The 144,179-nt window shown below is 42.7% G+C and overlaps 5 protein-coding genes across 8 annotated transcripts in view; 2 read left to right on the plus strand and 3 right to left on the minus strand.

Annotated features, from left to right (window-relative positions):
* Window positions 1–25,546: 25,546 nt before the first annotated feature.
* Window positions 25,547–65,560, minus strand: LOC124043622 (sialin-like). Of its 2 annotated transcripts, none has more exons than XM_046362395.1 (12): window positions 65,345–65,560; window positions 63,272–63,452; window positions 62,690–62,877; window positions 62,091–62,305; window positions 61,367–61,600; window positions 60,967–61,141; window positions 29,804–29,922; window positions 29,282–29,443; window positions 28,712–28,844; window positions 28,035–28,182; window positions 26,828–26,918; window positions 25,547–26,434 (listed from the first exon to the last, which is right to left on the minus strand). In XM_046362395.1, exons 3-12 carry the CDS (start codon window positions 62,790–62,792, stop codon window positions 26,267–26,269), a joined length of 1,548 nt encoding a protein of 515 aa, XP_046218351.1. In that variant the 5' UTR covers window positions 62,793–62,877; window positions 63,272–63,452; window positions 65,345–65,560; the 3' UTR covers window positions 25,547–26,266. The 2 variants fall into 2 exon arrangements, with proteins under 2 accessions (XP_046218351.1, XP_046218350.1); XM_046362394.1 differs by having other exon boundaries at window positions 62,690–62,880.
* LOC124043624 (palmitoyl-protein thioesterase 1-like) lies at window positions 64,534–69,537 on the plus strand. Of its 2 annotated transcripts, none has more exons than XM_046362397.1 (10): window positions 64,534–64,686; window positions 65,402–65,523; window positions 66,318–66,427; window positions 66,875–67,002; window positions 67,249–67,319; window positions 67,426–67,528; window positions 67,752–67,842; window positions 68,000–68,098; window positions 68,212–68,283; window positions 69,126–69,537. In XM_046362397.1, the coding sequence occupies exons 2-10, from the start codon at window positions 65,409–65,411 to the stop codon at window positions 69,246–69,248; spliced, it is 912 nt and encodes a 303-aa protein (XP_046218353.1). In that variant the 5' UTR covers window positions 64,534–64,686; window positions 65,402–65,408; the 3' UTR covers window positions 69,249–69,537. The 2 variants fall into 2 exon arrangements, with proteins under 2 accessions (XP_046218353.1, XP_046218355.1); XM_046362399.1 differs by lacking the exon at window positions 64,534–64,686 and adding an exon at window positions 64,805–64,823.
* Window positions 69,538–69,744: 207 nt separating this feature from the next.
* Window positions 69,745–80,447, minus strand: LOC124043623 (adenylyl cyclase-associated protein 1-like). Its single transcript, XM_046362396.1, has 13 exons — window positions 80,292–80,447; window positions 77,513–77,614; window positions 77,192–77,292; window positions 76,980–77,057; window positions 76,482–76,625; window positions 76,030–76,115; window positions 75,750–75,855; window positions 74,676–74,841; window positions 72,971–73,149; window positions 71,906–72,029; window positions 71,733–71,815; window positions 71,070–71,213; window positions 69,745–70,958 (listed from the first exon to the last, which is right to left on the minus strand). Exons 2-13 carry the CDS (start codon window positions 77,610–77,612, stop codon window positions 70,875–70,877), a joined length of 1,395 nt encoding a protein of 464 aa, XP_046218352.1. The 5' UTR covers window positions 77,613–77,614; window positions 80,292–80,447; the 3' UTR covers window positions 69,745–70,874.
* A 2,711-nt stretch (window positions 80,448–83,158) lies between these two features.
* On the minus strand, window positions 83,159–109,974 carry LOC124043625 (dyslexia-associated protein KIAA0319-like protein). 2 transcript variants are annotated; one of them, XM_046362400.1, is made up of 23 exons: window positions 109,852–109,928; window positions 108,746–109,430; window positions 105,565–105,736; window positions 104,689–104,820; window positions 98,467–98,816; window positions 94,020–94,251; window positions 93,657–93,755; window positions 93,303–93,400; window positions 93,028–93,115; window positions 92,613–92,705; window positions 92,042–92,174; window positions 89,498–89,726; window positions 89,174–89,297; window positions 88,781–88,913; window positions 88,283–88,431; window positions 87,705–87,856; window positions 87,077–87,215; window positions 86,647–86,806; window positions 86,137–86,279; window positions 85,637–85,759; window positions 85,333–85,423; window positions 85,098–85,192; window positions 83,159–85,005 (listed from the first exon to the last, which is right to left on the minus strand). In XM_046362400.1, exons 4-23 carry the CDS (start codon window positions 104,798–104,800, stop codon window positions 84,809–84,811), a joined length of 2,940 nt encoding a protein of 979 aa, XP_046218356.1. In that variant the 5' UTR covers window positions 104,801–104,820; window positions 105,565–105,736; window positions 108,746–109,430; window positions 109,852–109,928; the 3' UTR covers window positions 83,159–84,808. The 2 variants fall into 2 exon arrangements, with proteins under 2 accessions (XP_046218356.1, XP_046218357.1); XM_046362401.1 differs by lacking the exon at window positions 108,746–109,430 and having other exon boundaries at window positions 109,852–109,974.
* A 25,062-nt stretch (window positions 109,975–135,036) lies between these two features.
* The window catches only part of ncdn (neurochondrin), a 10,181-nt gene continuing 1,038 nt past the window's right edge, over window positions 135,037–144,179 (plus strand). The window contains exons 1-6 of the mRNA XM_046362402.1: window positions 135,037–135,101; window positions 135,336–135,412; window positions 139,218–139,422; window positions 139,542–140,795; window positions 143,260–143,504; window positions 143,688–143,903. Coding sequence (XP_046218358.1) covers window positions 135,411–135,412; window positions 139,218–139,422; window positions 139,542–140,795; window positions 143,260–143,504; window positions 143,688–143,903 — 1,922 coding nt within the window. The 5' untranslated portion in view covers window positions 135,037–135,101; window positions 135,336–135,410. The remainder of the gene's footprint in view (window positions 135,102–135,335; window positions 135,413–139,217; window positions 139,423–139,541; window positions 140,796–143,259; window positions 143,505–143,687; window positions 143,904–144,179) is intronic.

The following is a 144,179-nucleotide window of genomic DNA, read 5'->3' on the forward strand; positions in this document are numbered from 1 at the left end:
GTCGGATTCTTGTTTGCTGTTTGCTGTGTTCTTGTTCCGTCCTGTCGTGTTTTGCCTTATCATCAGATGCTGCGTGTGAGCAGGTGTCTCTGTCCGCTACGGCCCGCGCCTACCCGAAGGGACCTGCAGTCTGTTGCCGCTTATCCTGCAATTCCCCTCAACAACTAGAGGATTTCTGTTTTCCCCGTTTGGACATTTCCTGTTAAGGATTGATGATTATGTTATCTCTGTTTGGACTTTGTTATGCAGGTGAATGAGGACCCAAAAGCGACTTGGCGAAAACAGAGTCTTTAATCCAGTAAAGTAAATATATAATCATAAAGCACAATTCCACTCGTAATGACGAGAACAGACTGGAGACTCGATCATGAACTGCGTTCACTTGAACGTAGCAGACTCAGACACCTGCTCACCACGCAGCATCTGAGGGAAACACGACACGACAGGGCGATACACAGACACAGCACGGTGAACAATAGACAAGGATCCGACAGGGCAGAAACGGAAAACAAGGGGAGAAATAGGGACTCTAATCAGGGGAAAAGATAGGGAACAGGTGTGGGAAGACTAAATGATTGATTAAATAGGAACAGCTGGGAGCAGGAACGGAACGATAGAGAGAAGAGAGAGAGGAAGGGAGAGCGAAAAGGGGAACGAACCTAAAAAAGACCAGCAGGGGGAAAACGAACAGAAGGAAAAGCAAAATGACAAGACAATATAAGACAAAACATGACAGACTTAAATAAACTCAGTTTCTGTTAAGGCGCTTTTGGGTCCTCACTCACCTGCATAACAATAGTTCCCAGTTTGTCTTGAACTCACTGAAGTCTGAGATTTCCACGTTCTGAGTTTCCAGTTGTTTTGAACACGGCAGAAGTCATGCTGGATTGACAGCATTGCCAAGGTATTCAACCTTTTTCTGGCCCATGGTGTTGCATATGAATGTTTATCCTTTTAAGCTTGAAAAAGAGACCCTTAAACCCAGACTCCACTGAATCGCAGGCTAATGATTGCTTTGCAACACTTGCAATTAGCCACTGATTCTTTCCAAACCACTCTTTGTTGAATGTGTAATGTGTAATGTTTGTGTCCAATGGCCGATGAGCACTGATACGTTTTATCTATAATTTCTCTTCATGTGACAATTATTGAAAAGGATTTGCCAGTAGATTGTTGACTAGATTCACAATGATGACTGCTTGCCTAGCTTGCTTGCTAAGATTTTGAAAGTATGATGTTGAGATGCTACAGTAGATATAATGAGATTTGACATAATTTTATCTGTGGCCAATGACCTTAAGCTTTCTTGGATGGGCACTTCTAATGTAAATCTATGGCAGCACCCGAGAGGCTTTTATTTTCAAGCTCTCCCCGTAGATTTTACGGTGACGTAGTGTCCCCATGAGTGACAGAACACTGAGCCAATCACGGCGCAACTAGAGAACATTACCAACCCATACGCTCCATATTTTCAGCTGGCTGCCACACTACTGCAGAAAGCACGGGGCTAGACTGAAACACCTGCATTATGGAGCTGCCTTACTCAAGAAAGCAAAAAAGTGATCATGTTTGTATGCGGCTTTATTAACTCAATTATTATTATTTTTTACATTGTTTGCAAATTGATATGTTTTTTTTTAGTTAAACAGGTGGGGCTCAAAACAGGTGGGGCAGAGTGCCCTGAATGACTGGTAGTCACTGAGTGCGCACATGTCTTCTCTTGAGAGCCAGGTCTGTCTACGGCATCTTCTCTCAATAGCAAGGCTATGCTCACTGAGTCTGAGCAGTCTGTACAGTCTGTCACCCTCTGGCAATATCAAGGAGTTAATTCACATATGCAAACAAAGTCCATTTGGTCAGCCTTTTCTTTTGTATGGTCTCAGGCCAAGTGTGAAGGGTGAAAGTCTTAACACAGAATTGATTAAAAAAATTATTTTATATTTTTTACACACAATACCCCATTATGACAAAGGAAAAAAAGGTTTTTAGAATTTTTTGAAAATGTATTCAAAATAAAAATCGGACATTTACATAAGTATTCAGACCCTTTACTCATTACTTTGTTGAAGCACCTTTGGCAGCGATTACATCCTTGAGTCTTCTTGGGTATGACACTCCAAGCTTGGCACACCTGTATTTGGGGAGTTTCTCCCATTCTTCTCTGCAGATCCTCTCAAGTTCATGTTTCCCTCCATCCTGACTAGTCTTCCTGTCCCTGCCACTGAAAAACATCCCACAGCATGATGCTGCCACCACGATGCATCACAGTGACCATCAGGTTATTGGTTGGTGTTGGTGAAGCATGGTGGTGGCAGCATCATGCTGTGGGGACGTTTTTCAGCGGCAGGGACTGGGAAACTAGATGAATGGAGGAAAGTACAGGGAGATCTTTGATGAAAATCTGCTACAAAGTGCTCAGGACCTCAGACTGGGGAGAAGGTTCACCTTCCAACAGGACAATGACCCTAAGCGCACAGCCAAGACAGCGCAGGAGTGGCTTCGGAACAAGTCTCTGAATGTCCTTGACTGGCCCAGCCAGAGCCCAGACTTGAACTCGATCGAACATCTCTGGAGAGACCTGACGCTCCCCATTCAACCTGACAGAGCTTTTTTTTCCACCTTTATTTAACCAGGTAGGCTAGTTGAGAACAAGTTCTCATTTGCAACTGCAACCTGGCCAAGATAAAGCATAGCAGTGTGAACAGACAACACAGAGTTACACATGGAGTAAACAATTAACAAGTCAATAACACAGTAGAAAAAAAGGGGAGTCTATATACAATGTGTGCAAAAGGCATGAGGAGGTAGGCGAATAATTACAATTTTGCAGATTAACACTGGAGTGATAAATGATCAGATGGTCATGTACAGGTAGAGATATTGGTGTGCAAAAGAGCAGAAAAGTAAATAAATAAAAACAGTATGGGAATGAGGTAGGTGAAAATGGGTGGGCTATTTACCAATAGACTATGTGCAGCTGCAGCGATCGGTTAGCTGCTCAGATAGCTGATGTTTGAAGTTGGTGAGAGAGATAAAAGTCTCCAACTTCAGCGATTTTTGCAATTCGTTCCAGTCACAGGCAGCAGAGAACTGGAACGAAAGGCGGCCAAATGAGGTGTTGGCTTTAGGGATGATCAGTGAGATACACCTGCTGGAGCGCGTGCTACGGATGAGTGTTGCCATCATGACCAGTGAACTGAGATAAGGCGGAGCTTTACCGAGCATGGACTTGTAGATGACCTGGAGCCAGTGGATCTGGTGACGAATATGTAGCGAGGGCCAGCCGACTAGAGCATACAAGTCGCAGTGGTGGGTGGTATAAGGTGCTTTAGTGACAAAACGGATGGCACTGTGATAAACTGCATCCAGTTTGCTGAGTAGAGCCATTTTGTAGATGACATCGCCAAAGTCGAGGATCGGTAGGATAGTCAGTTTTACTAGGGTAAGCTTGGCGGCGTGAGTGAAGGAGGCTTTGTTGCGGAATAGAAAGCCGACTCTTAATTTGATTTTCGATTGGAGATGTTTGATATGAGTCTGGAAGGAGAGTTTGCAGTCTAGCCAGACACCTAGGTCCTTATAGATGTCCACATATTCAAGGTCGGAACCATCCAGGGTGGTGATGCTAGGCGGGCATGCGGGTGCAGGCAGCGATCGGTTGAAAAGCATGCATTTGGTTTTGCTAGCGTTTAAGCGCAGTTGGAGGCCACGGAAGGAGTGTTGTATGGCATTGAAGCTCGTTTGGAGGTTAGATAGCACAGTGTCCAATGACGGGACGAAAGTATATAGAATGGTGTCGTCTGCGTAGAGGTGGATCAGGGAATCGCCCGCAGCAAGAGCAACATCATTGATATATACAGAGAAAAGAGTCGGCCCGAGAATTGAACCCTGTGGCACCCCCATAGAGACTGCCAGAGGACCGGACAGCATGCCCTCCGATTTGACACACTGAACTCTGTCTGCAAAGTAATTGGTGAACCAGGTAAAGCAGTCATCCGAAAAACTGAGGCTACTGAGTCTACCGATAAGAATATGGTGATTGACAGAGTCGAAAGCCTTGGCAAGGTCGATGAAGACGGCTGCACAGTACTGTCTTTTATCGATGGCGGTTAGGATATCATTTAGTACCTTGAGTGTGGCTGAGGTGCACCCGTGACCGGCTCGGAAACCAGATTGCACAGCGGAGAAGGTACGGTGGGATTCGAGATGGTCAGTGACCTGTTTGTTGAATTGGCTTTCGAAGACCTTAGATAGGCAGGGCAGGATGGATATAGGTCTGTAACAGTTTGTGTCCAGGGTGTCTCCCCCTTTGAAGAGGGGGATGACTGTGGCAGCTTTCCAATCCTTGGGGATCTCAGACGATATGAAAGAGAGGTTGAACAGGCTGGTAATAGGGGTTGCGACAATGGCGGCGGATAGTTTCAGAAATAGAGGGTCCAGATTGTCAAGCCCAGCTGATTTGTACGGGTCCAGGTTTTGCAGCTCTTTCAGAACATCTGCTATCTGGATTTGGGTAAAGGAGAACCTGGAGAGGCTTGGGCGAGGAGCTGCGGGGGTGGCGGAGCTGTTGGCCGAGGTTGGAGTAGCCAGGCGGAAGGCATGGCCAGCCGTTGAGAAATGCTTATTTAAGTTTTTGATAATCATGGATTTATCGGTGGTGACCGTGTTACCTAGCCTCAGTGCAGTGGGCAGCTGGGAGGAGGTGCTCTTGTTCTCCATGGACTTCACAGTGTCCCAGAACTTTTTGGAGTTGGCGCTACAGGATGCAAACTTCTGCCTGAAGAAGCTGGCCTTAGCTTTCCTGACTGACTGACTGTATTGGTTCCTGACTTTCCTGAACAGTTGCATATCGCGGTGACTATTCGATGCTATTGCAGTCCGCCACAGGATGTTTTTGTGCTGGTCGAGGGCAGTCAGGTCTGGAGTGAACCAAGGGCTGTATCTGTTCTTAGTTCTGCATTTTTTGAACGGAGCATGCTTATCTAAAATGGTGAGGAAGTTACTTTTAAAGAATGACCAGGCATCCTCAACTGATGGGATGAGGTCAATGTCCTTCCAGGATACCCAGGCCAGGTCGATTAGAAAGGGCTGCTCACAGAAGTGTTTTAGGGAGCGTTTGACAGTGATGAGGGGTGGTCGTTTGACTGCGGCTCTGTAACGGATACAGGCAATGAGGCAGTGATCGCTGAGATCCTGGTTGAAGACAGCGGAGGTGTATTTGGAGGGCCAGTTGGTCAGGATGACGTCTATGAGGGTGCCCTTGTTTACAGAGTTAGGGTTGTACCTGGTGGGTTCCTTGATGATTTGTGTGAGATTGAGGGCATCTAGCTTAGATTGTAGGACTGCCGGGGTGTTAACCATATCCCAGTTTAGGTCACCTAACAGAACAAACTCTGAAGCTAGATGGGGGGCGATCAATTCACAAATGGTGTCCAGGGCACAGCTGGGAGCTGAGGGGGGGTCGGTAGCAGGCGGCAACAGTAAGAGACTTATTTCTGGAGAGAGTAATTTTCAAAATTAGTAGTTCGAACTGTTTGGGTATGGACCTGGAAAGTATGACATTACTTTGCAGGCTCTCTGCAGTAGACTGCAACTCCTCCACCTTTGGCAGTTCTATCTTGACAGAAGATGTTATAGTTGGGTATGGAAATCTCTGAATTTTTGGTGGCCTTCCTGAGCCAGGATTCAGCTTGAGTGGATGTGCAGAGAAGAATGGGAGAAACTCCCCAAATACAGGTGTGTCAAGCTTGTACAATCATACCCAAGAAGATTCAAGGCTGTAATCGCTGCCAAAGGTGCATCAACAAAGTACTGAGTAAAGGGTCTGAATACTTATGTAAATGTCATATTTCAGGTTTTAATTTTTAATAAATTAGCAAACATTTCTAAAAACCTGTTTTTGCTTTGTCATTGTGGAATATTGTGTGTAGATTGATGAGGGGGGAAAAACAATTGAATACATTTTAAAATAAGTTTGTAACTAACAAAATGTGGAAAAAGTGAAGGGGCCTGGATACTTTCTGAATGAACCGTACATGTAGATAGGGGTAGAAGTGACTAGGCAATCAGGATAGATAATAAACAGAGTAGCAGCAGCGTGTGAAAAGCGTGAAAGTGTATGCCTACAGTAGAGCCAGCACAAGAGAGTAAAAAAAAGCAGGTCAATGTAGTGAGAATCCGGATTTATACAGGTTTTATAAGTGACAGCCAAGTCACAGAACAGTTAGGCCTATTCAAAGGGACAATTGTGGAAATAAATTAAGTTGTTGTGTCAGAGCACAAATGACACATTTTCCCCACTGACTTTGTGTCTGCAGACACATCAGAATTATCTAAAAAGGTATGGGCAGTGGGTGGTGTAGGGTCTACAGGTTTGTGTAGTCAGAGAGGAAGAGGCGAAGCGAGAGGGTTTTTACTCCGTCCAAAATCTGTCCACAAATGAACAAAAATAAGATCCCTAAGGGAGGAATTTTTGTATGGAGGTCAATCAGTGTCATGGTTGAATGAATAAAATAGGCAATTGAGAAGTTGTTAGGAGATGCTTGTTGATCCAGTAGATGTTTCGTAATGGTTAGGTTGTCACAAACGCAAGTTGCCAATACGTGGCATTTCGGCAACTTTGAAAAAATATACTTTGTATTGGAGTTGTGCCTGTTGGTCACCCTCGTATCTGCCCTCTCATTGGCTACCATTGTACCACCTGATCTCGCCTTTTTCCGCATGCCTTCCATCTTTGAGGACACGGAATTTCCATTGTTAGAACAGTCACTCGAGTATCTTGTCAATATAATATAAAATCTTTGGCATTAACGTTTCTATGCAGTGACGCAAATGAATAGTTTACGCAAGTTGACTTCTTATTATAGCTCAATGACGTTTACGCACAACCGGGCCAGGCAATGTACATCCGGATCATTCGCAAAATCTGAGGCAAGCGACTGACACACAGAAATAGAAACGTCTTTATTCATTGCCCTCTTGTGGGAGTTTTAGCAACTGTCGCAATCTCAAAATGTTCCTATTTTTTAATTTGGTATTATTTATTGCAACAATAATAACAATATTACAAATCAATATAGGGACATTCCTGTGAATGCAAATGAAAAATAAAACGACCCCCTCAACCAATTTAAAAAAAGAAAGAATTCAGGACATCATTTGTGACAAAGCAATGAGACATTAACAGACATTCAGAGACGTGACTTCTAATCATTTTTCCAACTTTTAAAGTTTTATAAAATTGTAACAGTTTTATGAAAAACAAACTACAAAATAAAGCATTTTTCCACCCCATTTACATTTGTGAATATAATATTTTGCCAAGAGAATAATGATGTTAATGAAATTGTTATGTTCGGAATTACAAGGATAAGCATAATGCCATTTAACATCATCAAAGGTAAACATAGGTACTTTTGGAGATTTTATACACAACCATTCATGAATTTCAAGCTATAGTTTCCTAGAATGGCGGCATGAAAATGATTCTGAATCAGAGGAACAAAAAACTAAAGGCATTTTGTCAAAATGTAACCTTTTGTCCAAGAAATCATTAACAGGGTAGATAGAAGAAAAATATTTTAAAATTAGTTTCTTTAACTTTTGGGATAACTGGACAATTAAAGGTAAAAAGTTGTCGCTTTTGACCATAGCACAGGTTGGTCACTTCCATAGAAATATATTTAATTATAATCAACAAAAATTACTTAATTGACTGCCAATTGTATCCACTTCTTGTTTAATTTTTTTGTCCAAAAGGCTCAAGTCATTAAAAGTGGGAACAACCTCATAATATAGCAAAGTGTCCTTAATAAGTTTAAGTAAAGGAACTGGATTTGCTTTGCAAACCTTAATATACTCTGAGTAATATTAACCTGAAATTGACCAATGAACGCATCAAACGGCAGATACTCCCCAGTGTTGTCTAACAAATCACATACCAAATGAATACCTGTGTCAAACCAAATGCCTTTCAAAATGGATTTCCTAATCATTTTAACAACTCTATTCCAAATCAATGTTTTATGGGGGGGGGTGCTTGAATATCCTTTTCCAGAATGTTCTTTTTTTTACTGGTGAAACTTTGGAAGGTCAAAATGGTAGTTGCTATCAGGGATTCCTGGGACGTCCCAACTCTGACGTCACCCCATTGATGTTGACGTTTAAAATAGTTAGGTTTGCGTTAGATTAAGGTTCTGTTAGATGTTAAGGTTCAGAGTAGGTACGTCCCAAGAATAGCACTAACCATCTCAAAATTAAGCACACAATTGAATTTGGAAAGACAGAGGCCTTGCTGCCCGCCTTCAACATGTATAATTTATTGATTGCCCAAACTTTAATCTATTTATTTTAGCATGTGCAGTCAGTCAGAGTCCCATTTAGTTGTTTGGTGTTTATTTTGTCTCAAACATTGTTTCTTTTGGAGATTAATATAGTATTATTATTGTTAGTCAAAAGTAAGCTATAACACCTTAACACCTGCGTAACCTTCGTGCTTAACCTACATTTTGTTCACTCGTTTTGGTTACACATTACATACAGTCAGTACTTGTTTGTCAATTTAATGCAAACAACGACCACACAACTTCACTCATCGTCAAACTCTGTAGCCTATACTTATATATTCATGAAGCTTTGCCAAGCTGATATGCTGCAGTCATGTTGAGGTAGTAGGCCACTTGTTTTGTATGTCGATTAAAATGCAGCCAATGCATCAACATCTGTCTTCATAGTTCGTGTGCCATAGTCCTTCGGTGTGGGCTTTTACACATGCTGCAAACTTGGGGATTTTGGAAAGTGTCCTGCTACTAGTTTTAAAAAAATCGAAAATACCTCAAGAGTTCTGTTCCTACATTTAGTCCTAGCCCCCTGACAATTCTTTATTAGGTCGTCACCTCATTTGCATAATTGGCCATGTGTATGTAATTGTGATGGAAGCTGTAGGAGAGAGGATTAACGTGGTGGGAGAGACAAAAAGTGAGTAAAAACACCCGAAATATGTTTAGAACTACAAATGAGCAAGCTGCAGAGAGTGGCACACACAGCGAATAAGAACCAGATATGAGGCCATACTGCTCCTTCAGCCCTTTCTGGACCCCATTGTTAATCTCCGTCATAACAGAGGCATTGTCAGTCCCTATCCCCAGGAGTTTCTCTTTTTTAAGACAACACTTCGAGGAAAGCCACAACAGCACGGGCTTTAGATTTGGCATCTCCTCCCTCCAACTCAACAAACCCCAGAAATGTTGATACAAATGTCTGCTTGGTGTCACTAAAGTACCTTATCACAACCCCCAGGGCCTTAGAAACACTTACATCCGTGGACTCATCGAGGAGGATGCTGAAATGCTGGTCACCCACATCTGTGACCAACTTCTTCAGAAAGTATGGCGCTAGAACACCATTAATAATTTCTGTGCACTTTGACCTGTGCATTTTGAAGTGGGAAGCAGCAGTGGAATCTGAGAAAGCAGCTCTACATGCTTCTCCATTGTGATCACAGGCCAGCATGGAACAGTGTTCAGCGATAGCTAATGCCATCGCATTTTGTACAGAGTCAATTTTTTAAACCATAAATGGCAGCTTGTTTTGGGTGGAACTGTTACAAAGCTTTGCCTTTTGAGTATGTTTTTGAGTTGTCATGTGTTTTTTTTACATCACTAGGTTTGGTGTATAAATCAGCCTTTACAATACAGGCAGTTTGCCCATGTATCATCTCCAATAAAACGGCTTCTACCAGCCTTTGAATTCAGGGTTTGAGTCCCAGGGTTTGATTTCCACTCCTTTCTGTATTTTTGAGTGTACAGTTTAGACTGAGACATGATGAACTAGCCAGCTAGATGTTTAGCTTATGTCACAGAGAGGCACACACACAGTGGACAAGGTGAGTAAGTGACTGAGGCTGTTTGAGTCAAATGCAGTGATTTATTTTTGTGCAGTGATTTATTTATGACAAAGAACATTTTATATTTACATCCCGCCCTGAATATCAGCCAGCGGCGGCTTCCCGTATGCGCAATTCCTTTTCAGTCTGGACGCGGAGGGGTGAACATCTCCTGCTTTGACTGCAGCTGGGAGGGGGACTGGGCCGCCTGTGAGTGCTTTGGGACGGGGGTGGGCCCAGAGCACCACCCGCTGCTCGTTGAAAAGAGTACGAATGATATGTGCTTTCACATCAGAGTCTCCAAAAGTCTCCAATAACACCAGAAAAAGTCACTAGATTTGCCGCTAATTGATTTTTTGAAAATGTGTCACTAGAGGGGTCTGAATACTCACTAAATATAGCGACAAAGTCGCTAAGTTGGCAATACTGTTGGCAGGGTGGGGATCGGTACCGGGCTCCGACTTTATAGTTCCTATTTGCATCACATACACTACATGACCAAAAGTATGTGGACACCAGCTCGTCGAACATCTCATTCCAAAATCATGGCCATTAATATAGAGTTGGTCCCCCCTTTGTATCTATAACAGCCTCCCTCTTCTGGGAAGCCTCCACTAGATATTGGAAAATTGCTATGGGACTTGCTTCTATTCAGCCACAAGAGCATTAGTGAGGTCAGGCACTGATGTTGGGCGATTAAGCCTGGCTCTCAGTCAGCATTCCAATTAATGCCAAAGGTTTTTGATGGGGTTGAGGTCAGGGCTCTGTGCAGGCCAGTCAAGTTCTTCCACACCAATCTCGACAATCATTTCTATATGGACCTCGCTTTGTGCATGGGGGCATTGTAATGCTGAAACAGGAAAGGGGCTTCCCCAAACTGTTGCCACAAAGTTGAAAGCACAAAATAATCTACAATTACATTGTATGCTGTAGCGTTACGATCTCCCTTCATAGCCCGAACCATGAAAAACAGCCCAAGACCATTATTCTTCCTCCACCAAACTATACCGTTGGCACTTTGGGGCGGGTAGCATTCTCCAGGCATCCGCCAAACCCAGATTCGTCCGTCAGGACTGCCAGATGGTGAAGCGTAATTCATCACTCCAGAGAAAGCATTTCCACTGCTCCAGAGACCAATGGCTGCAAGCTTTACATCACTCCAGCCGACACTTGGCATTGCGCATGTTGATCTTAGACTTGTGTGAGACTGCTCGGCCATGGAAACCCATATAATAAAGCTCCCGATGAACAGTACTTGTGCTTACGTTGCTTCCAGAGGCACAATTGAAATCAATGTATATATATATATTTACGCTCAGTGTGTCGTTTTGATTTCTGTTGAAAAGCCCAGAATGCTCTCTCTCTCTTTACCGTGCTCGCTCTCTCAGAGGGGATAGTTCAGAGCGACATTCATTCATGTTGGCAGTTGACATTCTTCGCGTTCAATGATACCGAATTCCTAGCCGAAACCTCCAAAACTCTGACTTTCTACAAGTCAGGTGAATGTGTTGGACAGACATGAACACATGTATAGTGTGAAGGGGGGGCTCCAAGCGGCAGCCAATGGCCGTCTTCTACAAATTCCTGTACTTGATGGCAGCTCCCATCGGCATTTGTCAATCTTTCCAACCAGGGCGGTTTTCTTAACTTATTTGCCAGTTCATGAGAAGTGGTCACATTTCTTCCTTAGGGATAGCCCCCTTTTTCGTTTTTAAATTTCTCCTAAAATGACATACCAAATCTAACTGCCTGTAGCTCAGGCCCTGAATGAAGCAAGGATATGCATATTCTTGGTAACATTTGAAAGGAAACACTTAAGAAAATATGAACAAAAAACAACCGTTTTATTTTCTACCACCGTCTTTAAAACGCAACAGAAAGGTCCCAGTTCTAGCCATCACTCTGTGGTTGTAATTCCGATGGTGTCCACAAGATGACAGCAGTGGATGTGCAAAGTTTTAGACATAACTTGAAGTATAAGCAAACTACATGACATTTAGTGTGAAGTCACACAGGTACATTTGGGCAAATCACATTGGCATTCATAACATTTTTCTGCAAGAATATCATCAAATCTGTATACTTGGACTTTGATTTAGCTTTTCCATTATTAGTAGCCATATTATAAGTTCAACATTTGCAAAACAACCAGTTTTCATAACTTCATAACTCTGAATATTCTTCTACTTTTTGTCCAAAAGCAAAAGGCATGCTATCGCAAAAGGTTAGCACCTACATTTTGCAACAGAGACAGGGTTTCCGGATACTCCTGTAAAGCCCAGCTCATTGGCTATCTAGCTGACTTTGTTTGACCCCGATTGGTGCTTATTTGACAAAGATACAGCCGATTAAATGAAGACCAGCCACGTCATCGGCATGCCATGAAGGCGTCGCTCTCTGACCAAATTTGGTGTCCTATAGGATATACTACACCCCTAATGATCTAGTGAAGTCTGGCGACATCCTCGGATCTCTGAGGAATACATTTTCACAGATTACTTTCTTTGCAAATTGAACGAGTGGAAATACAAAATTGATTGTGCACCTTTTAAGGATATGAAAAACAAAAAACGACACTTCATTTTATATCTGGGTCCCTTTGGATGATAAATCAGAGCAAGATTTCAGAGGTGAATTTATCAAACCTATCGAGGTGAAAAGTGTTTTGTTGTTAGGAGCTCTTAGGAACACTTATATGTACCGACATTGGTTGTTTCTCTAAAATATGTGATGGTGACATAAGGCAGTGCATGATTTACAACTGTCCCATTAACAGGACGCCAATCCCTAAGAAGTTTTAATCAAGATAAGGTTCCATCTGTCCAGTTGTCTGGCTGTCATCCACTTTCCCCAAGTCGGGGAAACTATTCACAATGTATTTGGAGTCAGCATCCACTGCCAGCCAGAACTTGAATCCATAACAGTCCAGCTTCTTTCCCATGAAATATAAGAAAACGCATTACTAATCCACAGCAATATTCGGCCCTGGATTGTAGCAGGCGATACTATTTTTGACAAAACTGTTCCAAACAAGTGTGACACGGGTGAAATGTGTCATTTTTGATACTTTGACTCTTTAGTTCTTTGTGGTCCAATCATAAATATTGCATGATATCTCTAAATCTGTTCCTTGACATTGTTTGCCTAAAAAATGACCCCCCATTGGTCATTCCAAAAGCTCTCCATCTTCATGCAATTGCCTCCGAAAGCCCCACGAACGTACAGTAGTGCAATGAAGGCTTGAACCTCATCCAAAGACATGTCCAATGAACTGTCATCAGTGCATCAACATGTTGATGTCAAACAGTCAATGGAAGGCGCTGAGTGGGCTGCTGTCTATGTCACTTTTTGCATGCTCGTTTGTCCCTGGAGTGGCCATGAAAATATGTTGAGTTGCCTACTGGCCTACTGCTTCTCCAATGGGCTTTATCTTTGCCTGTCTCCTGCACCCCATCAAATTAAATTGTATTAGTCACATGCACCGAATACAACAGTGAAATGCTTACTGACAAGCCTCTAACCAACAATGCAGTTAAAAAAATACGGATAAGAATAAGAAATAAAAATAACAAGTAATTAAAGAGCAGCAGTAAAATAACAATAGCGAGACTATATACAGGGGTGTACTAGTACAGAGTCAATGTGCAGGGGCACCGGTTAGTTGAGGTAATATGTACATGTAGGTAGAGAGTTAGTGACGATGCATAGAAGATAACAACAGAGAGTTGAAAGAGGGGGGGGGGGGGACAATGCAAATAGTCTGGGTAGCCATTTGATTAGGTGTTCAGGAGTCTTATGGCTTTGGGGTAGAAGCTGTTTAGAAGCCTCTTGGACCTAGACTTGGCACTCCGGTACTGCTTGCCGTGTGGTAGCAGAGAGAACAGTCTATGACTAGGGTGGCTGAAGTCTTTGACAATTTTTAGGGATTTCCTCGGACACTGCCTGGTATAGAGGTCCTGGATGGCAGGAAGCTTGGCTCCAGTAATGTACTTGGCCGTTCGCACTACCCTCTGTAGTGCCTTGCGGTCGGAGCCTGAGAAGTTGCCATACCAGGCAGTGATACAACCTTTAGAGAATCTGAGGACCCATGCCAAATCTTTTCAGTCTCTTGAGGGGGAATAGGTTTTTCACGACTGTCTTGGTGTGCTTGGACCATGTTAGTTTGTTAATGATGTGCACACCAAGGAACTTGAAGCTCTCAACCTGCTCCACTGCAGCCTTGTCGATGAGAATGGGACGTGCTCGGTCCTCTTTTTCCTGTAGTCCACAATCATCTCTTTTGTCTTCATCACGTTGAGGTGGAGGTTGTTTTCCTGGCACCACACAGCCAGGTCTCTGACCTCCAGGTCTCTGATTGATGAGCCTTGAGGGCACAATGGAGATGAACGCTGAGCTGTAGTTAAATGACTAGCATTTTCACATAGGTGTTCCTTTTTGTCCAGGTGGGAAAGAGCAGTGTGGAGTGCAATAGAGATTGCATCATCTGTGGATCTGTTGGGGCGGTATGCAAATTGGAGTGGGTCTAGGGTTTCTGAGATAATGATGTTGATGTGAGTCATGACCAGCCTTTCAAAGCACTTCATGGCTACAGACGCGAGTGCTACAGATCGGTAGTTGTTTAGGCAGTTTACCTTATTGTTCTTGGGCACAGGCACTACGGTGGTCTGCTTAAAACATGGTGGTATTACAGACTCGGACAGGGAGAGATTGAAAATGTCAGTGAAGACACTTGCCAGTTGGTCAGCGCATGCTTGCAGTGCACGTCCTGGTAATATGTCTGGCCCTAGGGCCTTGTGAATGTTGACCTGTTTAAAGGTCGTACTCACATCGGTTTGATCACAAAATCTTTCAGAACAGCTGGTGTTCTCATACATATTTCAATGTTATTTGCCTCAAAGCGAGCATAGAAGTAGTTTAGCTCGTCGGATAGGCTCGTGTCACTGGGCAGCTCTCAGCTGTGCTTCCCTTTGTAGTCTGTAATGGTTTGCAAGCCCTGACACAGGGGTGACACCCCTGTTTTGCTAGCACAGACTGGCAAAGCATCAATACAGGGCTACACCGGTGTAGTACGATTAGATTTTAGTCCTGTATTTAGTCTTTGCCTGTTTGATGGTTCGTCGGAGGGCATAGCAGGATTTCTTATAAGCTTCCGGGTTAGGGTCCCGCACCTTGAAAGCAGCAGCTCTAGCCTTTAGCTCAGTGCGGATGTTGCCTGTAATCCATGGCTTCTGGTTGGGTTATGTACGTACGGTCACTGTGGGGACGACGTCATCGATGCACTTATTGATGAGCCCAATGACTGATGTGGTGTAGTCCTCAATACCATTGGAGGAATCCTGGAACATATTCCAGTCTGTGCTCGCAAAACAGTCTGTAGCTCAGCATCTGCTTCATCTGAGCACTTTTTTTGTTGTTGACAGAGTCACTGGTGCTTCCTGCTTTAATTTTTGCATATAAGCAGGAATCAGGAGGATAGAATTATGTTCAGATTTGCCAAATGGAGGGCGAGGGAGCGCTTTTTATACGTCTCTGTGTGTGGAGTAAAGGTGGTCCAGAGTTTTTTTTCCCCCCTCTGGTTGCACATTTAACATGCTGAGAAATTTGATAAAATGTATTTAAGTTTTCCTGCATTAAAGTCCCCGGCTACTAGGAGCGCCACCGTTTTGTTTGATTATGACGGAATACAGCTCATTCAATGCTGTCTTAGTGCCAACCTCTGACTGTGGTGGTATGTAAAACAGCTATGAAAAATACAGATGAAAACTCTAGGTAGGTAGTGTGGTCTACTGTTTATCATGAGATACTCTACCTCGGGCAAGCAATAGCTGTCATGTTTTGTCTTATATTGTCTTGTCATTTTGCTTTTCCTTTTGTTCGTTTTCCCCCTGCTGGTCTTTTTAGGTTCGTTCCCCTTTTTCTCTCTCCCTCTCTCTCTCTCTTCTCTCTATCGTTCCGTTCCTGCTCCCAGCTGTTCCTATTCCCCTAATCAATCATTTAGTCTTCCCACACCTGTTCCCTATCTTTTCCCCTGATTAGAGTCCCTATTTCTCCCCTTGTTTTCCGTTTCTGTCCTGTCGGATCCTTGTATATTGTTCACCGTGCTGTGTCTTTGTATCGCCCTGTCGTGTCGTGTTTCCCTCAGATGCTGCGTGGTGAGCAGGTGTCTGAGTCTGCTACGGTCAAGTGCCTTCCCGAGGCAACCTGCAGTTCATGATCGAGTCTCCAGTCTGTTCTCGTCATTACGAGTGGAATTGTTCTTTATGCTTTATTTACCGCTCCGAATTGTCTAGGAGTATTGAATATTTACTTTACTGGATTAAAGACTCTGTTTTCGCCAAGTCGCTTTTGGGTCCTCATTCACCTGCATAACAGAAGGATCCGACCAAAGAATGGACCCAGCGACTACAGACGCTCGTAACACTGCCGTCGAGATCCAAGGAGCCATGCTCGGCAGACACGAGCAGGAATTGTCTGCTGCTCGCCATGCCGTGGAGAACCTGGCCGCTCAGGTTTCCGACCTCTCTGGACAGTTCCAGAGTCTTCGTCTCGTGCCACCTGTTACTTCCTGGCCTGCCGAGCCTCCGGAACCTAGGGTTAATAACCCACCTTGCTACTCCGGGCAGCCCACGGAGTGCCGCTCCTTTCTCACCCAGTGTGATATTGTGTTCTCTCTCCAACCCAACACATACTCTAGAGAGAGAGCTCGGGTTGCTTACGTCATTTCACTCCTTACTGGCCGGGCTCGAGAGTGGGGCACAGCTATCTGGGAGGCAAGGGCTGATTGCTCTAACAATTACCAGAACTTTAAAGAGGAGATGATTCGGGTTTTTGACCGTTCAGTTTTTGGTAGGGAGGCTTCTAGGGCCCTGGCTTCCCTATGCCAAGGTGATCGATCCATAACGGATTACTCTATTGAGTTTCGCACTCTTGCTGCCTCTAGTGACTGGAACGAGCCGGCGCTGCTCGCTCGTTTTCTGGAGGGACTCCACGCAGTGGTTAAAGATGAGATTCTCTCCCGGGAGGTTCCTTCAAGTGTGGACTCTTTGATTGCTCTCGCCATCCGCATAGAACGACGGGTAGATCTTTGTCACCAGGCTCGTGGAAGAGAGCTCGCGTCAACGGTGTTTCCCTGCTCTGCATCGCAACCATCTCCCTCCTCTGGCTCAGAGACTGAGCCCATGCAGCTGGGAGGTATTCGCATCTCGACTAAGGAGAGGGAACGGAGGATCACCAACCGCCTGTGCCTCTATTGCGGACTTGCTGGACATTTTGTTAATTCATGTCCAGTAAAAGCCAGAGCTCATCAGTAAGCGGAGGGCTACTGGTGAGCGCTACTACTCAGGTCTCTCCATCTAGATCCTGTACTACTTTGTCGGTCCATTTACGCTGGACCGGTTCGGGTGCTACATGCAGTGCCTTGATAGACTCTGGGGCTGAGGGTTGTTTCATGGACGAAGCATGGGCTCGGAAACATGACATTCCTTTCAGAGAGTTAGACAAGCCTACGCCCATGTTCGCCTTAGATGGTAGTCATCTTCCCAGTATCAGATTTGAGACACTACCTTTAACCCTCACAGTATCTGGTAACCACAGTGAGACTATTTCTTTTTTGATTTTTCGTTCACCTTTTACACCTGTTGTTTTGGGTCATCCCTGGCTAGTATGTCATAATCCTTCTATTAATTGGTCTAGTAATTCTATCCTATCCTGGAACGTTTCTTGTCATGTGAAGTGTTTAATGTCTGCCATCCCTCCCGTTTCTTCTGTCCCCACTTCTCAGGAGGAACCTGGCGATTTGACAGGAGTGCCGGAGGAATATCATGATCTGCGCACGGTCTTCAGTCGGTCCCGAGCCAACTCCCTTCCTCCTCACCGGTCGTATGATTGTAGTATTGATCTCCTTCCGGGGACCACTCCTCCTCGGGGTAGACTATACTCTCTGTCGGCTCCCGAACGTAAGGCTCTCGAGGATTATTTGTCTGTGTCTCTTGACGCCGGTACCATAGTGCCTTCTTCCTCTCCGGCCGGGGCGGGGTTTTTTTTTGTTAAGAAAAAGGACGGTACTCTGCGCCCCTGCGTGGATTATCGAGGGCTGAATGACATAACGGTTAAGAATCGTTATCCGCTTCCCTTATGTCATCAGCCTTCGAGATTCTGCAGGGAGCCAGGTGCTTTACTAAGTTGGACCTTCGTAACGCTTACCATCTCGTGCGCATCAGAGAGGGGGACGAGTGGAAAACGGCGTTTAACACTCCGTTAGGGCATTTTGAGTACCGGGTTCTGCCGTTTGGTCTCGCCAATGCGCCAGCTGTTTTTCAGGCATTAGTTAATGATGTTCTGAGAGACATGCTGAACATCTTTGTTTTTGTCTATCTTGACGATATCCTGATTTTTTCACCGTCACTCGAGATTCATGTTCAGCACGTTCGACGTGTTCTACAGCGCCTTTTAGAGAATTGTCTCTACGTGAAGGCTGAGAAGTGCTCTTTTCATGTCTCCTCCGTTACTTTTCTCGGTTCCGTTATTTCCGCTGAAGGCATTCAGATGGATTCCGCTAAGGTCCAAGCTGTCAGTGATTGGCCCGTTCCAAGGTCACGTGTCGAGTTGCAGCGCTTTCTAGGTTTCGCTAATTTCTATCGGCGTTTCATTCGTAATTTCGGTCAAGTTGCTGCCCCTCTCACAGCTCTTACTTCTGTCAAGACGTGTTTTAAGTGGTCCGGTTCCGCCCAGGGAGCTTTTGATCTTCTAAAAGAACGTTTTACGTCCGCTCCTATCCTCGTTACTCCTGACGTCACTAGACAATTCATTGTCGAGGTTGACGCTTCAGAGGTAGGCGTGGGAGCCATTCTATCCCAGCACTTCCAGTCTGACGATAAGGTTCATCCTTGCGCTTATTTTTCTCATCGCCTGTCGCCATCTGAACGCAACTATGATGTGGGTAACCGCGAACTGCTCGCCATCCGCTTAGCCCTAGGCGAATGGCGACAGTGGTTGGAGGGGGCGACAGTTCCTTTTGTCGTTTGGACAGACCATAAGAACCTTGAGTACATCCGTTCTGCCAAACGACTTAATGCTCGTCAAGCTCGTTGGGCGTTGTTTTTCGCTCGTTTCGAGTTTGTGATTTCTTACCGTCCGGGTAGCAAGAACACCAAGCCTGATGCCTTATCCCGTCTTTTTAGTTCTTCTGTGGCTTCTACTGATCCCGAGGGGATTCTACCTTATGGGCGTGTTGTCGGGTTGACAGTCTGGGGAATTGAAAGACAGGTTAAGCAAGCACTCACGCACACTGCGTTGCCACGCGCTTGTCCTAGTAACCTTCTTTTCGTTCCTGTTTCCACTCGTCTGGCTGTTCTTCAGTGGGCTCACTCTGCCAAGTTAGCTGGTCATCCCGGTGTTCGAGGCACTCTTGCGTCTATTCGCCAGCGCTTTTGGTGGCCGACTCAGGAGCGTGACACGCGCCGTTTCGTGGCTGCTTGTTTGGACTGCGCGCAGACTAAGTCAGGTAACTCTCCTCCTGCCGGTCGTCTCAGACCGCTCCCCATTCCTTCTCGACCATGGTCTCACATCGCCCTAGACTTCATTACCGGTCTGCCTTTGTCTGCGGGGAAGACTGTGATTCTTACGGTTGTCGATAGGTTCTCTAAGGCGGCACATTTCATTCCCCTCGCTAAACTTCCTTCCGCTAAGGAGACGGCACAAATCATCATCGAGAATGTGTTCAGAATTCATGGCCTCCCGTTAGACGCCGTTTCAGACAGAGGCCCGCAATTCACGTCACAGTTTTGGAGGGAGTTCTGTCGTTTGATTGGTGCGTCCGTCAGTCTCTCTTCCGGGTTTCATCCCCAGTCTAACGGTCAAGCAGAGAGGGCCAATCAGACGATTGGTCGCATACTACGCAGCCTTTCTTTCAGAAACCCTGCGTCTTGGGCAGAACAGCTCCCCTGGGCAGAATACGCTCACAACTCGCTTCCTTCGTCTGCTACCGGGTTATCTCCGTTTCAGAGTAGTCTGGGTTACCAGCCTCCTCTGTTCTCATCCCAGCTTGCCGAGTCCAGCGTTCCCTCCGCTCAAGCGTTTGTCCAAAGTTGTGAGTGCACCTGGAGGAGGGTGAGGTCTGCACTTTGCCGTTACAGGGCACAGACTGTGAGAGCCGCCAATAAACATAGGATTAAGAGTCCTAGGTATTGTTGCGGCCAGAGAGTGTGGCTTTCCACTCGCAACCTTCCTCTTACGACAGCCTCTCGTAAGTTGACTCCGCGGTTCATTGGTCCGTTCCGTGTCTCCCAGGTCGTCAATCCTGTCGCTGTGCGACTGCTTCTTCTGCGACATCTTCGTCGCGTCCATCCTGTCTTCCATGTCTCCTGTGTCAAGCCCTTTCTTCGCACCCCCGTTCGTCTTCCCTCCCCCCCTCCCGTCCTTGTCGAGAGCGCACCTATTTACAAGGTACGTAGGATCATGGACATGCGTTCTCGGGGACGGGGTCACCAATACTTAGTGGATTGGGAGGGTTACGGTCCTGAGGAGAGGAGTTGGGTTCCGTCTCGGGACGTGCTGGACCGTTCACTGATTGATGATTTCCTCCGTTGCCGCCAGGATTCCTCCTCGAGTGCGCCAGGAGGCGCTCGGTGAGTGGGGGGTACTGTCATGTTTTGTCTTATATTGTCTTGTCATTTTGCTTTTCCTTCTGTTCGTTTTCCCCCTGCTGGTCTTTTTTAGGTTCGTTCCCCTTTTTCTCTCTCCTCTCTCTCTCTCTTCTCTCTATCGTTCCGTTCCTGCTCCCAGCTGTTCCTATTCCCCTAATCAATCATTTAGTCTTCCCACACCTGTTCCCTATCTTTTCCCCTGATTAGAGTCCCTATTTCTCCCCTTGTTTTCCGTTTCTGTCCTGTCGGATCCTTGTATATTGTTCACCGTGCTGTGTCTTTGTATCGCCCTGTCGTGTCGTGTTTCCCTCAGATGCTGCGTGGTGAGCAGGTGTCTGAGTCTGCTACGGTCAAGTGCCTTCCCGAGGCAACCTGCAGTTTATGATCGAGTCTCCAGTCTGTTCTCGTCATTACGAGTGGAATTGTTCTTTATGCTTTATTTACCGCTCTGAATTGTCTAGGAGTATTGAATATTTACTTTACTGGATTAAAGACTCTGTTTTCGCCAAGTCGCTTTTGGGTCCTCATTCACCTGCATAACAATAGCTCGAGACATCCTTAGATATCGTGCACCAGCAGTTATTTACAGAAATACATAGTCCGCCGCCCAAAAACATCCGGGTTGGACATTAAATGGAATCAGGTTATGAGCTTAAACTTCAAAATAAAAGTCCAAGTTTGACGCAATATAAATGTGAATAAAAATGTAATCATGTATTTAGAATAAAGTTGCCACAAATATAATTCTTCAAAAGTACAAAAATGACAACACAAAAATTGACTATGCGAACATTTTGGTACATTATTTAAAGTTAAACCAGTAGACTACTTAACAAATCAATGTGAATATTCATAACAGAAATAAATCAGTGAAATCAAAATGGTGTGCTATTTCTATTTCGCAGATTTTTTTCTGTTATGAATATTCACATTGATTTATTTTTACATAACACTTACAGAGAATATAACAATGTTCTTGCATGAATGTACATTTCCCAACAAAACATTCTTACATTAATGTACATTTGCCAAATTCACAATTTGGGTGTCCACATTTATTTTGTTTGTGCAGTAAATGTTCTTGAGGGCACAGTGCATGTCATAGTGGGGGTAACATAAGTTACATTTGATGGTTTGTTCATTTATAATAATATATGCCGTTTAGCAGACGCTTTTATCCAAAGCGACTTACAGTCATGTGTGCATACATTCTACGTATGGGTGGTCCCGGGGATCGAACCCACTACCCTGGCGTTACAAGCGCATGTTCTGGAAGTCAATCTGTCTATCATTCAATTCAAGATATTCAAGGAACAAATGGTTTGGGGCAGTAATTGTTACATAGCCAACAGACTAGAACATTTCTAATTATAGGCTATGAAACCTGGGAAGAGCACAGGTATTTTATCAAATGTGGTAGATAAAAGTATAAGAGCACTTAAAAGTGATCAATGAAAAATGAATCTAGTTTATTAAGAGTTGCCTGTGTATTTCCTCTTAAGGATCGGACCCTTTAAAAAAAGAAAATGGTATGCCTTAAATGACATACCCAAATCTAACTTCCTGTAGCCCAGGAACTGAAGCAAGGATATGCATACGCTTGATACCATTTCAAAGGAAACACTTTGAAGTTTGTGGAAAAGTGAAATTCATGTAGGAGAATATTACACATTAGATCTGGTATAGGATAATATAAACAAAAAAACATGCATTTTCTATTTTTTTGTTTTGTTCCATATACTTTGAAATGCAAGAGAAAGACCATAATATAATATTGCAGTTTAGGGACAGTTTAGATTTTGGCCACTAGACGGCAGCAGTGTTTGTGCAAAGTTTCAGATTGATCCAGTGAAGCATTGCAATACTGGACAATATTTTGTATCAGGTCTGCCCAAATGTGCTGAATTGGTCAATTGATACATTTTAAAGTACATAACTATAGAGAACATACAACAATGATATGGTAATACAAAATGTAAGTTTACACACTCCTAGGAAAGTCATACATGATGGATCATTAGTTTATACACTAACCTTCACACATCTAGATGGCCGGACGGGGTGGGTGTGGAGCCAGAGAAAGCAGGGGTTCAAACTGTAGAACCCAGTTACTACATTTTGAATATACAAATGGATTTGATCAAACAAAACAGTGCTACATTTTATGTCTGGGACCCTCAGGATGACAAATCAGAGCAAGATTACTGAATGTAAGTACATTATTTACCTTCAGAGGTTAATGTATCAAACCAGTGGCCGTGATAAAGTGTTTGTGTTGTTGTTCACTCTCCTCAAACAATAGCATGGTCTTTTTTCACTGTAATAGCTACTGTAAATTGGAGACTGCAGTTAGAATAACAATAATTTAAGCTTTCTGCTTTCTGGAAGGTTTGCCCTTACTTAAAACGTCATGCTATTCACATTAGAGTACGTTAGCATAACCGTCCCGGTATAGGGACACTGATCCCGTAGAGGATTTATACCACTTACGGTTAGTACCGTCATTAATCATCCCCCACTTAACATACTGCTAGACGAGTTGGGCCCAAGCTTGCTGTACAACATTAAATCCCATTCAGTCTGTCAACAAACAGGCCCAATAGCCATCATCACTGTTACATTCTCAGAAAGCATGAGCTCCTGAGTTGGGATAATCTTGTGCAATACAACGACGCATGTCTTGTATTCAAAACTCTAAATGGCCCCGCCCCACTTAGTACTCTTGTCAAACAGAAAACCCAAACCCTCTGCCACAGATCCACAAGGTCTGCCATGAGAGGTGACTGTATAGTTCCCTTAAGGAAATCTGCTTTCTCTGTGAGAGCTTCCCATGTCTGGAGCACACTGCCATCAGACACACACACAATTGAAACCACTTATCACACCTCTACAAAAAACATGAAGACATGGCTAAAGGCCAATCAAACTTGTGAAAACAATCCCTAGCTGTGTACTGCCACTTTCCATGTTGTCTGTTGCCTGTTTCTTGTGAGGTATGGAAACACTATGGATTTTGTTGTGTTGCTTTTTGTGCTGTTGCTCTGTCTGCATGCTGCTTGTTCGATGTTGCTCTGCGTGTGCTCACTGCTAATTGTTTGTCTCTATTGTTATTGGAATGGTTTTTCATAACCTGCCCAGGGACTGCAATAAAAACACGTGTCGGCTGGCTAAAACCGACACTTTAACTGAAACGTTGATTAATGTGCACTGTCCCTGTAAAGATAAAACTCAAACTCAAATGTAAAGCTGTTTGATTTGAGTATAAAAGGCATACCAATTAATCCTGTATATACAGTTGAAGTCAGAAGTTTACATACACTTAAGTTGGAGTCATTAAAACTTGTTTTTCAACCACTCCACAAATTTCTTCTTAACAAACTATAGTTTTGGCAAGTCGATGAGGACATCTACTTTGTGCATGACACAAGTAATGTTTCCAACAATTGTTTACAGACAGATGATTTCACTTATAATTCACTGTATCACAATTCAAGCGGGTCAGAAGTATACATACACTAAGTTGACTGTGCCTTTAAACAGCTTGGAAAATTCCAGAAAATTATATCATGGCTTTAGACACTTCTGATAGGCTAATTGACATAATTTGAGTCAATTGGAGGTGTACCTGTGTATGTATTTCAAGGCCTACCTTCAAACACAGTGCCTCCTTGATTGACATCATGGGAAAATCAAAAGAAATCAGCCAGGACCTCAGAAAAAAATTGTAGACCTCCACAAGTCAGGTTCATCCTTGGGAACAATTTCCAAACGCCTGAAGGTACCACGTTGATCTGTACAAACAATAGTACGCAAGTATAAACCCCATTGGACCACGCAGCCGTCATACCGCTCAGACAGGAGACGCGTTCTGTCTCCTAGAGATGAACGTACTTTGGTGCAAAAAGTGCAAATCAATCCCAGAACAACAGCAAAGGACCTTGTGAAGATGCTGGAGGAAACAGGTACAAAAGTATCAGTATACACAGTAAAACAAGTCCTATATCGACATAACCTGAAAGGCCGCTCAGCAAGCAAGAAGCCACTGCTCCAAAACCACCATATAAAAAGCCAGACTGCGGTTTGCAACTGCACATGGGGACAAAGATGGTACTTGTTGTCATGTTGTGCGGATGCGTGTTGTGGGGATGCTTTGCTGCAGGAGGGACTGGTGCACTTCACAAAATAGATGGCATCATGAGGTAGGAAAATTATGTGGATATATTGAAGCAACATCTCAAGACATCAGTCAGGAAGTTAAAGCTTGGTCGCAAATGGGTCTTCCAAATGGACAATGACCCCAAGCATACTTCCAAAGGTGTAGCAAAATGGCTTAAGGACAACAAAGTCAAGGTATTGGAGTGGCCATCACAAAGCCCTGACCTCAATCCTATAGAACATTTGTGGGCAGAACTGAAGCGTGTGCGAGCAAGGAGGCCTACAAACCTGACTCAGTTTCACCGGATTTGTCAGGAGGAATGGGCCAAAATTCATCCAACTTACTGTGGGAAGCTTGTGGATGTAACGTTCGTCGTTGGAATGAGGTGAAGGAGAAGAGGACCGAAACGCAGCGCGGTAAGTGTTCGTCATATTTTTTATGGAACAACTGAACACTACACAAAATTAAAACGAAACAGTCCCATGTGGCACTAACACGGAAAATAAACACCCACAACTCAAAAGTGAAACCAGGCTCCCTAAGTATGATTTTCAATCAGGGACAACGATGGACAGCTGCCTCTGATTGAGAACCATACCAGACCGAACACAGCAATCCCAAATCATAGAAAAACGAACATAGACAACCCACCCAACTCACGCCCTGACCATACTACAACAAAGACAATAAAAGAACTAAGGTCAGAACGTGACAGTGGAAGGCTACTTGAAACATTTGAACTAAGTTAAACAATTTAAAGGCAATGCTACCAAATACTAATTGAGTGTATGTCAACTTTGAAAAAAATTAAAGCTGAAATAAATAATTCTCTCTACTATTATTCTGACATTTCACATTCTTAAAATAAAGTGATGATCCTAACTGACCTAAGACAGGGAATATTTACTAGGATTAAATGTCAGGAATTGTGAAAAACTGAGTTTAAACGTATTTGACTAATGTGTATGTAAACTTCCGACTTCAACTGTAAATACAAAACATGGTCAGAAACAGATGGTTGTAAACAATACTAAAGAAAGGCATTTGGAAAATAAAGAGGCCATTTAAAAAAGTCCCTTATCCTCTTATGAATACCGCATTTGATTAAGGGTCCCATTCCCAACACAGTGTACTAAGAGAATGCACTGGCCCATCCTTTTTAAAACCACCTGATGGTGAGTTAACCTGAGGTCAGTTTATATCTTACAGGGATCATCAACTAGATTCAGCGTAAGGACATTTTCTTTTATTGAGCGGATAGTCAGGGGGCCGGAACATCATTTTAAATCATTTGTCAACTGCAAATTGACCGCAAGGAGCCCAAACAGACTTAAACAATCATTTCCAACGAAGCTTACATTTGTATATGATCACTTGCTTCTCTATTATGTGCAGAAATACTTGGGAACAGAATTTCCAAATTAAAATGACGCAGAGCTGATTTCCTGGTGTTTTTAGGTCCAACAATGAAAATTTAAAAAATAAAGAATAATATTGTTTTATACATTTTTTGCTCAGAAAACATGGGGGGCAAAATAAAACCACCGTGGGCCATCAGTTGGGGAACCCTGCTTTAGGTCTTATCTGTCATGTAGGGATGAACCTGTCTCTCTTTGTTTCTGCCTCCTCCTGATCCACCTCTACCAGGGCCCATTTCTGGACCTCCCCGGACCCAAACAAGGTGAAGATGAAAGCTCCTACGGCGCTGATCCCGGCCGACAGACAGAACACACTCCTCCACCCCGCCAGGGATTGCTGTTCCAGGAGGGTGGGAGGGACATGGGTCATAGTCGTATGTATAACAGTCTTCAAGAGTGCAGTAACTTTTAGAAATGAGCCATTGGGAAGATCTCAATTGCATACTCCTCGCGTCAAGCAGCCCAATTCTGATGTTTCTTCCACTAATTGGTCTTTTGACCAATCACATCAGCTCTTTTCACATCAGCTCTTTTCCAGAGCTGATCTGTTTGGTCCAAATAACAATACTTTTTTAAAACTATCAGAATTGTGCTGCCTGTGTCAACGCAGCCATGGTCTAATACTTTATTACAGTATTTAAGTAGATATATTACAAATATTTCATTATTTCTAAAAGTAGTACAGAATGAATGCATTTGATTATGAAGGAAATGTCACCAGAAAGCTTACATCTTTGGTGAGGTAACCCGTGATGATTGGAGCGACCACACCTGGGATAGTCCCAAAAGTGTTGGTGATTCCTAAAAGCACCCCCGCATACCTGAGGAAGAGAGAGAGAAAAATAGAGGTTCAAAAACATCCAAACATCCAAAAGCAGTGAGTATGTGAGTGACTTCTTCAGTCCTCAGTGACGTAGAGTGTGATAGAATGAGCGGAAGGGAGAGAAAGTTCAATGTGAGTGACTTCTTCAGTCCTCAGTGACGTAGAGTGTGATAGAATGAGTTGAAAAGAGAGAGAAAGTTCAATGTGAGTGACTTCTTCAGTCCTCAGTGACGTAGAGTGTGATAGAATGAGCGTCCTCAGAAGGTATAGAATGAAAGTTCAATGTGAGTGACTTCTTCAGTCCTCAGTGACGTTCAATGTCCTCAGTCCTCAGTGACGTAGAGTGTGATAGAATGAGCGGAAGGAGAGAAAGTTCAATGTGAGTGACTTCTTCAGTCCTCAGTGACGTAGAGTGTGATAGAATGAGCGGAAGGGAGAGAAAGTTCAATGTGAGTGACTTCTTCAGTCCTCAGTGACGTAGAGTGTGATAGAATGAGCGGAAGGGAGAGAAAGTTCAATGTGAGTGACTTCTTCAGTCCTCAGTGACGTAGAGTGTGATAGAATGAGCGGAAGGGAGAGAAAGTTCAATGTGAGTGACTTCTTCAGTCCTCAGTGACGTAGAGTGTGATAGAATGAGTTTCAATGTGAGTGACTTCTTCAGTCCTCAGTGACGTAGAGTGTGATAGAATGAGCGGAAGGGAGAGAAAGTTCAATGTGAGTGACTTCTTCAGTCCTCAGTGACGTAGAGTGTGATAGAGAATTCAATGAGTGACTTCTTCAGTCCTCAGTGAAGAGTGTGATAGAATGAGCGGAAGGGAGAAAGTTCAATGTGAGTGACTTCTTCAGTTCAGTGACGTAGAGTGTGATAAAGTTCAATGTGAGTGACTTCTTCAGTCCTCAGTGACGTAGAGTGTGATAGAATGAGTTGAAAAGAGAGAGAAAGTTCAATGTGAGTGACTTCTTCAGTCCTCAGTGACGTAGAGTGTGATAGAATGAGCGGAAGAGAGAAAGTTCAGTGAAGGTCCAACATTTGCCAGAAAAGACGGGTGAGTAAGGGAGAGAAGTGAAGAGAAACAAGTGAAGTGACGACCTCGCAAATCGATTAAACACCCACCGTGGAGCAATGTCTATCTGATTGATGAAGACCCCGGCTGCACTGGTGCCTCCTGCAGTTGAAGAGAGGGTAAGGAAGGTCACTGCCAACACACCACTGCAGCCGGAGTAGCCCACAGCAACCAGGAACGCTGCAGGCAGCAGCAGACCTGGGGGAGGAGGGGTCAACAATATGCATCAATCACAGGAGGTTGATGTCTCCTTAATTGGGGAGAACGGGCTTATGGCAATTAGTAGGACGAGCTCAAATACGACATGGTTTCCAGGTGTTTGATGCCGTTCCATTTGTTCGGTTCTGGCCATTATTATGAGCCGTTCTCCCCTCAGCAGCCTCCCGTGACGTCAATATACACGGTCAATGTACAAACGCTGCATTTAACAGTAACACATAGGTATGGCCATCCACACAATTAACATGTACACAGTTTACCTGATACTCTAACTGTAAGTCGGTCGTCTGGATAAGAGCGTCTTCTTAATAACTCAAATGTAATACTCCATTAGTTCATATTTGGTTACAAAACATATTACTACAGACTAAAATATCCGCTGCATGAAATAGCATCAAAAGAATCCCGAAAGAACTGTTGCATGTCAATCAGTCAATCAATCAAACATCTGGTAAAGTCCGTAAGTAACCGAGACCGGTTCCTTTCAAAATAAAAGTCCCCTCCTTGCCTGTGATAGTGAAGATCTTGCGGACCGCTGTGACACTCAACAGCTCCTTCTCCAGGAGGCTGTCTGCTACTACACCTGATATCACTGAGAAGGCCCAGCCACCCAGATAGGGCAGAGCTGAGAGAAAGGCATTCTATATAGACAGTCAGAAAGAAATAGACAATATTAACCGACAACAAAAACAACAACAGAAAGGATTGCAACTGTATTGCGGGAATAAAATATCCCGATAACATGGCATCACTTTCACCAATGTTTTATTACAGCAATGCCACAGCAGAACGGTATAGGCCTAGGTTACAACCCAACACGATTCAAGTCTCGAGACTCCTGTTCTATCCCTGTACACCGTGATATCTTAGTCATTCTCTAGTCCTACCACCTGCCTACAGAGCCTAATACCACCAGGTGGAGCTCTTACCATATTTCTTATACCTATCTGGCCTTTACAGCACTCTGGAATTGAGCATCTCACACTCTCGCTCTCCTTTGAAGGCGTCATCCATAGAAATCATATGTCCATATATATCAATGATGTATTACTTAATATATGATTTCTTTGGGTCTCACCTGTCGGAGGTCAAAGTGAAGCACCGTGTCCATGTAGGTGGGTAGTGATGTGAGCAGAATGCAGTTAGCCCAGTTGGCACACATCTGAGACACAATGATGGCCCACAGGGGAACAGAGAGCATCATGGGCAACAAAGGCACTGACCAGTCATGGGCACCACCCTGGGTTAGGAGCCAGAGAGAGAGAGAGAGAGAGCGAGAGAGAGAGAGAGAGAGAGAGAGAGAGAGAGAGAGAGAGAAGAGAAAGATAGAGAGAGGGGGTATGCTAATTTGGGATAGAGCAGACCTAACTCACTCCATTAAATTAGTCAAAACAGGAACATTTTACATTTGGCTAGAAATTCAAAAAAGGAAATGATCTTAACAGAGAAAAATATCCTCCAGTTAACATATGTTTCCCATGTCAATAAAGCCCCTTGAATTAAATTAAAATGAGTTGAGAGGAAGTGGATTGACCGTGAACCGGTTTACAAAATGTATGACAAAGGGCCGTAAAGGACACCACAGATAGACTGTTGTTACCCCTTTTCCTATGGAGTTGATGATGTAATCTTTTTCTCTTGTGCTGATTCGTGGATGAGTGCCAGGCTGGTCCGACACCAGAATGAACCAGAACACTGCCCAAATGCAACCAGCACCCCCTGGTGATGAGAGAAAGAGGGACAGAGAGAGAGAGAGAGAGAGAGAGAGAGAGAGAGAGAGAGAGAGAGACAGAGGGACGGAGTGAGAGAAAAGCTTGATTCTGTTGACATCTTCACAAAGCAAAAGGTTGTGCAGGTACAGTCTTTGTGCTGAACAAGAGAGTGTGCAGAGAAGAATTGTGAATGATAAAATAAAAAATGGAATGTATTATGTGTGTGAAAACTTCACAGGAGAACAGAATAAGAGCTGAAAATGTGGGTATGCAGAGACATGCAGATATGGTGTGTGTAGGGGGAATGTATAGGTTTGAGGGGTGTAATGAATGTATAGGTTTGAGGGGTGTAATGAATGTATAGGTTTGAGGGGTGTAATGAATGTATAGGTTTGAGGTGTGTAATGAATGTATAGGTTTGAGGGGTGTAATGAATGTATTATGTTTGAGGTGTGTAATGAATGTATAGGTTTGAGGGGTGTAATGAATGTATTATGTTTGAGGGGTGTAATGAATGTATATGTTTGAGGTGTGTAATGAATGTATTATGTTTGAGGTGTGTAATGAATGTATTATGTTTGAGGGTGTAATGAATGTATAGGTTTGAGGGTGTAATGAATGTATTATGTTTGAGGGTGTAATGAATGTATTATGGTTTGAGGTGTGTAATGAATGTATAGGTTTGAGGGTGTAATGAATGTATTATGTTTGAGGGGTGTAATGAATGTATAGGTTTGAGGGTGTAATGAATGTATTAATGTTTGAGGGGTGTAATGAATGTATAGGTTTGAGGGGTGTAATGAATGTATTAGGTTTGAGGGGTGTAATGAATGTATTATGTTTGAGGGTGTAATGAATGTATTATGTTTGAGGGGTGTAATGAATGTATAGGTTTGAGGGTGTAATGAATGTATAGGTTTGAGGGGTGTAATGAATGTATTATGTTTGAGGGTGTAATGAATGTATTATGTTTGAGGGTGTAATGAATGTATATGTTTGAGGGTGTAATGAATGTATAGGTTTGAGGGGTGTAATGAATGTATAGGTTTGAGGGGTGTAATGAATGTATAGGTTTGAGGGGTGTAATGAATGTATAGGTTTGAGGGTGTAATGAATGTATTTGAGGTTTGAGGGTGTAATGAATGTATTATGTTTGAGGGGTGTAATGAATGTATTATGTTTGAGGGTGTAATGAATGTATTATGTTTGAGGGTGTAATGAATGTATTATGTTTGAGGGTGTAATGAATGTATTATGTTTGAGGGGTGTAATGAATGTATTATGTTTGAGGGTGTAATGAATGTATAGGTTTGAGGGGTGTAATGAATGTTTGAGGGGTGTAATGAATGTATATGTTTGAGGGTGTAATGAATGTAATGAATGTATAGTTTGAGGGGTGTAATGAATGTATATGTTTGAGGGGTGTAATGAATGTATATGTTTGAGGGTGTAATGAATGTATATGTTTGAGGGTGTAATGAATGTATAGGTTTGAGGGGTGTAATGAATGTATTATGTTTGAGGGGTGTAATGAATGTATTATGTTTGAGGGTGTAATGAATGTATTATGTTTGAGGGTGTAATGAATGTATTATGTTTGAGGGGTGTAATGAATGTATTATGTTTGAGGGGTGTAATGAATGTATTATGTTTGAGGGGTGTAATGAATGTATTATGTTTGAGGGTGTAATGAATGTATATGTTTGAGGGGTGTAATGAATGTATTATGTTTGAGGGTGTAATGAATGTATATGTTTGAGGGTGTAATGAATGTATTATGTTTGAGGGTGTAATGAATGTATTTTGATGTTTGAGGTTTGAGGGGTGTAATGAATGTATTATGTTTGAGGGTGTAATGAATGTATTATGTTTGAGGGGTGTAATGAATGTATTATGTTTGAGGGGTGTAATGAATGTATTATGTTTGAGGGTGTAATGAATGTATTATGTTTGAGGGTGTAATGAATGTATTATGTTTGAGGGGTGTAATGAATGTATTATGTTTGAGGGGTGTAATGAATGTATTATGTTTGAGGGGTGTAATGAATGTATTATGTTTGAGGGGTGTAATGAATGTATTATGTTTGAGGGGTGTAATGAATGTATTATGTTTGAGGGGTGTAATGAATGTATTATGTTTGAGGGTGTAATGAATGTATTATGTTTGAGGGTGTAATGAATGTATTATGTTTGAGGGGTGTAATGAATGTATTATGTTTGAGGGGTGTAATGAATGTATTATGTTTGAGGGGTGTAATGAATGTATTATGTTTGAGGGGTGTAATGAATGTAATGAATGTATAGGTTTGAGGGGTGTAATGAATGTATTATGTTTGAGGGGTGTAATGAATGTATTATGTTTGAGGGGTGTAATGAATGTATTATGTTTGAGGGGTGTAATGAATGTATTATGTTTGAGGGGTGTAATGAATGTATATGTTTGAGGGGTGTAATGAATGTATTATGTTTGAGGGGTGTAATGAATGTATATGTTTGAGGGGTGTAATGAATGTATTATGTTTGAGGGGTGTAATGAATTTAGAGGGTGTAATGAATGTATTATGTTTGAGGGTGTAATGAATGTATTATGTTTGAGGGGTGTAATGAATGTATATGTTTGAGGGTGTAATGAATGTATTATGTTTGAGGGTGTAATGAATGTATATGTTTGAGGGGTGTAATGAATGTATGAATGTATAGGTTTGAGGGGTGTAATGAATGTATTATGTTTGAGGGTGTAATGAATGTATTATGTTTGAGGGTGTAATGAATGTATTATGTTTGAGGGTGTAATGAATGTATTATGTTTGAGGGGTGTAATGAATGTATTATGTTTGAGGGGTGTAATGAATGTATTATGTTTGAGGGTGTAATGAATGTATTATGTTTGAGGGGTGTAATGAATGTATTATGTTTGAGGGGTGTAATGAATGTATTAGGTTTGAGGGGTGTAATGAATGTATAGGTTTGAGGGGTGTAATGAATGTATAGGTTTGAGGGGTGTAATGAATGTATAGGTTTGAGGGGTGTAATGAATGTATAGGTTTGAGGGTGTAATGAATGTATAGGTTTGAGGGGTGTAATGAATGTATAGGTTTGAGGGTGTAATGAATGTATAGGTTTGAGGGGTGTAATGAATGTATAGGTTTGAGGGTGTAATGAATGTATTAGGTTTGAGGGTGTAATGAATGTATAGGTTTGAGGGGTGTAATGAATGTATAGGTTTGAGGGGTGTAATGAATGTATATGTTTGAGGGTGTAATGAATGTATAGGTTTGAGGGGTGTAATGAATGTATAGGTTTGAGGGGTGTAATGAATGTATAGGTTTGAGGGTGTAATGAATGTATAGGTTTGAGGGTGTAATGAATGTATAGGTTTGAGGGGTGTAATGAATGTATAGGTTTGAGGGGTGTAATGAATGTATTATGTTTGAGGGGTGTAATGAATGTATAGGTTTGAGGGGTGTAATGAATGTATTAGGTTTGAGGGGTGTAATGAATGTATTATGTTTGAGGGGTGTAATGAATGTATAGGTTTGAGGGGTGTAATGAATGTATTATGTTTGAGGGGTGTAATGAATGTATATGTTTGAGGGGTGTAATGAATGTATATGTTTGAGGGGTGTAATGAATGTATAGGTTTGAGGGGTGTAATGAATGTATAGGTTTGAGGGGTGTAATGAATGTATAGGTTTGAGGGGTGTAATGAATGTATTATGTTTGAGGGGTGTAATGAATGTATATGTTTGAGGGGTGTAATGAATGTTATTTGAGGGGTGTAATGAATGTTTATGTTTGAGGGGTGTAATGAATGTATAGGTTTGAGGGGTGTAATGAATGTATTATGTTTGAGGGTGTAATGAATGTATTATGTTTGAGGGGTGTAATGAATGTATAGGTTTGAGGGTGTAATGTTTGAGGGTGTAATGAATGTATTATGTTTGAGGGTGTAATGAATGTATAGGTTTGAGGGTGTAATGAATGTATTATGTTTGAGGGTGTAATGAATGTATAGGTTTGAGGGTGTAATGAATGTATAGGTTTGAGGGGTGTAATGAATGTATAGGTTTGAGGGTGTAATGAATGTATAGGTTTGAGGGTGTAATGAATGTATTAGTTTGAGGGGTGTAATGAATGTATAGGTTTGAGGGGTGTAATGAATGTATAGGTTTGAGGGTGTAATGAATGTATAGGTTTGAGGGTGTAATGAATGTATAGGTTTGAGGGTGTAATGAATGTATAGGTTTGAGGGGTGTAATGAATGTATTATGTTTGAGGGTGTAATGAATGTATAGGTTTGAGGGTGTAATGAATGTATAGGTTTGAGGGTGTAATGAATGTATAGGTTTGAGGGGTGTAATGAATGTATTATGTTTGAGGGTGTAATGAATGTATAGGTTTGAGGGGTGTAATGAATGTATAGGTTTGAGGGGTGTAATGAATGTATAGGTTTGAGGGTGTAATGAATGTATAGGTTTGAGGGTGTAATGAATGTATAGGTTTGAGGGTGTAATGAATGTATAGGTTTGAGGGTGTAATGAATGTATAGGTTTGAGGGTGTAATGAATGTATAGGTTTGAGGGTGTAATGAATGTATAGGTTTGAGGGTGTAATGAATGTATAGGTTTGAGGGTGTAATGAATGTATAGGTTTGAGGGGTGTAATGAATGTATAGGTTTGAGGGGTGTAATGAATGTATAGGTTTGAGGGGTGTAATGAATGTATATGGTTTGAGGGTGTAATGAATGTATAGGTTTGAGGGGTGTAATGAATGTATTATTTTGAGGGTGTAATGAATGTATAGGTTTGAGGGTGTAATGAATGTATTAGGTTTGAGGGTGTAATGAATGTATTAGGTTTGAGGGTGTAATGAATGTATAGGTTTGAGGGTGTAATGAATGTTTGATGTAGGTTTGAGGGGTGTAATGAATGTATTATGTTTGAGGGTGTAATGAATGTATTAGGTTTGAGGGTGTAATGAATGTATAGGTTTGAGGGGTGTAATGAATGTATTATGTTTGAGGGTGTAATGAATGTATTATGTTTGAGGGTGTAATGAATGTATTAGGTTTGAGGGTGTAATGAATGTATTAGGTTTGAGGGTGTAATGAATGTATAGGTTTGAGGGGTGTAATGAATGTATAGGTTTGAGGGGTGTAATGAATGTATTAGGTTTGAGGGGTGTAATGAATGTATATGTTTGAGGTGTGTAATGAATGTATTATGTTTGAGGGTGTAATGAATGTATAGGTTTGAGGGGTGTAATGAATGTATAGGTTTGAGGGTGTAATGAATGTATAGGTTTGAGGGTGTAATGAATGTATAGGTTTGAGGGGTGTAATGAATGTATTATGTTTGAGGTGTGTAATGAATGTATTATGTTTGAGGGGTGTAATGAATGTATAGGTTTGAGGGGTGTAATGAATGTATATGTTTGAGGGGTGTAATGAATGTATAGGTTTGAGGGGTGTAATGAATGTATTATGTTTGAGGGTGTAATGAATGTATTATGTTTGAGGGGTGTAATGAATGTATTATGTTTGAGGGGTGTAATGAATGTATTATGTTTGAGGGTGTAATGAATGTATTATGTTTGAGGGTGTAATGAATGTATTATGTTTGAGGGGTGTAATGAATGTATTATGTTTGAGGGTGTAATGAATGTATTATGTTTGAGGGTGTAATGAATGTATTATGTTTGAGGGGTGTAATGAATGTATTATGTTTGAGGGTGTAATGAATGTATTATGTTTGAGGTGTGTAATGAATGTATTATGTTTGAGGGTGTAATGAATGTATTATGTTTGAGGGGTGTAATGAATGTATAGGTTTGAGGGGTGTAATGAATGTATAGGTTTGAGGGGTGTAATGAATGTATTATGTTTGAGGTGTGTAATGAATGTATTATGTTTGAGGGGTGTAATGAATGTATAGGTTTGAGGGGTGTAATGAATGTATTATGTTTGAGGTGTGTAATGAATGTATTATGTTTGAGGGGTGTAATGAATGTGTATAGGTTTGAGGGTGTAATGAATGTATATGTTTGAGGGGTGTAATGAATGTATAGGTTTGAGGGGTGTAATGAATGTATATGTTTGAGGGGTGTAATGAATGTATAGGTTTGAGGGTGTAATGAATGTATTATGTTTGAGGGTGTAATGAATGTATTATGTTTGAGGGTGTAATGAATGTTATGTTTGAGGGTGTAATGAATGTATAGGTTTGAGGGTGTAATGAATGTATAGGTTTGAGGGTGTAATGAATGTATAGGTTTGAGGGTGTAATGAATGTATAGGTTTGAGGGGTGTAATGAATGTATAGGTTTGAGGGTGTAATGAATGTATAGGTTTGAGGGTGTAATGAATGTATAGGTTTGAGGGTGTAATGAATGTATAGGTTTGAGGGGTGTAATGAATGTATTATGTTTGAGGGGTGTAATGAATGTATTATGTTTGAGGGTGTAATGAATGTATAGGTTTGAGGGGTGTAATGAATGTATTATGTTTGAGGGTGTAATGAATGTATAGGTTTGAGGGTGTAATGAATGTATAGGTTTGAGGGTGTAATGAATGTATAGGTTTGAGGGGTGTAATGAATGTATAGGTTTGAGGGTGTAATGAATGTATTATGTTTGAGGGGTGTAATGAATGTATAGGTTTGAGGGTGTAATGAATGTGGTTTGAAATGAATGTATAGGTTTGAGGGTGTAATGAATGTATATGTTTGAGGGTGTAATGAATGTTAGGTTTGAGGGTGTAATGAATGTATAGGTTTGAGGGTGTAATGAATGTATAGGTTTGAGGGTGTAATGAATGTATAGGTTTGAGGGGTGTAATGAATGTATTATGTTTGAGGGGTGTAATGAATGTTTATGTTTGAGGGTGTAATGAATGTATAGGTTTGAGGGGTGTAATGAATGTATAGGTTTGAGGGGTGTAATGAATGTATTATGGTTTGAGGGTGTAATGAATGTATAGGTTTGAGGGTGTAATGAATGTATAGGTTTGAGGGGTGTAATGAATGTATAGGTTTGAGGGGTGTAATGAATGTATAGGTTTGAGGTGTGTAATGAATGTATTATGTTTGAGGGTGTAATGAATGTATATGTTTGAGGGTGTAATGAATGTATAGGTTTGAGGGGTGTAATGAATGTATAGGTTTGAGGGTGTAATGAATGTATAGGTTTGAGGGTGTAATGAATGTATATGTTTGAGGGGTGTAATGAATGTATTAGGTTTGAGGGTGTAATGAATGTATAGGTTTGAGGGGTGTAATGAATGTATAGGTTTGAGGGGTGTAATGAATGTATAGGTTTGAGGTGTAATGAATGTATAGGTTTGAGGGGTGTAATGAATGTATAGGTTTAGGTTTGAGGGTGTAATGAATGTATAGGTTTGAGGGTGTAATGAATGTATAGGTTTGAGGGGTGTAATGAATGTATTATGTTTGAGGGTGTAATGAATGTATAGGTTTGAGGGGTGTAATGAATGTATTATGTTTGAGGGGTAATGAATGTATAGGTTTGAGGGGTGTAATGAATGTATAGGTTTGAGGGTGTAATGAATGTATTATGTTTGAGGTGTGTAATGAATGTATTATGTTTGAGGGGTGTAATGAATGTATAGGTTTGAGGGTGTAATGAATGTATTTTGAGGGAGGGTAATGAATGTATAGGTTTGAGGGTGTAATGAATGTATTATGTTTGAGGGGTGTAATGAATGTATAGGTTTGAGGGTGTAATGAATGTATAGGTTTGAGGGTGTAATGAATGTATAGGTTTGAGGGTGTAATGAATGTATAGGTTTGAGGGGTGTAATGAATGTATAGGTTTGAGGGGTGTAATGAATGTATAGGTTTGAGGGTGTAATGAATGTATTATGTTTGAGGGGTGTAATGAATGTATAGGTTTGAGGGTGTAATGAATGTATTAGGTTTGAGGGGGGTGTAATGAATGAATTTGAGGGGTGTAATGAATGTATAGGTTTGAGGGGTGTAATGAATGTATTATGTTTGAGGGTGTAATGAATGTATTATGTTTGAGGGTGTAATGAATGTATTATGTTTGAGGGTGTAATGAATGTATAGGTTTGAGGGTGTAATGAATGTATTATGTTTGAGGGGTGTAATGAATGTATTATGTTTGAGGGGTGTAATGAATGTATTATGTTTGAGGGGTGTAATGAATGTATAGGTTTGAGGGGGGTGTTTGTATTATGTTTGAGGTTGTAATGAGGGTGTAATGAATGTATAGGTTTGAGGGTGTAATGAATGTATTATGTTTGAGGTGTGTAATGAATGTATTATGTTTGAGGGGTGTAATGAATGTATTATGTTTGAGGGGTGTAATGAATGTATTAGGTTTGAGGGGTGTAATGAATGTATTATGTTTGAGGTGTGTAATGAATGTATTATGTTTGAGGGGTGTAATGAATGTATAGGTTTGAGGGGTGTAATGAATGTATTATGTTTGAGGTGTGTAATGAATGTATTATGTTTGAGGGTGTAATGAATGTATAGGTTTGAGGGGTGTAATGAATGAGGTTTGAGGGGTGTAATGAATGTATAGGTTTGAGGGGTGTAATGAATGTATAGGTTTGAGGGGTGTAATGAATGTATAGGTTTGAGGGGTGTAATGAATGTATTATGTTTGAGGTGTGTAATGAATGTATTATGTTTGAGAGGTGTAATGAATGCATTATGTTTGAGAGGTGTAATGAATGCATTATGTTTGAGGTGTGTAATGAATGTATTATGTTTGAGGGTGTAATGAATGTATTATGTTTGAGGGTGTAATGAATGTATTATGTTTGAGGTGTGTAATGAATGTATTATGTTTGAGGGGTGTAGTGAATGTATTATGTTTGAGGGGTGTAATGAATGCATTATGTTTGAGGGGTGTAATGAATGTATAGATTTGAGGGGTGTAATGAATGTATTATGTTTGAGGTGTGTAATGAATAAATATCTTTGAGGGGTGTAATGAATGTATAGGTTTGAGGGGTGTAATGAATGTATTATGTTTGAGGTGTGTAATGAATGTATTATGTTTGAGGGGTGTAGTGAATGTATTATGTTTGAGGGGTGTAATGAATGCATTATGTTTGAGGGGTGTAATGAATGTATAGGTTTGAGGGTGTAATGAATGTATAGGTTTGAGGGTGTAATGAATGTATATTTTGAGGGGTGTAATGAATGTATAGGTTTGAGGGGTGTAATGAATGTTTATGTTTGAGGGTGTAATGAATGTATAGGTTTGAGGGGTGTAATGAATGTATAGGTTTGAGGGGTGTAATGAATAAATATCTTTGAGGGGTGTAATGAATGTATAGGTTTGAGGGGTGTAATGAATGTATAGGTTTGAGGGGTGTAATGAATGTATTATGTTTGAGGGTGTAATGAATGTATTATGTTTGAGGGTGTAATGAATGTATAGGTTTGAGGGTGTAATGAATGTATAGGTTTGAGGGTGTAATGAATGTATTATGTTTGAGGTGTGTAATGAATGTATTATGTTTGAGGGGTGTAATGAATGTATAGGTTTGAGGGTGTAATGAATGTATAGGTTTGAGGGGTGTTGAATGTATAGGTTTGAGGGTGTAATGAATGTATAGGTTTGAGGTGTGTAATGAATGTAATGAATGAATGTATAGGTTTGAGGGTGTAATGAATGTATAGGTTTGAGGGGTGTAATGAATGTATAGGTTTGAGGGGTGTAATGAATGTTGGTTTGAGGGTGTAATGAATGTATAGGTTTGAGGTGTGTAATGAATGTATAGGTTTGAGGGGTGTAATGAATGTATAGGTTTGAGGGGTGTAATGAATGTATAGGTTTGAGGGTGTAATGAATGTATAGGTTTGAGGGGTGTAATGAATGTATAGGTTTGAGGGTGTAATGAATGTATAGGTTTGAGGTGTGTAATGAATGTATAGGTTTGAGGGTGTAATGAATGTATTATGTTTGAGGTGTGTAATGAATGTATTATGTTTGAGGGTGTAATGAATGTATAGTTTGAGGGTGTAATGAATGTATAGGTTTGAGGGTGTAATGAATGTATAGGTTTGAGGGGTGTAATGAATGTATTAGTTTGAGGGTGTAATGAATGTATTATGTTTGAGGGTGTAATGAATGTATTATGTTTGAGGGGTGTAATGAATGTATTATGTTTGAGGGGTGTAATGAATGATTATGTTTGAGGTGTGTAATGAATGTATTATGTTTGAGGGGTGTAATGAATGTATTTTGATGTTTGTTTGAGGTGTGTAATGAATGTATTATGTTTGAGGGTGTAATGAATGTATAGGTTTGAGGGGTGTAATGAATGTATTATGTTTGAGGGTGTAATGAATGTATTATGTTTGAGGTGTGTAATGAATGTATTATGTTTGAGGGTGTAATGAATGTATTATGTTTGAGGGGTTTGAATGGTTTGAGGGGTGTAATGAATGTATTAGGTTTGAGGGGTGTAATGAATGTATTAGGTTTTGAGGGGGTGTAATGAATAATATCTTTGAGGGGTGTAATGAATGTATAGGTTTGAGGGGTGTAATGAATGTATGGTTTGAGGGTGTAATGAATGTATAATGGTTTGAGGGTGTAATGAATGTATAGGTTTGAGGGTGTAATGAATGTATATCTTTGAGGGTGTAATGAATGTATAGGTTTGAGGGAGGGTGTAATGAATGTATAGGTTTGAGGGTGTAATGAATGTATTATGTTTGAAATGAATGTATTAGTTTGAGGGGTTTGAATGGGTTTGAGGGGTGTAATGAATGTATTAGTTTGAGGTGTGTAATGAATGTATTATGTTTGAGGTGTGTAATGAATGTATTATGTTTGAGGGGTGTAATGAATGTATAGGTTTGAGGTGTGTAATGAATGTATAGGTTTGAGGGTGTAATGAATGTAATTTGAATGAATGTATAGGTTTGAGGTGTGTAATGAATGTAAGGTTTGAGGTGTGTAATGAATGTATAGGTTTGAGGGGTGTAATGAATGTATAGGTTTGAGGGGTGTAATGAATGTATAGGTTTGAGGGTGTAATGAATGTAATTTGAGGTAATGAATGTAGGTTTGAGGTGTGTAATGAATGTATAGGTTTGAGGGTGTAATGAATGTATAGGTTTGAGGGGTGTAATGAATGTATAGGTTTGAGGGGTGTAATGAATGTAATTTGAGGTATAATGAATGTATTTTGAGGGGTGTAATGAATGTATAGGTTTGAGGGTGTAATGAATGTATAGGTTTGAGGGTGTAATGAATGTATTATGTTTGAGGTGTGTAATGAATGTATTATGTTTGAGGGGTGTAATGAATGATGTGTATAGGTTTGAGGGTGTAATGAATGTATTATGTTTGAGGTGTGTAATGAATGTATAGGTTTGAGGGTGTAATGAATGTATAGGTTTGAGGTGTGTAATGAATGTATAGGTTTGAGGGTGTAATGAATGTATTATGTTTGAGGGTGTAATGAATGTATTATGAGGGGTGTAATGAATGTATTATGTTTGAGGGGTGTAATGAATGTATTATGTTTGAGGGTGTAATGAATGTATTATGTTTGAGGTGTGTTGAATGTTTGAGGGTGTAATGAATGTATAGGTTTGAGGGGTGTAATGAATGTATTATGTTTGAGGTGTGTAATGAATGTATTATGTTTGAGGTGTGTAATGAATGTATTATGTTTGAGGGTGTAATGAATGTATAGGTTTGAGGGGTGTAATGAATGTATTATGTTTGAGGGTGTAATGAATGTATTATGTTTGAGGGTGTAATGAATGTATTATGTTTGAGGGGTGTAATAATGAATGTATAGGTTTGAGGGTGTAATGAATGTATTATGTTTGAGGGTGTAATGAATGTATTATGTTTGAGGGGTGTAATGAATGTATAGGTTTGAGGGGTGTAATGAATGTATTATGTTTGAGGGTGTAATGAATGTATTATGTTTGAGGTGTGTAATGAATGTATAGGTTTGAGGGGTGTAATGAATGTATAGGTTTGAGGGGTGTAATGAATGTATTATGTTTGAGGTGTGTAATGAATGTATTATGTTTGAGGGGTGTAATGAATGTATAGGTTTGAGGGGTGTAATGAATGTATTATGTTTGAGGGTGTAATGAATGTTTATGTTTGAGGGGTGTAATGAATGTATTATGTTTGAGGGTGTAATGAATGTATAGGTTTGAGGGGTGTAATGAATGTATAGGTTTGAGGTGTGTAATGAATGTATTATGTTTGAGGGGTGTAATGAATGTATAGGTTTGAGGGTGTAATGAATGTATTATGTTTGAGGGGTGTAATGAATGTATAGGTTTGAGGGGTGTAATGAATGTATTATGTTTGAGGTGTGTAATGAATGTATTATGTTTGAGGTGTGTAATGAATGTATTATGTTTGAGGGGTGTAATGAATGTATAGGTTTGAGGGGTGTAATGAATGTATTATGTTTGAGGTGTGTAATGAATGTATTATGTTTGAGGGGTGTAATGAATGTATAGGTTTGAGGGGTGTAATGAATGTATTATGTTTGAGGTGTGTAATGAATGTATTATGTTTGAGGGGTGTAATGAATGTATAGGTTTGAGGGGTGTAATGAATGTATAGGTTTGAGGGGTGTAATGAATGTATAGGTTTGAGGGGTGTAATGAATGTATAGGTTTGAGGGGTGTAATGAATGTATAGGTTTGAGGGGTGTAATGAATGTATTATGTTTGAGGTGTGTAATGAATGTATTATGTTTGAGAGGTGTAATGAATGCATTATGTTTGAATGTAATGAATGTTATGTTTGAGGGGTGTAATGAATGTATTATGTTTGAGGTGTGTAATGAATGTATTATGTTTGAGGGGTGTAATGAATGTATTATGTTTGAGGGGTGTAATGAATGTATTATGTTTGAGGGTAATGAATGTATTATGTTTGAGGGTGTAATGAATGAATGTATTATGTTTGAGGGGTGTAATGAATGTATTATGTTTGAGGGTGTAATGAATGTATTATGTTTGAGGGGTGTAATGAATGTATTATGTTTGAGGGGTGTAATGAATGTATATGTTTGAGGGGTGTAATGAATGTATAGGTTTGAGGGAATGTGTAATGAATGAGGGTGTAATGAATGTATAGTTTGAGGGGTGTAATGAATGTATTATGTTTGAGGTGTGTAATGAATGTAATGTTTGAGGGGTGTAATGAATGTATTATGTTTGAGGGGTGTAATGAATGTATTATGTTTGAGGGGTGTAATGAATGTATAGGTTTGAGGGTGTAATGAATGTTTATGTTTGAGGTGTAATGAATAAATATCTTTGAGGGTGTAATGAATGTATAGGTTTGAGGGTGTAATGAATGTATAGGTTTGAGGGGTGTAATGAATGTATAGGTTTGAGGGTGTAATGAATGTATAGGTTTGAGGGGTGTAATGAATGTATAGGTTTGAGGTTAATGAATGTATAGGTTTGAGGGTGTAATGAATGTATAGGTTTGAGGGGTGTAATGAATGTATAGGTTTGAGGGGTGTAATGAATGTTGAGGGGTGTTATGTTTGAGGGTGTAATGAATGTATAGGTTTGAGGGGTGTAATGAATGTATATGTTTGAGGGTGTAATGAATGTATATGAGGGGTGTAATGAATGTATAGGTTTGAGGGGTGTAATGAATGTATTATGTTTGAGGGGTGTAATGAATGTATATGGTTTGAGGGGTGTAATGAATGTATTATGTTTGAGGTGTGTAATGAATGTATATGTTTGAGGGGTTAATGAATGTATAGGTTTGAGGGTGTGTAATGAATGTATTATGTTTGAGGGGTGTAATGAATGTATAGGTTTGAGGGTGTAATGAATGTATAGGTTTGAGGGTGTAATGAATGTATAGGTTTGAGGGGTGTAATGAATGTATAGGTTTGAGGGGTGTAATGAATGTATAGGTTTGAGGGGTGTAATGAATGTATAGGTTTGAGGGGTGTAATTGAGGGGTGTGAATGTATAGGTTTGAGGGTGGTTTGAGGGGTGTAATGAATGTATAGGTTTGAGGGGTGTAATGAATGTATAGGTTTGAGGGTGTAATGAATGTATAGGTTTGAGGGTGTAATGAATGTATAGGTTTGAGGGTGTAATGAATGTATTAGGTTTGAGGTAATGAATGTATAGGTTTGAGGGGTGTAATGAATGTATAGGTTTGAGGGGTGTAATGAATGTATTATGTTTGAGGTGTGTAATGAATGAATATTAGTTTGAGGTGTGTAATGAATGTATTATGTTTGAGGGGTGTAATGAATGTATTATGTTTGAGGGGTGTAATGAATGTATAGGTTTGAGGGTGTAATGAATGTATTATGTTTGAGGTGTGTAATGAATGTATTATGTTTGAGGTGTGTAATTGTATTATGTTTGAGGGTGTAATGAATGTATAGGTTTGAGGGTGTAATGAATGTATTATGTTTGAGGGTGTAATGAATGTATTAGGTTTGAGGGGTGTAATGAATAATTTGAGGGGTGTAATGAATGTATTATGTTTGAGGGTGTAATGAATGTATTATGTTTGAGGGTGTAATGAATGTATAGGTTTGAGGGGTGTAATGAATGTATAGGTTTGAGGGTGTAATGAATGTAATGTTTGAGGTAATGTAATGAATGTATTATGTTTGAGGGTGTAATGAATGTATTATGTTTGAGGGTGTAATGAATGTATTATGTTTGAGGGGTGTAATGAATGTATTATGTTTGAGGTGTGTAATGAATGTATTATGTTTGAGGGTGTAATGAATGCATTATGTTTGAGGGGTGTAATGAATGCATTATGTTTGAGGTGTGTAATGAATGTATTATGTTTGAGGGGGTGTAATGAATGTATATGTTTGAGGGTGTAATGAATGTATAGGTTTGAGGGTGTAATGAATGTATTATGTTTGAGGGTGTAATGAATGTATTATGTTTGAGGGGTGTAATGAATGTATTAGGTTTGAGGGTGTAATGAATGTATTATGTTTGAGGGTGTAATGAATGTATAGGTTTGAGGGGTGTAATGAATGTATATGTTTGAGGGTGTAATGAATGTATAGGTTTGAGGGGTGTAATGAATGTATAGGTTTGAGGGGTGTAATGAATGTATAGGTTTGAGGGGTGTAATGAATGTATAGGTTTGAGGGGTGTAATGAATTTGTTTGAGGGTGTAATGAATAATGAATGTAATGAATGTATAGGTTTGAGGGGTGTAATGAATGTATAGGTTTGAGGGGTGTAATGAATGTATTATGTTTGAGGGTGTAATGAATGTATTATGTTTGAGGGGTGTAATGAATGTATATGGTTTGAGGGTGTAATGAATGTATAGGTTTGAGGGGTGTAATGAATGTATAGGTTTGAGGGGTGTAATGAATGTATATGTTTGAGGGTGTAATGAATGTATAGGTTTGAGGGTGTAATGAATGTATAGGTTTGAGGGTGTAATGAATGTATAGGTTTGAGGGTGTAATGAATGTATAGGTTTGAGGGTGTAATGAATGTATTATGTTTGAGGGTGTAATGAATGTATTATGTTTGAGGGTGTAATGAATGTATTATGTTTGAGGGTGTAATGAATGTTTGTTTGAGGGGTGTAATGAATGTATTATGTTTGAGGGGTGTAATGAATGTATTATGTTTGAGGGGTGTAATGAATGTAATTTGAGGGGTGTAATGAATGTATTATGTTTGAGGTGTGTAATGAATAAATATCTTTGAGGGGTGTAATGAATGTATAGGTTTGAGGGGTGTAATGAATGTATAGGTTTGAGGGGTGTAATGAATGTATAGGTTTGAGGGGTGTAATGAATGTATAGGTTTGAGGGGTGTAATGAATGTATAGGTTTGAGGGGTAATGAATGTATAAGGGGTGAATGTATAGGTTTGAGGGGTGTAATGAATGTATAGGTTTGAGGGGTGTAATGAATGTATAGGTTTGAGGGGTGTAATGAATGTATAGGTTTGAGGGGTGTAATGAATGTATAGGTTTGAGGGGTGTAATGAATGTATAGGTTTGAGGGGTGTAATGAATGAATTTGAGGGTGTAATGAATGTATAGGTTTGAGGGTGTAATGAATGTAATTTGAATGAATGTATAGGTTTGAGGGGTGTAATGAATGTATAGGTTTGAGGGGTGTAATGAATGTATAGGTTTGAGGGGTGTAATGAATGTATTAGGTTTGAGGGTGTAATGAATGTTTAATGAATGTTGTTTGAGGGGTGTAATGAATGTATAGGTTTGAGGGGTGTAATGAATGTATTATGTTTGAGGTGTGTAATGAATGTATTATGTTTGAGGGGTGTAATGAATGTATAGGTTTGAGGGGTGTAATGAATGTATAGGTTTGAGGGGTGTAATGAATGTATAGGTTTGAGGGGTGTAATGAATGTATAGGTTTGAGGGGTGTAATGAATGTATAGGTTTGAGGGGTGTAATGAATGTATTATGTTTGAGGTGTGTAATGAATGTATTATGTTTGAGAGGTGTAATGAATGCATTATGTTTGAGGTGTGTAATGAATGCATTATGTTTGAGGGGTGTAATGAATGTATTATGTTTGAGGTGTGTAATGAATGTATTATGTTTGAGGGGTGTAATGAATGTATTATGTTTGAGGGGTGTAATGAATGTATGTTTGAGGGTGTTGAATGATAGATTTGAGGGGTGTAATGAATGTATTATGTTTGAGGGTGTAATGAATGTATCTTTGAGGGTGTAATGAATGTATAGGTTTGAGGGTGTAATGAATGTATTATGTTTGAGGGGTGTAATGAATGTATAGTTTGAGGGGTGTAATGAATGTATTATGTTTGAGGGTGTAATGAATGTATATCTTTGAGGGTGTAATGAATGTATAGGTTTGAGGGGTGTAATGAATGTATTATGTTTGAGGTGTGTAATGAATAAATATCTTTGAGGGGTGTAATGAATGTATAGGTTTGAGGGGTGTAATGAATGTTTAGGTTTGAGGGGTGTAATGAATGTATAGGTTTGAGGGGTGTAATGAATGTATAGGTTTGAGGGGTGTAATGAATGTATAGGTTTGAGGTGTGTAATGAATGTATAGGTTTGAGGGGTGTAATGAATGTATAGGTTTGAGGGGTGTAATGAATGTATTATGTTTGAGGGGTGTAATGAATGTATAGGTTTGAGGGGTGTAATGAATGTATTATGTTTGAGGGGTGTAATGAATGTATAGGTTTGAGGGGTGTAATGAATGTATTATGTTTGAGGGGTGTAATGAATGTATAGGTTTGAGGGGTGTAATGAATGTATAGGTTTGAGGGGTGTAATGAATGTTTATGTTTGAGGGGTGTAATGAATGTAAGGGGTGTAATGAATGTATTATGTTTGAGGGTGTAATGAATGTATAGGTTTGAGGGGTGTAATGAATGTATAGGTTTGAGGGTGTAATGAATGTATAGGTTTGAGGGTGTAATGAATGTATAGGTTTGAGGTGTAATGAATGTATAGGTTTGAGGGTGTAATGAATGTATAGGTTTGAGGGGTGTAATGAATGTATAGGTTTGAGGGTGTAATGAATGTATAGGTTTGAGGGGTGTAATGAATGTATAGGTTTGAGGGGTGTAATGAATGTATAGGTTTGAGGGGTGTAATGAATGTATAGGTTTGAGGGTGTAATGAATGTATAGGTTTGAGGGGTGTAATGAATGTAAGGTTTGAGGGGTGTAATGAATGTATAGGTTTGAGGGGTGTAATGAATGTATTATGTTTGAGGGGTGTAATGAATGTATTATGTTTGTGTAATGAATGTATAGGTTTGAGGGGTGTAATGAATGTATAGGTTTGAGGGGTGTAATGAATGTATAGGTTTGAGGGTGTAATGAATGTTTATGTTTGAGGGGTGTAATGAATGTATAGGTTTGAGGGTGTAATGAATGTATAGGTTTGAGGGTGTAATGAATGTATAGGTTTGAGGGTGTAATGAATGTATAGGTTTGAGGGTGTAATGAATGTATAGGTTTGAGGGGTGTAATGAATGTATAGGTTTGAGGGGTGTAATGAATGTATAGGTTTGAGGGGTGTAATGAATGTATAGGTTTGAGGGGTGTAATGAATGTATAGGTTTGAGGGGTGTAATGAATGTATAGGTTTGAGGGTGTAATGAATGTATAGGTTTGAGGGTGTAATGAATGTATAGGTTTGAGGGGTGTAATGAATGTATAGGTTTGAGGGGTGTAATGAATGTATAGGTTTGAGGGGTGAATGTAATGAATGTATAGGTTTGAGGGGTGTAATGAATGTATAGGTTTGAGGGTGTAATGAATGTATAGGTTTGAGGGGTGTAATGAATGTATAGGTTTGAGGGGTAATGAATGTATATTTGAGGGTGTAATGAATGTATAGGTTTGAGGGTGTAATGAATGTATAGGTTTGAGGGGTGTAATGAATGTATAGGTTTGAGGGTGTAATGAATGTATAGGTTTGAGGGTGTAATGAATGTAATTTGAATGTAATGAATGTATAGGTTTGAGGGGTGTAATGAATGTATAGGTTTGAGGGTGTAATGAATGTATAGGTTTGAGGGGTGTGTAATGAATGTATAGGTTTGAGGGGTGTAATGAATGTATAGGTTTGAGGGGTGTAATGAATGTATTATGTTTGAGGGGTGTAATGAATGTATTATGTTTGAGGGGTGTAATGAATGTATAGGTTTGAGGGGTGTAATGAATGTATAGGTTTGAGGGGTGTAATGAATGTATAGCTTTGAGGGGTGTAATGAATGTATAGGTTTGAGGGGTGTAATGAATGTATAGGTTTGAGGGGTGTAATGAATGTATAGGTTTGAGGGGTGTAATGAATGTATAGGTTTGAGGGGTGTAATGAATGTATAGGTTTGAGGGGTGTAATGAATGTATAGGTTTGAGGGGTGTAATGAATGTATTATGTTTGAGGGTGTAATGAATAAATATATTTGAGGGGTGTAATGAATGTATAGGTTTGAGGGGTGTAATGAATGTATAGGTTTGAGGGTGTAATGAATGTATAGGTTTGAGGGTGTAATGAATGTATAGGTTTGAAATGAATGTATATGTTTGAGGGGTGTAATGAATGTATATGTTTGAGGGGTGTAATGAATGTATAGGTTTGAGGGGTGTAATGAATGTATAGGTTTGAGGGTGTAATGAATGTATTATGTTTGAGGGGTGTAATGAATGTATAGGTTTGAGGGTGTAATGAATGTATAGGTTTGAGGGGTGTAATGAATGTATAGGTTTGAGGGTGTAATGAATGTTTATGTTTGAGGGGTGTAATGAATGTATAGGTTTGAGGGGTGTAATGAATGTATAGGTTTGAGGGTGTAATGAATGAATATAGGTTTGAGGGTGTAATGAATGTATAGGTTTGAGGGGTGTAATGAATGTATAGGTTTGAGGGTGTAATGAATGTATAGGTTTGAGGGGTGTAATGAATGTATAGGTTTGAGGGTGTAATGAATGTATAGGTTTGAGGGTGTAATGAATGTATAGGTTTGAGGGTGTAATGAATGTATAGGTTTGAGGGTGTAATGAATGTATAGGTTTGAGGGTGTAATGAATGTATAGGTTTGAGGGGTGTAATGAATGTATAGGTTTGAGGGGTGTAATTGTATAGGTTTGAGGGTGTAATGAATGTATAGGTTTGAGGGTGTAATGAATGTATTATGTTTGAGGGTGTAATGAATGTATGTTTGAGGGTGTAATGAATGTATAGGTTTGAGGGGTGTAATGAATGTATAGGTTTGAGGGGTGTAATGAATGTATTATGTTTGAGGGGTGTAATGAATGTATTAGGTTTGAGGGGTGTAATGAATGCAGGTTTGAGGGGTGTAATGAATGTATAGGTTTGAGGGGTGTAATGAATGTATAGGTTTGAGGGGTGTAATGAATGTATAGGTTTGAGGGGTGTAATGAATGTATTATGTTTGAGGTGTGTAATGAATGTATTATGTTTGAGAGGTGTAATGAATGTATTATGTTTGAGGTGTGTAATGAATGTATTATGTTTGAGGGGTGTAATGAATGTATTATGTTTGAGGTGTGTAATGAATGTATTATGTTTGAGGGGTGTAGTGAATGTATTATGTTTGAGGGGTGTAATGAATGCATTATGTTTGAGGGGTGTAATGAATGTATAGGTTTGAGGGGTGTAATGAATGTATTATGTTTGAGGGTGTAATGAATGTATAGGTTTGAGGGGTGTAATGAATGTATAGGTTTGAGGGGTGTAATGAATGTATATGTTTGAGGGGTGTAATGAATGTATAGGTTTGAGGGGTGTAATGAATGTATTATGTTTGAGGTGTGTAATGAATAAATATCTTTGAGGGGTGTAATGAATGTATAGGTTTGAGGGGTGTAATGAATGTATTATGTTTGAGGGGTGTAATGAATGTATAGGTTTGAGGGGTGTAATGAATGTTTAGGTTTGAGGGGTGTAATGAATGTATAGGTTTGAGGGGTGTAATGAATGTATTAGTTTGAGGGGTGTTGAATGTATAGGTTTGAGGGGTGTAATGAATGTATAGGTTTGAGGGGTGTAATGAATGTATAGGTTTGAGGGTGTAATGAATGTATTTGAGGTTTGAGGGGTGTAATGAATGTATAGGTTTGAGGGGTGTAATGAATGTATAGGTTTGAGGGGTGTAATGAATGTATAGGTTTGAGGGTGTAATGAATGTATAGGTTTGAGGGGTGTAATGAATGTATAGTTTGAGGGTGTAATGAATGTATAGGTTTGAGGGTGTAATGAATGTATAGGTTTGAGGGGTGTAATGAATGTATAGGTTTGAGGGTGTAATGAATGTATAGGTTTGAGGGTGTAATGAATGTATAGGTTTGAGGGTGTAATGAATGTATAGGTTTGAGGGGTGTAATGAATGTATAGGTTTGAGGGGTGTAATGAATGTATAGGTTTGAGGGTGTAATGAATGTATAGGTTTGAGGGGTGTAATGAATGTATTATGTTTGAGGGTAATGAATGAATGTTTGAGGGGTGTAATGAATGTATTTTGAGGGTGTAATGAATGTATAGGTTTGAGGGTGTAATGAATGTATAGGTTTGAGGGTGTAATGAATGTTTATGTTTGAGGGTGTAATGAATGTATAGGTTTGAGGGTGTAATGAATGTATAGGTTTGAGGGGTGTAATGAATGTATAGGTTTGAGGGTGTAATGAATGTATAGGTTTGAGGGTGTAATGAATGTATAGGTTTGAGGGTGTAATGAATGTATAGGTTTGAGGGGTGTAATGAATGTATAGGTTTGAGGGTGTAATGAATGTAATGAATGTAAGGTTTGAGGGTGTAATGAATGTATAGGTTTGAGGGGTGTAATGAATGTATAGGTTTGAGGGGTGTAATGAATGTATAGGTTTGAGGGTGTAATGAATGTATAGGTTTGAGGGTGTAATGAATGTATAGGTTTGAGGGGTGTAATGAATGTATAGGTTTGAGGGGTGTAATGAATGTATAGGTTTGAGGGTGTAATGAATGTATAGGTTTGAGGGGTGTAATGAATGTATAGGTTTGAGGGGTGTAATGAATGTATAGGTTTGAGGGGTGTAATGAATGTATAGGTTTGAGGGTGTAATGAATGTATAGGTTTGAGGGTGTAATGAATGTATAGGTTTGAGGTTTGAGGGTGTAATGAATGTATAGGTTTGAGGGGTGTAATGAATGTATAGGTTTGAGGGTGTAATGAATGTTTAGGTTTGAGGGGTGTAATGAATGTATAGGTTTGAGGGTGTAATGAATGTTTAGTTTGAGGGGTGTAATGAATGTATAGGTTTGAAATGAATGTATAGGTTTGAGGGGTGTAATGAATGTATAGTTTGAGGGGTGTAATGAATGTTTTTGAGGGGTGTAATGAATGTATGTTTGAGGGGTGTAATGAATGTATAGCTTTGAGGGGTGTAATGAATGTATAGGTTTGAGGGTGTAATGAATGTATAGGTTTGAGGGTGTAATGAATGTATAGGTTTGAGGGGTGTGTAAGGTTTGAGGGTGTAATGAATGTATTAGGTTTGAGGGGTGTAATGAATGTATAGGTTTGAGGGGTGTAATGAATGTATAGGTTTGAGGGGTGTAATGAATGTATAGGTTTGAGGGGTGTAATGAATGTATTATGTTTGAGGTGTGTAATGAATGTATTATGTTTGAGGGGTGTAATGAATGTATAGGTTTGAGGGTGTAATGAATGTATAGGTTTGAGGGTGTAATGAATGTATAGGTTTGAGGGTGTAATGAATGTATAGGTTTGAGGGTGTAATGAATGTATTATGTTTGAGGTGTGTAATGAATAAATATCTTTGAGGGTGTAATGAATGTATAGGTTTGAGGGGTGTAATGAATGTATAGGTTTGAGGGTGTAATGAATGTATAGGTTTGAGGGTGTAATGAATGTATAGGTTTGAGGGGTGTAATGAATGTATAGGAGGTGTGTAATGAATAAATATCTTTGAGGGGTGTAATGAATGTATAGGTTTGAGGGGTGTAATGAATGTATAGGTTTGAGGGGTGTAATGAATGTATAGGTTTGAGGGGTGTAATGAATGTATAGGTTTGAGGGTGTAATGAATGTATTTGAGGGGTTTGAGGTTTGAGTGTAATGAATGTATAGGTTTGAGGGGTGTAATGAATGTATAGGTTTGAGGGGTGTAATGAATGTATAGGTTTGAGGGGTGTAATGAATGTATAGGTTTGAGGGTGTAATGAATGTATAGGTTTGAGGGGTGTAATGAATGTATAGGTTTGAGGGGTGTAATGAATGTATAGGTTTGAGGGGTGTAATGAATGTATAGGTTTGAGGGGTGTAATGAATGTATAGGTTTGAGGGGTGTAATGAATGTATAGGTTTGAGGGGTGTAATGAATGTATAGGTTTGAGGGTGTAATGAATGTATAGGTTTGAGGGTGTAATGAATGTATAGGTTTGAGGGGTGTAATGAATGTATAGGTTTGAGGGTGTAATGAATGGGTTTGAGGGTGTGAATGAATGTATAGGTTTGAGGGGTGTAATGAATGTATAGGTTTGAGGGTGTAATGAATGTATAGGTTTGAGGGTGTAATGAATGTAATGAATGTAATGAATGTATAGGTTTGAGGGGTGTAATGAATGTATAGGTTTGAGGGTGTAATGAATGTAATTTGAATGAATGTATAGGTTTGAGGGGTGTAATGAATGTATAGGTTTGAGGGTGTAATGAATGAGGTTTGAGGGATGTAATGAATGTATTATGTTTGAGGGGTGTAATGAATGTATAGGTTTGAGGGTGTAATGAATGTATTATGTTTGAGGGGTGTAATGAATGTATAGGTTTGAGGGTGTAATGAATGTATTATGTTTGAGGGGTGTAATGAATGTATTAGGTTTGAGGGATGTAATGAATGTATAGGTTTGAGGGTGTAATGAATGTATTATGTTTGAGGGGTGTAATGAATGTAATGAATGTATAATGAATATAGTTTGAGGGTGTGTAATGAATGTATTATGTTTGAGGGTGTAATGAATGTATTTTGAGGGGGTTTGAGGTTTGAGGGTGTAATGAATGTATTATGTTTGAGGGGTGTAATGAATGTATAGGTTTGAGGGGTGTAATGAATGTATAGGTTTGAGGGGTGTAATGAATGTATAGGTTTGAGGGGTGTAATGAATGTATTATGTTTGAGGGGTGTAATGAATGTATAGGTTTGAGGGTGTAATGAATGTATTATGTTTGAGGGGTGTAATGAATGTATTATGTTTGAGGGGTGTAATGAATGTATTATGTTTGAGGGGTGTAATGAATGTATAGGTTTGATGTTTGAGGGGTGTAATGAATGTATTATGGTTTGAGGGGTGTAATGAATGTATAGGTTTGAGGGGTGTAATGAATGTATAGGAGGGGTTTGAATGGTTTGAGGGGTGTAATGAATGTATAGGTTTGAGGGTGTAATGAATGTATAGGTTTGAGGGTGTAATGAATGTAATGTTTGAGGGGTGTAATGAATGTATTAGTTTGAGGGGTTTGAGGGTGTAATGAATGTATTATGTTTGAGGGGTGTAATGAATGTATAGGTTTGAGGGGTGTAATGAATGTATAGGTTTGAGGGTGTAATGAATGTATAGGTTTGAGGGTGTAATGAATGTATAGGTTTGAGGGTGTAATGAATGTATAGGTTTGAGGGTTTGTAATGAATGTATAGGTTTGAGGGGTGTAATGAATGTATAGGTTTGAGGGGTGTAATGAATGTATAGGTTTGAGGGGTGTAATGAATGTATAGGTTTGAGGGGTGTAATGAATGTATTATGTTTGAGGGGTGTAATGAATGTATAGGTTTGAGGGGTGTAATGAATGTATTATGTTTGAGGGGTGTAATGAATGTATTATGTTTGAGGGGTGTAATGAATGTATAGGTTTGAGGGGTGTAATGAATGTATAGGTTTGAGGGGTGTAATGAATGTAAGGTTTGAGGGTGTAATGTATTATGTTTGAGGGTGAATGTAATGAATGATATTTGAGGGGTGTAATGAATGTATTTTGAGGTTTGAGGGGTGTAATGAATGTATAGGTTTGAGGGTGTAATGAATGTATAGGTTTGAGGGGTGTAATGAATGTATAGGTTTGAGGGGTGTAATGAATGTATTATGTTTGAGGGTGTAATGAATGTATTATGTTTGAGGGGTGTTGAATGTATTATGGTTTGAGGGGTGTAATGAATGTATTATGTTTGAGGGTGTAATGAATGTATAGGTTTGAGGGGTGTAATGAATGTATAGGTTTGAGGGGTGTAATGAATGTATTAGGTTTGAGGGGTGTAATGAATGTATTATGTTTGAGGGGTGTAATGAATGTATAGGTTTGAGGGGTGTAATGAATGTATAGGTTTGAGGGATGTAATGAATGTTTATGTTTGAGGGGTGTAATGAATGTATTATGTTTGAGGGGTGTAATGAATGTATTATGTTTGAGGGGTGTAATGAATGTATAGGTTTGAGGGGTGTAATGAATGTATAGGTTTGAGGGGTGTAATGAATGTATAGGTTTGAGGGTGTAATGAATGTATAGGTTTGAGGGGTGTAATGAATGTATAGGTTTGAGGGGTGTAATGAATGTATAGGTTTGAGGGGTGTAATGAATGTATAGGTTTGAGGGGTGTAATGAATGTATAGGTTTGAGGGGTGTAATGAATGTATAGGTTTGAGGGGTGTAATGAATGTATTATGTTTGAGGGTGTAATGAATGTATAGGTTTGAGGGGTGTAATGAATGTATTATGTTTGAGGGGTGTAATGAATGTATTATGTTTGAGGGGTGTAATGAATGTATAGGTTTGAGGGGTGTAATGAATGTATTATGTTTGAGGGGTGTAATGAATGTATAGTTTGAGGGGTGTAATGAATGTATTATGTTTGAGGGGTGTAATGAATGTATTATGTTTGAGGGGTGTAATGAATGTATTATGTTTGAGGGGTGTAATGAATGTATTATGTTTGAGGGGTGTAATGAATGTATAGGTTTGAGGGGTGTAATGAATGTATTATGTTTGAGGGGTGTAATGAATGTATAGGTTTGAGGGGTGTAATGAATGTATTATGTTTGAGGGTGTAATGAATGTATAGGTTTGAGGGGTGTAATGAATGTATTATGTTTGAGGGTGTAATGAATGTAATGAATGTAATGAATGTATTATGTTTGAGGGTGTAATGAATGTATAGGTTTGAGGGGTGTAATGAATGTATAGGTTTGAGGGTGTAATGAATGTATAGGTTTGAGGGTGTAATGAATGTATAGGTTTGAGGGTGTAATGAATGTATAGGTTTGAGGGGTGTAATGAATGTATAGGTTTGAGGTGTGTAATGAATGTATAGGTTTGAGGGGTGTTTGTTTGAGGGTGTAATGAATGTATAGGTTTGAGGGGTGTAATGAATGTATAGGTTTGAGGGGTGTAATGAATGTATTATGTTTGAGGGGTGTAATGAATGTATAGGTTTGAGGGGTGTAATGAATGTATAGGTTTGAGGGGTGTAATGAATGTATTATGTTTGAGGGTATTATGTTTGAGGTGTAATGAATGTATAGGTTTGAGGGGTGTAATGAATGTATAGGTTTGAGGGGTGTAATGAATGTATAGGTTTGAGGGGTGTAATGAATGTATAGGTTTGAGGGGTGTAATGAATGTATAGGGGGTGTAATGAATGTATAGGTTTGAGGGGTGTAATGAATGTATAGGTTTGAGGGTGTAATGAATGTATTATGTTTGAGGGTGTAATGAATGTATTATGTTTGAGGGGTGTAATGAATGTATTATGTTTGAGGGTGTAATGAATGTATTATGTTTGAGGGGTGTAATGAATGTATTATGTTTGAGGGGTGTAATGAATGTATTATGTTTGAGGGTGTAATGAATGTATATTATGTTTGAGGGGTGTAATGAATGTATTATGTTTGAGGGGTGTAATGAATGTATTATGTTTGAGGGTTTGAGGGGTGTAATGAATGTATTATGTTTGAGGGGTGTAATGAATGTATAGGTTTGAGGGGTGTAATGAATGTATAGGTTTGAGGGGTGTAATGAATGTATTATGTTTGAGGGGTGTAATGAATGTATAGGTTTGAGGGGTGTAATGAATGTATAGGTTTGAGGGGTGTAATGAATGTATAGGTTTGAGGGGTGTAATGAATGTATAGGTTTGAGGGGTGTAATGAATGTATAGGTTTGAGGGGTGTAATGAATGTATAGGTTTGAGGGTGTAATGAATGTATAGGTTTGAGGGTGTAATGAATGTATAGGTTTGAGGGTGTAATGAATGTATAGGTTTGAGGGGTGTAATGAATGTATTAGGTTTGAGGGTGTAATGAATGTATTAGGTTTGAGGGGTGTAATGAATGTATTAGGTTTGAGGGTGTAATGAATGTATAGGTTTGAGGGGTGTAATGAATGTATAGGTTTGAGGGGTGTAATGAATGTATAGGTTTGAGGGTGTAATGAATGTATAGGTTTGAGGGGTGTAATGAATGTATAGGTTTGAGGGGTGTAATGAATGTATAGGTTTGAGGGTGTAATGAATGTATAGGTTTGAGGGGTGTAATGAATGTATAGGTTTGAGGGTGTAATGAATGTATAGGTTTGAGGGGTGTAATGAATGTATTATGTTTGAGGGTGTAATGAATGTATAGGTTTGAGGGGTGTAATGAATGTATTATGTTTGAGGGGTGTAATGAATGTATAGGTTTGAGGGTGTAATGAATGTATTTGAGGTTTGAGGGAGTGTAATGAATGTATTATGTTTGAGGGTGTAATGAATGTATAGGTTTGAGGGGTGTAATGAATGTATAGGTTTGAGGGGTGTAATGAATGTATAGGTTTGAGGGTGTAATGAATGTATTAGGTTTGAGGGGTGTAATGAATGTATAGGTTTGAGGGGTGTAATGAATGTATAGGTTTGAGGGGTGTAATGAATGTATAGGTTTGAGGGGTGTAATGAATGTATAGGTTTGAGGGGTGTAATGAATGTATAGGTTTGAGGGGTGTAATGAATGTATAGGTTTGAGGGGTGTAATGAATGTATAGGTTTGAGGGTGTAATGAATGTATTATGTTTGAGGGTGTAATGAATGTATGAGGGGTGTAATGAATGTATTATGTTTGAGGGGTGTAATGAATGTATAGGTTTGAGGGGTGTAATGAATGTATTATGTTTGAGGGGTGTAATGAATGTATTATGTTTGAGGGTGTAATGAATGTATAGGTTTGAGGGGTGTAATGAATGTATTATGTTTGAGGGGTGTAATGAATGTATAGGTTTGAGGGGTGTAATGAATGTATTATGTTTGAGGGGTGTAATGAATGTATTATGTTTGAGGGGTTTGAATGTATAGGTTTGTAATGAATGTATTAGGTTTGAGGGTGTAATGAATGTATAGGTTTGAGGGGTGTAATGAATGTATAGGTTTGAGGGAATGTGTAATGAATGTATAGGTTTGAGGGGTGTAATGAATGTATAGGTTTGAGGGGTGTAATGAATGTATAGGTTTGAGGGGTGTAATGAATGTATAGGTTTGAGGGGTGTAATGAATGTATAGGTTTGAGGGGTGTAATGAATGTATTATGTTTGAGGGGTGTAATGAATGTATAGGTTTGAGGGGTGTAATGAATGTATAGGTTTGAGGGGTGTAATGAATGTATTATGTTTGAGGGGTGTAATGAATGTATAGGTTTGAGGGGTGTAATGAATGTATAGGTTTGAGGGGTGTAATGAATGTATTATGTTTGAGGGGTGTAATGAATGTATAGGTTTGAGGGGTGTAATGAATGTATAGGTTTGAGGGGTGTAATGAATGTATAGGTTTGAGGGGTGTAATGAATGTATAGGTTTGAGGGGTGTAATGAATGTATAGGTTTGAGGGGTGTAATGAATGTATTATGTTTGAGGGGTGTAATGAATGTATTATGTTTGAGGGTGTAATGAATGTATTATGTTTGAGGGGTGTAATGAATGTATTATGTTTGAGGGGTGTAATGAATGTATTATGTTTGAGGGTGTAATGAATGTAATGATTATGGTTATGTTTGAGGGGTGTAATGAATGTATTATGTTTGAGGGGTGTAATGAATGTATTATGTTTGAGGGGTGTAATGAATGTATTATGTTTGAGGGGTGTAATGAATGTATTATGTTTGAGGGGTGTAATGAATGTATTATGTTTGAGGGGTGTAATGAATGTATTATGTTTGAGGGGTGTAATGAATGTATAGGTTTGAGGGGTGTAATGAATGTATTATGTTTGAGGGGTGTAATGAATGTATAGGTTTGAGGGGTGTAATGAATGTATAGGTTTGAGGGGTGTAATGAATGTATAGGTTTGAGGGGTGTAATGAATGTATAGGTTTGAGGGGTGTAATGAATGTATAGGTTTGAGGGGTGTAATGAATGTATAGGTTTGAGGGGTGTAATGAATGTATAGGTTTGAGGGGTGTAATGAATGTATAGGTTTGAGGGGTGTAATGAATGTATAGGTTTGAGGGGTGTAATGAATGTATAGGTTTGAGGGGTGTAATGAATGTATTATGTTTGAGGGGTGTAATGAATGTATTATGTTTGAGGTGTGTAATGAATGTATAGGTTTGAGGGGTGTAATGAATGTATAGGTTTGAGGGTTGTAATGAATGTATAGGTTTGAGGGGTGTAATGAATGTATAGGTTTGAGGGGTGTAATGAATGTATTATGTTTGAGGTGTGTAATGAATGTATAGGTTTGAGGGGTGTAATGAATGTATAGGTTTGAGGGGTGTAATGAATGTATAGGTTTGAGGGGTGTAATGAATGTATTATGTTTGAGGGGTGTAATGAATGTATTATGTTTGAGGGGTGTAATGAATGTATAGGTTTGAGGGGTGTAATGAATGTATAGGTTTGAGGGGTGTAATGAATGTATAGGTTTGAGGGGTGTAATGAATGTATTATGTTTGAGGGTGTAATGAATGTATAGGTTTGAGGGTGTAATGAATGTATAGGTTTGAGGGTGTAATGAATGTATAGGTTTGAGGGGTGTAATGAATGTATAGCTTTGAGGGGTGTAATGAATGTATTATGTTTGAGGGTGTAATGAATGTATTAGGTTTGAGGGGTGTAATGAATGTATAGCTTTGAGGGGTGTAATGAATGTATTATGTTTGAGGGTGTAATGAATGTATTATGTTTGAGGGGTGTAATGAATGTATTATGTTTGAGGGTGTAATGAATGTATTATGTTTGAGGGGTGTAATGAATGTATTATGTTTGAGGGGTGTAATGAATGTATTATGTTTGAGGGTGTAATGAATGTATTATGTTTGAGGGTGTAATGAATGTATTATGTTTGAGGGGTGTAATGAATGTATTATGTTTGAGGGGTGTAATGAATGTATTATGTTTGAGGGGTGTAATGAATGTATTAGGTTTGAGGGGTGTAATGAATGTATAGGTTTGAGGGGTGTAATGAATGTATAGGTTTGAGGGTGTAATGAATGTATAGGTTTGAGGGTGTAATGAATGTATAGGTTTGAGGGGTGTAATGAATGTATAGGTTTGAGGGGTGTAATGAATGTATAGGTTTGAGGGGTGTAATGAATGTATAGGTTTGAGGGGTGTAATGAATGTATAGGTTTGAGGGGTGTAATGAATGTATAGGTTTGAGGGGTGTAATGAATGTATAGGTTTGAGGGGTGTAATGAATGTATTAGGTTTGAGGGGTGTAATGAATGTATTATGTTTGAGGGGTGTAATGAATGTATTATGTTTGAGGTGTGTAATGAATGTATAGGTTTGAGGGGTGTAATGAATGTATAGGTTTGAGGGGTGTAATGAATGTAAAGGTTTGAGGTGTGTAATGAATGTATTAGTTTGAGGGGTGTAATGAATGTATTATGTTTGAGGTGTGTAATGAATGTATAGGTTTGAGGGTGTAATGAATGTATAGGTTTGAGGGGTGTAATGAATGTATAGGTTTGAGGGGTGTAATGAATGTATTATGTTTGAGGGGTGTAATGAATGTATTATGTTTGAGGGGTGTAATGAATGTATAGGTTTGAGGGGTGTAATGAATGTATAGGTTTGAGGGGTGTAATGAATGTATTATGTTTGAGGGGTGTAATGAATGTATTATGTTTGAGGGGTGTAATGAATGTATATGTTTGAGGGGTGTAATGAATGTATAGGTTTGAGGGGTGTAATGAATGTATAGGTTTGAGGGGTGTAATGAATGTATTATGTTTGAGGGGTGTAATGAATGTTTAGGTTTGAGGGGTGTAATGAATGTATAGGTTTGAGGGGTGTAATGAATGTATAGGTTTGAGGGGTGTAATGAATGTTTATGTTTGAGGGGTGTAATGAATGTATAGGTTTGAGGGGTGTAATGAATGTTTATGTTTGAGGGGTGTAATGAATGTATAGGTTTGAGGGGTGTAATGAATGTATAGGTTTGAGGGGTGTAATGAATGTATAGGTTTGAGGGGTGTAATGAATGTATAGGTTTGAGGGGTGTAATGAATGTTTATGTTTGAGGGGTGTAATTGCTATCCAACTCTCACCAAACATGTAGAAGACAGCTGGCCAGCCCAGACTGTGACAGATGAAGCCAGTGAGGGGCAGGGCTACAAAGGCCCCAAAGTTGGCCCCTGACCCCGAAAGGGTCATAAGCCGAGACCTCTCTAGAGGGGGAGCCCAGCGAGCCCACATGGCCATCATGGCCGGGAACGTCACCCCCTGAGGACATACAAACACAGAGCGATACACACTGATTTAAATGAACCATTCTTATGGCACTGAAATTGAAATTAACAATATACCTTGGTGTTTTACGGAAAAGATTGACCATATGGCTATATGTATACGATAAATACAGTTGTTTATACAATCAAATACTAATCAAGTTCATTTCTGATGACAGAATGAGATTGACCCCTACTCTGAACACATAAAGCCTCTTACCTCCCCAAAGCCCTCCAGTGCCCGTAAGCCAAACAGCCAGTAGGGTCCTAGCTGCGCTGCCAGGGGGGTGAGGAGGGTGAGGGCTGCGGTGCCCAGCACCCCTCCCCCCAGGAAGATACTCCCCCCAAAGTGTCCGGCCAGGTAACCCCCGGGGATCTGCGTCACCAGGTAGCCAAAGAAGAACGCCCCTAGCAGCAGGCCCTGAGTCAGAGAATCCCACAAATACAGAGGTATCTGAGAGAGATAGACGTAAATGAACATTAGTGTTACGTATGAGTTTGTGAGTGTCTTCGCATGTGCAGTATGTCCAGTATGCATGGATCATGTTTGTGTGAAGCCTATTTATGTACTGTAATATATGTGCTATAATTAAGCAATAAGGCCTGAGTGGGGGTGTGGTATATGGCCAATATACTACGGCTATGGGCTGTTCTTATGCGCAACACAACGAGGAGTGCCTGGACACAGCCTTTAGCTGTGGTATATTGGCCATATGTCACAAACCTCCGAGGTGCCTTATTGCTATTATAAACTGGTTACCAACGTAACCAGATAAGTCAATAAATGTTTTGCCATACCATTGGTATACGGTCTGATATACCACGGCTGTCAGCCAATCAACATTCAGGTCTCGAACCACCCAGTTTATAAAATATGATATAATATGCATGTAGAGTATACTACTATAGGTCTTGTTGATACTTTGGGAAGAGCTGGTACTTACTCCATCTGGTTGGTCTGGGGTTTGGCTGCCATTGCCGTGGGAGGAAACTGGACACTCATGGCCACCTGAGCTGTTGAGAGATGGTTGGCTTTTGGTCCCATTGACCATGGCGACCATGGCAACACTTAGATTGACACGGAGACCGTAGACGATGGAGAATCCAAAGAACATCATGATGGCCAGATTGCAGCGTGCAGAGTAACATTGTGGAGGTACTGTTAGACACGACGACAACATGTACCCAATCACACCTCACAGTCTATCTGAAAACAATTTAAGATGACTGAAGATGACACTTAAAGATGACTATTTAGACAGTGCTTAGTAGTAAATCTACTCTAGCTAACAAGGAGTACATGACACTTAAATGACATATTTCACTAGCACACTGTTAGTTATGATGTAATAAGCAAAATCATAGGGGCAAATCCGAACTTCCACGTAGGTCAAATGTTCACTTAGTCCCCCACTGACATCAATGCCCCATACTGACAAAACACTTGATATGACTTCATTCAACAATCAGAAGGTTAGCATTACATAATGAAGTTACATTCATGCTGACTACGCAAAAGAGTAAACAAAACAAGTTAAGACACCTGAATCATCAACATCTACCACTTCTTTTTTAAGTAGGGGTGTAGTATCTCCACTCTCATCCAGTGGGGAGGAGTCGATGGAGTATCCATTTTGCAAAGCCATTGCAAACACCAGTCAGATGACGGCCAGAGAGGGGAATGAAGTGAGGGTGATCTGGGGTCATCTAACCATAGTGTCCTAAGAAAATCTGCTAGATAGAGAAACGGTAAGAGTCAGCATGAGCAATTGCTAGACATTCAGCCTCATGCACGTATGCACACACACATACACACAGACGGGTTAAGACTACAGATACAGGCTGAACAAGCATCTCGCTACACCCGCAATAACATCTGTTAAATATGTGTATGTGAGCAATCAAATTCGATTTGATTTGGATATGAGAATGACCATGACTAGGCAGGTCGATGGTCCTCACCGTGTTCAATGTAATTGGCCGAGCATACCAAGACAAAAAGTAGTTAGTTCCTTAGCTACAATAGCCAGACGACATCAATTTACTGACTTTAAAGAAATCCGTAGGAGATTGTGCAACAATGACAAGGAACGAGGAACGTAGAGAAAAAGGTTTGAACAATTACCACAAATTGGATTGGATGGACCAGGTAGTTATTCACTTGCGCTTATTGAGGTTCTAGACCTAGATCGTCGGACTGGAGAGCATCATATATACATTCTTCTTCTTCAGATGATGATGATGGGGATGATGATGCTCCAAATAGTTTAACGGTAGCTGGTGGTGTGGATTATCCCACGTTGACCCTGCAGGAAAAAAAACCAAGACGGGAAACAAATACCAGACTGTGAGTAATGGCCAACGTAAAGTCAGTCACAGACGCATGATTTCAATGCTTTTTCATGGCTACTTCTTTTAGTGCTGGACAAGTAGTATGCAGTACATCTGATCTCAGATGATAGGTCTTTCCACTAAATTAAATCAAGTAGTAGACTTGGCCTCCCTCCACTCAAACTGTGACTTGTGCAGACTGACCAAAAGCAGATGTGAACCTGGTGTATGTGCAGACAAACAAAACGTTCCCAGGTTACCATTGGAGGAACAGAGAATGTATGTTAAGCAGGTCAGCTGATGAGGGGGGTGGAATAGAATGAGGTGAAGTAATACCTCTTGACATGGTGTAGGTGAGATTTAAGGTGAATACAGTTTTTATTCAGGTTTGAGTGATTAACACAATGCTTAGCATATTTATGTTTTTCCTTTTCTGTAATATTCCGAAAACTAGAATGTCCTCAAAGTGGCAATTCATCATGATGATTACCAATGTTCTATTTGTGACACATTTGTTCATAAGTTGATGGTCACGAGATTTGTGACTGAATGTTATGGATTCTTCTCATATCGTTTGATAGTGATTGACACCAGAGCTCCTGAAGGTACAAGGACTGAGGACACATTGATTGTTATTGTATTGATGACATTATGCACACTGTATGATTCTGTAGCAGCTGGCAAAGTCACTGTCTTTTGTTTTGACGTCGTACAAGCCTCTCGGGATGATGTTTAGAGAACATTTGGTACTGTCGGATTAGAATATAAAGGGCCTGTCTCCAAGAGGCATGTTAGACAATTTCTCTGCTTCTGTGCCGGAGGCTTCTCCATGTTGCAATTTGTAACTAAACCAAAATTATTTTGTGATCAACGACTGCTCTACTTTTTCATTCACCATGACATTCCCATTACACATGGATAGACTCAAAAATATATGTGCAAAATCTATATGCGTGTTTACGATTCGGAGAAACCGGTAGTCACATGACCAAAAACGTATTTTTCTTTGGTGACGCGATTATGAATTTGCACCAATGACTGTATATATGAATTTGCACTGAAGTCTACAGCACAAGATACATGCAGCTAGTTTACACATTGCGCAACAAGCTGCTCCGTATGAGTTGGAAATCGATGGTTATTTCCCAAGTTCCTTCCTGGTTGCAATGTGACAAGTTATTTGCGCTCAGTGGTGGTCATTCCTGAACAGTAAGTAGCAGTTTATTGTGTAGTTTTCGTTTTTATCTGTGAAACACGACCAGCCAGAAATGTAGATAAGGCCAACTGTCAAGTTATGCTGGTGTCTAATGTAGCAAAGTAACCTAGCTAGCTCGTTTGTTATGAAAGTAAGATATAAAATATATATTAACATATATATATAACTAGGCAAATTCTTATTTACAATGACGGCCTAGGAACGGTGGGTTAACTGCCTTGTTCAGGGGCAGAACGACAGATGTTTACCTTGTCGGGGATTCGATCTAGCAACCTTTCGGTTATTGGCCCAACGCTCTAACCACTAGGCTATCTGCAGCCCCATAGTTACACATGATATGCAAACATGTCATAGACTCAGTCAGACCTTTTGGGAAAATGGGTAGTTGATGTTCATTCTGGCTTTGTTTTGTTCTTGTGAAGCTCACACAGCCATATTTTATGATTTGACAACATGGAAAACCCCTACCAAACAAGAATCCCAGCTTTAAAGGCATAATCTGTCAGTCCTTGCACTCATTGCTACCTCTATGCATCTGAGAGAAGATACATTTCCCCAGCCCCATTACTCAGTTTAAAAAAGAAAGTGGCAGGGCCAGGCTGTTGAAATAACATATTTGAACACATGTCCAGCAAATAACATCACACTCACACTGTCTTATCGTTCGTTCACTAACTTCCTGGACCTCTTCGTTACATTGATTTCAAGGTTCAAGATGACCACACTTCTTAGCTTGCTCCTCGGGGCTGGTCCACTCCTGTTACTTGCCCTAAACCCAGTACATGGATCCGACAATGCCACCCTCCCTCTGGTTCTGTGGCACGGAATGGGTAAGCACTTGAGATGCATAATGCAACAACATCATGTTTTCACATACAGCAGTGGGGTTTCGAAGATTGGCAGAGGAGCAAAACAAGGAACTGATGGCCACTTCCTATATTTGCATGTGTCCCTTAGATAAGTCATGATATGGCAGTTAGTGTATATGAATCGTTTTTTTACACCCAAAACTCTATATCAATCCATTTTTCACATTCAGTTTTTTCATCAGAAATGATTGCTTTTGAGTTGTCAGATTTTTGGATTCATAATTTATTTTATTTTATTTTTTTGCTAAATGCTTTATATGTGTTGTTTAGCTGGAATGGACTGTTCGTATCCTGTAATTTGACTGTGATATGTGGTTGTCTCACCTAGCTATCTTAAGATGAGTGCACTTACTGTAAGTGGCTCTGGATAAGAGCATCTGTTAAATGAGTCAAATGTCAAATGTAAATGTTTTACATACAGGCTCATATTACTGTATTGAATAACACCTAAACATGTCACAAATGTATCAGTTCTTTATCCATTTGTTTTGAGTTATTTGTTACATTTTACTGTATAAATCCTAGTACTACTTAATTTTCTGAGAGTGAGGTGGATATGTAACATTTAGCAAAAAACACAATTTGTCTGTCATTGAACAACACCGTGCAATGATTAGATAGTGAAAAAACACACCAATCTCTTTCATAATTTCTTGAAACAACAAAACCAAACCAATCAACATTTCTGAAAATAGCATTTTGGAATGAAGCTCTTCATATAGAGAATCTGGGTTCTTGTTTCGGCGTGTACATAGGAGACAGCTGTTGCAACCCTCTCAGCATGGGCTCCATAAAGAAGATGGTCGAGGAAACCATCCCTGGAATTGACGTCCTGTCACTAATGATTGGCAAGACTGTCATTCAGGTACTTTCCAATCTGTGGTGGACAGGTGACCGGTGTGAATGCTTTGCCTTTGCTCCAGCCAAGCCTGATTCTACTAATGAAAGCTTTGATTGAATTTCATAAGTAGAATTGGGTGTATTACTGCAAGTATCTTAGTGGTCAAGAGTGTTGGGCCAGTAATTGAAAGGTTTCTGGTTTGAATCCCCGAGCCATCAAGTTGGAAAAATCTGCCGTTCTGCCATTAATGCACCCCCCCCCCAGAAGACACATTTCAGTTGAATGCATTCAATTGTGCAACTGACTAGGTATCCCCTTTCCCTACTGTGTGGCTGGAGCAAAAGCCTGCATCCATACCAGCCCTTGCAGGCTAAAATCACTCACCCGTGACCTATTCTTTGAGATGTGGTGTTTCTGTTTGTCAACACTCTTACTGTCCCAACATGAACATCCTCATATCTACCCCATCAGGACACAGAGAATGGTTTCTTCATGGATGTCAATGAGCAGGTGTCCATGGTGTGCAGCCAGCTGGCCCAGGATCCCAAACTGAAGGATGGCTACAATGCCATGGGCTTCTCCCAGGGAGGACAGTTCCTGTAAGTAGTGTCTCTGGGTCCGTACTCACAAAGCCTCTCAGAATGCTTTTTGAATGTTTATTTTTTGCATGAATTAGAGCTGCTGTATGTGCCAATTCCAGCCCAACACTTGCACACTTATTCAACCAATGTAGTTAAACCAGGTGTCTTAGAGCTGAGGTGGATCAAAAGCCTGCAGAGTTGCCCAAAGTAAAAGTACTTTATACATGAGACAAGAAGCTGTAATTCTCAGTTCACCCCCCCCAGGAGGGCAGTGGCACAGCGCTGTCCATCTCCTCCAATGAAGACCCTGATCTCTGTTGGGGGACAACAACAAGGTAACAGCACCATGGCAACAGTGACATAATCTCTTGCCTTGTCTCTTTTCATTGTCTTTCATCCACTGCCTGACAGTTTAAATGATCCCATTCTCCACATTCACAGGGGTGTATGGTCTCCCTAAATGCCCTGGAGAAAGCTCCCATATCTGTGACTGGATTCGCAAGAAACTCAACTCAGGAGCCTACACCGATATTGTGCAAAAACAGTGAGTGTAGAATTTCTTTACAACTCAAAAACAGCGAGTGTAGACTATATTTCAACTCTTTCAGAGTGCAATTCTTATGTTTGAGACGAATCAGCAATATCCAGATCAACAGTATGTTATGACATAGTTACTGTACGTTTTGAGACGATGTACAAAGAGAAAGGGCTTTGTGTATTGTGTGGTTGTTATCCAGTGAGTCATTTGGAATCCTTGTCTTTATCAGCTTGGTGCAGGCACAGTACTGGCACGACCCACTGAATGACAACCTGTACAAAAAGCACAGCCTCTTCCTGGCTGATATCAACCAGGAGCGGGTTAGTATGGCTCTAGTATGGTGTTAGTATATATTTTCAGAATCAGACGTTATTTGATTGCTCCATACAGGGCTGTTTATATTCAATATTCTCCTGAGAACTCTCCATCGCTGTATTCCAATTCCATTCCATTCATCTGCTGCCTTTCACCCCATAGGTGGTGAACGAGACTTACAAGAAGAACCTCCAGCTGCTGGACAAGTTTGTGATGGTCAAGTTCTTGCAGGACAGTGTTGTGGATCCAGCGGACACTGAGGTAAATACTGGACACATTGTGACAACCTCTCTTGCTGTACTGTCCTCCTCCTACACTGTAATTACTGATGCTAATAGGCAATATGTATTTTGTATGCAATCTATTTGTTATAGTGGTTTGGTTTTCTGAAAGCGGGTCAGGCAAAAGAGACCGAGACGCTTCAGGAGAGTGTTCTCTATAAAGAGGTAAAACCCCCATCATGTTTAGTCATCTTCAAACACAGACATGTACACTATACAGTATATACAAAAGTATGTGGACAGCCCTTCAAATGAATGGTTTTGGCTATTTCAGTCACAACCGTTGCTGACAACCAAAATAATCAAGCACACCGCCATTCAATCTCCATAGACAAACACTGGCAGTAGAATGGCCTTCCTAAAGAGTTCAGTTACTTTCAACGTGGCACTGTCATAGGATGTCACCTTTCTACCAAGTCAGGGCGTCAAATTTCTGCCCTGCTAGAGCTGCCCCGGTCAACTGTAAGTGCTGTTATTGTGAAGTGGAAATGTCTAGGAGCAACAACAGTTCAGCCGCGAAGTGGTAGGCCCACAAGCTTACAGAACAGGACCGCCAAGTGCTGAAGCACGTACCGTGTAACAATGGTCTGTCCTCGGTTGCAACACTCGCTACAGAATTCCAAACTGCCCCTGGAAGCAACATCAGCACAATAACTGTTTGTCGAGAGCTTCATGAAATGGGTTTCCATGGCTGAGCAGCCTCACACAAGCCTAAGATCACCATGCGCAATGCCAAGCTTTGGCTGGAGTGGTGTAAAGCGCGCCGCCATTGAACTTTGGAGCAGTGTAAATGAGTTCTCTGGAGTGATGAATCATGCTTCACCATCTGGCAGTCCGATGGACAAATCTGGGTTTGGCGGATGCCAGGAGAAAACTACCTGGACCAACTCCATATTAATGCCCATAACTTTGGAATCATTCCAAAGATGCATGACAAGCAGGTGTACACAATTTCTCATGTATTCGACTCATATTGTAATGTGATATGACGTGGAATTTATTTTCAGGATCGTCTGGGACTGGCAGCGATGGATGCAGCTGGAAAGCTGGACTTCCTGGGTACAGAAGGAGATCACCTCCAGTTCACCAGGGAGTGGTTCAATGCCAAACTAGTGCCTTACCTGCGCTAAATACACCTAGCTACCTTCGCTCTGACACTTAAGTTGGCATGGGCACAACTATTGCACTGATCATTCCTATCATATCAATACCGTCCTGCTGATGAATCTAATGCACAATTTATGATTTTTAAAACCCCGATTTTACCCAGTTAATGTACTACCACAGAAAATTAAGTTAGTCTTAATTGGTTCCCAGAGATGCATGGTGGTCTAACTGGGGGATGTGTATTAAAGTTTACATTTGATCATTTTTTGTTTAGCACTATTTTGGAATAAAAATGTACATTATAAAACTTAACGGGTAGTGCGTGTAATGGTAAATAACAAACTAATGTTAGATAATCACTGGTTCTGGACTGGGCTAATATTCATTAAGTTTCCCCAGCTCTCCTTGTGAAAAGTGGTAAACAATGGTCTCTGGGAAAATTAGCCAAACATAAGGGCACATCACAAATCGCATTCCATATTCAGCCTGAAGCAGATGGAGAAAATCACCCAAGACTGATTTCTTATAATTATTTTATTGCAACATTTGTCTTCCAGTACTGATGAGCAAAATGTTGATTCTTGACCCAAATAAAGAGGCAAAAGAAACTCCACAGAGCATGACCGCTACAACAGGATAACCACAGATGTAGACAAGAGTGGCTAGGTGGATTGATGTGTAGGTGATGGCGACAGTGGAGTTAAGACAACTCTAGCATTAAAAAGAAATGTATACACAGATCGTTACAACAGTCATTCAGAGCGGTAACCCCAAACTTAGCCAATAATGATTCTTCAAGAATATGTTTGTCTTTTCTTCTCTAGAACCACTCACTTCCAGCTTGTGCTGAAGTCAAGTCACTCACCACATACTTCCATCATTCTCCCCCTTTCTTTGCCACCGTTCACCTCCATATGTCTCAATAATATGGAATGTTAATTTAAAAATGCTAAAGGGAATGTTTTGGGAACTAAACCTTTTTGATTTTTTAATTTTTAAAGACAGTGATCCTGCACGCAACTCGTCATTTCACCGATTTAAGAGCGATGACATATCATAGTTAATCAATCCCTATGAAATGTTAATAATGTCGCCTGTAAAGAGGGGCTTGGTTGTACATGTGCTTCACGGATGAATTGCATAAATGAAACAAACCTTCGACTCCTGGACTCCTGAACACCTGCCCCCCCCCCCCGACCAGAGGGGAAATGGGAACCCTATTAAATGATAGGTTGAAGGAAACAGGAAGCATAGCCTGATTGGCATAGGAGTTTAAACCACAGAGAAGGTGTGATAAATAAACATAAGTGGGAGCAAGGCTTTTATCATTTGCTGGAATGTACAGATCAAATCAGAAATGATCCTGGTTGTTGGCAAACTCATTTGAATGCACTCACTGGCCATGAGGATAACCAAATCGAATAACAAGCTGCTCCCTGCAATTGGCTGAAGGAACGCTCCAGATAAAGCAAGCAGTCCTCTCATTGGCTGAAGGAAGAAACAGCTAAAGCTGTGATTGGCGGATAGGAAAACATTTTGGGCTAGGTTGGCATCTCAGTCTACTTTGTGGTTTGGTTAGCTGGTTGGTCGGTCGATCAGTCAGGTAGGCATTTTCAAAGGGGAGGCTGTTACGAGTGCTGGCTGCCCCTCTATCCAGCGATCTCTGTACAAGTGGTGACTAGCTTCTTGCCATCCCAGACAGTCTTGAACTGCTCAGGAACAGGGATCTCAGTCTAAGAGAGAGAGAGACAAAGGAGAAAACGTTAGTTTATCATCAACATTTCCACATAACACGTATTACTATGCCACCTAGACGCCCCAAATTCCCCCATAAATGTACTCACATAGTCTCCATCTTTACCAGGTACCAGCACGTTCATCTCTGAGCTCTTGGCGCTGACGATCTCACACTCCAGTGAATCTTTGCTCAAGTACACGTGGCAACCGTCAGTCTTGTTGATGGAGATGGTGGGCACCTTGCCCAAGACCTAAACACACCAGATAGAGTTAAAGCTGCAATGTCATTTTTGGGCAACACAACCAAATTCACATAGATATGTAATTCTCATTGAAAGAAAGTCTAAGCAGCCATATATCTGTTCTATGTATGCAATTTCTATGCTTCCCATTAAGTTATATTTGTGTGTCTTATACTTTCGTTTTTGTACACCAGCGGTTTAGATGGTACAATGATTCTTTGCACTAAAGTTGCTCGTTTCGTCACAAACCGAAATTATAATTTTATAGCAACCAGGAAATAGCAGAGCGGTGTCTGCATAGAGCACCTTTAAGAGTGAATCAACTACAATTAAATCATCTGTTGGGTACAGTGCATAGATAAAACAGCCACAACAGTTTGGAAAACATGCACAGTACTAGTCACATTGGAGACTTAATATGTAAATGGTAATGAGACAAAAGCTGATGTGATCTTCTGTTGTCTCCCTTGTGCCAGGCCTTTTCACACAGTGTCCATTTCCGCATGAATCCATTTGAAAAATACACACCTGGACCTTGACGTCCCTGCAGTTGATAACCTCGATAATGCCCACAACATCGTCAAAGACCAGGCCCAGTTTCTTACAGTTGTCTGCAAGAAAGGAATCATATTAACAAATGCCCTTCGTTAGCCTTTTAATTTGTTCACGCACGGGCACAGGAACTTGGGGTCCGCCCTTACCTAAAGTGATGGAGTTAATCTTGCCCTTGATCTGCAGGGTGCTGTTGTTACACTTGAAGGCGTACACCACTTGCTTGAGCTCTGTGTCACTGATCACCAGGCCCTGGACACCCTCCTGGTTCTCCTATAGGTCATCACACAGGAGGGAGAGCTGTTAGGAGTTAGGGAGAAAATATACTGTCTTGGGGCTGTCATGATCAGTGCGTGCTAAACCCGTGCATTCAGTTTTCAGCTGCAAACCAACAGTCCACTTATCTGAAATACGCCCATCATGAGTTCACTGTAGTGGAAACTCTCCTTATATAGTAGATATTTTTATAGTACAAATATTTATAAACCACTTGGTTTACTATGACTCATATAAAGCCTACAATTGGGTGCACCAAGTAAACCACATGGAGTCATGCACACCACTGTTTGGAAACACTTCCATGTTGCATATGTTGGGAAACAAAAACCAAGCCCTTAAAGTAACTGTCCATTGTTTCCAGATTTGGATGAAAAATGAACAATCATTTATTAAAGTGGGAGTCAAATAGTCTTCCAAACAATGGTAATTAAGTACGTTAGAAAGCACCTTTCGGTGTTGGAATGTGTGGGCGTACCCCAAAAACAGAACGGTATGGGCGTATAATGGTGACAAAAATATTAATGCGAGTCGACCGCTGATTGGCCAGCTCATCCTCTTCAGGAGGATGACATCATCCTCTAAAAAAAAAAAGCCATTTCCTCATAAAGGTTTGTTTCTAATATTTTTTGTCCAATTTATGCTTTGGCCACAGATTCAAGTAAAGGATGAATCAACAACATTATTTGGATATGAATGAACAAAAAACATTTTTTTTTTAAAGTGAGATTTTCACTGACAGTTACATTAAGGGGCTGTGGAGAGAGAACATTGCCTAGAGGAACCGTTTTCCCAAAGGAGGAACTGACTGTCAGAGAAGCAGATGTGGTGCACTGATGAAACTCTCCGGGCCTGTTTGTCAGTCTATTTGTTTCCCTCTGGCTCTACCATCCATGCCCCCGCTGCTGAAGCTACACTACTTTTCCAATCCAGCTCACCACTTTCCACTTTTTGCCGTCAAGCTCCAAAACGGGGGGCAGCTTGCGAGAGGAGGCGGCGGCGGTGACAGCCGGCTTGGAGGTAGTGAAGGGCTTGGGCCCTGTGCGCACCGGGCCGGTCTGAGTCCTCAGGTTGGGGTTCTTGTGAGTCATCTGGTCTTTGGGCACGTGCTTCAGGCCTTGGGACATAAAGTAATAAAAAGGTACGAGATGGGGAACACAAATACTTACATTTTAGTCATTTACCAGATGCTATTATTAGAGTAACATACAGTAAGATGGGTGAGACATTTAAATATATATTTTACCTTTATGTAACCAGGCAAGTCAGTTAAGAACAAATTCTTATTTTCAATGACGGCCTAGGAACAGTGGGTTAACTGCCTTGTCAGCTCGGGGATTCGATCTTGCAACCTTCCGGTTACTAGTCCAATGCACTAACCACTAGGCTACCCTACCGCCCACATGGTGGTACTGTGCTGGTAGACAAGGAATGCCCTCCTGTACTCCCTGTTCACCCACGACTGCGTGGCCAAACGCGACAACACCATAATTAAGTTTGCTGATGACAACAGTGGGAGGCCTGATCAACAACAACGATGAAACAGCCTATAGGAAAGTCAGAGACATGGCAGTGTGGTACCAGGACAACCTCTCCCTCAATGTGAGCTGATCGTGGACTACAGGAAAAGGAGGGCAGAACAGGCCCCCATTAACGTCAACGGGGCTGAAGTGGAGCGGGTCAAGAGTTTCAAGTTCCTTGGTGTCCACATCACCAACAAACTGTCATGGTCCAAACACACCAAGACAGTTGTGAAGAGGGCACGACAACACCTTTTCCCCCCTCAGGAGACTGAAAAGATTTGGCATGGGTCCCCAAATCCTCCAAAAGTTATACAGCTGCACCATCGAGAGCATCCTGACTGGTTGCAGCACCGCCTGGTATGGCAACTGCTCTGCATCCGACCGTAAGGTGCTACAGAGGGTATTGCGTACCGTCCAGTACATCACTGGGGCCAAGCTTCCTGCCATCAAGGACCTATGTAATAGGCGGTGTCAGAGGAAAGCTCATAAAAATGGTCAGACACTTCAGTCACCCAAGTCAGACTGTTCTCTCTGCTACCGCATGGCAAGCAGTACCGGAACACCAAGTCTGGGACCAAAAGGCTCGTTAACAGCTTCTACCCCCAAGCAATATGACCTCTGAACAATTAATCAAATAGCCACCCAGACTACTTACATCCATTCCCCCTCCTTGTTTTTCACACTGCTGCTACAAGCCATTTATTATCTAGGGATATTCACTTTATAAATTACCTCTACTACAGTACCCCCGCACATTGACTCGGTACTGGTACCCCCTGTATATAGCCTCGTTATTGAGAGTAGGCTGTCATTGTAAATAAGAATTTGTTCTTAACTGACTTGCCAAGTTAAATAAAATAGTAATGTCCTTGTGTTCGTGCTTTTATATTACACCTGTTGTATTCAGCTCATCAAATCAAATTTGGTTTACACAACAGGTGGCCCTGGACACTGAATCTAAGGGCTAGGGTCAATCTGCTTCTCAAATTCTCTTTATTTAACCAAGTCACATTGAGATGGACATCTTTTTCAAGTGAACCCTGTATGTTCCAAAGTACTTCTTAATCAATTGAGCTTCTGATTCTTGAGAACTTTTGAGGATTCATTATTCAACACGTACCCTTGGTGACGTCAGCTCCCTTGTTGAGGGAAGCGAAGAGTGCGTTTCGGTTGTCTGGTCCCTGGTCTCCGCTGCCGCCAGACGACGCCATGGGAGGGGGAGGAGGTCCGGGGGGAGGAGGACCGGCACGGGGAGGAGGAGCTGCAGAGGCAGAGGCTACTGGACCCTGGGATGGACGAAACACACAGCACATTGGTTATACACATGGTCATTTCCTGGTTATACACATGGTCATTTCCTGGTTATACACATGGTCATTTCCTAGTTATACACATGGTCATTTCCTAGTTATACACATGGTCATTTCCTAGTTATACACATGGTCATTTCCTAGTTATACACATGGTCATTTCCTGGTTATACACATGGTCATTTCCTGGTTATACACATGGTCATTTCCTGGTTATACACATGGTCATTTCCTGGTTATACACATGGTCATTTCCTGGTTATACACATGGTCATTTCCTGGTTATACACATGGTCATTTCCTGGTTATACACATGGTCATTTCCTGGTTATACACATGGTCATTTCCTGGTTATACACATGGTCATTTCCTGGTTATACACATGGTCATTTCCTGGTTATACACATGGTCATTTCCTGGTTATACACATGGTCATTTCCTGGTTATACACATGCCTAGACATGGTCATTTCCTGCTCTTAAACAACTTGGTCTAATTCAATAAAATTGTTTGAATTGTGCAGATAGGAAAGGGCTGACGAGTAACAAACACATCGGTGGCTTTACCTTTGCCCTCTTATCGCACATAAATCCAAAGACAACGCTTGATTACCGAGTGTGACGTTTAGTTCTGTGCTGATAGAAAGGTCAAACAGAGCCAAGTCTAACGATTCCATATTTCACAAGACAGAGCTTCATGCATGTTCGATAAACATAATTAGAACGTTTCTTTTCGGAAACGTTCCACTTTCCTAAATAAGCCCATGTCATTATTTTACTCCTATGGTAACGGTTAGGATCACCCCCAGCACTACGTCTGTTGAAGCAGACAAAGTGAATCCTTCCTGTACTGACACGAGGCGAGAGTAAAGTGAAAGGACTTACACTCTTGCTCCAGGCCAGACCGGTGGTGTGGTGCTGTTTGACGTAGTTCTGCAGCTCAGTCCAGATAGACAGGTAGGCCTTCACCCAGTCCACATGCTTCTGGTCCCTAAGGTGTAGGACACAAGGGAATTGAATTGAACACAACAGGAGGGAGACCAAAGGATGAAGAAAATATACAGTATCCAACTATGAGAGAGTGTGGAGCTTAACTACGTAGAGGACTTGGGGGGGGGGGGGGGTCAGATAAAAAGAAAAAGTTAAAGGACAGCAGAGTCCTTACTTCTCCTTGTAGTCCTTGAGAACCCGGTTGGTGTAGAACTGGGCAGCATCCTGCATCTCCTTCACATAGGGACCTGGTTTAGGAGCCTGGAAGAGCAAGAACGTCATAAGAACATTGCAGGAGAGTTGTTCCTCGTCAAACAGAGCTCGTGTGGAGACAGCTGGTGTGATGGCTTTACAATGGCTTTTCAATGTTGCTTCCACTGGCATACCAAAGTCTAGGTTTACAATGCAGAAGGTCTCATTAATATTCATTCATCAAAACAATAATTATAATTCCAGAGTTCTAACAGTGACGCACTGTTGCTTGACGAAATCTGTTCAAATTCCACTGCCAAACAACCGTCTCAGACTTCTACTGAATGAAAGACATGTTTGTTTCCGGCAATTACACACTGCCCCCACACACACACTGGTGGCGGTGGCAACGTCAAGCCCCTCCTCTCCCCTCACCATGGCGACCCAGCCGAGGGCAGGCACGCTCTCGCTGACGGCCGAGAGGTGGTTGAAGAGGGGCGAGGAGCGGTTCTGCTCGCGGAACGTCTGCACCTGCTGGATCACTTTGGAGACGGGGGCCAGGAGAGCAGTCAAGGATGCCTATAGAGGGAAAGTAACCACGACTTAAATCAGAACATTCTAGAGATGCAAAGAAACAAATGTGTTTGTGCCCGATGACAAAATATGATATAATCTAAGTGTCAACCAGGGTGGAATAGAATGGGTAAAAAGGCAATTCATGAGATAATGTGTGGCAAGGAAAAACTTAAGGAAACCATGCGATGGCATTGGAATTAGTTGACCCAATTGCTACACTGCTGATTCATTGCCAACAAATCCGTTAATGAGGCAATTACAGTAGATCCACTGTTCAGTTGGATCTAAATAATGACTTATTCTGCTAAAAACTTATGTTGAGGGTTAAGAGGATTGATGATGGATGAACCAACTCACATCAGAGGGTTTCTGGGAGCAGGAGGAGGTGACCAGGAGCTGTCTCTGACAGGAGAACGCCTGCTTCATCATGTCCGCCTGAGAGAGGCGGGGAGAAATTAGAAAAAGGTCCCGGTTTGGTTAATTGTATGCTACACATCCACTGATAAGCATGACAGGAGATGTGATGAGCACTCCAAGGCAACCTGTCCCTCTAGTGCAATTTAACTTACATGCTTCTGGACGTCGCCCCCTATCTGCTGGCTGAGGGTCATGTACTGGCCAACAGATCCGGTGATGATGGCATCATAGGCCTCCACGTACGCTGCCACAACTGCAAGGAATGGGTGGCAACAGGGAGAAAAGTCAGATACCAACGTTTATGGGTTGTGTTTGTTCTGCTTGTGAGTCATGTTTTAATTTCACCTCCATTATCTAAAACAAACTATGACAACTGGTACTGTGGACATTTCTTTAGCATTATTAGAACCTGGACTCGCTACTCCATCTCAGTCTTTCCATGATTTCTTGCATTCAAAAAAAGTCCAGGTTACCTCCAGAGCCACCAGCAGAGCCACCTCCATCGCCCGACACGGCTTCCAGACGACCCACAGCCACCTCCAGCCGCTGCACCAGACTTGCCAACTCTGCCATTCCTGGGGAGAGACGACACATCAGCTAAGGGGGGGGTTCATTGGTCACTGCTTGTTTACTAACATAGTATCACTAGCCGTCATCGACAACCAAGTGGGTTTGACAGCAGAATTAGTGACGGGGACATTCTCCCCCACCATTTTGGCCGCTCATTTAAAGTTTCAATTGCATTTGTAGGCCTACTTGTCGCAGCATGTTAGCCTATATCTTGTCATTCCGTCAAGTCATATACTGTCTACTAAAAATAGGTAGCATACTGCAATTTTGCCAATAAAATCTGAGATTGTGGCCATAGACACAACTGGACTGACAACAAAAATGGGAAGACAATTGTTTCCTTTAACCCAACTTGTGGTTTAAAATAGAGGCCTGGAATGTGTTTGGGGGACATGTTAAGACCTGATGAGTACAGGTATGCAGGTAATAAGACAGCCCTTCCCATTCCCATTTCCCGGCTCATATTCAAATGTAACCACTCATAACTACACAGGCTTAGTGCACACAGCAAAATCTATATATTCTCAACAACAGTCCTCTGTGTTGACAAAGTGGTAAGTTTTAGATCTCTACTGTTGTGAAATGCCCTTGCACGAGTGCACCCCCCCCCCCCCCCCCCCAGGCCTAGAGGCTGACCTTGCATAACAGAAACCAGATCGCTTGTTCATCTGAGTGAGTGTCAGGTACTGTCACCTGAGTGGAAACACAAAGACCTCACCCCATTAATGACAGTGGATCCATGTCGCTCTATTCTGCTGGGATAATCCCCTCAGCATTCACTTTCCCAGAGCAATATGTCACTTGTGACATAGGGCAGGGGCATGCTAAATGCCACCAAATGATTCAATGGCTTTTGATTTGGTTTGAGATGAACCTTTCAGCCTCTAAATCAAGGTCTTGTTCATGTTAGAGAAATACATGCAGACCCACTTGTTTTATGGGGAGCAGATGACAATGACTATAAGCAAACACCATGACATTAACCATTAAGAGAGACTGGTAATAAATCAGCCATCGGGGTTTTCCCGGCCGGTTACTTGCTTGTCACTTTGCAAATGTCTGTGATGCCGGGCAGAGATGCAGTCTTCATTTTAATTGTCAATAACATTTCGCTGCCTCAGAGACACTAACTCATGCTTTGGAAATCTGTTAAGATAAATGGTTGGCGCTACTATTAAGGTGCTAGGGGTCAAGCAGACAGGTCTGGAGGTCATTCGTGATATTTTATGTGTGTATGTATGCAGTTACAGCCAAACTGCCCTCATGGGGATAGACATCTCTGCACACCATACCTATCCCTGATCTACATGTATGGGCTAGGCCTGTACTTGGAAGATTGGCTATACAAGGGCTGGTGGAGCCAGAGTTAAACTTTTATTTTACTTCCTTGTAGCCATGTCAGTGCCATGCCTCAACCTAGGCCTGCTCCTGTGGCTAAAGCAGGATGGGACAACTTTAGTTGCTTATATGGACAGTTAGAAAACAGTGCTTAAAGTGCACTTGGAAAGTAGGACGAAGTCTTATTGCAAACTGCAGCTAAACATCTGTTTTCCAAAGGCTGGGCATGTTTCAAACGCATTGTATTATTCAAGGGCCCTCTAAGCACATTGGCAATGGCACATTGTTTCCCTTTTTAGCATGGATCAGGACCTATGAATGACGGATTGAAGTAGGTTAACTACACATTTCGCCAACAGCCTCGGGCTTGCCAACAGCCTCCGGGTAGAGCGCGCTTAAAATGCGTTCAGACATAAAGGGAAAATGCACTTAGGCGCAGTCTGCTGTGTGTTCTAGTCTGGGATAAAATAAATAAATAATAGAAAACAGGTCATTTCTGCTTTAGTAAGGAATAAGTAGGGCAAACATACCCCGGCGTCTTGCGCCTACCGGTATCCAGAGCCAAACAGTTTTTGGGATGCCCAATGTTTCATCTAGCTATCATCATGTAAGTCGCTCTGGATATAAGAGCGTCTGCTAAATGACTTAAATGTAAATGTAATGGTTAGGTAGCTAAGCGAAGCACTGCTAATCTTTACAAGCCGATGACAATGATATTGGGACTCGACCGAGGTAGTTAGCTATAGCTAGAAAGCAACAACGAAACAGCTAAGGTTAGTTGTGGCGTATTCATTATGCCGATGTTGCAAAACGTTTCTCAAACGGAAGCAAACGAAACGGGGTAGAACCTACCTGAAATTGTCCAATAGAAACTCTAGCTTTGTTTCGTTCGGTTCTTAAACTAACGTGAACATGAAAAAGGTTGGTTAGCAAAGTTAAAACAACTACCAGTTAACGATTTATTCGGGCAGATAGAGTCCCGAACTCGACCAAAATACTAATGAGCAAAAATACTCCTGTCCCTCTGTTTCGGCATTTCCTGTATTTTTTTTATTGCACACCCCTCCCTTGTTGCGCTAGTCTGCAAAATTGAATCACTTCACATTTGGATGGAAATATTAAATGCATCAAAATAATGCAACCATGGAATAATGTCTTGTTACTACAAATTGACAATCAGCCAGCAATCTACCCAGCATCACGCGAAATCATAATTTCTGAATGATCAATGCAAATGGAATCGGAGGCGCATTATGACACGGACTAGTGTGCACTTCTAAAACAATTTAGGAGGAGTAATATAAGGTAGCATATGCCCAAAGAGTTATAAAACGTTATCCTTACCTGCTAACTTGGACAAGCAGCACTGATTAGGTATTTAATCACCGTCAATAGTCTATGGGAGAGTACCGAGCAAGCGGACTGACTGCTCTGCCTTATTCTTCCTGTATGAGTGTAGCAGTTCCCAGCTGTCACCGCGCGGCGTTTCCGCCCTTATTCGCGCAACCATTCCTTTCCCTTATAAGGAGAAGAGAGTGAAGATAACTGAAAGACAACACAAAACATCTTTCCTTCCTCTTCTTCTGAAATAAACATGTCCTCCCACTTTCTGGTCTCCGTTGCAATTGACAAGATCTGTCATTGTTCCAAACACTGTATGTCCCGATGCCCTATAACTGTGATACATTGCTCATTATAGCATACTGTAGGGCATGCCGACTGATGTGACGTCCATACTCGCTCTACCCCTCAGCCTCACCACAATTTGACAGTCAGCACAATTTGGGGCCAGTTTTGACTACCTATGTAATGGAGGTGGTTCAGTCAACCACACTTGCTTGATTAATGATCTTGCCAGTGAGACCTGAAGGCTTGCTCTAGCTCCCTGGCCAGGAGCAATGCCCAGGCTTTATATCAGCGGGCTAACACAGTCTTGTGGTGTACAGACAACCGAGTTCAAACCCAGACGGTGCTGTGAACTGGATTCAGTCAATTGATGCCACCGATCCACAGGTTGTTGTGGAGAGGTGACCTGCAGTGATGACCAACCTTGCCTTTAACCCGAAGAGGTCAGGTCTAAACTCAGAAGGCATTGAGATAATCAGCTTTATTTTGAAATGTTTTTTTTTTTTTTTAATTGGCCAACAGTCTTGTTGAACCCGGATTCAAACCCAGTCAAGCAGAAACACATATCAGTTTACAAATCCCCACTGCCCTTCTCAGCATAGGCTGCCATTAGTAACGGCCATCAAATAGATGTATTCAGTGTCACAGCCAGTCACCTGACAGTGAAAGACTGCCATTAATGAACTGATTTACTTGGCGTTAGTATTTTCATGAGTGGCAAGCAATTAGTTAATAAACATTTGTTGCAAGTGGTGTGTGAAATAGTTTAACACAGTGTACCCCTAATTCTCGTCTGAACAAGTCTCTGTTGAGTTGCTGTTTCAGATCAGGGGATCGCAACACACAACTGAAATAATGGCAGTGTTTGAGCGCATTAGCCAGTGGTGGGAAAAGTACCCAATTGTCATAATTAACGTAAAGATACCTTAATAGAAACTTACTCAAGTAAAAGTCGGCCAGTAAAATACTACTTGAGTAAGTTTAAAAGTATTTGGTTTTAAATATACTTAAGTATCAAAGTAAATGTAATTGCTAAAATATACTAAAAAGGAAAAATAATTTAAAATTCCTTAAGCAAAGCAGACAGCACAATTTTCTTGTTTTCAAAATGTATGGATAGCCAGAGGCACACACCCCAACACTCAAAAATTATTAAAAAAATATTAATGTAGTGAGTCGCCAGGCCAGAGGCAGTAGGGAAGACCATGTGTCGGACGACGCTGGGCCAACTGTGCGCCGCCCTATGGGACTCCGGATCACGGAGGATGTGATGCAACCTGGATGTAGCGAAGCAAGTTGTCAAAAATATAAATAGTTGAGTACAGATACCCCAAAAAACTACTTAAATTAGAACTTAAGTATTTTTACTCCTCTGGCATTAGCGACTACGCAGACTGACTGATCTGCAAATCCCCTTGCATCCAAATAACTCACTGTACGTCAGTCAGTCCATTGTGATCAGACTGTGGCATTTATACTCTCAAGCACCAATGTTTGTTAGTCCGTCATTCAATCTCTGATGTGAGTTAGATTTAAAGACTTGCATGCTCTGGAACTTTGGCAGCTACTTATTTAAAAAAAATATATATATATATATATATATATATAATTCTCTAAACCTCTGGATTGAATGTGTCAATTTGGAGTTCCTACATGCATAATCTCTGAGCAGAATTAATGTTTTACTTTAATTTGCCAAGAAATCCCTAGTTTGAAAGTAAATGTTTTTCTGGAAGCCATCTCCCCAACGTGGACCAGAACCCCTAGCAGCCTCTCACCATTTGAGTGACAGCTAGCAAGATGTAGCAGAGTGAGAGCGAGTGAGCAATGTTGTGGTGCACACATCTGCACTTGACAGTACATTTTCAGGGACCACTATTGGCTAGTGAGCACTACCTCAGAACAACTGGCTAAAAAGTATTAGATCATCTCTTTAACTCAATCTCATTACTGACGGGGTATTCAAAGCCGTTAAGTCAACACTCAGTGGCGAGGTGATTAAACAGACTTACACACTGCACCCGGTCTAGTCTATAGAGAGATCAAAGTCAAGCAGACGGAATAACATTGATGAGACCAAAGGCGGCCATCATCTAAGATGGCTTCATCTCATCAATTAGTGTTATGGAGCACTAAAAGGGGAACCACAGTCCACAATGGTCAGCCATAAAAGAGAATGAAATCTGTAAGTGGCAACAGAATAGATAGCTGTGTAGTAGTGTATGCCATTGCAGCAGCGTTTCCCAAACTCGATCCTCAGGACCCTAGGGGGTGCACGTTTTTGTTTTGGCCTTAACACTACACAGCTGATTCAAATGATCAAAGCTTGATGGTCAGTTGATTATTTGAATCAGCTGTGTAGCGCAAAGGGCAAAACCCAAAACCTGCACCCCTTGGGGAAACCCTGTATTACAGTGTTTTCTCAAATGGGTCACAGTTGGTCTCTCCTGAGTCAGAGTACTAAAGACTTGTTGTGGCTGGAATAAAACAGGATATGTTTAGGTCACAAGACTTTTGCAGATGTTTTAGTTTAGCTATAACCTAAGACTTTGGGAGTCTTGACAAAAAAAACTTTTAAAAAGGTGGACAAATTAAAACATTTGATTTTAATTGACTGATAATCCAGTTTCATCAGGTCTGGTCACATATCGAGGGGAATCCTTCACAAAACAATATTGTTATTGAACAACTAAATTAACACAGAATCCCTTCATTTTGTTGCTGATCCCCGTCTGCCTTCACTGTCTGCCTTCACAGTGGACTCCATGTCCCAGAATGAACGCTACCAATCTTTTATAAAATGTGCTCGACTAGTGTAACGGAGAAACAGCACGAGAGCTCATTTCACAGAGCGTTCCTCTGATTAGAAGGGGGCTTTCCTCTGAGAAACATTCAACCACCAAAACAGTAGCTAAAGTCAGACTGAAGGGTCAGGGTTCACAGTAACCTACAAGCAAAGTGACAACTCCAAATTTGAATGGTGGAGGTACATGCTGGGCAATGTGGTCCCACTCCGAATCTACGGCTGAACTGAAGAAATTCCCAATCAATGTGTGGATCAGCACTTGTTCAGTTAGCAGCCTGTGAGAGCAGTGGGGATACAGACAGAGCCACAGTCAGCATGAAAAACTAAGTGCATCAGAATCTAAATAAATACAAATCGGTCAAAAGGAATCTTAAAAACAGACAAGATGTTAAGTGGTCTTCCAGGCTCGAGCAGTCGTCTGAGGTGAGTGAGTAGGAAGCATTGCCCCTTTCTTCCCCATGTGTCACTGGTGTCATCTTCGTCGTCATCATCAACTCCAAGGAACAGTCATAGGGGTTAGGGGCGTCAATGTTGTGTAGTCCAGTGTGTCATCCAGTGAGTTCATACAGTATGAGGCATGGCTCTCGTAAAACAGCATTTCCCAGGATCCTCTGACTGACCAACATGGCTGACAGTAGCAGTTTCGACTCTCAATGCTGGTTAAGTGTCAAACAAACACATAGCGCTTTTCAGAAACAAGACGTTTTGGCAAAACGGCCAAAAGCACACATTCAGACACACACAACATGGCTAACTCGTGCAGACCTAACCACCATTCAAACATGAATACATATACATACGACTGCAGCCGTACTGTCTCATGCACAGATATCTAGATTTGTTTTCATCTAGACAGGTTACAATATGATTGACAAGTAACTTATGTCAGAGTGGAGTTGGCCAGCGTTAGTTTTGCGTCACGCATCCTGGGAAGAGGTGTGTGTCTTAGAGGAATTGTGTGTGTGTGTGTGTGTGAGAGAGAGACGGGCTCAGTTTCCATGTGGTTCACGTTGACATTGGAGTGAAGTAAAGTTCCTGTCTGAAGGGAACAGGATCGTCTTGACTAGCAGTCTCCCGTTTTTTCCTTCTAGAAGTGTGTGTGTGTGGGGGGGTACATTCATGTCTCAGGGGTGAACAGCGCTAAACTTAGCATTCTGACCATTCGTTACCCTATCAACTCCCCCATTTATCCATTAAATGGAGTGTCCTTCTCAAAGGTTAAACCTCATCTCCATCTTGGCTCAGTGTGGGCGCAGGGAAGTTTCAATACGGGGGTGTGTAGCTTGATCCCGTGTCCAACAGAGTACTCTCTCATTCTCCAGGATCCATGTGTCTTAAGTGTCCTATGGGTGGAGAGGTGCACGGTTTGTGTGGTGGAGAAGAGCGAGAGAGAGGGGGGGGTGGTGAGGGTTTCCCCCACCCTCTGTTGCTATAGCTGCTCCTCTCTTTGCTTTTTACTCCTGGTGGGACCCTGGCCGTTTCTCAGGGTTCCGTTCTGGGGCCGGAGGAGGTGACCTCGTTCCCGGTCCGTCCACGGGACCCCTCCCTGCCCGTCGTCACTGTCCAGGTCAGAGTCAGAGTGCATGAGGGCCGAGGAGGAGGGAGCGGGGGCTGGCTTCATTCTGCCTGGTGGGGGAGGGATTTGCAGTGTTCAACTTATTCAAAGATAAGTGACAGAGTAGATTTTGTGTGTGTGTGTGTGTTTGTGTGTGTGTTACCAGTTCGGGGTGGGTGTAGCTCCAGGCTGTCCTGCTCTTCGCCATTAAGCATCTTATAGCGACTTTTGCTCTTGTGGCGCACTTTACCCCTACGCCTGCTCAAAACACACAGTCCTGTCAGTATGCTTGTTACACATTACAGAAGGGACAATAAGTACGTACTTAAACAGAATAGTACGCCATGAAATGTAAAAGAAGCAACATCATATTACTATGCAACATGTAAATCTCTTACCTGCGGTAACAACATACCATAACCCAGACAACGGTCGCGATGACAACCACAATCATGAAGGATGCTATGGTTACGTACAGCACACTCCATTCTGAAAGAGAGAGAATCAATAGAAGTCGCAGGTTGTCCTTAATGAGAGCGCTTGAATTCCAGCACTTTCCACACTAGGCATTCCCACGACAACGCTCCCTACTGTGTGTCATACTCTGAAGTAAAGTCGGCAGGTCACGTGACTCCTCGCAGTATCCTAATAATATACAATGGCATCATCTTCAACTCCACGAGTGTCCACTCCGCTGCTCACCACAGTTGCTCTCTTGGTCCCACAGCTGTGCCTTGATAAAGTTCTCCATCCAGAAAGGGTGGCAGACGCAGGTCCGCGTGAACGAGTCACAATCCCCGTGGCTGGAGCAGTTCAGCTGGCAGACTGCAGGGGGAGAGAGAGAGACGTTAGAGACAGGTTGTCCCCCAGTGTCTTTCTTGACATCTTCTTGGTCAAAGACAACAAACCTAACTGTCTAGTAAGTTTGGTCCCTCTCACCCGGAGAACACTACAACAACAAAAATATTAAACTTGGAAGTTGCAAGTTAGAAAATAAGGAAAAGTCAAAAAGAAACTTAAGTGCCCATATACTTTGCATATCACAAACGTAAAAAAAGATACACGAAACAAATCAGTTCATTCACAGAGCAAACTCTCCAAGTGCTTTTTATGTAACTCAACTAAGTTTCAATTCATTAGTTCTAATATATTCCCCCATCCGTGTATTCCGTTTCTCTTCTCTCTCGTGTCTTAATACTCACTGACTGTGTCCACCCGCCGCGCCTTGAAGATGAGGAAGTCATTCTTCTGTTTGCGTAGTTTGTTGCGCAGCCCCAGAGCCACACTGTGACCGGACAGAGGGGAGCGACCCGGACCCCCAGACACCAAGAAAACCAGACGAGTACTGAGAGGAGAGGAATGGAGACGGGAAGAAATTCACAGATTCGCTCAAGCTGAGGACAAATCAATAGATTCACTCAACCAGCCGTATTATGACATTCTTAGTTATTCTAACAATTGCCTCTCAGATTCATACCATGTAAGTGTTGTAAAAAAATAAAATGACATTGTCATTACAAACCCAAAGTGTTATCAACTGATTTAAATCAGAGTCAGATGGGCCAAAACAAAACATGATAAAATATGATGTGCATGTCAGAGAAAGTGTATTCCTGTGTTCTTGCACTTACATTGCAATATAATAACTTATTGTGCCAGTAGAGTTGAGTGAGTTGAATTGAAGAGACCGAATATAGTGGAAAGGAGCTGACCTGTGCTCGTTGAAGGCGCTGACCTCGCGTACGATGATGTCACTGTCGAGCACGCCCAGCAGCACGCCCACCTGCCTGAGCAGCATGTCTCTCTGGCGGTGGGACACCTGGGACACAGACACCTCCAGCACCAGCTCCACCAGGTCACGCTGCCACACATCTGACAGGAGAGAGAGAGGGAATGTGTAGGAGCCATTTCTGCTGTGTGTGATATATATTTGTGTGAGTGTGTAATCCAGTCTTAAATAGATTATTGTTCCCATAGATCTGAATGGATTGGGTGTAAGGAATATGGTGGAAATATAACACTATCGTACCAAAAAGCTTGCTGAAGCTATAGCCACATCCATTTGATTCTTTCAGACCTAGTGTCTAGGGGTTGATTTTGCACTGGGCATGTGTGTATGTAGACCATGAGGAGCCCACTGACCTGGTTTGACCTCTACAGTCCCTCTGTCTGAGCTGCTCTGGCCCTTGCTGTCTGTCACAGTCAAAGTGAAGCTGTACTTTCCCTCCACCAGGTTAGTGAGAAACAGCACCGCCTGGTGGTCGGAGTTGTTCAGTACATCCTGGAGGATGGAACACAATTAATTCTTCAGACAAGATGCATTTTATTTGCATTTGATCAATTACAATGAGATTGTCTCATGCTGATAACACATTTCTTAATTCAAAGTCTGATTAAGACATTGAATAATGTGATAATTGCAGAATGTATTTTCTAGCTGCTTGCAATGGCCTACATTACTGAAAAAATAAATGTAGACAAACTGTTGTCTGAGCAGAACACAATTCTTATTCCAAATACTTCCAAGTAGCTCATTGTATGCAACTATTGTTAAGCAGAATGTTAAATCATGAGAAATGCAAGAGTACGATAAGAATGCTTTTACTTAATACAACATGAAGGAGGAAATGTTTTCTAGATGGTATTTGTTCGTTTACTTACTTCGGGTTCATTGTGCTTGCCTGCCACAGATCACCTAATACTTCATGATATTTTCTGTAAATATTTCTGTTATTCATTATAGCACCACGGAGTGGACTCGGTCTCTCACCCCTGCTGCTGGGCTACTGTCGTCACGGGTCCACAAGTAGCCGACTCCGCCCTTGTCGTCTGTGGAGTGGGAACCGTCCAGGGCTGCAGTCCGCAGGGGCAGAGAGATGGCCGGCCTGGACTGGACATGGGCTACTGGGGGCTGGTCTAACTCTGGTAGAGAGCAGACAAGACACATTTAAGGACATTGTAGTGCCAAAGAGTATTCTGAAATACTCTGTACGCTGTTCCCACGCACCTGGTAAAACTATAGGTGAGGGAGTTATACTTTAGGTTATACTTCAAAGAGCACTGATATTCAGCTCGGCAAGACTTCAGTTGACAAAATATTTGAGTGCATCTCGTGAGACCATTACCTTGTAAAGCCTGTTTTTGAAAGCTTCATACAGTTCAGTCTCTGATACATTTCCTTGTAGGCAATTCTATATTAAATAACTGTGTTTTTCTGCTAAAACTCATCTCAGCACCCAGAAAAAAAAAGAGAAAAGGAAAATCATACTCTTATGAAACGAGAAAAACAAATTTAAACAAAAAAAATACAGAACAAACACACACACCACACACACAGAGGACAGTTACCCTCTCGGACGATGACTGTGACCGTGTCGGTGCTCGCCAGATCCCTCTCGTCCGTCACGGTCAGGCTGAACTCGTACTCGCCCACCTGCAGCCCCGTCACCGTGGCAACGGCGCCGTCGGCGTTCTCGATCTTCACTCCGTCCGGGCCCCTGAGAGGAGAGAGACGACCACCACAGAGTCAGACAGGTGGAGAAACAGCAGCTCCACTGTCACCACAGAGCACTGAACTGCACCATATAACACGAGGTGGAAAAGAAGAGAGCTCTAAAGTGTCATCTCCACTCACCATATTGCCTCTGGTAGTTGAACTAAGTGTCATTCAAGCACAGAGACCAGGGAGTGTGTCATTTGCCAAAGTGTGGTGTGTGTGTGTATGTATTTGGGAGTGTGTGCGTATGAGAGAAAGTGAGTGTGTGAGCTCAAACGTGAGCATGCATGTAGTTGAGTGTGTGCGCACGTCTATTGTGTCCGTCTGTGCATAGGTGTGTGAATACTGACTTGCTCTGTTTCCAGTGGTAGGTGGAGATATTCTGGTCGTCCGTGCTCTTGCTGCCGTCCAGAGTGGTGCGGTCCACAGGTAGGGTCAGCTCCTTCTCTGGGCCGGGGTCCGCTACTGGGGGCTTATTGTTCTCTGAGGAGGATGGAACACAAGCAGGTACGGGGGAAACGTAGCCTTTGGTGACACGAGGACAATATCCGTATTTTCATCGTTTGTCTCTGTTCATCAAGGTTAAAAAAAACATCCATTCAAATATGTTATATAACAGCAATGAATGAGAGACAATGTGTGGCTTATTTCTTGTAAATCAGGCCATGATATTCAAGCAATTACCACTGCAGTGGTGTTGAAATTAGCCATAAATACACATGATCTATATGCTGCTGATTTACCTGGCTGGACGATAACAGTGACCTGTGCCGTGTCCTGCTGCCCGGCTGTGTCTGTGACAGTGAGCTGGAAGGTGTAGTCTCCTTCCTGCATGGCAGATAGCTGCAGAGTGGGAGTCCGCACGCCCTAGAAGTCGAGGAAAAGAACTGTCAAGATGGGAGAGAAGAATTTCCCTTTTCTTGTTGGTGTCGAAATGAAGAATTTCCATTTTAAAACTACAAAAAAAGCTTTATTTTCAGAAAACAAAACACCTCAAATCCCCATGATTGCTCGGTAAGACATGTGCATGGTCCCTGACATGGCCACCTCTGGTGCTCCTCTCTCACCTGCATCTCCACCACCTTGCCCTTGCTCTCGGGGCTGAGCGACCACTCGTAGGCCAGCGGCTCGTGGTCGTCCGCGCTCTGGTTGCCGTGCAGCGTGACAGCGTTGCGCGGTAGCGTGATGACCTGGTTGGGCCCGGCGTTGGCCACCGGCCGGTAGTCCATGGCCTTGCTGACCGACAGCGTGGCCTGGGTGGAGCTCTGGGCCCCGTCTGAGTCCGTAACCGTCAGACTGAAGGAGAGAGAATAGGGGGGTTAAGTTTGTGATAGGAATTTGTCTAACGTCCTTGCTTTTGTCTAAGACCTAGCCTTCACCTATGGCTGAAATGGTGAGAGGGGCAAATGCTTGTGAAATGGTATGGAGGAAAACAGCTGAACAAAGAGATAGACTGGGAATACAAGATGGCATGCCCATAGAAACAACTAGGTATATTTAAGCAATATGGCCCGAGGGTGTGTGGTATACGGCCAATATACGCCGGCAAAAGGCTGTTCTTACACGCAAAGCGGACACAGCCCTTAGCCGTGGTACCACAAACCCAGAGGTGCCTTATTGCTATTATAAACTAGTTACCAGCGTAATTAGAGCAGTAACAAGAAATGTTGTGTCATACCCAGGCCGGGGGTATATGATCTGATATACCACGGCTGTCAGCCAATCAGCATTCAGGGCTCGAACCACCCAGTTTATAAAAAGCATTATAAACTGGGTGGTTCGAGCCCTGAATGCTCTGCTCTGCGTCGTGCCTAAGAACAGCCCTTAGCCGTGGTATAGTGGCAAGATAAAGTGTGTGAACCCTTTGGAATTACCTTGATTTCTGCATAAATTGGTCATAAAATTTGATCTGATCTTCATCAAAGTCACAACAATAGACAAACAGTGTGCTTAAACTAATAACACACAAATTATTGTATTTTTCTTGTCTATATTGAATACATCATTTAAACATTCACAGTGTAGGTTAGAAAAAGTATGTGAACCCCAAGGCTAATGACTTTTCCAAAAGCTAATTGGAGTCAAGGGTCAGCTAACCTGGAGTCCAATCAATGAGACCAGATTGGAGATGTTGGTTAGAGCTGCCTTGCCCTATAAAACACTCACAAAATGTGAGTTTGCTATTCACAAGAAGCATTGCCTGATGTGAACCATGCCACAAACAAAAGAGATCTCAGAAGAACTAAGATTAAGAATGGTTGACTTGCATAAAGCTGGAAAGGGTTACAAAAGTATCTCTAAAAGTCAGTCCGGTAAGACAAATGGTCTATAAATGGAAAAATTTCAGCACTGTTGCTATTCTCCCTAGGAGTGGCCGTCTTGCAAAGATGACTGCAAGAGCACAGCGCAGAACACTCAATGAGGTTAAGAAGAATCCTGAGTGTCAGCTAAAGACTTACAGAAATATCTGGAACATGTTAACATCTCTGTTGACGAGGCTACGATACGTAAAACACTAAACAAGAATGGTGTTCATGGGAGGACACCACGGAAGAAGCCACTGCTGTCAAAAGAAAACCTTGCTGCATGTCTGAAGTTCGCAAGAGCACCTGGATGTTCCACAGCGCTACTGGCAAAATATTCTGTGGACAGATGAAACTACAGTTGGGTTGTTTGGAAGGAAACACAACACTATGTGTGGAGAAAAAAAAAGCACAGCACACCAACATCAAAACTTCATCCCAACTGTAAACTATGGTGGAGGGAGGATCATGGTTTGGGGCTGCTTTGCTGCCTCAGGGCAGGGACAGCTTGCTATCATCTATGGAAAAATGTATTCACAAGTCTATCAAGACATTTTGCAGGAGAATGTTAGGCTATCTGTCCTCCAAATGAAGCTCAACAGAAGTTGGGTGATGCAACAGGACAACGACCCAAAACACAGAAGTAAATCAACAACAGAACGGCTTCAGAGGAAAATGCACCTTCTGGTGTGGCCCAGTCAGTCCTGACCTCAACCCGATTGAGATGCTGTGGCAGGACCTCAAGAGAGCGGTTCACACCAGACATCCCAACAATATTGTGGAACTGAAACAGTTTTGTAAAGAGGAATGGCCCAAAATTCCTCCTGACCGTTGTGCAGGTCTGATCCGCAACTACAGAAAACGTTTGGTTGAGGTTATTGCTGCCAAAGGAGGGTCAACCAGTTATTAAATCCAAGGGTTCACATACTTTCCCACCCTTCACTGTGAATGTTTACACGGTGTGTTCAACAAAGACATGAAAACGTATAATTGTTTGTGTGTTATTAGATTAAGCCGCCTGTGTTTGTCTACTATTGATGAAGATCAGATCAAATATTAAGACCAATTTATGCAGAAATCCAGGTAATTCCAAAGGGTTCACATACTTTATCTTGCCACTGTATCTTGACCATATACCACACCCCCTCGTCTTTCATTGCTGAAAAATGTAGAGAAAAGACTGCGAATGCCCATGGAGAAGACAAGGTGACAGCGCCGGGAGCTGTACAACGGTAATAAAAGTGTCGGCACTAGGTAGAGAAACTACGAAGCGCCACATAACCCATTGAGAAGACAAGGGAACAGTACCTGAATGTGTAGTTCCCTGGGACCAGGCCGGTGAGGGTGAGGATTTGGGTGTCTGCCGAGACCTTCTCCTCCCTCAGCGGGCCCTTCACCTCCTCCCAATGCCACGTCACCACCTTGTCATCGTCTGTGCTCTCTGATGGGGCCGAAACACAGGGAGAGGAGGAAGACAGGACAGGAAGAAGAGGGAGAAAAGAACCAGATAAAAACCAAACGGTCCATAAATGTCTAGGCCACCCTGCCTATACTTTTGCCCGTCTCAAGCCTGACTACCAAAGTTTATCTCCCCATTGTTTTATGGAAGAACTGCACAGGGTGTTGACAGAGGGCCTTTGCACCAAACATCTCGCATTCCAGGGTAAATACCGGTTCTTGTCCTAAAACGGTCTAGCTACAATGTCAATGTACGGCAGTAGAGCTATAATCTAAATAAATACACCCTTGACAAAATCTGTCTCTTTTTTGTAAGCAAAGAACTAGACACGATGCGACATAAAATCCCCTTTGACATCCACAGATGGTGCCATTCCAGTTTATTTGATTTGATTGTGACCAACGAGACGGGTGAACTCACGGCTGCCGTCGATCACCGTGGAGCTGGTTGGCAAGGATATCTCCTGGAACTTAGGGGAAACCACAGCGACGGGCAGCTTGTTTATCCGCGGCTCTGTGAAGTGGAAGAGGTTAGCTAATTGGCTGAACGGTACAGTTGGGCCGTGTTCATTAGGGCACGAGTAGCCAAACCCGAAAACGTGCATTTCTTATTGGACAACTCCAGGTAATCCATCCCTGTTTCAGTCTGCTATCCTCCGTTCGGTTCTAACGAACACGCCCCCAGGTAGGAGTCATTGTCGACGTTTCAGTATAGTAGCCCAATAATGGGAAAGTCGAGGGAGGTGACCTTTAAGATGTGACAGTTTACACAGGTTCCTACTGAAGAGAATATCAAAACACAGTCAATACAAGTCATGTTAGCTTAACCACCCCACCTGGTTTGACTGTGACGTTGACAAAGCCCTCTCCATATGCTCCGTCGCTGCCCACGGTCACCTCAAACTCATACAGCCCCACCGTCAGCTGAACACAAGAGCCAGAGAGAGGTTGAATTGGAGGGACCACAATAACAACGGTTTCTTTTTAACAACAGTATTACAGTACTGTATGAATGGTTCTAGTCATACATTCAATCTCAGTTAAGAGGCCTGAGAGTTTGAACAGAGAGAGAGATGAGAGGTAACGGTTGAACTAATTCAAGGAGCTGTACCTTGCTGAGCTTGAGCGTCTCGCTGTGTTTCCCCTCCATCTCTCCACTGTAGTCTTTGGGATGAGTTCTCAAGAGCCAGTCAAATTCATAGTCGGTCCCTTTTCGAGACGTGAGAAAGAGAGCAATCAAAGCCGAGGATGTAAGCTATGACCAATGGCATGCATGGATACAGAGCTCGCCTTAGTGCCAGTCTGTTTTCTACGTTAGCTCACTCGTGTGCCGTGGTCGTGCCAAATGAAACAGATAAGCTTATACAGAACTCGGGTGAGACGTGGACTACACGGGTTGTGTATTAATACAGGTGTATGATACAGTTTAACTAAGTAATAACTCAGGTGGGTTGAGTAGTCGTACCTTGCTTGGGCGCTGGCACCACAAAGGCGTTGAGTTCCACCTCGTTGCGCGGCAGCGTGACCTCCACACTTTCGCCTGCGGACACCACCAATTCCCGCACTGTCATGGAAACCACAGGATTTGCATGGATTGAAACACGGAAACACTGAAACAGAAGCTCATTCAAAGTGCAAACAGTAGACGTACATCTGCAGTGGGTGCCAGTTTATGAACGGGAGTAGATATTTAGAGCTACACGTTTCTTCCTTCCATGAAGATACGCCTCAGCACGTCCATTTTGTTATTAGTACATTATTAACCAAACAGTTGTCAATGGTGGCTTTTGAGGGACACTAGGTCAGAGTTCAGCGTCCACTGCCTTACCAGCCTGTGTTGGTGATGTAGTGACTGTAGGAGCAGTAGTGGGGAGCACAGAGCTGCTGTTGGAAGGTGCGTCTCTGGTGTCCTCCGACGTGGAGTTCTGCTGTGAGGGTGATGGAGCTTCTCCACTCCCATTGGTTAACTGACTGGGATTCTTATCAGATGTTTGAGGGAGGGCCACACCGCTGGCGATGTCGACCGTTGGAGCTGGACGCTCTGCATCCTTGGAAACCCGCTGTCAAGACATGGATGTACTTCATGAACTTCAGATAAGAATGGAAAAATGACGAGCGACATTGGCTACATTGTACCGTCTTCAACAGGCTTCGTGAAGTAAACACTGCAGTTACAGTCGGAAAGTATACGTTGCAGCTTTACTCTAAAAAAGGGAATAAATAAGAAAATGTTCCTCATCAATCTACACACAGCACCCCATAATGACAAAGCGAAAACAGTTAAAAAAAAATTTTTTTTAAACGTTTGAACGTTTATAAGAAATTTAAAACAGAAATACAAAACCGGTCAAAAGTTTTAGAACACCTACTCATTCAAGGTTTTTCTTTATTTGCACTATTTCTACATTGTAGAATAATAGTGACGACATCAAAACTATTAATTAACACATATGGAATCTTGTAGTAATCAAAAACAGGGTTAAACAAATTCTTCAAATAGCCACCCTTTGCTTTGATGAAAGCTTTGCACATTATTGGTATTCTCTCAACCAGCTTCATGAGGTAGTCACCTGGAATGCTTTTCAATTAACAGGTGTGCCTTGTTAAAAGTTCATTTGTGGAATTTCTTTCCTTCTTAATGCATTTGAGCCAATCAGTTGTCTTGTGACAAGGTAGGGGTGGTATACAGAAGATAGCACCTATTTAGTAAAATAAAGGTATACAAAATAAAGCCCTATTTGGTAAAAGACCAAGTCCATATTATGGCAAGAACAGCTCAAATAAGCAAAGAGAAACGACAGTCCATAATTACTTTAAGACATGGTCAGTCAATACGGAAAATGGCAAGAACTTTGAACGCTTCTTCAAGTGCAGTCGCAAAAACCATCAAGCACTATGATGAAACTGGCTCTCATGAGGACAACCACAGGAAAGGGCAACCCAGAGTTACCTCTGCTGCAGAGGATAAGGTCATTAGAGTTACCAGCCTCAGAAATTGCAGCCCAAATAAATGCTTCACAGAATTCAAGTAAGACACATCAACATCAACTGATCAGAGGAGACTGTGTGAATCAGGCCTTCATGGTCAAATTTCTGCAAAGAAACCACTACGAAAGGGAACCAATAATAAGAAGAGACTCGCTTGGGCCAAGAAACACGAGCAAATGGACATTAGGCTGGTTGAAATGTCCGAATTTTAGATTTTTTGGTACCAACCTCCTTGTTTTTGTGAGACGCAGTGTGGGTGAACGGATGATTTCCGCATGTGTGGTTCCCACCGTGAAGCATGGAGGAGGAGGTGTGATGGAGTGGGGTTGCTTTGCTGGTGACACTATGATTTATTGAGAATTCAAGGCACACTTAACCAGCATGTCTACCACAGCATTCTGCAGCGATACGCCATCCCATCTGGTTTGGGCTTAGTCCCACTATCAGTTGTTTTTCAACAGGACAATGACCCAACACACCTCCAGGCTGTGAAAGGGCTATTTTACCAAGAAGGAGAGTAATGGAGTGCTGCATCAGATGACCTGGCCTCCACAATCCCCCGACCTCAAAACAATTGAGATGGTTTGGGATGAGTCGGACGCAGAGTGAAGGAAAAGCAGCCAGCAAGTGCTCAGCGTAAGTGGAAACTCCTGTTGGAGTTTGGAAAAGCATTCCAGGTGAAGCTAGTTGAGATAATGCCAAGAGTGTGCAACGCTGTCATCACGGCAAATCAAATCAAATTTATTTACATAGCCCTTCGTACATCAGCTGATATCTCAAAGTGCTGTACAGAAACCCAGCCTAAAACACCAAAAAGCATGCAATGCAGGTGTAGAAGCACGGTGGCTAGGAAAAACTCCCTAGAAAGGCCAAAACCTAGGAAGAAACCTAGAGAGGAACCAGGCTATGTGGGGTGGCCAGTCCTCTTCTGGCTGTGCCGGGTGGAGATTATAACAGAACATGGCCAAGATGTTCAAATGGCCAAGATGGCAAAGGGTGGCTATTTGAAGAATCTCAAATATAAAATATATTTAGATTTGTTCAACACTTTAATTACTACATGACTCCATATGTGTTATTTCATAGTTTTGATGCCTTCACTATTATTATACAATGTAGACAATAGTAAAAAAATTCAGAAAAACACTTGAATGAGTAGGTGTCCTAAAACTTTTGACCGGTTGTGTACGTTATTTACACAAGTATTCAGTCTCTTTGCTATGGGACTCGAAATTGAGCTCAGGTGCATCCTGTTTCCATTGATCATCCTTGAGATGTTTTTACAACTTGGAGTCCAACTGTGATAAATTCAATTGATTGGACACGATTTGGAAAGGCAAACACCCGTCTATATAAGGGCCCACAGATCAAAAAACAAGCCATGATGTCGAAGGAATTGTCTGTAGAGCGCAGAGACTGGATTGTGTCGAGGCACAGATCTGGGGAAGGGTACCAAAAAACGTATGCAGCATTGAAGGACCCCAAGAACACAGTGGCCTCCACCCTTGTTAAATAGAAGACGTTTGGAACCACCAAGAGACTCTTCCTAGAGCTGGCCGCCCAGCCAAACTGAGCAATCGGGGGAGAAGGGCCTTGGTCAGCGAGGTGACTAAGAACCCGATGTTCACTGACAGAGCTCCAGAGTTCCTCTGTGGAGATGGGAGAGCATTCTAGAACAGGGGTTCTTAAACTTTTTACGCCTGGGACCCAAATGAGAAATCCTGTGTTTTCCTGGGACCCAAGCTTATGAAAACATGCAAATATTCATAAATATTGGTACATTTAATTAGTCTTTTCCCTAAAACAAATGCAATATAGACAAATAACAATGAGATACACATAAATAGCTATTCATGTTTCCTTTTCCTCATTATACACACTCTTACAGCCTGCTGAGTGGCGCAGCGGTCTAAGGCACTACATCGCAGTGCTAGCTACGTTACTAAGGATCCGGGTTCAATACCGGGCTGTGTGGCAGCCAGCCGCGCCCGGGAAACCCATGAGGTGACGCACAATTGGCCCAGCGTCGCCCGGGTTAGGGGAGGGTCTGCCTGGCCGGGATGTCCATGTCCCATCGCGCCCTAGCGACTCCTGTTGCGGGCCGGGCGCATGCACGCTGACATGGTCACCAGGTGTACGGTGTTTCCTCCGACACATTTGTGCGGCTGGCTTCCGGGTTAAGCAAGCATTGTGTCAAGAAGCAGGTTGGGTTTCGGCTAGGTTGGGTTGTGTTTCGGAGGACGCACGTCTCTCGACCTTCGTCTCTCCCGAGTCCGTACAGGAGTTGCAGCGATGGGACAAGACTGTAACTACCAATTGGATCTCCCAAAATGAGGGCGAAAGGGTTAAAAATAATAATAATAAAGTGTATTAAATAAAAAAACACTTACCTGTCTAGGTTGGAACTGTTGCTGTTAAACCACAATAAATCATTTTCATTCTGAACTGGAACAAACTGATTGGCGCAAGATGTGAGGCATCACACAGATGTAAACCAGAAAAACACAGTCCTAATGAGAGGTATGTGACTGGTTGAAGTTTTCAACAAGCAGGTCTATTCTGGGCTCAGTTCTGTTCAGTGCAACCCTGAGGTCACGCTCAGCATTGAGACCTTGCTTTAAGTCATCCAGAGTTGAGAACCCTGACTGACATAGTTATGTGGTGCCAAACCGGATCAGACTGCTTTCTCAGTCAGTCTGGAGACGGCTTCCTGCAGTAGATGAGCAACCCAGAACTGTGTGAGTGTGTTTGCCGCAAAAAGCATCTTGCATCAATCACTTTTTTGGTTACTACATGATTCCATGTGTTATTTCATAGTTTTAATGAATTCACTATTATTCTCCAATGTAGAAAATAGTAAAAAAATAAGAAGAACCCTTGAATTAGTTGGTGTGTCCAAACTTGACTGGTACTGTATGTAAATGTGATTTTTAATTTGTATAAAATGTGCAAACATTTCTAAAAAAAAACTTTTTTCTGTCATTATGGGATATTGTATGTAGATTGATGAGGGAATTTTTATTTATTTAATACATTTTAGAATAAGGCTGAAACGTAACAAAATGTGGAAAAGGTCAAGGGGTCTGAATACTTTCCGAATGCACTGTAAGAGATTGCATAGATTACATTAACACATCAGTTAGAGAAATATAGATGTCATCCATGTATAACTTTATAGAAGGGTATTTAGTCTTTGTTTTTATCTACTCCGTCCCAATGATCCCATAAGGAAGTGTAAACAGGAATCTATGACTCAACTACAATACTAGAACTTTCCGTTGACTCACAGTGCTAGAAAGTTGGTCCGACCCACTTCCCTTTCCTGTTGGTGCTCGCCTCTGCCTTCTCCTTCGAGCTGTGCTGGTGCCCTTTGAAAGCTGCTGCAGGAGCCCCAGGGACTCGATGTGGGGCTGGGGTAAAGACGTGACTTGACAGAGCCCGCTGTTGGAGCAACTCAGCAGGACACAGCGTCCCCCCAGGCTCCACACGGCACTGCAGGCAGGCTCCAGACAGCATGATTCCCAGCAGCTGGCGCTGTTCCTGCCCACGGCCAGGGGGCGCCAGCCTAAACCGACCACACTGCTCCAGTGGATCCCCAACACTCCCCCGGTCACCCGGCAGATCTCGGCAGATACACCTGGAGAGGGAAAGAGGATGAAAGAGTTGTTATAGAGAGTGTGTATATATATTTTTTATTTAACTAGGCAAGTCAGTGCTGGGCCAAATTGTGCGCCGGTCTATGGGATATAAAAAGGACGCGATCAGTGACTTTGCCATCTGGGACAGGGATTGGTATTTTCTGTGGGTGCTTGGGGCCAATGTTCCCTCTAAGCTGGGTGCTTGGGGCCAATGTTCCCTCTAAGCTGGGTGCTTGGGGCCAATGTTCCCTCTAAGCTGGGTGCTTGGGGCCAATGTTCCCTCTAAGCTGACTTTGGGGCCAATGTTCTCTAAGCTGGGTGCTTGGGGCCAATTTCCCTCTAAACTGGGTGCTTGGGGCCAATGTTCCCTCTAAGCTGGGTGCTTGGGGCCAATGTTCCCTCTAAGCTGGGTGCTTGGGGCCAATGTTCCCTCTAAACTGGGTGCTTGGGGCCAATGTTCCCTCTAAAATGTGTCTAAGCTGGGTGCTTGGGGCCAATGTTCCCTCTAAGCTGGGTGCTTGGGGCCAATGTTCCCTCTAAGCTGGGTGCTTGGGGCCAATGTTCCCTCTAAGCTGGGTGCTTGGGGCCAATGTTCCCTCTAAGCTGGGTGCTTGGGGCCAATGTTCCCTTCTGTTCCCTCTAAGCTGGGTGCTTGGGGCCAATGTTCCCTCTAAGCTGGGTGCTTGGGGCCAATGTTCCCTCTAAGCTGGGTGCTTGGGGCCAATGTTCCCTCTAAGCTGGGTGCTTGGGGCCAATGTTCCCTCTAAGCTGGGTGCTTGGGGCCAATGTTCCCTCTAAGCTGGGTGCTTGGGGCCAATGTTCCTAAGCTGGGTGCTTGGGGCCAATGTTCCCTCTAAGCTGGGTGCTTGGGGCCAATGTTCCCTCTAAGCTGGGTGCTTGGGGCCAATGTTCCCTCTAAGCTGGGTGCTTGGGGCCAATGTTCCCTCTAATGTTCTGGGGTGCTTGGGGCCAATGTTCCCTCTAAGCTGGGTGCTTGGGGCCAATGTTCCCTCTAAGCTGGGTGCTTGGGGCCAATGTTCCCTCTAAGCTGGGTGCTTGGGGCCAATGTTCCCTCTAAGCTGGGTGCTTGGGGCCAATGTTCCCTCTAAGCTGGGTGCTTGGGGCCAATGTTCCCTCTAAGCTGGGTGCTTGGGGCCAATGTTCCCTCTAAGCTGGGTGCTTGGGGCCAATGTTCCCTCTAAGCTGGGTGCTTGGGGCCAATGTTCCCTCTAAGCTGGGTGCTTGGGGCCAATGTTCCCTCTAAGCTGGGTGCTTGGGGCCAATGTTCCCTCTAAGCTGGGTGCTTGGGGCCAATGTTCCCTCTAAGCTGGGTGCTTGGGGCCAATGTTCCCTCTAAGCTGGGTGCTTGGGGCCAATGTTCCCTCTAAGCTGGGTGCTTGGGGCCAATGTTCCCTCTAAGCTGGGTGCTTGGGGCCAATGTTCCCTCTAAGCTGGGTGCTTGGGGCCAATGTTCCCTCTAAGCTGGGTGCTTGGGGCCAATGTTCCCTCTAAGCTGGGTGCTTGGGGCCAATGTTCCCTCTAAGCTGGGTGCTTGGGGCCAATGTTCCCTCTAAGCTGGGTGCTTGGGGCCAATGTTCCCTCTAGCTGGGTGCTTGTTTCCCTCTAAGCTGGGTGCTTGGGGCCAATGTTCCCTCTAAGCTGGGTGCTTGGGGCCAATGTTCCCTCTAAGCTGGGTGCTTGGGGCCAATGTTCCCTCTAAGCTGGGTGCTTGGGGCCAATGTTCCCTCTAGCTGGGTGCTTGTGAGCAGGAGCCCCGAGACTGCCGTGTGGAAATATCAGCCCACAGAGAAAAGCAGGAGATTGAACTTCACTCAACTTTCTAGAGCAGTGGTCACCAACCGGTCGATCTCCAAGGCATTCCTAGTCAAACATTCTGTAAAAAACAATTATAAAGCCTTGTCTTCCTATTTTGTTTTATTTGTCACAGGCTGTTGGCGGTAGGTGCACCTGATTCACCAGCCCTGCATGCCGGGTAGGTGAACTGTTGCCATTTTGAACCATTTCATGTGTCTGAAGGTAAAAACTCTGCCTTCCCGGCTGGCCCAGACAGCAAATCAAGTGCACTGTAGGCCTACCGCTGGCCAATCGTATGGCTCAGATGACCATATATGCAGTAACGTAGCAGACATAAAAGAAAGCTACAGCAAAGTTGATACTGTGAGATTTCAAAACGTTTAAAACCATGACTAGAGACAGACTGTCAACGAATACAGCAAAGAGCTGCTGTTATGAGTGAGTTCATGTTTAAGTTCTTACTCAGCATTGACTGAGTGTTGAATACACTTTGTATTCAACACTTTTACAAGGCCTAAAATGATCATTCTTCCTATTTCCACTCAGCACCACAACAAGCAGTAATGAATGAGTAGGAAAGTGTATCTATATGCTTGAGTTGTTGTTTTTCTTATTAGTGGCTTGGGTCTTATTTAATATCGATTTAATATTTCACTTCCTCTATTCATAGGAGTAACATACATTTGTGCGTGAGGCAGTAATAATGAGGTGAGAAGTGAGTCGCCCCATCAGCTGGAAGACGGTGTCCCTTTAGGTCAGCGGAGGAAAGGGAGAGCGGAGGGATGTTGAGAGGCGGACCCTCAGTCTGCTGCTCTCTCCCCCTCCACTGAGACTGACCCTCAGTCTGCTGCTCTCTCCCCCTCCGCTGAGACTGACCCTCTGCTGCTCCTCCTCCTCCTCCTGAGTCCCTCAGCTGCTCTCTCCCCCTCCGCTGAGACTGGCCCTCAGTCTGAGAGACTGGCCCTCAGTCTGCTGCTCTCCCCCCCCTCCGCTGAGAACTGGCCCTCAGTCTGCTGCTCTCTCCCCCTCCGCTGAGACTGGCCCTCAGTCTGCTGCTCTCTCCCCCTCCGCTGAGACTGACCCTCAGTCTGCTGCTCTCTCCCCCTCCGCTGAGACTGACCCTCAGTCTGCTGCTCTCTCCCCCTCCGCTGAGACTGGCCCTCAGTCTGCTGCTCTCTCCCCCTCCGCTGAGACTGACCCTCAGTCTGCTGCTCTCTCCCCTCCGCTGAGACCTGACCCATCAGCTCAGTCAGTCTGCTGTGCTGCTATTACCGGTCATATAGCCCCTCCGCTGAGACTGGCCCTCAGTCTGCTGCTCTCTCCCCTCCGCTGAGACTGGAAAATGTGATCAAATCAGTCTGCTGCTCTCAATCCCTGAAACTCCGCTGAGACTGGCCCCCAGTCTGCTGCTCCTCTTCCATCCTCCATCTGCTCAGACTGGCCCTCAGTCTGCTGCTCTCCTCCCTCCGCTGAGACTGGCCCCTATCAGTCTGCTGCTCCGTCTCCTCCGCTGAGACTGGCCCTCATCCTGCTGCTCTCTCCTCCTCTGCTGAGACTGAACCCTAGGAAGCTCTTTGCCTCAGATGCAGTCAAACAACACCGCTGCACCATCAGCTCAGTAAAATACAAATAAAAGACCTAATTATTTAAATGTAGCCCTCCTCAGCTGTGCCTCACAAGTAATCCCTCCGATGTCACAACAGACGGATCTAAAACTCTTGAACGGTACCTTGGTGTGATCATCCAAATCAGCCTATAGCCTACCTCAAATTTGGAAATACAATAAAACAAAAATGGCCAACAATGCATTGGTGTCCCCCAGGGCAATTCAAGTCAAAGGTCCAATATGCAGAAATACTGTATTGGGCCTATAGCTTACTGCCCGTTCCATGATCTCGCCAAACTCATTGCTACAGTATTTTAATTTGTTAATGTTGCATAGGCTTAGGTTTTGTAAGTCATTAGAAAAAAACAACTCATCCAGAACGGTAGATCCCAAGTCGGCTTCCGCACTGTTAACTCAAGAGTTTTCCCGGAGCTGTTAACAGGCTCTGAAGGCCCTACACCCAAATAAGGGCATTTCATCCACCTTTACCACTGTGTTCCCGAAAAAAACTGTGATGGTGGAACAAACTCAACGGAATAATCACCACCTAGTCCCCACTTTTAAGGAATACAATGTAACATAAAATATTTAGATGCTGAAACCAATGTCATAAGGTGAATGCACCAATTTGTAAGTCGCAAAGATAAATTTTGTAAATGTAAATGGGCAGAACGCATCTGAGTAGGAGTCTATTGCATTGACACGCACTACTCAGGCCGTACTGTACACAGAGGTGAGGCGTAAACAATCAGAGCTGCAGTAGGCCTATATGCAAATAGACCATTGTCATATATGGATCTCTGCCATTTACTTTCACCTGGACTGTGTTTACAGCATGAGCGGTTGTGAGTAGATGCACTTGTTTTGAGATCAAAGCGAGAGCTGCATGTAGCCACGTGTGCACATTTTGTTCATATCCTTTGCTAGTTGAGTTATTAGCCCAGTTAGATTACCTGTTATCAGAAATAGGGGAGCGATTGCTTCCTACAAGGGCACAAAACATGTACATTTCTAGAGAGCATTTGTTTGTCTTAAAAAGGGGCAGTGTTGTATTTTGAGACAGGCTTAAATAAGCAAAGTAGCCAATAGGCAGAGACTAGCATAATTTGTATGAATCTCTATAATAAACGATATGGGAATGATAATACATTGTATTTTGTAAAGTGGTTCCTTGCAAACACATCAACATTTTCAGTCACTACCTTGTTTGAAGGACAAGTGGATAAACAGGTTAATGTCAAACCCTAGACGTTATTTTCAAAAGTCTCATGGAATGTAGGCCTACACTGAACACAATATATTAGCTGCTGGCTGCTACTGTAGACTTTAATGATAGAATAGCTATTTCCATGTTGAAATATTACGGGTGCATTTTCATTGTTTTTGATGGCAGACCACACCGGTAGGTCTCTTTAATGATCAAAATAGCCACAGTAACATACTTGGCCACTGTTAAAACTGTAACTTAAAGTGGGTACAGCCTCAGGTGTTCACAGTAAACACAGTAAACACATGCTGGAAATTGCACAGCATTTTCACGTTAAAGTTTGCGCTCAGCAGACATGAAATTTGCTCAGTGCCAAAATAAATTAGAGGGAACATTGATTAGGGCCCTGAATGTTTAGATTTTAGATCCTTCTTTCTTTGCTCTGGGAAGCCAGGTGAGTGCAATCTGAGAGCAATCAGACATTAATGTGCTAGGCAGATGAGAAAAGGTAAGGTAAACGAGGCCTTTCCCTGACAAGACGGTGATTAGGCCTTATTATCACCAAAGTCAAAAAGGTCAAAGGGCTTCAAGAACATAAACAAAAAGGCAAGATGAGTGTGTCTCTAGACAAGACACCATCACAGACTCAGACACTCACTGACAGGGCAGCTATTCCCATGGCTATTGTTGCCATAGCTCGGGAGCTGAATATTATGGGATGTGGGTGTAACCCAAACTCTGTGTAACACACTGCTTGCAGCGATTGGGCGCCTTTTGCTTTCTTTTAGAGAATGGAGCCTTTCGCCTCTGTTTAGTCATTCCCCTCCTACCCGAGCGACACGGACTCACAGAGGACCGATTGTCCGGCCTACATTGTAACTCACCATGCCTTGTGGCTTCCACGCTGTAAAAACAGCCATTCGGAGTGAGCCACCACAGAAGTATGCATACACACCTCAGAACCAACAGACAGTATAAACAATTACTAACAACCCAATAAACACAGAAAGGAAAGACACACACAAAGTAAAGACATGCCAAGGTGTAAGGCACACCCAAAGTAATAAAGGCAAGCATCTATTGTTAAGACAACGGTATTCATGTGTTAATGTCTTAGATTCAATCAAGTGTATGGTGAGTACAACAAAACAATCAAATCAAGGAATACATCTCATGCATTCTTACATCTTGGACAACCATGAAACCGTGAATATTTCCAGAGAAATGTATCGGTACATTTTACCTGTGGGAGGAACTAAGTAGCACAAGAAGCCCAGTAAAAGGAAGAGGAGCTGCCGCGGTCGTGTCAATCGAGGTTGACTCCAGCTGAACAGGTTCTGATACGCATAGGACATTTTCCACGAGGACCAAAGACCTGGACAGAACAAAAACAGTTGTCGGGATTGTGTCACATTACTAGCCTGGAAATCCAGACTGAAATCCCGCTCAACAGTGAAACAATAGTAAAGCGTAGCATGCGTCGGTCTTGATTTCCAGGCTATAACATCACACTACCTTGGTGTAATTCAACACCAGCACAAAGGCGGCGCTATGAAGGGATTGATGTTTAATGTCTGAACGGCACTTTGCCCATCGGGCAAGTCATAAGTATTTTTGGGCTGCCCCGAAGATTACGATAATATGCACGAAAATGTAAATTGTCTATTTACACGCAGAAGTGCAATACATTGCTTGCCTTTCACCTAAACATGGCGGAGGAATCAGAAAGATCAGTACTGAAATTCTTTATTTTTGGTTGTTTTCAGTTAACAGAATCTCAGAGGAGGCTTCGCTGGCATAAATTGTCTGTCTTCTACTTAAACAATGGGGAGGAACAAGAAAGATGAGTTTAAGCGACTGGAATTCTTGGTAGGTGGTTTTCACATGTATTTTTTCCCCCACCTGCTCAAAGGGGCAACCTTAGAGCAGGCTCAACTTGTGACTGTTTAGTTCACTTATCCCAAGCAATACGACAACCCTTAATGTCAATCCTAGCTAAGACTATTGTACACATTGTATCATTTCCAGACATTAAATGAGTCAGACAGTACAGCAGGTGATCAAATACAATACAATGAGATGTAAGCTCACAGACATGTTTATAGTACAGTAGATTTACCTTTCTCCGGGCCTAGTGGTGGAAGAGGGTGGAGACAGAGCAGCTGGAGTTATCTTACGTTGGAAGGGAGGTACAGTGAGGTGAATGGTGAAGACAGGTCAACACCAGCACTTTGTGGAAGAGCAGCTTCAACATGACACTCCCCCTGGCCCCTGGCAGACTACAGAGCAACCTGGCGGAGGAAAGGGGGGGGGGGGTTCACCTGAGATGTTCTAGAATGTAGTAACGAGCGGCTGTTCTATGAAGCACTTGTAACAGGCTTTGGTTTAACAGACATTCTGTTTAAGAGAATAATAAGCATTGTTAAATATTTGAGTGACAGGTGTTGTCTGTTATTTCTATATGTCAACTATTCACCCACTGGCATAAGCTTTCACTTTCATGCACTTCTTCTTCCAAACACTGTTTATTGTAAATGGTGAGGTGGACTGCATTTTATAATGGTTATTAGTACTCAAGCTGAAAACAAAAAAGAAATGTGCCTTTCCAGGACCCTGTCTTTCAAAGATAATTTGTAAAAATCCAAATAACTTCACAGAGCTTCATTGTAAAGGGTTTTAACACCGTCTCCCATGCTCGTTAAATGAACCAAAAAATAAATGAACATGCACCTGTGGAACGGTTGTTAAGACACTAACAGCTTACAGACGGTAGGCAATTAAGGTCAGAGTTATGAAAACTTAGGACACTAAAAAGAGGCCTTTCTGCTGACTCTGAAAAACTCCAAAAGAAAGATGCCCAGGGCCCCTGCTCATCTGCGTGAATGTGCCTTAGGCATGCTGCAAGGAGGCATGAGGACTGCAGATGTGGCCAGGGCAATAAATTGCAATGTCAGTACTGTGAGACGCCTAAGACAGCACTACAGGGAGACAGGACGGACAGCTGATCCTCCTCGCAGTGGCAGACCACGTGTGACAACACGTTTTTTTACAAATTAAATATGTTTGTCACATGCAGTGAATAAAACAGGTGTAGACTTACCCGTGAAATGCTAGCTTATGAGCCCTTCCCAATGACGCAGACTTAACATTATTATCTAACACAAGAGGAATAAAATACACAAGAATGAAGCTATATACAGGGAGTACCAGATCAATGTGCAGGGGTACGAGCTATTTGTAAACAAAGTAAATGTAAGCAAACACTGACTCAAAACAAGGTTTAAACTATAATTTTGATAACACGGATGGTCAGTCCTTACCTCGGCACCCATACCTCTGTCTATGCATTTGAGAGTGGTTACATTTCTCCAGCCCCACCCCTCAACTTTTTACAGAAGCAGCCGCTTTAAAAAAGGTATTAGAAATACATCGAAACACATTCATGTTGAAGTAAAGACCACTATCAAAACATATATTTAAAAAACATTTCTCTGTGCCTTGAAATTCCGTTACCAAAAACTGTACTCTACTGCAGGGGTATTCAACCGGGGGTCCATGGCACGCTAGCGGTTTCGCAGAGGTACTGCAGTGTGTCCGCAAAAATATATTTTTGCAATGTTTTTATGAATATCACCAGCAAAAGAATAAACAGATATTCAATTACGTTGTCGTTGTTAATTCAGTACCGAGAGAGATTGTCATTTCTTCAAACATTCATCTTTATTTAATTTTGATTCATTATTGCAATAATGAGGCTGGTCGACCCCCCCCCACCACCCTTGAGTGTTTGACCGAGTAACCTAACCTTTACACAAATGCAGAGTACTATATATAGCTGACACTAACAATGCTCAGTCATGGTTGGTTCAACCCCCCTCGTGCAGACCAAGGAGCATGACAAGCCACTCTGGGTTCATCCTGTCGTTACCTGCACGTGGGTATTGTCTTAACCCCTCCCTGGCTTAGTTTCCCAGGTGCAAGGATTATTTAGAGACAATGAGGAATTGTTCTAAACTCCTCCTGGCTATCTCTATCTCGGTTACACCCACCACATCTTGCCTATGTAATGCAGTCTTAACTCATTTGTCAGCTCAAGCCATCTCTAGTGACCATACGATTGGCTGCAGTTAACTTGAACGGAGACCATCAAAAACAGCATTAGCAGGACAGAAATATGCTACTGTTGGTTAAGTAAATAATCATTTACTATTAATAGAAAAATGACATGCCTGATTTGTTTGATATCACAACATACCTACAGTAGAAGAGGAAAATCGTATTTCTCAACTCCTAATATCGAGGAAATTACACTCACTGGAGTATCTGACACAGGTTTTGACCCATGATGAAATTCCGTTGTAGTAGTCACATAAAAAACAGAGGAAGATTTTATTGAAATTCGGTTACCAAACTTTGCATCTGAACAGTTCTTCCAGAATGTGTTTTGTAAAATGTTCAGTGTAAATTGATAAGTTGTCCTTGTGCATAGAGTTGTATGGTTCGTTAAACTTCAAAATCAATGGTTTTGGTTTGGCATAAATTTTAAGTGAAATTTTTTTGTCTCAGCGAAATTCCATTAACGTGGAATTGCCCAACTACAGTAGGAAGTCTTTCAGAAGTCCACAGAATTTCAAATGAGCCGACAGGAAATTGCATTTCAGATAAGTTAAGATAGACAGCGACTTACCGACTTACCGGTAGTGGACACAAAATTACGAGCATCCCCAAAACGTTCAGCGGCAGATTAAAGACAGCGCTGACTTTTCTGACCAAAATAACACCACATTTTCATACCCATCTTTTGCTTTGGAAGTGAGTTCCAGCACTTACTGTGGCCTTCTCCTAGTAAGTACAAAGCTTAGCTTGAGACACAATAACAAGTATGTCAGAATAACATGGCCACAACAGTTGGTCCCACAGGTTTGCCTGGTGGGACTCAAAAAGTTTGCCTTATGAGAATGGATTCATTCCAGCAATACTACTAATCGAATTACAGAAGGCGGAAAGCTTGCCACATGCTGAAAATCTACCCCATGGAGAATAGCAGTAGACTACTATTTCTTACTTCACAATTCCTCAGAAAGTTCTTGCAGGAGGTCCAGGGGGGAAAAAACTAAACAGATCAGCATGAGAACATTTAGTTCGGGTTGGAGTAGAGTGCATTGCCATGGCATTGGACATAGGCTCTCTCACATTCACAGCAGTTTCTGACTAATTATCTAAGTGAGAGTATGCGGCAACTGCTGAGCTATTAAGTCATTTAATATTAAGCGTCCACTTACTAAGCATGACTAACAAACCTGCATGACAGAGGTCAATTCCTAGTCGGATCCGCATTCCAGCACGTAGATCATGCCACACTTCCACCCGCCTCAGTCTTATCAACTGCTGTAACGTTATCCTGATAAAGAAGCCGACTGCAATGACGGATGTCACAAAAGCCTGGCTTTTAGAAGTTGTTTACGGCGTTTAGAAGAAGCCAAATTGGCTTTGTTTCCTGTTAATTTAAGTTCCTTTCATATAAGACAAACAGGTTAAAGTTTTTTTTTTTATTAAAAAACACTTGGCTGTCAGTTATTCTAAATTATAACCGCAATTTGTATTTTGGCAGCGCAGTGGCTTGAGAACAGTCGTGACGTGGTGCCCGCACAACTGCGCTCGCTCTGCCATGTGACTCGGTCACTGGGATGCCACCACCGTCACCGTTTTTTAGAAGCAAGTTCCAATGAGAAAAAACGCAGACAAGGATCTCTGCGATGGTAAACTTCAGATCCGAGAAAGGTTTCCCCTGATTTTTCTTCCACCTCCCCTTCTCTCAGCAAGGCTAATCAAAAACACACCAGTAAATCCTCTGTTGGCTGCTGTCGACAAGACAGTTCAAAGGAGCACTTTCTCGGATTACTGAATGCACCCCATGTCTTTGGCATTGCCTCGTTTCAAATGCAGACACATTCAGATATTTAATCGAAATTTCCATTTGAAACCCTGCAAACGAAAAACAAAATTATAATAATCGTGAAAATGCATGAGTAGCCTAGAAGTATGACCCATAAGAAAAGGTAGCCAAGTTTGTTTTTTAACAAGCTGAACATAGCCATTGGATAAGCAAGCAAATCATCTCTAAAAACCGTCCTCACAGTAGACATCAGTAGGCAAGATTGCGCAGTGGAAACACCGATAATGATTGAAGCCATTCTTCCATTATAATCATGCTTAAATACATATGTTATTGATATTCAACATGACAGGTGTAAAATGTCATATATCTCGGTATAATCTTGGAATGACCACCCCGTCCAGGCACCAGCTGTTTATACTGGTGTGGCTTTGGAACCTGGTATCATTAGCCCACTCACTGACCGAATGCATGCAGTTTATGTATGACAGCCGAAAATTATACACTCACCAGTCGTCGTATTAAATGTTTCGCTTTCTGTGTTTGAGCTAGGATACGTCGTCGTTGCTCGCTGTTCACTGTTTGGGTCAGCGCTTCCTTACACCACTGTCACAACAGGCAAGAATAACTAAGTACTTCCGGGTCACGGATTTTTGGAATCCTTCAGAATAAGATATCATTCCTTAGTAAATTAATAGTTAGGGCAAAAATAATAGAACATTGGTTATTGTGGAAAATCCTCTTAAATCCAATATTTTTTTCATATTGGACATACATATCGCACTTTAGGCTACACAATTATTGTGTGTAGCCTATGTTGTGTCGCAATAAAAGGAGGGTCCATTCTACTCAAGAGCACTTCTAGTTTACAAATCTACAGTTAAACCCAGAGGAGCATCTCTGCTCATTTTGCAGCCAGGTCACCCGTGATACAAGTCAGTATTCGACATCCATCATCCATGTCTGAGGATATCAGAGATGACGTGAAATCTGACCAATAGGGGCAACAGTGAGCGCTAGCCATAGAACGTTGTTTTGATATTTTAATATTTTAAGCCTATTACAAACTTTAACCTTTACCGTAATCTTTTCACACATGAATTCCAAATATATCGAACGGTTGCCCCAGCATTGTTTTTTTTAATGCATGTGATGTGAGAATGCAATTACTGTTCCAAAATGTGATTGTTATGCAACAGGACAGTTAACCTGTGCTGCCCTCAAACCAAACGTGTCAAGTTTTATTTTCTTATAACAGTTTGAATTGAGCTGTGTCCGGCCTCATTAATTCACATAAGTAGCCAATTTCACTGTTGTGGTCAATTTATTTTCTTAACTGAAACAGACCAACTTCCCTATTTGACAAGAGCCCAAGTACTTCCCCAGTGTTTCCCAGATCTAATATGCAGACATTTGCACATCTCTTGGCCGAACAGGACTTGTACTAACTTTTTCCCCATGGCACATTTTCTGGCTGGTGACTGCATTGCCTTCATTGTTGTTTTCCTTATGTAACAGTATAGCTTCCGTCCCTCTCCTCGCCCCTACCTGGGCTCGAACCAGGGACCATCTGCACACATCTACAAATGCCTCCCACGAAGCATCGTTACCCATCGACCCAAATGCCACAGCCCTTGCAGAGCAAGGGATACAACTACTTCAAGGTCTGAGCGAGTGACGTTACCGATTGAAACGCTATTAGCGCGCACCCCTCGAACTAGCTAGCCATTTCACATTGGTTACACTTACAAATAATAAGAGCCTTATTTTCTGTATATATCGTGTTGTCGTTTCTACTGTAGCATACTGTATATATGTTTGTATGTATGTTTGTATATATGTATGTAACATACTAGTCAACATTTTGGACACACCTACTCATTCAACGGTTTTTCTTTCTTTTTTCTATTTTCTACATTGTAAAAACTATGAAGCCAACAAAGCACCCCCACACCATCACACCTCCTCCTCCATGCTTCACGATGGGAACAACACATGCGGAGATCATCCATTCACCTACTCTGCGTCTCACAAAGACCCAGCGGTTGCAACCAAAAATCTCAAATTTGGATCAAAGGACTGATTTCCACCGGTCTATTACATTTACATTACATTTAAATGTAATAGACCGGTAGAAATCAGTCCTTTGATCCAAATTTGAGATTTTTGGTGATCTCCGCAAAGACCCAGCGGTTGCAACCAAATATCTCAAATTTGGATCAAAGGACTGATTTCCACCGGTCTATTACATTTACATTACATTTAACTTCCCATCGTGAAGCATGGAGGAGGAGGTGTGATGGTGTGGGGGTGCTTTGTTGGCTTCATAGTTTTTACAATGTAGAAAATAGAAAAAAGAAAGAAAAACCGTTGAATGAGTAGGTGTGTCCAAAATTTTGACTATTGTCCATTGCTCGTGTTTCTTGGCCCAAGCAAGTCTCTTCTTTTTGGTGTCCTTTAGTAGTTGTTTCTTTGCAGCAATTCGACCATGAAGGCATGATTCACGGAGTCTCTTCTGAAGAGTTGATGTTGAGATGCGTCTCTTACTTGAACTCTGTGAAGCATTTATTTGGGCTGCAATCTGAGGTGCAGTTAACTCGAATGAATTTATCCTCTCACTCGACTGACTTATGGTGTGACATTAATGAACATTATGAACTCTGACCCAGGCGAAGAGAAACACAGCAGATGGGAGGTAAGGGTAAATCCAGAATATTTACTTAAGCTCTTCATAGCAAAACAACAAAGCAAGAGAACACTGAACAAAACATGAGACCTGAGCAACTGGCACACTCCACAGAGGAACCTAAATAGTCATCCAGCAGGTGAACCCAATAAGCCCAATCAGGGTCACCTGGATACTGGAAGTAACCCAAGGGTGCTCTCCAGTGACAACCTCAGTTAGTACACTCAAGGGAGAAAACCTGACCTGTGACATATGGTACTTAAGACAACTAGGAACTCAGAAAAATAGGTAAAATCAAGAAGTCAGCTATCTTGTTGGAATTCCGAGTTGGATGACCGTTCAAAACCATTTTTCCCAGTCAGACCTAGTTTTTTTCAGAGTTCCCAGTTGTTTTGAACGCAGCATCAGATTGTAACTATGGTACCTCAGAGTTGCTAGCTCAGACCCCTCCTTTCAGGGGTTTTATTTTTAATTAACTTGTAAACTTCTCCTGTGTTTTCCCCCCCATTTATTAATAAATCCCCCATCATAGTAATATTTCCTGCATCATATCCCCCCATGATACCTTCCCCCATTTTTACTCAACCATGGACTTGAAAACCCCCCCAAAATTAAATTAACCCCCTCACAAATTCTCCTAAAATGGCTTCATCCAATCCTGGCAATGTTGTTTAGCTTTCGCGCGGTTAGGCTAGGCAGTAGGATTGTATTTGGGGTGATGATATGTGAGGTGATAACATTTTATTTGCTTTGTGATTTGTCAAAAACTGTAAACGACTTGTCAAGTCATGTGCTCCGGTTCTTTTAAATAGTAAAGTGCATTCAGAAAGTATTCAGACCTCTTTTTCCTCATTTTGTTACATTACAGACATTTTCTAAAATGGATTAAATACATTTTCCATCATCAATCTACAAACAATACCCTATAATGACGAAACGAAAACTGGTTTAGAAATGTTTGCAAATTTATACAACATTAAAAACAGAAGTACCTGTTTTACATAAGTATTCAGACCCTTTGCTATGTGATTCGAAATTGAGCTCAGGTGCATCCTGTTTCCATTGATCATCCTTGAGATGTTTCTACAACTTGATTGGAGTCCACCTGTGGTAAATCCAATTGACTGGACATGATTTGGAAAGCCACGCACCCGTCTATATCAGGCCCCTCAATTGACAGTGCATGTTAGAGCAAAAACCAAGCCATGAGGTTGAATGAATTGGCCGTAGAGCACCGAGACAGGAATGTGTCGCGGCACAGATCTGTAGAAGTGTACTAACCAATGTCTGCAGCATTAAAGTTCCCCAAGTGTAATGAATACGATTAGAGACAGAGCGCTGGTTTCAAGCGCAGGGCGCAGCAGGGTTTATTGGCAAGGGACCACAGGAGGAAGCAGGTAGCTGGGTCCAGGGACAGGCAGAAGGTCATACACAGGGGCTCCAAAAAGCTAACAGTGCAGGTAGGGAAAAGGCTAATAACGTAGTCCGAGAGATCAGGCAAGAGGTTGTCGACAGGAAATCTGATGGGCAAAAGTGCAGGCCGGAAATAGGCAAAAAGGCGTCGTTAGTGAGGATGACCAAAAACTACGATACACGGGAGGACTAATACAGAAATAAATAGAGCTCCGAATAGACCTTGTAACAAACAAACAATACCTCACTGTCACCACTCTGACCGAAGGTGGCTCCCCTTCCCGTTCGGGTGGAGCTCTCGCTGGCCTACTAGCTGCCACTGATTCTTTTCTCCCCCTACTTATCTGTTTATTGATTACACCTGTTTTGAATTGGTTGTAATTAGTTGGGCTTTAATAGTCAGCCGGCCTTCCCGTTTCTTTGTGCGGGATTAATTATTGTAACCTTTGTGTTTGGTGTAGACGAACGTGTTGGTTTATGTTTGTGGAGTTTGCTGGACTGTTTTCGTCCCCCGTGTCTGGGGCATTTGTCTTGAGCAACCAGTGTTTCGTGGGGTGGCCGTTGTTCACCATGTGTGCATTAAAAGAGCACTATATTGAACTATCTGTTTTCCTGCCCCTGACTTCACACTCCCGACACCCAGAACGTTACACTCACAATGATGGGGTGCAAAGAACTGAACTAAATAGTGTGTGTAAATGACATACAGGTGTGTGAACAAGTGATCAGAAATCAGGGGATTGGGATCTGGATCTATGTGTTTGAGAGTGTGAGCTGAAAAGTGGTCTGGAAAGTGAGCTGCGTTCAGGGGATCTACGTGTTTGAGAGTGTAAGTTGGAGGCAGACGTTACACCAAGAACACAGTGAAATAAGTTTAAATAGAATAAGTTTGGAACCCCCAAGATTCTTCCTAGAGCTGGCCACCCGGCCAAACTGGGCAATCCGATGGTCACTGACGGAGCTCCAGAGTTCTTCTTCTGGTCATTCTGCAGCACTCCACCAATCAGGCCTTTATGGTAGAGTGGCCACATGACAGCCCACTTTGGGTTTTCCAAAAGGCCTGAATACCAAGCGTCACGTCGGGAGGAAACCTGGCACCATCCCTACATTGAAGCATGGTGGTGGCAGTATCATGCTGTCAGCGACAGGGACTGGGAGACCTGTCAGGATCGAGGGAAATATGAATGGAGCAAAGTACAGAGAGAGCCTTAATGAAAACCTGCTCCAGAACGGAGACTGGGGCGAAGGTTCACCTAAGCACACAGCCAAGACAACGCAGGAGTGGCTTCTGGACAAGTCTCTGAATGTCCTTGAGTGACCCAGCCAGAGCCTGGACTTGAACCTGATCTACCATCTCTGGAGAGACCTGAAAATAGCTGTGCAGCGGCCTCCCAGGTGGCGCAGTGGTCTTGGGCACTGCATCACAGTGCAAGCTGTGCCACCAGAGACTCTGGGTTCACGCCCAGGCTCTGTCACAGCTGGCCGCAACCGGGAGGTCCATGGGGCGATGCACAATTGGCCTAGCGTCGTCCGGGTTAGGGAGGGTTTGGCCGGTCGGGATAGCCGGCCGCAGTGCGCGCTAACCAGGTCGCCAGGTGTACGGTGTTTCCTCCGACACATTGGTGCGGCTGGCTTCCGGGTTGGATGCGTGCTGTGTTAAGAAGCATTGTGGCTTGGTTGGGTTGTGTATCGGAGGACGCATGGCTTTCGACCTTCGTCTCTCCCGAGCCCGTATGGGAGTTGTAGCGATGAGACAAGATAGTAACTACTAACAATTGGATACCATGAAATTGGGGAAAAAAACACCCCCCAAAAAAAAGATAGAAAAGGAAAGAGCTGTGCAGTGACGCTCCCCATCTAACTTGACAGAGCTTGAGAGGATCTGCAGAGAAGAATGGGAGAAACTCCCCAAATACAAGTGTGCCAAGCTTGTAGTGTCATACCCTTTGGCAGCGATTACAGCCTCGAGTCTTCTCGCTACAAGCTTGAGAGGATCTGCAGAGAAGAATGGGAGAAACTTGTATTGCACTGAGTAAAGGGTCTGAATAATTATGTTAATGTGATATTTCAGTCTTTTATTGTTTATAAAATGTCCCCCAAAAATTGTTAAACTGTTTTTCCACTGGATACGTAACTGGTACTGTATAGTAAAAACTAGATTATGTCCATAAAACCAGGGTCCAGTCTACACTTTTGTACTGCCATTTAGCGCTATTCATCATTCTTTCAATTCTTACCAGTTTCCCAGTTCCTGCCGATGAAAAACATCCCCACAGCATGATGCTGCCAACACCATGCTTCACTGTGGGGATGGTGTTCTCGGGGTGATGAGAGGTGTTGGGTTTGAGCCAGAAATAGGGTTTTCCTTGATGGCCAAAAAGCTACATTTTAGTCTCATCTGACCATAGTACCTTCTTCCATATGTTTGGGGAGTCTCCCACATGCCTTTTGGCAAACACCAAATGTGTTTGCTTATTTTTTTCTTTTAGCAATGGCATTTTTCTGACCACTCTTCCGTATAGCCCAGCTCTGTGGAGTGTACGTCTTAAAGTGGTCCTATGGACAGATACTCCAATCTCCGCTGTGGAGCTTTGCAGCTCCTTCAGGGTTATCTTTGATCTCTTTGTTGCCTCTCTGATTAATGCCCTCCTTTCCTGGTCTGTGTGTTTTGGTGGGCGGCCCTCTCTTGGCAGGTTTGTTGTGGTGCCATATTCTTTCCATTTTTTAATAATGGATTTAATGGTGCTCCGTGGGATGTTCAAAGTTTTGGATATTTTTTTATAACTCAATCCTGATCTGTACTTCTCCACAACATTGTCCCTGAACTGTTTGGAGAGCTCCTTGGTCTTCATGGTCCCGCTTGCTAGTGGAGCCCCTTGCTTGGTGGTGTTGCAGACTCTGGGGCCTTTCAGAACAGGTGCATATATACTGTGATCATGTGACAGACCCAGTAGCGTGCCGTGGTTCTGGGGCCTGGGCCTTCAGTGAAGTCCTACACAGTCCCACCCGAATTAATTCACCTCTTATTACCATCATTATGATGCCATGGCTCTAGACACTATACATTTAGACAGAAACGCAGTATAACCAGTCACCTTGAAATTGACATTTTTATTCAGAGAATTGCAGGGGAAGAGTACAATACCTTTTCATTGTGCAGCTTCGTTGCCCTGCACGCTTGTTCGTTGAGCTGTAGATCCACTCCGGTGTCCCCAAAAGTTTTCAAAAGCACCATTGCTTATAAGTGCCCAGCCGTACTTTGGTGTCTCGTTGCTGCCTTGGTTAGACATCTCAGGTTTGCAAAGCCCGTGTGGCTCCAAACACCAAATCGATCACTTGCAAATAATAGGCATTCCCAGCAGTACAGTTTGCAGTGCTTCTCGGAGCCTGTGAGTCATTGATAGCGCCCATAGTTGAAAGTGGCGAACAAACCCCTTTCCCGCCTGTGACAGGCTTTGTAGCGTCGGCGTCTACCTCTCCTGACAATGTCTTTTCTTGAAAAGTTTGTCTTGAGAATGGCGTTATAATTATATCCTCGACCAAATCGATATCTTCTCCTTCCGCCACTGTGGGTTGAAAAACAGCTTAGTAGTACGCAAATTAATCCATAAGATCAATTTCAGTTTCCTAGTTCTGAGACCTGCCCATATAGGACCTGCCTCTCAATATTGGTAATCCAATCAAAAGACGTGCACGCACTACGCCTGCTAGCTGGCTCCTGTGTAACACTGGAGCCAGCCAGCAGGCGTACAATAGCCAACTCTAAAGCTGATTGGTTGACACTAAATTTGAATTTCCATTCACTTTAAGCTACAAGCGCCCGCACTGTTGATTCTGAAGGCCTGAGGGCAGATTTTAGAACCCTGGCAACACATGATGGCTGAATATGATTGGATAAAAGATCTAACATAAAGACCAGCCCTCCAAATCTCAACCTGGGGCTGGAAGCAGTGCAACCAAGAGGAACACTATGAAATGAAGAGTGTAACTCTTACTCTATTTGTGGGAAAATATTGTGGCAAAGAAGGGGGTCGAGTGATAAGTGGCAGATATGTGAGAGCAGAACTAATAAACGGGCTCTGCCCGATCACTAAAATGGCCACCCCTGTCAGAACTACAGATCACAAAATGGCCGACCACCAAAACTACAAGTCCCAGAAGCAAGGGGAACCCTCAGAAGGTGGAGCCGACTCACAGATAAAGGGTCAAGAAAAACCAGGAAGAGAAAGAGAGGGTGCTGGAAGGATCTATGAACAATAGAGAAAGAGACTATAGAGATTGGCTGGATTTACCGTGTATGAGCTGGATTGTTTTGGACTTACCCGTTGGCGTTTGGACCTGGACCTACCGAGAACCCGATTCGTGTACCAAACCCTGCTATCCTTGACCTCGCCTACGGCCTGGGTGGACCAGGACGGAGAAACAAACACACAGGTACTGTCCTGTTCGAAAGAACTCTCATACTTGGGTGATTTGGTGACAGTTTACCACTTAGTTTGTGACAAACGCTCCTAACCTTGAAGAGGTTTGCCACACGTGGTGGAGGATGCAGGCAGACTAACTGGTTAGGTAGAAGGAAAAAAAATGTTCAGTTAGCACTCAAAAGGGGAGTCAGGTTTTTTTGTTTGTTTTGGCTTTGTTTGGTTAGGACAGTTTTTCAGGAAAATTAGTATGGAGGGAGCCATACAGGCCCAGTTACAAGCGGTGGCCGCCCAACAAGAGGCAACTAGAGCTCAACAAATAGCTCATCAGGATGCAATGCGAATGTATCAGGATACGTTACAGGTCCAGCACCGCACCAACCAGCTGCTCAGAGAAGAGCAAGAGAGAAACACCCGGGAGTTAAGAGAAGGCCTAAAGGGGCTAGCCGACCAAATTGGGGCTCAATTACCAGCTGCAAATACCCAGAGGAGGGCCAATCATTTTCTTCAGAAAATGACTGAGCAGGATAATGTGGAAGCATATCTTACCACATTCGAAAGGATGGCAGAGAGGGAGAAGTGGCCGAAAGAAGAATGGGCAGGGCTTCTGGCACCATACCTGGCAGGGGACGCTCAAAAAGCATATTTCGACCTGGAGTTGAAAGATGCACAGGATTACGATAAACTAAAGGGAGAGATCCTGACTAGACTGGGAGTGACCGATACCGTGAGGGCACACCGCTTCCACCAGTGGTCCTACCGACCGGGACAACCCCCACGAACACAGATGTTCGACTTGATTCACCTGGCACGGAAATGGTTGCGACCAGAGACCCAGTCATCCGCCGAGATCGTCGAGACCATCGTTCTCAACCAGTTTCAGCGAGGTCTACCCCAAGAAGTGAGACGATGGGTTGGCCAGAACGAGGTACTTTCCGCCGACCATCTCGTGGGCCTGGTTGAATGGTATTGTACAGCAGGAACAGCTGAGCAGGCACAGGAGGAAAGATTCCCGTTCCCCAGGCATGGGCGAACCATCGGACAGGGTAAGGCTGTCCCAATATATAGAGGGGGAAGAGAGCAGTGTGGGGCCATGAGGAAAGAATCAGAATCAGGCCGAGACACTAAGGGAAAAAACGGAAACCGGGACTGGGTGTCGAGGGGGTCTCCCCCCTGAACCCCTATTATCTGTTACAATTGTAATCAACCAGGACATATTGCAGCCTACTGCCCTATTAAAGAAGAGCCAATGCAATGTAACCTTGGTGAAAATGAAGATGTCATAAGGTGAATGCACCAATTTGTAAGTCGCTCTGGATAAGAGCGTCTGCTAAATGACTTAAATGTAAATGTAAGATGATATACGGTATGCATGTCCTGTTGTAACCACTGTACTTGAAAGACCAAGAAACAATCATATGTGCAGGGTGAAGGTTGAAGGGAAAGAGGTTGAAGCACTGCTGGATTCCGGCAGTATGCTAACCCAGGTCGTTGCAGGCCTAGTGCCGACTGATAAACTGGATACAAGACAGGATATCAGTGTTACATGCATTCATGGGGATACCCGTCTGTACCCCACGGCCTTAATGAGCATACAAACAGAGGACGGTCTGCTGGATTATGAGGTCTGCGTGGTCCCAAAGATGCCATATGATGTAATATTGGGTAGAGACTTTCCTAACTTTGCGAAGTTAGGCCACAAGAATGGCATATTTGAGAAGCCAACCCTGACCAAGCAAGAAGAAGCATGAGGCCTTCAACTAAAGCCAAGAAAAGAGGTCTCCCAGGGGACAACATCACAGGTGCTAGTAGGGGAGGAGGATGAAGTGGCAAACCTCGCTGATAACGAACAGCCCGGTACTAGTGGGGCTGGGGTCGATCTGAATCCAGAGGACGACGATCTAGAACCAGCAGACCTGGCAGAGTCCTTGACTAATTTTGGGACGGCCCAAAACCAGGATCCAACCCTGCAACAAGCCAGAGCAGATGTGCAGGTCGTAGATGGTACTCCCATAAATGGTGGGATGATGCCTAATAGTTTTCCTCACTTCATCATGAAAAGGGGTTTGGTGTACAGAGTCTCGAAAATAGGGGTTGATGTGGTGGAACAGTTGTTGGTTCCCACTCGGTACCGGAGGACAGTACTGGATCTAGCTCATGGGCACATTCTGGGTGGACACCTTGGTATCGATAAAACCCGAGACCGGATTGTAAGGAGGTTTTACTGGCCAGGAATTCAAGCTGAAGTGGCTCGGCATTGTGGAGAGTGCCCGGAGTGCCAGTTAACAGCTCCCCGACCAGCTTTTAGAAGCCCGTTAGTGCCACTCCCCATAATCGAAACGCCATTTGAGAGGATAGCGATGGATTTAGTGGGCCCACTGCCCAAATCCGCCAGAGGGCACCAATACATTCTGGTCATTCTAGATTATGCCACTCGCTACCCAGAAGCCATTCCCCTTCGGACGATGACTTCCAAAAATATTGCAAAGGAATTAGTGCTCTTGTTCACCAGGGTAGGGGTTCCAAAGGAGATCCTTACCGACCAGGGGACCCCCTTTATGTCCCGCCTTATGGCGGACCTTTGTAAACTGTGGCAGGTGAAACAGTTGAGGACATCGGTTTACCAACCTCAGACGGACGGGCTGGTTGAGAGATTCAACCGAACCCTGAAGTCAATGCTCAGGAAGGTAATCGATAAGGATGAGAAAAACTGGGATTGCATGTTGCCGTATCTGATGTTTGCCATTAGAGAGGTTCCTCAAGCCTCGCTGGGGTTTTCTCCCTTTGAGCTGGTATATGGGAGGCATCCCCGGGGAATCTTAGACATTGCCCGGGAAACCTGGGAGCACCAATCCACCCCGTATACTAGTGACATAAAGCACATCACGGCAATGCAAGACAGGATAGCCACAGTCATGCCCATCGTCAGAGAGCACATGAGACAAACACAAGAACACCAGAGGCACACTTATAACCGGCAGGCTACCCTGAGGGAATTTCAACCGGGAGATAAGGTGTTAGTGCTGATCCCCACAGTAGAGTGTAAACTACTAGCCACATGGAAAGGGCCATATGAAGTACTGGAGAGAATAGGAGAAGTCAATTATCGGATCCGACAGCCAGGTCGACGGCCCCAGGAACAGATTTATCACATAAACCTGTTAAAAGCATGGAGAGAGAGAGAAACACTAATGGTCACATACCCCACACACATTCAGGAGACAGCCGAAGTAAATATTTCACCCACTCTGTCCCCAGCGCAAGTACAGGAAGTAAAGACCCTGATCCAGAAAAACAGAGATGTGTTTTCAGAGGTACCTGGCCGAATAGAGGTTACGGCTCATGATATCGTTTCCCTACCAGGGAGAAAAGTGAGTATGAGGCCATATCGGGTATCCGAGGCTCGACGGGCCGCGATTAGAGCAGAGACTGAGAAAATGTTGACAGCTGGAGTGGTCGAAGAGTAACATAGTGAGTGGTCTAGCCCAATTGTGATGGTCTCCAAGCCCGATGGGTCGTTGCGGTTCTGTAACGACTTTCGGAAGGTAAATTAAATCTCGAAGTTTGATGCCTACCCCATGCCCCGAGTAGATGAACTACTGGAGAAAATTGGTCATGCTCGGTACATTACGACCCTTGATCTGACAAAAGGGTACTGGCAAATTCCTCTGACCCCCAGGGCCAAAGAAAAGACAGCCTTTGCAACACCTGACGGTTTGTTTCAATACACCGTCATGCCATTCGGCTTACACGGGGCCCCAGCCACCTTTCAACGGCTCATGGACAAAGTCCTAAAACCGCACAAAGCATACGCCGCAGCTTATTTAGATGACGTGGGGATCTACAGCCCAGATTGGGAATCCCACTTACCCCGGGTACAGGCAGTGTTAGATGCCCTTAGAAAGGCAGGGCTCACGGCAAACCCTGCCAAATGTTATGTGGGGTTAGAGGAAACAGAGTATCTGGGATACACTGTGGGAAGAGGGTTAATCAAACCCCAACATAAGAAGGTGAAGGCAATTAGAGAATGCCCGAAACCAGTAAATAAGAAGCAGGTCCGAGCCTTCCTAGGGCTGACCGGTTACTACCGGAAGTTCATCCCAAGTTATGCCACAGTGGCCGCCCTACTTACCGACATGACTAGAGCCAGAGGGCCAAACATGGTCAAATGGGATGAAAGGGCCACCAAAGCATTTAGGACATTACAGGAGGCTCTCTGCTGTAACCCAGTGCTGGTGGTACCAGACTTCGAGAAAGAGTTTGTGGTTCAGACGGATGCCTCAGAGGTCGGCTTGGGAGCAGTGCTATCCCAAGAGATAGAAGGGGTGGAACACCCCATCCTGTTTTTAAGCAGGAAGCTGGAACCACGGGAAACCAACTACTCAGTCGTTGAGAAAGAGGCGCTGGCAGTAAAGTGGGCTCTAGAAAGCCTGAAGTACTACCTGCTGGGGCGCCACTTCACCCTCATCAGTGACCATGCCCCACTCACCTGGATGCATAGGGCTAAAGAGAAGAACGCTCGGGTGATGCGGTGGTTTTTGAGTCTCCAACCGTTTCATTTTGACTTGAAACACAGAGCAGGGAAGGAAATGGGAAACGTGGATGGGTTATCCCGCATGCATGCATATTTTGCTGCGGTAGCCCGACCTAGGGGGTCGGATCTAGGGGGAGAGATATGTGGCAAAGAAGGGGGTCGAGTGATAAGTGGCAGATATGTGAGAGTAGAACTAATAAACAGGCTCTGCCCAATCACTAAAATGGCCACCACTGTCAGAACTACAGATCACAAAATGGCAGACCGCCAAAACTACAAGTCCCAGAAGCAAGGGGAACCCTCAGAAGGTGGAGCCGACTCACAGATAAAGGGTCAAGAAAAACCAGGAAGAGAAAGAGAGGGTGCTGGAAGGATCTATGAACAATAGAGAAAGAGACTATAGAGATTGGCTGGATTTACCGTGTATGAGCTGGATTGTTTTGGACTTACCTGTTGGCGTTTGGACCTGGACCTACCGAGAACCCGATTCGTGTACCAAACCCTGCTATCCTTGACCTCGCCTACGGCCTGGGTGGACCAGGACGGAGAAACAAACACACAGGTACTGTCCTGTTCGAAAGAACTCTCATACTTGGGTGATTTGGTGACAGTTTACCACTTAGTTTGTGACAAACGCTCCTAACCTTGAAGAGGTTTGCCACAATATATTTAAAAAAATATATATATTCTGATGATGTTTAGGCCAGGAGAGAAGGCCTTGCAGGCCCTGACAGCCCACCACTGGACAGACCATGTGACACTTAGATGGTACACAGATGGACTTTAATTTAACTAATTATATGACTTCTGAAGGTATTTGGCTGCACCAGATCTTATTTAGGGGCTTCATAGCAAAGGGGTGAATACATATGCACACACCACTTTTCCGTTTTTTATTTTGTCTATTTTTTTTTAACAAGTTCATTTTTAAATTTCACTTCACCAATTTGGACTATTTTGTGTATGTCCATTACATGAAATCCAAATAAAACTCTATTTAAATTACAGGTTGTAATGCAACAAAATAGGAAAAAACGCCAAGGGGGATGAGTACTTGTGCAAGGCACTGTATACTGGACCCTGGTTTAATGGGAACACAATCAATAGTTTTTCCTGTACAGTGCTATATCAAATCAAATTGTGACAGACAGGCTCGTGGTCAAGGCAGGCAGAATGTTCAGGCAGGCGGGTACAAAGTCCAGAAACAGGCAAGGCTCAAAACTGGGAGGACTAGAAAAAGGAGAATGCAAAAAGCAGGAGAACGGGAAAACCCTGGTTGACTTGGAAACATCCAAGACGAACTGGCACAGAGAAACAGGAAACACAGGGATAAATACACTGGGGAAAACAAGCGACACCTGGGGGGTGGAGACAATAACGAGGACAGGTGAAACTGATCAGGGTGTGACAAGCATACTCATTTTGCAGATGTTATCGTGGGTGTAGAGACATATTTATGTTCCTAGCTATAATAGTACAGTAATAGTACCTAAAAGACAAGAATGAAGAAATATACAATTAGAACGAGCAATGTCAGAGTCTGAAATATAATTATACAGTGCATTCAGAAAGTATTCACATTTTGTTGTGTTACAGCCTGATTTCAAAATGGATTTAATGGATTTTGTTCCTCACCCATCAACATAGAGGGGCAAAAAAGTATTTAGTCAGCCACCAACTGTGCAAGTTCTCCCACTTAAAAAGATGAGAGGCCTGTACTTTTCATCATAGGTACACTTCAACTATGACAGACAAAATGAGAAGAAAAAAATTCCAGAAAATCATATTGTAGGATTTTTTATGAATTTATTTGCAAATTATGGTGGAAAATAAGTATTTGGTATTTCTGGCTCTCACAGACCTGTAACTTCTTCTTTAATAGGCTCCTCTGTCCTCCACTCGTTACCTGTATTAATGGCACCTGTTTGAACTTGTTATCAGTATAAAAGACACCTGTCCACAACCTCAAACAGTTACACTCCAAACTCCACTATGGCCAAGACCAAAGAGCTGTCAAAGGACACCAGAAACAAAATTGTAGACCTGCACCAGGCTGGGAAGACTGAATCTGCAGCTGAAGCAGCTTGGTTTGAAGAAATCAACTGTGGGAGCAATTATTAGGAAATGGAAGACATACAAGACCACTGATAATCTCCCTCGATCTGGGGTCCACGCAAGATCTCACCCTGTGGGGTCAAAATGATCACAAGAACGGTGAGCAAAAATCCCAGAACCACACGGTGGGACCTAGTGAATGACCTGCAGAGAGCTGGGACCAAAGTTACAAAGCCTACCATCAATAACACACTACGCCGCCAGGGACTCAAATCCTGCAGTGCCAGACGTGTCCCCCTGCTTAAGCCAGTACATGTCCAGGCCCGTCTGAAGTTTGCTAGAGAGCATTTGGATGATCCAGAAGAAGATTACAGGCCTCTCTCATCTTTTTAAGTGTGAGAACTTGCACAATTGGTGGCTGACTAAATACTTTTTTTGCCCCACTGTAAGTAACATAGTAAACGTAAATCTGGGACACTGAAATGAGTATGATATGTTACGTTTGGTATGGTTACATAAGAAAGATGGCTACTCGAGGCAAAAATTTAAGTAGGGTGATTGGTCGCATTGGATGAGTGGGCGTATAACAACAACGTCTAGCAACTCAAAGCTTGCGAGTTCGAATCTAATCACAGACAATTTTAGCTAATTAGGAACTTTTCAACTACTTACTACTTTGCTACTACTTAGCATATTAGCTAACCCTTCCCTAACCTTAACCCTTTTAGTTAACCCCTAAACTTAACCCTAACACCTAACACTAACACCTAGCTAACGTTAGCCAGCTCGCTAACGCTAACCACCTAGCTAGAACTCATAACATATCATACGTTTTGCAAATTCGTAACATATAGTATATTATGCAAATTCCATTTGTAAGAAGAATTGTAATTCGCAACATATCATTGGGGCGGCAGGGTAGCCTAGTGGTTAGAGCATTGAACTAGTTGACAAGCTGACAAGGTACAAAGCTGACAAGGTACAAATCTGTCGTTCTGCCCCTGAACAGGCAGTTAACTCACTGTTCCTAGGCCGTTATTGAATAAGTTAAATAAAGGTAAAAAAATAAAATATTAAATTATGAAATGGGTGATGGACAATCACAAATGAATACATACCATACGAAACATAACGTAATGCTCTGAGACCAGGTTGGTCTCCAAGGTGCAGGGTTGAGTACTTGGTGGTAGCCGGGTAGTAACAGTGACTAAATGTCAGGGCAGGGTACTGGGCGGAGGCCGGCTAGTGGTGACTATTTAACAGTCTAATGGCCGGGAGATAGAAGCTGTTTATCAGTCTCTCGGTCCCAGCTTTAATGCTCCTCTATTGTCTCTGCCTTCTAGATGGTAGCGGGGTGAGCAGGCCATGTCTCAAGTAGCTGAGGTACTTGTTGATCTCCTTGGCCTTCCTGTGGCACCGGGTGCTGTATATTTTGCACCATAGTGTCCAGGCACCCAAATTGAACCTGTTTGACCACAGTAAGGGCTCTATTCAATCAGTGACGCTGTCATGCTGGTGAAAGAGGACCCAAAAGCGACTTGGCGAAAACAGAGTCTTTAATCCAGTAAAGTAAATACAAACAAAAAAACACAACTTTCACTCGAAATGACGAGGACAAACTGGAGACTCGATCTTGAACAGCAGGTGAACAGCAGGTTGCCTCGGGAAGGCACTTGAACCAGACAGACTCAGACACCTGCTCACCACGCAGCATCTGAGGAAAACACGACACGACAGGGCGATACACAAACACAGCACGGTGAATTCTAGACAAGGAACCGACAGGACAGGAACGGAACACAAAGGAAGAAATAGGGACTCTAATCAGGGGAAAGGATCGGGAACAGGTGTGGGAAGACTAAATGATTGATTAGGGGAATAGGAACAGCTGGGAGCAGGAACGGAACGATAGAGAGAAGAGAGAGCGAGAGAGTGAGAGAGGGAGGGGGAGAGAGAGGGATAGAAAGAGGGAAAGAACCTAATAAGACCAGCAGAGGGAAACGAATAGAATGGGAAGCACAGGGACAAGACAAGATAATAAATGACAAAACATGACAGTACCCCCCACTCACCGAGCGCCTCCTGGCGCACTCGAGGAGGAATCCTGGCGGCAACGGAGGAAATCATCGATGAGTGAACGGTCCAGCACGTCCCGAGACGGAACCCAACTCCTCTCCTCAGGACCGTAACCCTCCCAATCCACTAAGTATTGGTGACCCCGTCCCCGAGAACGCATGTCCATGATCTTATGTACCTTGTAAATAGGTGCGCTCGACAAGGACGGGAGGGGGAGGGAAGACGAACGGGGGTGCGAAGAAAGGGCTTGACACAGGAGACATGGAAGACAGGATGGACGCGACGAAGATGTCGCGGAAGAAGCAGTCGCACAGCGACAGGATTGACGACCTGGGAGACACGGAACGGACCAATGAACCGCGGAGTCAACTTACGAGAAGCTGTCGTAAGAGGAAGGTTGCGAGTGGAAAGCCACACTCTCTGGCCGCAACAATACCTTGGACTCTTAATCCTGCGTTTATTGGCGGCTCTCACAGTCTGTGCCCTGTAACGGCAAAGTGCAGACCTCACCCTCCTCCAGGTGCGCTCACAACGTTGGACAAACGCTTGAGCGGAGCGGAGGGAACGCTGGACTCGGCAAACTGGGATGAGAACAGAGGAGGCTGGTAACCCAGACTACTCTGAAACGGAGATAACCCGGTAGCAGACGAAGGAAGCGAATTGTGAGCGTATTCTGCCCAGGGGAGCTGTTCTGCCCAAGACGCAGGGTTTCTGAAAGAAAGGCTGCGTAGTATGCGACCAATCGTCTGATTGGCCCTCTCTGCTTGACCGTTAGACTGGGGATGAAACCCGGAAGAGAGACTGACGGACGCACCAATCAAACGACAGAACTCCCTCCAAAACTGTGACGTGAATTGCGGGCCTCTGTCTGAAACGGCGTCTAACGGGAGGCCATGAATTCTGAATACATTCTCGATAATGATTTGTGCCGTCTCCTTAGCGGAAGGAAGTTTAGCGAGGGAATGAAATGTGCCGCCTTAGAGAACCTATCGACAACCGTAAGAATCACAGTCTTCCCCGCAGACAAAGGCAGACCGGTAATGAAGTCTAGGGCGATGTGAGACCATGGTCGAGAAGGAATGGGGAGCGGTCTGAGACGACCGGCAGGAGGAGAGTTACCCGACTTAGTCTGCGCGCAGTCCGAACAAGCAGCCACGAAACGGCGCGTGTCACGCTCCTGAGTCGGCCACCAAAAGCGCTGGCGAATAGACGCAAGAGTGCCTCGAACACCGGGATGACCAGCTAACTTGGCAGAGTGAGCCCACTGAAGAACAGCCAGACGAGTGGAAACAGGAACGAAAAGGAGGTTACTAGGACAAGCGCGCGGCGACGCAGTGTGCGTGAGTGCTTGCTTAACCTGTCTTTCAATTCCCCAGACTGTTAACCCGACAACACGCCCATAAGGAAGAATCCCCTCGGGATCAGTAGAAGCCACAGAAGAACTAAACAGACGGGATAAGGCATCAGGCTTGGTGTTCTTGCTACCCGGACGGTAAGAAATCACAAACTCGAAACGAGCGAAAAACAACGCCCAACGAGCTTGACGGGCATTAAGTCGTTTGGCAGAACGGATGTACTCAAGGTTCTTATGGTCTGTCCAAACGACAAAAGGAACGGTCGCCCCCTCAACCACTGTCGCCATTCGCCTAGGGCTAAGCGGATGGCGAGCAGTTCACGGTTACCCACATCATAGTTGCGCTCAGATGGCGACAGGCGATGAGAAAAATAAGCGCAAGGATGAACCTTATCGTCAGACTGGAAGCGCTGGGATAGAATGGCTCCCACGCCTACCTCTGAAGCGTCAACCTCGACAATGAATTGTCTAGTGACGTCAGGAGTAACGAGGATAGGAGCGGACGTAAAACGTTCTTTTAGAAGATCAAAAGCTCCCTGGGCGGAACCGGACCACTTAAAACACGTCTTGACAGAAGTAAGAGCTGTGAGAGGGGCAGCAACTTGACCGAAATTACGAATGAAACGCCGATAGAAATTAGCGAAACCTAAAAAGCGCTGCAACTCGACACGTGACCTTGGAACGGGCCAATCACTGACAGCTTGGACCTTAGCGGAATCCATCTGAATGCCTTCAGCGGAAATAACGGAACCGAGAAAAGTAACGGAGGAGACATGAAAAGAGCACTTCTCAGACTTTACGTAGAGACAATTCTCTAAAAGGCGCTGTAGAACACGTCGAACGTGCTGAACATGAATCTCGAGTGACGGAGAAAAAATCAGGATATCGTCAAGATAGACAAAAACAAAGATGTTCAGCATGTCTCTCAGAACATCATTAACTAATGCCTGAAAAACAGCTGGCGCATTGGCGAGACCAAACGGCAGAACCCGGTACTCAAAATGCCCTAACGGAGTGTTAAACGCCGTTTTCCACTCGTCCCCCTCTCTGATGCGCACGAGATGGTAAGCGTTACGAAGGTCCAACTTAGTAAAGCACCTGGCTCCCTGCAGAATCTCGAAGGCTGATGACATAAGGGGAAGCGGATAACGATTCTTAACCGTTATGTCATTCAGCCCTCGATAATCCACGCAGGGGCGCAGAGTACCGTCCTTCTTCTTAACAAAAAGAACCCCGCCCCGGCCGGAGAGGAAGAAGGCACTATGGTACCGGCGTCAAGAGACACAGACAAATAATCCTCGAGAGCCTTACGTTCGGGAGCCGACAGAGAGTATAGTCTACCCCGAGGAGGAGTGGTCCCCAGAAGGAGATCAATACTACAATCATACGACCGGTGAGGAGGAAGGGAGTTGGCTCGGGACCGACTGAAGACCGTGCGCAGATCATGATATTCCTCCGGCACTCCTGTCAAATCGCCAGGTTCCTCCTGAGAAGTAGGGACAGAAGAAACGGGAGGGATGGCAGACATTAAACACTTCACATGACAAGAAACGTTCCAGGATAGGATAGAATTACTAGACCAATTAATAGAAGGATTATGACATACTAGCCAGGGATGACCCAAAACAACAGGTGTAAACGGTGAACGAAAAATCAAAAAAGAAATAGTCTCACTGTGGTTACCAGATACTGTGAGGGTTAAAGGTAGTGTCTCAAATCTGATACTGGGAAGATGACTACCATCTAAGGCGAACATGGGCGTAGGCTTATCTAACTCTCTGAAAGGAATGTCATGTTTCCGAACCCATGCTTCGTCCATGAAACAACCCTCAGCCCCAGAGTCTATCAAGGCACTACATGTAGCACCCGAACCGGTCCAGCGTAGATGGACCGACAAAGTAGTACAGGATTTTGATGGAGAGACTTGAGTAGTTGCGCTCACCTGTAGCCCTCCGCTTACAGATGAGCTCTGGCTTTTACTGGACATGAATTAACAAAATGTCCAGCAACTCCGCAATAGAGGCACAGGCGGTTGGTGATCCTCCGTTCCCTCTCCTTAGTCGAGATGCGAATCCCTCCCAGCTGCATGGGCTCAGACTCTGAGCCAGAGGAGGGAGATGGTTGCGATGCGGAGCAGGGAAACACCGTTGATGCGAGCTCTCTTCCACGAGCCCGGTGACGAAGATCTACCCGTCGTTCTATGCGGATGGCGAGAGCAATCAAAGAGTCCACATCTGAAGGAACCTCCCGGGAGAGAATCTCATCCTTAACCACTGCGTGGAGTCCCTCCAGAAAACGAGCGAGCAGCGCCGGCTCGTTCCACTCACTAGAGGCAGCAAGAGTGCGAAACTCAATAGAATAATCCGTTATGGACCGTTCACCTTGGCATAAGGAAGCCAGGGCCCTAGAAGCCTCCCTACCAAAAACTGAACGGTCAAAAACCCGAATCATCTCCTCTTTAAAGTTCTGGAACTTGTTAGAGCAATCAGCCCTTGCCTCCCAGATAGCTGTGCCCCATTCTCGAGCCCGGCCAGTAAGGAGTGAAATGACGTAAGCAACCCGAGCTCTCTCTCTAGAGTATGTGTTGGGTTGGAGAGAGAACACAATCTCACACTGCGTGAGAAAGGAGCGGCACTCAGTGGGCTGCCCGGAGTAGCAAGGTGGGTTATTAACCCTAGGTTCTGGAGGCTCGGCAGGCCAGGAAGTAACAGGTGGCACGAGACGTAGACTCTGGAACTGTCCAGAGAGGTCGGAAACCTGAGCGGCCAGGTTCTCCACGGCATGGCGAGCAGCAGACAATTCCTGCTCGTGTCTGCCGAGCATGGCTCCTTGGATCTCGACGGCAGTGTAACGAGCGTCTGAAGTCGCTGGGTCCATTCCTTGGTCGGTTCCTTCTGTCATGCTGGTGAAAGAGGACCCAAAAGCGACTTGGCGAAAACAGAGTCTTTAATCCAGTAAAGTAAATACAAACAAAAAAACACAACTTTCACTCGAAATGACGAGGACAAACTGGAGACTCGATCTTGAACAGCAGGTGAACAGCAGGTTGCCTCGGGAAGGCACTTGAACCAGACAGACTCAGACACCTGCTCACCACGCAGCATCTGAGGAAAACACGACACGACAGGGCGATACACAAACACAGCACGGTGAATTCTAGACAAGGAACCGACAGGACAGGAACGGAACACAAAGGAAGAAATAGGGACTCTAATCAGGGGAAAGGATCGGGAACAGGTGTGGGAAGACTAAATGATTGATTAGGGGAATAGGAACAGCTGGGAGCAGGAACGGAACGATAGAGAGAAGAGAGAGCGAGAGAGTGAGAGAGGGAGGGGGAGAGAGAGGGATAGAAAGAGGGAAAGAACCTAATAAGACCAGCAGAGGGAAACGAATAGAATGGGAAGCACAGGGACAAGACAAGATAATAAATGACAAAACATGACAGACGCGGAAGTTCAGTGTTACAGCATGATTGAAATTTAATAACGCTTCAGCGATACAGATTGAATAGAGCCCGACAGGTCCAGCAACACTTCCTGTTACCTAGCTTTTTGTTTAAAGTCATCTGTTTTGTACAGATAATTGTGTATGGTGCAATATTGTTGCGTGCGTACTGAAGGTAAGTGAGGAGTCACACACCGGAGAGCAGAAATGTCAGTGTAGCGTGTAACTTTTAATCAGGGCAAGTCCAGAACAAACACAGTCCAGTACAAATACCCAAAATACAACGGGAACAAACAGTTCTCCCGTAAGGCGTAGAACCACAACGCACCTTACTAAAATCACTACACGCGAAAATACACTGAGGCTCCACAAGTAACAAGAAAAAATTATCCTGCACAAACCTAAGTGGGGAAACAGGGTAAATATACACACAGAAATCAAAGCAAATGAAAACCAGGTGTGACAGAACCAAAGACAAAACAAACGGAAAAAGGAAACATGGATCAGTGATGGCTAGTAGGCCGGCAGTGCCGAGGCAACGCCGGCGAGCAACCTTCGTGTCAAATATGTAGACCTATGTCCAATATGAAAACTATAAGTGCTGCTCACTGCAACACAATGTACAGGCAATTATGTAAGGTGCAATATGCATGTCCAATATGAAAAAACATACTGAACCATCGTCCAATTGAATGGGTTAAATAGCAACGTAACAAATACAAGTAACAAATAATTAAAGAGCAGCAGTAAAATAACAATAGCGAGGCTATATACGGGGATACCGCTTAGTTGACGTAATGGAGGTAATATGTACATGTAGGTAGAGTTACTAAAGTCACTATGCATTGATAATAACAGAGAGTAGCAGCATGGAAGGGGGGGCAATGAAAATAGTCTAGGTAGAATTCCTGGATGGCAGGAAGCTTGGCCCTGGTGATGTACTGGGCTGAACGCACAACCCTCTGTAGTACCTTGCGGTCGTACGCCGAGCAGTTGCCATACCAGGCAGTGATGCATCCTGTCAGGATGTTCTTGATGGTGCAGCTGTAGAACCTTTTGAGGATAAGAACTGGTCATCTAGTGCATTGGGACAGAGAATAAAAGGAACAGATTTCTGCACGTGGTAGAATAGATTCAAGGCATAATGTACAGACAAGGGTATGGTAGGATAGGAGTGCAGTGGAGGTAAACTTATGCGTTGCGTGACGATGAGAGAGGTTTTGTCTCTAGAGGCATCAATTAACCTAGGTGAGATTTTCGCATGTGTGTGGGGTGGTGACGAAAGAGCTATTATTAAAGGCACTTTGAGCGGGACTGAGGGCTCTACAGTGAAATAAAACAATAAAAACTAGCCAAGACAGCAATAGACAAGGCATATTGACATTAGAGAGAGGCTTAAAGCAATCACAGGTGTTGATCAGGAGAGCTAACGGGTAAATGGCGATGAATGGGCAGAGTTGGTCAGTTAGGTACATACAGGACCTGAGTTCAAGGCTGGGGCCGGCAGGTAAACTAAATGAGGTACCGTGTTATTGAAACAGTCCAGGGGGCATCATCTGTGTAGCCGAGTGATCATAGGGTCAAAAGAGCAGCAATAGGTGAGTCAGGGTGCTGTTCGGTAGTCACTACAACGCTGGGCGATCAGGGGACACAGCGTTCAGAAAAGCTAGCGGGCCGGGGCTAGTAGATGGTTCTGCGGCGATATTGTAATAGAATAGCCTGTTGAGACCACATCGGGCGATCACGTCGGCAGTCCAGTCGCGATAGATCGCGGGGCTCCGTGTCGACAATAAAGGATCCAGGCCAATTGGCAAAGGAGGTATTGTAGCCCTAGAATTAGCATTGGCCTAGCTCGAGGCTAGCTGGTGCTAGCTTCGGGACAGAGGCGTTAGCTAACAGTAGCCACAGTTTGCAGTTAGCTAGCTGCCATGATCCGGATTACTGATCCGGTGTAATGATCCAGATCGGCAGAAATCCTCCGATATGCTCTGGGTTGCTTCGATATGCTCTGGGTTGCTCCAATATGCTGATGGTCAGTCTCAGCAAGGAAGAGAGCAGCAGACTGAGGATCCGCCTCTCAACATCACTCAGCTCTCCCTTCCCTCCACTGACACTGACCAAAATGGGACACAGTCTTCCAACTGATGGCAAAACTCGAGTCACACCGCATTATTTCTGCCTCATGCACAAATTCATGCTGTTACTCCTATGACCAGCGAAAGTGAAATATTCTTTGATATTAAATAAAAACCTGCCACTAATAATAACGCAAGCCTATAGATACACTTTAATACTCATTCAATACTACTGTAATACTTGTTGTAATGCTGTATAAATAGGAAGAATGCGCGTTTTATGGATTATAAAAGCGATGAATACAAAGTGTTGACAGTGCTGAGTAAGAACTTAAAAACAATGTATCTTTGCGGTATTCATTGACAGTCTCTCTCTAGTCATGGTTTTAAACGTTTTGAAATCTCACAGTATCAACTTTGCTGTAGCTTTCTTTTATGTCTGCTACGTTACTGCATATATGGTCATCTGAGCCATACGATTGGCCAGCGGTAGGCCTACAGTGAACTTGATTTGCTCTCTGGGCCAGCCGGGAAGGCAGAGTTTTTACCTTCAGACACATGAAATGGTTCAAAATGGCAACAGTTCGCCTACCAGGCGCACAGGGCAGCTGAATTGGGTGCACCTACCGCCAACAGCCTGTGACAAAAAATAAATAAAAATAAGAATACTAGGCTTTATCGTTGAGGTTTTTACAGAAATGTTTGGCGATTGACTAGGAATGCCTTGGAGATCGACCGGTTGGTGACCACTGCTTTAGAAAGTTGAGTGAAGTTCAATCTCGTGCTTCTCTCTGTGGCAGTCTTGGGCATGCAGCTTAGAGGAAACACTGCTTGTAACCATGGCAACCCAGGACCTCCACATTTAGCTTCTTCACCTTCTAAGGAGTATTTTGTCTGTAATAAAGCCCTTTTGTAGGGAAAACTCCTTCTGATTGGCTGGGCCTGGCTCCCCAGTGGGTGGGCCTATGCCCTCCCAGCCACACTCATGGCTGCGCCCCTGCCCAGTCATGTGAAATCCATAGATTAGAGCCTAATTTATTACATTTACATTTTACATTTAAGTCATTTAGCAGACGCTCTTATCCAGAGCGACTTATTAATTTCAATTGATGGATTTTCATATATGAACTGTAACAATGTAAAATATTTGAAATTGTTGCGTTTGTATTTTTGTTCAATATAGTTCACAAAAACGGGCTTCTGAGAGGTCTTGCTTAAGTTTGCGACTTAATGTTGTAATGACCTGACTAGATCATAAAGGAACAATTGTCCAGACAGAGGGTTGAGTTTACGAATTGACGGTTTATTAACCCAATTTTACACAGGCTACTGTTTGGCCGTAGCCCACGCCAAATAAACGAAAGATACCCCACAAACCAACCGTGACCTCTTGTGAAGCCCAGACGTAAGAGAGAACAAAGGCTAAACCTGGTCTTAACTTCCAATGCTCCATCCCCCTGCCCAACCCCCCTCCACACCACTCCGCCAACCGCCAGAATGCCCGGCATCAGAACATTCCAGGTATTCCCGTGATTGGCAGATAGCAGGTTGATTGGCATGTCGGACACCGCGAACACCGGGGACTGGGTACAACACAACCACCTACTAGCCTAACACATAACACACAGCTGTCTGTGCGGGTCGCTACAATATAAACCTAAACACGATTAATCCAATCACGTCCGTCTCACGCAGCCAAGTAATTGCAATCTTTTGGAGTAACTTTTATTGCTATGACTAAACACAACATTATCAAAGGGCATTGAAATAATGTGCCAATATTTTGCTTTGCCAACCAAATATATAAACGCTCCCAGAACGGGCCACCAACCAAAATGGCGTCCTTACATGTCAAAGAACCTCCTCATGATTGGCCGATTATAATTTGTGGATCACGTTGATTGGTTGTTCTAACCATCTCTTGTTTTGACAGCTTGCTTTCGTGGATCTCATTCTCTTGTGCAGCGCTGAAAGTTGAATGAACAAATAAAGAACGCAGCTAGCCTAAATGTGAGTATGTTTGTAGCTACTTCCACTAATTATTTTATCACAGTAGTTTTCAATGTATGCCAAAGAAAATGCAAAAATATATGTACGCGGGAACGTGAACGATATCAGTTCATTAGCCACAACACTTTGGAAAGCTTACTAATTTGAGTTAGCCTAGCCCTTGAGCATGACTCTCAATTCCACAAGAGCCCCGACGCTCGGTCTGAACATTAACATTAATCGCATACGGTACGGTTTAGGAAGTAATAAGGACCTTATCTTTCATAGCAGCGATACATATTTTCCTAAAAATACGTTAACATTGGCGCTCACCTTTTTTATAGGGTAAGGCCAGGTTCGTGTTTCCACATGGCCATATTTCTATGTTACAGCGGCACCGAACACCTGTGTAGAAGGTCGCCAGAAACGTGTTGTCACTGAAATAGTCAGCTGCAACTGATAAAGCTGGTGAAAAGTGTGTATATTGCTTTTGTGAAATTGTTTTGGTGTGATATGAAAAGGGCTTTTGGAAACGTATCGTAATTGGGAATCGATTCATGTTTAGATGGAGTATTTGGCTGTTAGAGACAATTTACCTCGGCAAATAACAAGGCTCCTTAAGAGTAGGGATGTCAAACTTCCAGGCTGCTGCACAGACACTGTGGAGGCTTTAGTCTAGAGCAGTGTTTCCCAAACTCGGTCCTGGGGCACCCCCTGGGTGCACGTTTTGGTTTTTGCCCTAGCACTACACAGCTGATTTCACGACCAAGTTTGTGAAACACTGGTAGAGAGCGCGGAGCTAAATTGTTTTGAGAGTTTAAAAAAATTCTTAATTGGTAAATTGAGTTTAATGTCATTGTTGCAATAGTTTGATTGGGCAACACACTATCACCTTAAAGTGACATGTGGAATTATTTTTGCCATATTCTATATTGCGCTAATTTTCCTAATGTGGACAGTTTGTGTTACTACTTTACACAAGCTTGCATTTTTCACCCTGTAAAATTTGAGTGGAATTACACATCCTTTATACCTCAGATTGGTGATATTAGTATAAAAGTGTATAGCCATCGGGATGAGTTTATTGATTGTTTAAAACGGATACATATCTTTGGTTTTGTACTGTTTATTTTTGTCACGCGCTGGGATGCGCAGGACTTTGAACACAGAGTTAAGGAAATGGCACAGACAATTTGGGGCGGTTTCTATAAAAGTCGCATGCCGCACACCAATACATTAATTTGACTGTCAAGCTATCACTTAAATAGCAGCCAACCGTTGTCACTTCTATCCTATGCTGCGTCGTTATTTGTTTAATTTAACTAACAGAAAAAGTGGTCTGTTCCTTTTCTGTGATGGCAGCCTCCCGAAATCAATATCCGACATTCCAAAATATAGACAAGTTCTCATCTAACCAACCGTGTATAGGTTCTTCCAAGTTTCCGTGTGGCCTTTGAATAGTGTTAGTGTAAACAGCGCTACATCCAAAGTGTTTTCCCTCTGTTCTATTGATTTCAGCGTGATATCGAAGTGATTAGCAAAAAAAAGTGTTGCATTATACTTTCTGCGTTGGCAACCGACTTGATTCAAAATGGCGGTGTTCTCCAAATTGTCCTCTAACCAAAGATGTACACATTATTCCCAGATTCTGTGGATTTTGAACTGTTAGTTTTATCAGGTCGTGCAACCTCGTTTCCCCCCTCTCAAGCAATCGATATCAACGTGAAATCGATATGAGTACTTGACAAAAAAAAGTGTTGCGTTTCTGTTTTGGCGACCCCATCAAAAATCTAAATTCATCACTCCAAAATGTTGCTGACTGTCTTCTGCAGGTTGTTCTCTAACCAATAATGTAAAAAACATAAAGTTTCCATGGGTTTTTGACTCAACAAAGAATGTACTGCATCCTCTAGTTTTATCTGGTCTTGATTATTGTCCAGTCATATGGTCAAGTGCTGCAAAGAAGTACCTAGTTAAGCTGCAGCTGTCCCAGAACAGAGCAGCATGTTTTGCTCTTCACTGTAATCAGTATTAATATTAATCATGTGCATGCCAGTCTCTCTTGGCTAAGAGTTGAGGAAAGACTGACTGGGTTCTTGTTTGATAAGAAAAATGGTGTTGGAAATTCCAAGTTGTTTGCATAGTCAACTTACACACAACACTAACACATACTTACTCCACCAGACATGCCACCAGGGGTCTTTTCACAGTCCCCAGGCACAGAACAAATTCAAGGTAACGCACAGATGATTGCATGGAACTCTCTTCCATCTCATATAGTGCAAGTGAACAGCAAGCCTGGTTTATAAAAAAATAAACCAATAAAGCAACACCTCTCCTCCGTTTTAGCTACTTTTTGTGTGTATGTACTGACATGTATGTGTAGCTGATCAATGCAAACACACTACATGTGTAAGACTAGTTGTAGGCTAACGGGGATCCTAATAAAGAATGTGGTGGGTTTTTTAGGTGTTAGTTTCATCAGCGCGTACAACCTGATTTCCCCCTAATCGATAAGTGGTTTATTGCCACAGTGTTTTTTTGGTGCATGTGCAGTTTATAAAAACTACAAGTAATATGATTACTATTGTTGCACATGAATGTGCAGATAGTACATTTTTATGTTTAGGTCTTCAATATTTCACATACTGTTGGTTATTGATTTGGACACTGGGCTATTTCTCAAAATGTCTTGTCAACAGGAAGCAGCGACAAAATCAAATTTTATTTGTCACATACACATGGTTAGCAGTGCGAGTGTAGCGAAATGCTTGTGCTTCTAGTTCCGACAATGCAGTAATAACCAACAAGTAATCTAGCTAACAATTCCAAAACTATTACCTTATAGACACAAGTGTAAGGGGATAAAGAATATGTACATAAGATATATGATACAGAGCGGTACAGAGCGGCATAGGCAAGATACAGTAGATGGTATTGAGTGCAGTATATACATATGAGATGAGTACGTAAACAAAGTGGCATAGTTAAAGTGGCTAGTGATACATGTATTACATAAGGATGCAGTAGATGATATAGAGTACAGTATATACGTATACATATGAGATTAATAATGTAGGGTATGTAAACATTATATTAGGTAGCATTGTTTAAAGTGGCTAGTGATATATTTTACATAATTTCCCATCAATTCCCATTATTAAAGTGGCTGGAGTTGAGTCAGTGTGTTGGCAGCAGCCACTCAATGTTAGTGGTGGCTGTTTAACAGTCTGATGGCCTTGAGATAGAAGCTGTTTTTCAGTCTCTCGGTCCCAGGTTTGATGCACAGCATCCTTTTCAACTTACGTTTTAGGAATATAAATTGAACTTTTTAAACATGATTTTCCATTGGTATTGTACTTAATCAGGTAAAAACTTTTGAATGAGTCCAAAAATGTATTGATTTATTTTGATGGAATACCAGAAATCACCAAAACTGGTTTGGTCTACCTATTAAGAGTACATCTTGGGATAGTTAGTCTAGCTAGCTACACAGCAAACATGAACATAATACAAGGCACAACAAGACTTATTTCATAATATAAGAGTTCAGGTGGGCCTTTGCACTTCAGAAAACAAAGTGAAGGAGTGGTGCTCCACAACAGTGACACACATTATGAGAATAGCTTATCAAGAAAAACTTCCAAAAGGACTAATTTGAGGTAAGCTCTTGACAAAAAAAGGTAGTGGTTTATTTTTGCTCACTAATCCAATGTACAGGATGCAGTAGAGGTTGATGTCTTACTACCTCAATTTTGAAGATGGGGCATTGTCTGGATCTCTGTCTCACTCATTTTCACCACTGATATGTATATTGTGTTTGCAGGATGGCATTAGCAATGGCTGAGGGTACATTTATTGTGAGTTCTGAGAGTGATTCCAGTGGCGAACACACAGGAAGTGAGGAAGGAGAGGGAGCGCCACTGGCGATAGATGGCTTGTCTGCTGCCCAGCGCGAGGTTCTGGAGCGCTGTCTACACACACTCACCCACGCCAAAAACGACAGCCACACACTCGCTGCACTCCTCCTGGTAAGTGTCACCAGTCTACCTTATCTCTGACCCTTAGTAATTCTATTTAATCTGGTATGGTGGGTAACAAAAACATATTTCACCCTTATATTCTCCATCCCTCACTTTCTGTTCTGTAGATTACACGATTGTGTCCAGCAGGCCAGCTTGACAGTGCGACACTGCGGCGCATCTTTGAGGCGGTGGGGCTGAGTCTTCCTGCTCGCCTGCTGGTGACTGCGGTCCGGGGGAGTGATGCCTCCGGCTTGCCCCCAGAGGAGCTTCTGTCTCTGGGCACAGCTCTGCTGGCTGCCCTCAGCACAGACCCAGACATGGCCGCCCACCCACAGCTCCTTACCACCATCCCTCTACTGCTAGGGCTGCTGGCCGATGGGCCCAAATGGAGCCCGCAGAAACAAGCCCAGCACCAGGCTAGACAAGGGATGGAACCAGACCAGCCAAGCCAGGCTGAAGGTGAACAGTCATCACAGAGCACGAACACTACCAAGGAGCCTGTCCAGGACACTGCAGGATTCAACGCACCGTCTCAAGATGCGACGAGCCCTACAGGCTCTGAGGAAGGTACTGCAGAAAATGGAGCTCCAACTTCCCATTCAACAGTCAAGCTGGATGAGGCCTTGGCTACAGACTGTTACCAGGTTTTGAATACAGTGTGTGCTTTACCCCGGGGCCCAGATCAGCTCCTGGCCAGGGGTGCCGTCCCAGCTCTTTGTCGGGCCTTGGGGCAGAAACAGACACTGAGCCATGAAAAAGGACTACCCCTTCTTGGTGCCCTGCTCTCAGGCAAAACTAAAGAGAGAGCCTGGAGTAAGCACCCAGCCGAACTCCTCTCTCTCCTTGCCAGAGTCTCCCAAGACTTCTGCCAAGCCACTGGCCTCACCCAGCTCGATATGTGTGCCCTGGTGCCGCAGTTCCTCCCCTCGCCAGGTGGAACACCAAAGGACACTGACCTAACGCCAACTATGGTCAGTCTGTGGGTGGCCCTGAGGCCCATGCTGCAGGCTAAGCTGACCCCAGGTCAAATAGGCCCTGTGTTAGTCCTCTCCGCCTGCCTGTTGGACCTGTGTGGCTGGGAGCCTGTGGGGCCACCTAAGTTCTGTTGCCTGCTGGTGAACCGGGCCTGTGTGGAGGTGAGGATGGGCCTGGAGGAGCCCCCCGATACAGAGCTGAGTCCCCAGCTGCAACAGACACTCACCGCCTGCTACCGCGTCATGGAAGCGGCCATGGAGCAGGCCTGCAGCAGCCAGGGAGTCGCCCAGCAGAGCGATGCCCAGCCACAGACTGCCATCACTGGACTCAGTCTGCAGCAGAGCAGGCAGGTTCTCCGGGTTCTGGAGGAGGCCTTCTCGGCAGTCATCTATCACCTGCAGCAGGTAAGAGAACGAGGCAAAGAAGCTGCATTCATACTCATTTTTCACATCAGCCAGAGTGTCTGTAAGAAAGTGTAGGTGGAGTAAAATTCAAATCATGTTTCCCACAAGATAACTGTGTCGTGGACAGTACAAAAGCACAGACACACAAAATTCACAATGGGGTATCTACATTTGATTTCAAGTGCTTTTTGACATTTACATTACATTTAACATCCCTTTTTGATTTAAACAACTTTCAATACATTTTTGCCTATGGAAGAAGTGGTCAGGAAGTGACTTTTTTTGGACCTGAATGCCGAAACCTTCAGAAGATAGAGGTGCTCGAAGTTGATCCATTTTGCATACCCACCCTACCATTACACGTCTTCATCACTGGAAAAGCTAAACGGTTGAGTTTGGCATCATTTAAAAGCTCACAAAAAGGGTTGTCAAACTATTCTAAAATATCTTGAGAAATGTTTTTTTAAATGTAATGTTTTTATTTAAAATAAAATAAATGTTAACCTATTTTTTATGTTAATTATCAAAATATGGGTGAACTCTAATATGGGTGAACTCTAATATGGGTGAACTCTAATATGGGTGAACTCTAATATGGGTGAACTCTGATTTAAAACTTTTTTTTTTTTTTTTTATGTAATACTCACGTAGCTTCGACCCTGCTTTACAGAATTGTAGGATTTGTGCCTCAACTGATGGCGGGCACAAAACAAGAACCTCAGATAATGTAAAATAGGGTCTATGTGAATATACAGTGCCTTGCAAAAGTATTCGGCCCCCTTGAACTTTGCGACCTTTTGCCACATTTCAGGCTTCAAACATAAAGATATAAAACTGTATTTTTTTGTGAAGAATCAACAACAAGTGGGACACAATCATGAAGTGGAACAACATTGATTGGATATTTCAAACTTTTTTAACAAATCAAAAACTGAAAAATTGGGCGTGCAAAAATCTTTTCAACCTGTTCCACTATATGGGTAGGGCTAAATTGAAATGTTTCTTACAGAAGAAATATGGAAAGCATATTCATACCCATGGTAGCAATTAAAAGGAAAAAGTTTGGAGATTATGGGAAAATTGTTAGATAAAAGGTGAGGACACAACAGTTCACATGACACGAGTGAATCCAAACATTGCACTGTTGATTTTATGTGCATTTTACTGTCCTTTACCTATTTTCTTTAACGAAATCTGGAAATGCATTCAGTAACATGATAAGAATATTCTTGGAAAGTTTGGGATAGGTGCAACCTAAGACATGACAAAGGTTTTGAGTGAGTGGTCTAACTGGTGTTTCCAAGTGTGCACAGTTCCTAAGTAATTTCAATGCGTTTATATGACTCGAAGACTCTTCAGCTATAAAGTGTTTCTTTTTTAGCTCTCCTAGCTGTGCCGTTGAGGAACTAGAGCAAGTACACTTGTAGTTGTTTTGAACACAGCATTGCATCCCCCCGCCTTTACACAAATACTGTTTGCGCAATCCAAAAAGCGGTCCATAATAAATCTCATTCTGGGGCAGGTGGGCATAATTTGAAAGCTTGTTCTATTTCCAACATGACTAGCTAAATTGTATTTTATAATCTTACAGTATTAGGCTTTCGCTTTGGTGAGTGTGTTCAGATGTGTGGTCCGCGGGAAATTGTCTTCACAATACAACAAACAGGCTCATTCTGTACGGGACAACCCATGTCATCTTGTAACTGTACATCAAACTTAGTGATCATAAACATTGACACTGTATATTACATGAGTTTTATGAGATGGAGATGTGAAGTGCACATTTGGACTCGCAGGCGTTTGGCTTGCTTGTATGACATCAACGAAATATTGGTTTGAATCCTCAACGTCTCGCTTTTCACAATACATCGACGCCTCGTAATTTGCAGCATTTCCTTCACTCGGACAACAAAAAATGTGCAAAAGTTGCCAAATTAGCAGGAGGGATGTGGTCAACTTCTTCTTGTTGCACGCGGTGGTCAAGTTCAGAACGACTGTCAGTCAAAACCCATACAGAGCTATGGAGCGGAGACCCTGAGCTCTGATACTCATGTATAGCATTTAACTGTACAGCCACTACGTTCCAATTTAGGTGCTTATCAGTCTCAAGATTTTCAACCTGTTTACGGGTAGAAGTGCAAAGGGCTATATTTTCCAGTGATGAAGACATGGATGTCTCATGGTATATGGTGGGGTGTGCAAAATGGGTTCACTTTGAACACGTTTACATTTTGACATTCAGGTCCAAAAAGTCACTTTCTGAGCCTTCCTACAATGGGGAAAATATATTGAAGGCTTCGTTCAAATCAAAAGGGGTGCTGTCAAAAAGGGATTGAATTCAAATGGATTTACCCAATACGGTAGTGTTTAACTTGCATCACACTTTCAGCTTTGCTCAAAAAGCACTCCTGTATGAGAAGGCTAACTCTGATTCTGAAACTAACTTTTAAGTATTCTTCTCCAGGTTGATCCGAGTCGTTACGGCGACCCCTTCATTTTCGCCACGTTCCGTTCCCTCTGCGCCTGGCTCGCCGAAGAGACTTCATGTCTCAAGGAGGAAGTGACTGCCCTCTTGCCCTTTCTGATGGGCTACGCCAGAAGCCATCTGCAGGGAGAGAGTCACGACCAGGGTCTTTCCAATTGGATGTCGGAGATGTCTGTAGGTGACTGCTCACAGGGAGGGGCTTGGACAGGCAAAGATGCTGTAAGGTAGGTTGACTCTGATTCCAGTCCCAATTGAATTATTTAAAAAAAACTGCTCCTGGTAACTGCATACTGGGTTTAGTGCAGGTTGTGCTGACAGTCCCAAGCTGTGTGCATTTATCAGGAGTTGACCGCATTTGAGAAACAGGATCTTAAGCCACAGCCTCTCCTGCCCCCCCCCCCCTCTAGGTATCTCCTCCCAGCTCTGTGCCACCTCTCTGCAGAGGACGCCCCAAGAAAGGTGTTGCTCACCCTGGACACCCCAGGTCTCCTGGTGACCTTCCTAACCCAGGGATGGGGTGACCTGCGGGGGAAAGGAGGGGCAGCGTTAGCCCGGGACCCCAGTATGGAGACAGCCTGCTCGGCCCTGCTCAACTTCATTGTCACAGAGCCGGAGCGAGTCAGGTACAAAATAAACACTACACACAGCTGCCCTTGCAGAGACCCAAATACACATGTATGTGTTGTATAACTAATGTTTTGTAGAGACTGAAATGCACACACGTACGCTATAAAACACACATAGCATAGTTTAATTTACAGATACTGATGACTAGTTGGGATGGATTTTTATACAGCAAAATGGGGTTGTTTTGTGTTGTTGATTTATATATTAAATTGAATCTCCCCCTCAACGGTAAATATTTCACTAACTGCAAGTTCACATTGGGGATGCATAAC

This window comes from Oncorhynchus gorbuscha, linkage group LG09 (genome assembly GCF_021184085.1).
Source record: "Oncorhynchus gorbuscha isolate QuinsamMale2020 ecotype Even-year linkage group LG09, OgorEven_v1.0, whole genome shotgun sequence".
NCBI lineage: Eukaryota > Metazoa > Chordata > Actinopteri > Salmoniformes > Salmonidae > Oncorhynchus > Oncorhynchus gorbuscha.

Bases quoted from the DNA above. Each gene is read 5' to 3' on its own strand.
- LOC124043622 (XM_046362395.1), bottom strand. From the start codon at position 62,792: ATGGCTTTGCAAAATGGATACTCCATCGACTCCTCCCCACTGGATGAG. The intron at 61,142-61,366 runs GTAAGAGGCTTT...GTATGTCCTCAG, and splicing joins CACTGGAGGGCTTTGGGGAG to GGGGTGACGTTCCCGGCCAT. The intron at 29,444-29,803 runs GTAACAACAGTC...CTCCTAACCCAG, and splicing joins TCAACTCCATAGGAAAAGGG to GGTGGTGCCCATGACTGGTC.
- LOC124043624 (XM_046362397.1), top strand. From the start codon at position 65,409: ATGACCACACTTCTTAGCTTGCTCCTCGGGGCTGGTCCACTCCTGTTA. The intron at 66,428-66,874 runs GTACTTTCCAAT...CTACCCCATCAG, and splicing joins TTGGCAAGACTGTCATTCAG to GACACAGAGAATGGTTTCTT. The intron at 68,284-69,125 runs GTAAAACCCCCA...ATTTATTTTCAG, and splicing joins AGAGTGTTCTCTATAAAGAG to GATCGTCTGGGACTGGCAGC.
- LOC124043623 (XM_046362396.1), bottom strand. From the start codon at position 77,612: ATGGCAGAGTTGGCAAGTCTGGTGCAGCGGCTGGAGGTGGCTGTGGGT. The intron at 76,626-76,979 runs GTGAGTTGGTTC...TTCCCTCTATAG, and splicing joins GCTCCCAGAAACCCTCTGAT to GCATCCTTGACTGCTCTCCT. The intron at 76,116-76,481 runs GTGAGGGGAGAG...TTGCTCTTCCAG, and splicing joins CCCTCGGCTGGGTCGCCATG to GCTCCTAAACCAGGTCCCTA.
- LOC124043625 (XM_046362401.1), bottom strand. From the start codon at position 104,800: ATGTCCTATGCGTATCAGAACCTGTTCAGCTGGAGTCAACCTCGATTG. The intron at 89,298-89,497 runs GTGAGAGAGGAG...CTCGACTTCTAG, and splicing joins GCAAGGTGGTGGAGATGCAG to GGCGTGCGGACTCCCACTCT. The intron at 87,857-88,282 runs GTAACTGTCCTC...GCTCTCTACCAG, and splicing joins CACAGTCATCGTCCGAGAGG to AGTTAGACCAGCCCCCAGTA.